General features: G+C 33.8%; 10 protein-coding genes and 1 long non-coding RNA gene across 17 annotated transcripts; 5 read left to right on the top strand and 6 right to left on the bottom strand.

Moving 5' to 3' along the window:
- Nucleotides 13,341–19,445, top strand: LOC109723554 (long chain base biosynthesis protein 2a). The gene is made up of 12 exons (XM_020251980.1): nt 13,341–13,711; nt 13,850–13,915; nt 14,577–14,665; nt 15,144–15,289; nt 15,377–15,501; nt 15,919–16,012; nt 16,418–16,581; nt 16,816–16,977; nt 17,291–17,417; nt 17,791–17,957; nt 18,484–18,591; nt 19,015–19,445. Exons 1-12 carry the CDS (start codon nt 13,586–13,588, stop codon nt 19,105–19,107), a joined length of 1,467 nt encoding a protein of 488 aa, XP_020107569.1. The 5' UTR covers nt 13,341–13,585; the 3' UTR covers nt 19,108–19,445.
- On the top strand, nt 20,952–23,457 carry LOC109722826 (transcription factor bHLH137-like). Of its 3 annotated transcripts, none has more exons than XM_020250980.1 (8): nt 20,952–21,467; nt 21,575–21,760; nt 21,922–21,987; nt 22,102–22,170; nt 22,265–22,348; nt 22,446–22,592; nt 22,693–22,813; nt 22,895–23,457. In XM_020250980.1, the coding sequence occupies exons 1-7, from the start codon at nt 21,114–21,116 to the stop codon at nt 22,780–22,782; spliced, it is 996 nt and encodes a 331-aa protein (XP_020106569.1). In that variant the 5' UTR covers nt 20,952–21,113; the 3' UTR covers nt 22,783–22,813; nt 22,895–23,457. The 3 variants fall into 3 exon arrangements, with proteins under 3 accessions (XP_020106569.1, XP_020106570.1, XP_020106568.1); XM_020250981.1 differs by having other exon boundaries at nt 22,890–23,457; XM_020250979.1 differs by having other exon boundaries at nt 20,953–21,467; nt 22,908–23,457.
- LOC109722775 (cyclic nucleotide-gated cation channel beta-1-like) lies at nt 32,865–43,183 on the bottom strand. Its single transcript, XM_020250911.1, has 4 exons — nt 42,340–43,183; nt 42,165–42,215; nt 41,968–42,040; nt 32,865–33,328 (listed from the first exon to the last, which is right to left on the bottom strand). Exons 1-4 carry the CDS (start codon nt 42,933–42,935, stop codon nt 33,164–33,166), a joined length of 885 nt encoding a protein of 294 aa, XP_020106500.1. The 5' UTR covers nt 42,936–43,183; the 3' UTR covers nt 32,865–33,163.
- Nucleotides 63,168–68,467, bottom strand: LOC109722847 (sinapine esterase-like). Of its 2 annotated transcripts, none has more exons than XM_020251009.1 (5): nt 68,130–68,467; nt 67,576–67,788; nt 67,145–67,293; nt 66,104–66,377; nt 63,168–63,577 (listed from the first exon to the last, which is right to left on the bottom strand). In XM_020251009.1, exons 1-5 carry the CDS (start codon nt 68,389–68,391, stop codon nt 63,354–63,356), a joined length of 1,122 nt encoding a protein of 373 aa, XP_020106598.1. In that variant the 5' UTR covers nt 68,392–68,467; the 3' UTR covers nt 63,168–63,353. The 2 variants fall into 2 exon arrangements, with proteins under 2 accessions (XP_020106598.1, XP_020106597.1); XM_020251008.1 differs by having other exon boundaries at nt 63,168–63,589; nt 68,130–68,445.
- On the bottom strand, nt 70,224–77,996 carry LOC109723250 (F-box/WD-40 repeat-containing protein At3g52030). 2 transcript variants are annotated; one of them, XM_020251561.1, is made up of 9 exons: nt 77,700–77,996; nt 76,803–77,000; nt 75,722–75,776; nt 75,085–75,183; nt 74,042–74,145; nt 73,232–73,321; nt 72,577–72,719; nt 71,831–71,867; nt 70,224–70,761 (listed from the first exon to the last, which is right to left on the bottom strand). In XM_020251561.1, exons 1-9 carry the CDS (start codon nt 77,861–77,863, stop codon nt 70,395–70,397), a joined length of 1,257 nt encoding a protein of 418 aa, XP_020107150.1. In that variant the 5' UTR covers nt 77,864–77,996; the 3' UTR covers nt 70,224–70,394. The 2 variants fall into 2 exon arrangements, with proteins under 2 accessions (XP_020107150.1, XP_020107149.1); XM_020251560.1 differs by having other exon boundaries at nt 71,831–71,915; nt 77,700–77,994.
- On the top strand, nt 79,069–83,267 carry LOC109723114 (short integuments 2, mitochondrial). The gene is made up of 8 exons (XM_020251335.1): nt 79,069–79,448; nt 79,784–79,888; nt 80,101–80,178; nt 80,868–81,009; nt 81,134–81,204; nt 81,793–81,889; nt 82,264–82,481; nt 82,783–83,267. The coding sequence occupies exons 1-8, from the start codon at nt 79,269–79,271 to the stop codon at nt 83,026–83,028; spliced, it is 1,137 nt and encodes a 378-aa protein (XP_020106924.1). The 5' UTR covers nt 79,069–79,268; the 3' UTR covers nt 83,029–83,267.
- Nucleotides 83,737–90,919, bottom strand: LOC109723113 (copper methylamine oxidase; the record flags this gene model as incomplete). The annotated part of the gene is given in 12 exon segments (XM_020251334.1): nt 83,737–83,981; nt 84,918–84,999; nt 85,246–85,514; nt 86,013–86,153; nt 86,300–86,485; nt 87,405–87,641; nt 87,738–87,953; nt 88,047–88,377; nt 88,496–88,608; nt 89,216–89,521; nt 89,617–89,726; nt 90,716–90,919. Coding segments are annotated over 12 exon segments (2,315 nt in total), but the record flags the coding sequence as incomplete, so codon positions are not given.
- Nucleotides 99,618–100,173, bottom strand: LOC109723366 (glycine-rich cell wall structural protein 1.0-like). Its single transcript, XM_020251702.1, has 2 exons — nt 99,797–100,173; nt 99,618–99,642 (listed from the first exon to the last, which is right to left on the bottom strand). Exons 1-2 carry the CDS (start codon nt 100,171–100,173, stop codon nt 99,618–99,620), a joined length of 402 nt encoding a protein of 133 aa, XP_020107291.1.
- On the top strand, nt 113,870–117,226 carry LOC109723112 (inorganic phosphate transporter 2-1, chloroplastic). The gene is made up of 3 exons (XM_020251333.1): nt 113,870–114,788; nt 115,466–115,657; nt 116,005–117,226. The coding sequence occupies exons 1-3, from the start codon at nt 114,051–114,053 to the stop codon at nt 116,821–116,823; spliced, it is 1,749 nt and encodes a 582-aa protein (XP_020106922.1). The 5' UTR covers nt 113,870–114,050; the 3' UTR covers nt 116,824–117,226.
- Nucleotides 119,817–123,259, top strand: LOC109722774 (ferric reduction oxidase 8, mitochondrial). 3 transcript variants are annotated; one of them, XM_020250910.1, is made up of 8 exons: nt 119,817–120,083; nt 120,185–120,278; nt 120,375–120,566; nt 120,763–120,895; nt 121,467–121,794; nt 121,887–122,145; nt 122,232–122,887; nt 122,972–123,259. In XM_020250910.1, exons 1-8 carry the CDS (start codon nt 119,924–119,926, stop codon nt 123,148–123,150), a joined length of 2,001 nt encoding a protein of 666 aa, XP_020106499.1. In that variant the 5' UTR covers nt 119,817–119,923; the 3' UTR covers nt 123,151–123,259. The 3 variants fall into 3 exon arrangements, with proteins under 3 accessions (XP_020106499.1, XP_020106497.1, XP_020106498.1); XM_020250908.1 differs by having other exon boundaries at nt 120,658–120,895; XM_020250909.1 differs by having other exon boundaries at nt 119,818–120,083; nt 120,378–120,566; nt 120,658–120,895.
- Nucleotides 126,644–127,974, bottom strand: LOC109722943. Its single transcript, XR_002219574.1, has 2 exons — nt 127,549–127,974; nt 126,644–126,977 (listed from the first exon to the last, which is right to left on the bottom strand). It is a non-coding gene; the product is annotated as an uncharacterized LOC109722943 (long non-coding RNA).

The raw sequence follows: 144,179 nt of genomic DNA, 5'->3' as shown, positions 1-144,179 counted from the left end.
ATAATTTTATCCAATCAAATTAATAATCTGGCCAAACTTATCGGTAACTTTGTTAATTTTGAAACGTTCAATTAATTTTGTCCGCAAATAAATAATTAATTTCTAATAAAATAAATTTGAAATCTTATTAAATTCGTCAGAAATTTTGCCAAATTCAGAATTTTAATCACTTTTTAATAAAATAAAATTAGCATGATTAATATCTAATAACTAACGAAATTATTAAATTTGCAGAAATTTTTGGTATAAAGTTGAGGGGCGACTAAATATTATATCATAATCGAGGGGTCTCAGTGCATATTTACCTATCTCTCTCAGCGGCCCCACACCGTCTTACGTCAGCACCTTCACAGTTGGTTCAGTGTGCCTCTGGTCCCACTGGCCCCACACACAGCCACGTGGGCCCCACCTCAAAACCACCCCCCATCAGAGCCGTCCATTTCATCGGCGCATCTCCCGATATATTCCTCTCGTATAAAACATTTAATTAANAATTAAATTTTGATGCTTTTAGTTTAAAACACATATTTAAATTTGATTCATCAAAAATCAAAAAGTATATAAAAATGTTCGATGTATATAAATAAAAGAACACGGTAGGATATTATAAATATTTTCTAATAAAATATAACACATTAATTTATAAATATAATTTTTATTGTAAAATTTTGGATATATATAATGTACAAATTTATATTGATTTGAAATAAATTATAATAATTGTTACGTGCATTTGTACGTACATTCAACTAGTATATATATCAAAGCACGTATTTCAAATTTGGGTCTGTCGACAGATCCATTTTTTGGCGGGAAAAAAATATTGTTTCCTCTTTCCTTACGTAAAATAAATAATGTAATGAAACAAACTTTTAATTTCTGTTTATCTCTAAAATAGAAAAAAAATATAGTTATCCAAATTTTTGCCAACCGAAAGATATTTACTGTGAATCTATATTTTAATTAAAATTTTATTTAATTTTTTTATCTCTAAAATGGAAAAACAAAAATCATGCTTATCCAAATTTTTGCCAGAATATCTACTGTAAATTTATATTTCAATTCAAATTTTAAAATTAATTTAAAATTTAAAATTTTGGAACTATCAATATATTACAATGAAAATAATTTAAAAGATAGATTGGTTGATAAATTTGTAAATCATATTTTTGAATTAATATGATGTACAATTATGATCAATTTGTAAAAAATTATCTCAAATAAGAACGAACGATTATGACTAATTTGTTAAAAAAAAATATTTATACTTATCTATAATTTCAATTTTACGAACAAGTATGTTCAATTGGTTAAAAATATTAAAATAAAAATGAACGGTTATGATCAATCTGTTAAAAAAAGCACTTCTATCCATTTATTTTACATTAAATTTAAATTTGAGTTTAAATCGTGAATTAAATTAAATTTTTTATTTTTGATATCAAATCTATCCATATATTTTATATTAAAATTTAAATTTGATATTGTAGATATTTTCTAATAAAATATAACATATAAATTTATAAAATATTTTATTTTAAATTTTTTAATAAATACGATTTGCAAATTTTTATTGATTTAAAATAAATTAAATAATTGTTACGTGCATTTGCACTAAATAAATTTGAGTGTACGTACAAATGTACGTAACAATTATTTTAATATATTTTAAATCAATAAAAAATTACAAATCATATTTATTCAAAAATTTAAAATAAATATTTTGCAAATTTATATGTTATATTAGAAAATATCTACAATATGTTCTTTTTTTATATACATTAAATATATATATATATATTATATATATATATATATATTTATTTCTAATAAATTTAATTATTTCAAAATTTAAAATTTAATTTTGATCCATTATATAATTAATTTCATTTTGATATCAAAAATTAAAAATTTAATTTAATTTTTATTTAAACTCAAATTAAAATTTTAATGTAATATAAATGGATAAATTTGATATCAAAAATTGAAAATTTAATTTAATTCATAATTTAAACTCAAATTTAAATTTTAATGTAAAATAGATGGACAGAAGTGCTTTTTTAAACAAATTGATTATAACATTAATTTTTATTTCAAATATTTTTAACTAATTGTATAATTGTTTACAAATTAATATAAATTTGTACATCATATTAATTCAAAAAAAATAATTTATAAATTTAGCAACTAATCTATTTTTTAGGTTATTTCTTTCATAATATGTTGATAGTCCCAAAATTTAAAATTTAAAATTAATTTTATATTTTGAATTGAAATATATATTTACAATAAATATTGTGACAAGAATTTTGGATAAACATAATTTTTTTTCTATTAGAGATAAAAAGATATTAAACAAATTTTGAATTAAAATATAGATTCATATAGATATTTTTCGGTTGCAAAAATTTGGATAAGTGTATTTTTTTTTAGTTTAGAGATAAAGAGAAATTAAAGGTTGTTTCATAACGTTATTATTTTATATAAGGAAAGAAAATCATTTTTTTTTTCCGCTTGGATTTATTGATAGATCAAAATTTGAAATACGTGATTATATATATGATAGATATTAGATATATATTATAGATAGAGATAAAAAAAATTAACTAAATTTTAAATTAAAATATAGATTCTAATAGATATTTTTCGGTTGGCAAAATTTGGATAAGAATAAATTATTTTTTGTTGTAGAAATAAAGAGCAATTAAAATTTTGCTTAATTCTGTTATTTATTTTACGTAAGGAAACAGAAATCATTTTTTTTTCTAAGTCCCATCAAAAATAGGTCTGTCGACAGACCGAAATTTGAAATATATATATATATATATATATATATATATATATATATATATATATATATAATATATATAATAATATATATATATATAATATAATTGAGCTTCTATGCTTTTAAAAGTACCAAGTCATTGGTGCTGGTAAGTTTAGCCCTTGGATTAAGGAATGTGCGGTTAAGATGATGTGGCCCCCTAGGGTATATATATATATATATAAAAGCACGTATTTTAAATTTGGTTGCCATGTCGATAGACCCATTTTTTGGCGAGAAAAAATATTATTTCCTCTTTCCTTACGTAAAATAAATAACGTAATGAAACAAACTTTTAATTTCTGTTTATCTCTAAAATAGAAAAAAAATACACTTATCCAAATTTTTGCCAACCGAAAGATATTTACTGTGAATCTATATTTTAATTAAAATTTTATTTATTTTTTTTATCTCTAAAATAAAAAAAAATCATGCTAATTCAAATTTTTGCTAAAATATCTACTGTAAATCTATATTTCAATTCAAAATATAAAATTAATTTAAAATTTAAAATTTTGGGAGTATCTATATATTACAATGAAAATAATTTAAAAGATAGATTGGTTGATAAATTTGTAAATCATATTTTTGAATTAATATGATATACAAATTTATGTTCAATCTGTTAAAAAGTAGCACTTCTATCCATTTATTTTACATTAAAATTTAAATTTGAGTTTAAATTATAAATTAAATTAAAATTTTGATTTTTTTGATATCAATCTATTCATCTATTTTATATTAAAATTTAAAATTGATATTGTAGATATTTTCTAATAAAATGTAACATATAAATTTAGAAAATATTTTATTCTAAATTTTTGAATAAATATGATTTACAAATCTTTATTGATTTAAAATAAATTAAAATAATTATTACGTGCAGTTGCACGTATGCTCAACTAGTAATTGAATATGCATAAAATTTACTGTAATTTAGTAATAATTAGATGCAACCAAACCGTCCCTGAATGACCCATAGACTTTATGCCACTAATGCTACTACCGTTTGGTTCGGAGTTAAGAAAAAACTAGTTATTGCAGAGATAGGATTAAGTTCAGAGTTACGGTCGGATTAGAGTATTTTTGTGTTTGGTTGGGAGTTGAAATTAGTCCAAAATAGTGAAAAATAATATTTGGTTAGAGTAGATGAGATAAGAAGGATAGTAGATAAAATATTGTTTTGTTTGGTTGGAGTAGTGGGGTGGGGTGGGGTTAGCTAACCCCACCCCAAATGGACTATTTCAGAATAGTCCATTTGGGGTCGGGTTTACTAACCCCACCCTATTTAGTTGGTGTTTGGGAATAAACATGGGGTTAATGGGTTATTCCACTCCTTAACCCCAACCAAACAAGGGTTAGTATAGTCCCATCTAAATCTACTCAGGTCAAGCCCAAATTAGCCACATGAGTCTCACATGGTGCTTGCCCTACCAATTTCAGCTTCAAATTTGAATGGAGAAAATTAAGGAGAAAAGTATTAACTATGTCATAAATTAAGGAGAATATCAGTGCCATTTGAATTCAAATGATGTGGCTCAAAATGTATAGAAAATCAAGGGTCATAGCACCCCTCAAGGAGGAGATCAAGGAGTATTCGAATTTGAATTCAATGGAGAGAATTAAGGGATCATTTCGAATTCAAATATATGTTATTGAAATCAATCATTCTCTTCCACTGGATAACTAAACCTCTATCTATCATCATCGCCATCCCATACACCGTCACTATCAAAAATCAAAATCGTTGTTAGGAGTTGTTAGTACTGTGAAAGAAATTCTACTCAGAAAAATTTGATCAACCATTGACAAGAATTACCAAATAACAAAAGCGCAGCAATTATATTTTTAGGCCCCTCAAGGATCTTTTCAACACGTCTAGATATTGTACTACAGTATTTTTTTGAATCCGCTATTCAATTCGATGAACTAAGGCCGAGGAAAAGAAGAATAATATGCTCAAGAAGGAAAAGAGAGAAAGCGAAAAAGCATGCGATTAGTGGGAAAAAATTAGAAGTAATCTACATCTTTAGTTAGTAGCTTATGGTCGTTAACGACATTTAAAAGGCCGTCTGGCCTGTCCTTCTTTGTCTCGACATTCGCTTGATGCACGCGAAGGAATCAAGGAGAAACAATCATGATCAGAATATGATGGAGATCCGACGGACAACGATCGCAGCCGCCTTTGACCCTAAAGGAGGAGTGGTGGGTTAGGCAAATTCAGAAAAGGTGATTAGATAACTTTGACAAAGAAATGGCTCCACTTAGCCTACAATATTGAGATCAATTAGTAGGTTTTGTGGGGAATGATTGTTAAAGACACCAAGAGCTACATAATCCATGATCACTTAGAGCATCATTTGCTAAAATTGCAACCATGTGGAGCTATATTTACCAAAGAATACATAAATGGAGGCTAAAGGGGAGAGGATAAAATAATAATAGGTACTAAAGATGTTAGGGGTATTAACTAACCTACCTAAGATCCTAAGTATAAAGTTGACAACAAATACAACCCACCCTCCCTAAGAACATTTCTATGATAAATTCTTGGAATATACTATGTGACTATGTGGGTTTGAGTTCCTGTTGGGGGAGTCTCAAGGATAGTTTGATTCTTATATAAGGATTTAAATGCCAATCGGCACGGCAAGTATTCATCGTATTTTATCGTTCTAATAAGATATCGACACGATACAGTCTCGTGCCGATGACACAACTTAAAATTCTCTTGTATTTATATTAGTACGTAATTTTTTTTGGTGAAGTTAAAGACTTGAGAATTAATAAAATTACATAATAAACAATTAGAATATTTTATTACTAAAAAATAAATATTTTATATTATTATGTGTTGGCATACATGTATTTTTTTGACCTGCACGCATCGACATATTTTGACATGCGTGCCATACCATATCGACAAGTTTTCGGCAACTCATTGCCACAATACTTAAATCCTTGCTTCTATATTATTTTCCACAAATTTGAGTGAGAAAAGTGCTGAGGAAATTTGAAAATTTCACCTCCCTAAATTGCTATTGATTACTCTTTTTTTGTCTCCTGTGAATCCATGATATCTGCTTTTATTTAGGACATGTTTCTTTGGAAAAATTAGAGTGGGGAGAAAAATGCTAATTTTTGTTATTTAGTTTGCTGTAAACTAAATTTGTCTATAATTTTATTTTTTGAATTATCGTAATTGACTTCATGTTGGATGGTGGTGAAGTCAACTACAGAAGAGAAAGAGATCGAAAAAGATAATAAAATATTAAGTGTTGCAATTCATTTGATCTTATATGTTAATATAAAGTTTCTTGATAAAATTTTTTAAAAAAATTAAGTAACCTTTTAAGGTTATTGACTTTCTAGGAAAAAAAAAAAACACTGAAAAGTAATATTTATTTGAACTCGGGTCAATTAAAAATTATATTTAATATGAAAATCAGTTACGAGTAAGTAAACAGACTTTTACAATTTATACTTAGTGGCATAATATGAGCCGGGCATGACACGACACGACACGACTCTAGCATTTTTTTCCATGATGAAATAGGCTGGGAGGCGGTCCGGCATTGCACAACCCGGGACTCGGATCGTGCCGTGCTAGGTCGCCCTCTTTGGTCAGGTGGTTCGACGCAGCCCCTAGCACATGTCGATCAAAGTTGTGTCTACAACGCCGGGTTATGAACTGACCCAATTTTTGCTTTTTGAAATTTGAAATTGAGAAAAGAAAATGTGTCGGACCGTGCCGATGCGAGTCTGCTCCAGTGGTATCATAATTGTGGTTCAATGCCGTACCAGTCCGTCGAGTAGGCCCACAAGCCGCCCAACCCATTTTACATCTCTCTCTGTAACAAATAGAAAGTGCAATTAAAATGACTGGTGGCCCATTTAAGAATGCCCATGAAAAGGTAATTTGGTTTAATTACTTGTGGCAACTGTTATGGGTCCGATCGAATGGCATAATTCTGAACTAGTGTAGTAATCTGGACGTTACGTTACGAGGAATAAATATATTAAATTAAAAATTTGTAATAATAAAATATCAGCTTATTATAAAAAATAATAAATATAGTCTATATTATAGACTAACACTTTTAAAAAATAAAATTATAATGAAAAAGAATTACTCGTTTAAACAAAACTATTTAGCCATATTCAAGAGAAGTCGCATATCATGCAAATAATAATTAAAATTATTTCTATAACATAATAATTAAATAGCCCCACACTTTCCCAAATTAAAGAAGTGAGTGGAAGATCTAAAAGTGAATGAAAAGGGTAAAAAAAAAAAAAAAAACTCTTAGCCCTTAGCAAATCTAAAAAAAAATGAAAAAAAAAAAAGGCCTCACTCTTACCCAAATTAAAGGAATGGGTACACGTAGGATTTAGCCATAAAAATAAATGTATAAGTATAGATATAGATTGTACCGAAGTAAAATACTCATATTAATTCTTCTCCCACATCTTCAACCTCTAAGTCATTTATTTTTTACAGTACAAATAGTAACACTAAAAAATTTCAATTTCACAGCTCTACAAATAAACAATAATAAAAAAAAAAGTTTTACACAGATCCAGAAAAATATAATATAGACCATTTTTCTCCCGTTGCTAACTATAGATCCGTTTGTATAACTCAAAATGAAGTTTTTTTAGAACAATTGTGACTCAACTCAGCCTAGCCCACTTCAAACTATAGGTGAGAGCCATTAGGCGCATACAACCAGGCATGAACCTAACCGTCGAACCAAATCCAAAACATGATCAGACCCAACCAGACCCGACTCGACCCCACCCCATAGAATACATGTCAATGTCAAAATTACGAGGTAGAATAGGTTGATTGTAGTTGTTTGTTGACCATATGCGACGTGATGATGTGCTAGTGTCTCTATTTTGACCAACTGGGCACGAACCTGAACCTAACCGTCGAACCAAATCAAAACACGACCAAACCCAACCCGACCCAATCCGACCCGACCCCATCCGAATACATGTCAATGTCAAAAATCAAAATTACGAGGTAGAACAGGTTGATTGTAGTCGTTTGTTGACTATGTGTGAGGTGATGTTGTGGCAGCGCCTCTTTTTTGACCAAAGCGGACGTGTTGACCAGGCATTGCGTTCGGTCATAACGGATTGTTGTTGACTATATTCGAGGTTTAAGATTGTTTTTGTCAACTTGACTTAATTTACAAAGCATTTCAATTTTATGAAGCACAAAAAAGTAAACAAAAATTATTAGGTCTCGAATAATCTACGAATAAAAATAATTAAACTAGAAAGTTGCAAATCCTTAACTTACAATAATTTTTATATCATTTTTTGCCGTTTGATCTGAAAAAAAAGGCCAATTTATATAAAAAATTTACTAGTTTTAAGTTTTTGCAAAAATTGCAAATTCTTAATTTATTTTTTTTCGTAAAACATATCGCGTCGCGTAGATAGGAATCATTCGTTTTACTATATGATTTTATCGTTTCAATGAGAAATAAGAAGCATATCTCCATACGTTTTTGCTTCAATGTTGTTTTTCTATGATAATATTAGATAGCAACCTCTTGATACCAACAGGTTCAGAAAAAACAAAAATCCTAATTAATTACCGGGTCAAATTATAGTTTTTTAGAAAATAATTACCGGGCTTTGATGACTTTTTCTTTTTCGAATATATTTGTCTATTTTTGTGTGCACACATGTATATATTTCTCTGTCAGAAAGACTTTGAATCGCGACCTACGCGTTTAGCAATGAGGAAACCTACCAACTCAACGACGGTGTGTATAAATTTTGTGACTACATCAACCCAAATAAAAGTATTAAAAATCAAGGATTAATTAAAGTGTCCATCAGTATGAACTGTATCCATCGTGCCGTATCGTGCCAGCAAGATATCGACACGATACAGTCCTGTGTCGATGGCACAACTTAAAATCCTCTATTTTTAAAATTAGTAAGTAATTATCTCAATAACATTCAAAAAATTTGATAAAAATATATAATAAATAATTGATATAATTTGTTGCTAAAGAAAATAAATATTCCATATCATTATGTGTCGGCACACATATATTTTTTTTTATCGACACGAATCAGCACAATCCGGCACGCACGGTGCAGTGCCGTGCCGACAAGTTTCCGGCACGACCCCGTATCAAAATACTTAAATTCTTGCTAAAAATATTTTGATTAAATTTTAATTACTATCCTTTTTTTTTGCTGGTCCAAATTCCTACACTAAGAAAGAAATTTGAGAGTCAAATCAAACAAGGGTAATATATATTTTTTAATAAAAATATTAAATAAATACATTTTTGTCAGCAAGTCATGTTGGCCGGCTAAACTAGACAGAAACTAAAGTCTCCAATTAAGTTCACATATTTTACTGCATACATATTTATTTATTCCTACATATTTATGTATATTAAGAAAACTATCATTTGCTTAAGTTGGGGAGTCATAAATCTGCATAACTGTTGTTTAAGTAGTGTTATTGAAAATATTGTAACATATGTGTTTTATTTTTGAGAATTTGCCTTGCGGCTTATTCTTATATTAGTAGTTTCCCGAGACAAATGCATGAGAGGTATATGTGTGTGCGCGCGCGCGTGCGTGCGTGTGTTAGACACACACATGTAGTCCCGCTGTTTGTTCGAGGTGTGTACTTCATATAAACTTACCATTTGAATCTGATTGAATGTGGATCCGAATATGATCAGATATTATCTCGATCCATTCTCTCATTCTTAGTTAAGACAACGAAATGCGACATAAAAACATTGTAACTATCCAACTCGTTAATCAATCTTTGGTTGGGGGTTAAGGGTGGAATAACCCCTTAACCCTCATATTATTTCTAAACACTCTCAAAAATGGGTAGGGTTAGATAGCTATTCCTATCTCAAATGGGTTATCCTGAGTTAGCTATTTCTACCTAACCCCACCAAACTCCAACCAAATATTATTTTCTATTCATAATAATATACTATCCTTCTTATCTCAGTTACTCCAATCAAACACTATTTTTCACTATCCTGAACTAACTTCAACTCCCAACCAAACACAAAAATACTTTAACCCCATCTTAATCCTGAACTTAACCCTATCCCTAAAATAACGAGTTTTTTTTTAATCCCGAACCAAACGGTAGCGTAAGTTCTAAAAAACACAAGTCTCCTTTGCAATAATGCCATCACCTAGGAAATATCACAATTCAATAAGCAAAACAACCATTAGTGAAATATTATTGTCATTTAGCTTGTACTAAAATTTCATGCACAAACTTCAATTTATTTCAAATAAGGTAGTAAACTTTAATTTTTATTTCGACTGTTAAAAAATTTAGATTTCTTAGGAAGCGATAATGTAACATATGATTCAACTATCAAGAGATATACGACTATTATTACATGATTTTGAAGGAGATTTTTGGACTAAATTAGCAATAAAACTATATTTAAATAATAAATTTGTAATCCTTGTTATCTCTAAAATATAGAGAAATGATTTGAATGAAAAGATTCAAAGTTTAATGTCTCAATTTGTACAAATTAAAGTTCAGTAAACTAGGTAAAAAATATTATATTTAAAACAAATTTTATGTACTTTTATCTCAAAATTTACAATAAATTTTTTTACAAAATCTTTATCAACATCTCAGGGCATTAAAAATTGACCTGCGACGTTCTTCCTGAGAACACAACACAAAATATTTATTACCGACCGTCCCTAGAGCAAGTGGCAAAGGATTTGGTGGTTGGTACCCGAGATCCAAGTTCGAATCCTAATTGATTCACATTTCCAGCTAATTTTATTTCTAAATGAAATAAATGAAGTGGCTAGCGTGCTACCTATATCTCAAAAAAAAAAATACAAAATATTTATTCAAATTTGTACGATCAAATCAAAATAATCAAAACCTATTTCTTATTTATTTTAATTCGGAAAATTCTAAGTGGGGGCGAGAAAACAGAAGAGAGAGCGAGAGAAAAAGACAAAAAAGAAGAAATCATTTCCTGCACCAGGTGTACGGCCCATACACCAGTACCCTTTTTAGTTTTTATGATTATTGTTTTAAAAGTCAAAATTAATTATTAGACAGGTTTATTTAAAAAGAATTACGAAGTTCGAAAACCTATTATTAATTAAGACATGGCGTCTGTTTGGACTAGATTTGGAAAAGTGATTTTAATTTAAAAAATTAATTTTGATGAAAAACTGTAAAGTGTTTTTAAATTTAAGTTTTAAAATCTAAAATGTCAAAATTTAAAGTTTATCTTAAATTTAAAATTTAAAATTTAAAATTTAAAAATTTTAAAATTTGAGATTTGAAAATTAAATTTTAAATTTTAAATCTAAATTTTAAATTTTAAATTTAAAAAGGTGAGATTTAAAAATTCAAATATGAATTTAAAATTTTAAAATTTAAATTTAATGTTAAATTTATACTTTGAATCTAAATCTAAAATAAAAATAAAAATTTAAAGTTTGAGTCCAAAATCAGAATCAGTTTTGGAGAAACAGCATTTTTCTACTTTTGATTCTAGATTCTTCAAAATCAGTTTTCTAATTTTGAAAAGTAGAATCAGATTTTCTATCTGTCATTTCTAAATACTTTACTCAGGTTAAAAGTAATTTTGGGCTAAAAATCACTTCTGAGAAACTAGGCCAAACACCCTATGGACTGATCTTGAAAATCTGATAGTGTGGAAATAAATATTATTCAATTTATAAAAATTAATATAATAATTTTATATTTTACCAGTGTAGGTATTTTGAATATTATAGAGCGCATTAAATGAAAAGGTATGTACATATGGGACATTTTATCTTTTTGTCGTTTTTTATTATGGGGTATTTAAATTGAGGAACGTCACTGTTATATATGATTTAATCTATCTAAACTTCACAAAAATTAAATTTTATAATTTTATAATATTATTTACCTCATAATCGAATAATATCAAATTTATCTTATATTAGCTTATTAAAATTGTTAAATGGGCTATCTGATACTAGACAAATGATATTATAAAATTATAAAAATTTGATTCCTGTAAAGTTTAAAAAGACAGATTATATTTAATGGCTAACATACAATAAATTTGACACCACTTGATTACTAGTCTAATAATGTCATAAAATCGTAAAATTCAATTTTTACGAAATTCAAATAAGCTAGATCGTATTTAATAGTATTAATCATCTGATTCGGATGGTTTATTATCAAAAATGTTGTGGAAGCAAATTTTTTGTTTTCTTCTAAATATATTCTAACCTAACTAATTATATTTTAGTGTGTCTTAATTTACCTCACTGTGATTTAGCATATTTTTACTTTATATAAAATTACACTTAACTATCACATGGTTTAGTGTGTTTTTATTTTGTCACCTTATGGTTTAAAGAATTACATTAAATTATGGATAAATTGCACTTTGGTTCTTAAACTATGATGTGCGTGACACTTTAGTTCTCAAACTTTAAATCATCATAGTTTGTCTCGAACTATGATCGCATGACATTTTAGTTCTCAAACTTTAAATCATCATAGTTTGTCTCGAACTATGATCGCATGACACTTTAGTTCTCAAACTTTAAATAGTTGTAATTTTTGACTCAAACTATAAGGTACGTAATATTTTAGTTGTTGAATTTCTGAATGGTAACAATATCCTATTTTATAATGCAAAAATAATTAAACTGTTACATTATTTCGATATTAGTAATTTATTAATGTTCATTCAAAATTTTTTCATGGTATGTGATTGCAACAATTTAAAAAGTTTGAAAACTAAATTTACATAGCTTATAGTTCGAGTCAGAAATTACAATCAATTAAAATTTGAGGACTAAAGTGTCATGCATCTCATAGTTTGAGGACCAAAAGTGTAGTTTATCCTTAAATTATTTGATGATTTTATCATCAAATATAACTTTATGAACTATATGACGGCAAAGTAAAAATGCACTAAACAATAAGGTTGGTGGGTTGTAACTTGTACAACTGGGGTGTATAAGTAGCAATTTTCATTCTATTTTCGGTTAATTGCAGTTCGTTATAAACATATCAAATAGTAGATGTATTCTTCTTATATTATTTGTGATGGCAAAAGGAGAAGGATGACTATTTGAGATTTTTGGAAGAATATTTCTATACAATTCTAACAGTTGAGGCTTTTGAAGAGACACTTTTTATAGCAAAATGCCATTTTATTTATCCTTCGTTAAAAAATAAAATAGTCCTCCAACGATAACAAATCAGAAAGATAAATATAAATAGTACTGAACTTTTATAGAAATAAATATAAAAAATTGAACTTTATAGAGATAAATTTATTATTCGATATATTTGCAAAGAGTTTGCATGAAATTAATCAAGACGTATGTTATACGGCGTACACGGGGCGGTGTATGGGAGATAAGTATACACCCGGTGTACGTAATAATTTTCACGGAGAAGAAGATTTTTGGCTCCTTCGCCGGCACAGGTCCTCTTCAACGTTCAAACCCACGCTCCTCCCCCCCATCTCTCTCTCTTTCTCTCTCTCTCTCTCTCTCTAATCCTCGTCGCCATTAACAACAACCCCCCCTTCCCTGCTCTCCCCTATTTATAAACCCTAGCTCGTCCCCTTCCTCTCCCCATCCCCTTCCTCCTCTTCCCCCTCCTCCTCCTCCTCCTCCTCGTGGTCAAATTCTCTCTCCTCAGGCTCAGATCCCGCTCCCTCGCGCTCCCTGTTTCTCTCTCTAGAAATGGTGAGGTTGCCCTACACGACCGCGCTCACGACGCTCTTCAGCTACGGCCTCCTCTTCGCCTTCGGCCAACTCCGCGATTTCTTCAGGAAGATCGTCGATTGGTTCAAATCCAAGGACCTGAAGGTAACCCTACCTCTCGATCTGAGCTCGTCGCTCCAGCATTTGGGGCCTTTTGCTTTTTTTTTTTTTTTGGCCTTAATTTGCCTTTGTGTTGTTGTCGCGAATTCGCAATTTGGGGCTGAGGGATTTGTGTTTGAGCAGGGTTACGCGCCGATCTGCTTGGGGCTCGAGGATTTCTACGTGCGGCGCCTCTATCTCCGCATCCAGGTTTTTTTTATTTTTATTTTTTTGTAATCATTTCTCTCTTCTTTGACCGGAAATTTTACAGTTTTCTATGATTTATATGTCGTAATTTGTCTAAATAGTGTTTGGGAGCTTCATTTTTATTGTGATTAAAGGTTGCTTTTTGGAGGCATAGTTGGATAAACTCTTTCGTCAGCTTTTATGACCCGTTAACAGAAGTTAGGGAAATAGAAATGGTGATTTGAATTGAATAGGTTAATCTCTTTGTGCATTGACAAATATTTGGTTGAGTTTAAAGGGAACTGAACTTTTGTGCTCTTTATTAGTTAAATTGCGTGAGTGAATTCCCTGCTAATTTTGGCATACCAAAGAAGAATGATAGGATTGGGGATCCGTATAGGATCTGAAAGAAGAAAAGGGAATGAGGGACCTTCATATTTTTCACAGAGAGCAAGGAATTGTATGTATTTCTATTTTCACTGCCGATGTCATATAGTGTCCAAGTGTTACATAACATAATCAAACTAAATACCACCCAAGTTATTTGGACCATCTGCTGACTGTAGGTTTTTGATTCACCAAAGCACTCGGTATTAACTACCACTAAACTATCAATAAGATGCTTACATATGTGTTTATATATGTATTTCTTCTATATTTGTAATACCCTGCTGTAACTTTGCAGGATTGCTTTGGCCGACCAATTGCAAGTGCACCGGATGCTTGGATCGATGTAGTCGAGCGCTACTCAAATGACAACAATAAGACTCTGCAGTAAGTAGTTCTGTGTGATTTTACATCAGAAATTCCAATAGGTTTAAAAGTCAAATAATGCTTGGCACAACTTGACGTACACGTTGAGAACCAGTAATGTACACAAAGTTGGTAAGAGACTAAACTATGGTGCTGATTATGAAATATCAGTAACCACCTAATTAGAATTTGGTGGGGCTTTCTACATAAAGGCTTTTTTGGTCCGGCCAGATCTTTTATGTAGTTGTTCTAGCAGGCATAAATAACTTTATCTTAAATCCTCCACCCCCAGTCCCACCCACCCTCCAATCACACAAAAAAGCTGATTATTGCTTCTAGCCACAATAAATGCTGCGGCCTACTGCTTCTCATAGACAAGCTGCTCCAAAAGTAGTGTCAAATAGGCATCATTAGAGTGCATCCTAAAGAAAAAAGAAAAAAAGAAAGAAAATAATATATAGAAAGCAATGAAGTTTAACCGTTCTACTAAATCTTGCAGCCGAACCACAAATACTACGAAATGCCTCAACTTAGGGTCATACAACTACCTTGGGTTTGCAGCAGCAGATGAATACTGCACTCCTCGTGTGATCGAGTCTTTGAAGAAATATTCACCCAGCACCTGCAGTGTTCGTGCCGATGGTGGTATGTTTATTTGGTTGATACTGTCTCTACTTCTTAAGTACTTGCTGCCATGGAGTTATATGCTTATGTTGCTCGACTTGGCATTAGGCACAACTAAATTGCATACTGAACTGGAGGAGTTAGTTGCACGTTTTGTTGGAAAGCCAGCTGCTATACTCTTTGGAATGGGTTATGTGACAAATTCTGCAATTATTCCTTGCCTAATTGGAAAGGTTTGTGCATTCTCTCAAGTTATTGCATGAAATTACAGGGATGAAATCTCATTTTTTTCCTCGGGAACTTTTACATTTATAACACCATCCAAAATCATCCATTACATATGCATCCCTGCAATAATGAATTTCCATATATTGCCCTTTATTGAGAGCATTATTGTTTACTATAATTTTTTTATTGTAAATTGGGTAGTCATCCAATTCATGTGGAAAGTTATATTTTGGGTTAGAAGTCTTTCTTAAAAGGTGCCATTTTCGTTAATACGAAGCTGTATAAGTAAGAAGCTGAACTTTTAATTCAGTTGCAGGAATATATGTGTAAATAAGTAATTTTGCAGGATTGCATTTGTAATTATTTCTTTTTTCGTTCGTTCTTAACCATTTTGCCTTCTTTTTATTCTTATAATTTTTTAGGGAGGGCTGATAATTAGTGATTCTCTGAACCATAACTCAATTGTCAATGGTGCACGAGGATCAGGTGCAACAGTGCGGGTTTTCCAGCATAATTGTAAGTGTTGTACTCATAGCATGAAAATGGGCCATTATTTCTTCTTTTAGTGGGCTTTTAGCATGTCTCCCTGCAAAATCATCTATTTACTTATGTACTACAATAAAATCTCACATTTTATATACCCCTGTAAAATGTGACTTCTCATATACACCATCTCAGAAATGCAGTTTCTCACAAAAGTACCCTACTCTAAAGTTGTGGTGTCATAAATTCGTAAGGAAATGTGGCAGGGGTACTTTTGTAAGAATAGGGGTATATTTATGTAAGAAACTAAGTTATTGAAGGAGATGCATGAAAATTTAGATTTCACACAAACGTGCAGGTAGGTTGGCAATTTTGTAAGGGCATGTACATAAATGTTCTATTTTTTTAAGTTCGTAATTTTTATTTGTTTTCCTTTAGCTCCTTCTCACTTGGAGGAGGTGCTGAGAGAACAGATAGCTGGGGGGCAGCCGCGAACACATAGACCCTGGAAGAAGATAATTGTTATTGTCGAGGGCATATATAGCATGGAAGGAGAGCTTTGCAAACTTCCCGAGATTATAGCTGTCTGCAAGAAATACAAGGTTTTCAGAGCTTCTTTTCTTCCTGATATATATCTATGGTGAAAACATGTAGACACCATTCCCACATCATATATAATTTTTTTTTAAAAAAATTTATTTTCATGGGTTCACACTTGTCTGGTTCTGTTGTTTCAGCTTTAAGTTGTATTATTCTCTTACTTTGCAGCTAGCAAAAAATTTCAAGACAATAATGGGAACCTTAAATTATATTATCTCTCTCTCTTTGGAAAACAGGTATATACATACTTAGATGAGGCCCACAGCATTGGTGCAATAGGAAAATCTGGCAGAGGTGTTTGTGAGCTCCTAGGGGTGGATCCTACTGATGTAGATATCATGATGGGAACTTTTACCAAGTCATTTGGATCTTGTGGTGGCTATATTGCTGCATCAAAGGTAAACTCCTTTGGACCTGTTCGAGCTTCAGTAAAGGTGCTTTGAGGACGGTTGTTTGAAGAAGCACTAGCAGCTTTTTCATGTTCAATCTCCCAAGCAATAACTGTAGAAAAAAGATACTTCAACATGGAGGTTTTGCTTTTGGACTCAAAAGCTCATTTTAAATTCCTGCCATAACAAACTCTCCTGAATTTTTGTTAGCCAGATGCTTGGTTTCTGAAAAACTAGAGTAGAAAATCAGTTTGGAAAGACGCACATGACAGGCATATAAAACAGCATTGTATTCCTCTGAACCCTCTTAATCTTTTACCAGGAGATAATTCAGTACCTAAAGTATGCTTGCCCAGCGCATCTTTATGCAACTTCGATGTCACCACCTGCAGTACAGCAAGTCATCTCTGCAATCAAAGTTATCCTTGGAGAAGATGGATCCAATAGAGGTACCTAAAGGAAATTCCTTCATTGAATTTTATTGGGATTTTACATATACCCTTGTAAAATATGAATACTCATATATGCCCCTTGAATGTGCAATTTCTTACAGAAATATACTCTTCTTAATTTGGGGAGTTTTGTTTTTGCATTGGATTTTCTTCTTTATTTTTGTCCTTTGAAAAGGAAAATTGATTCTATAAGTACGTGGATGTATCTAACTAATTAAGTTTAAAGGGTACACAAGAAAACTCAAATTTTGCAGGGGTATATTTTTATGTCAATCTTATTCCCTCTTTTTCTCTCCTAATCCACTAAAGATTGCTTCATTGTGTAAACATTGCTCACAATGATTGATTTCTTTTCTGTAATTTTCATCAGGTGCACAGAAACTTGCACGCATTCGTGAGAACAGCAATTTCTTCCGATCTGAGCTTCAGAAAATGGGTTTTGAGGTTCTTGGGGACAATGACTCACCAGTTATGCCAATAATGCTTTACAACCCAGCAAAAATCCCAGCTTTTTCAAGGGAATGTCTAAGACAAAATGTGCGTACAATTTTTTGTTTTGCCTTTAAATGGTTATAATGCGAAGCTCATTCAACTCTTTAAACTCTAGTTATGTTCAAATTGATATACCCATATATCTAATTAAAGTGAATCCTTCTTTTGGGAGATCAGTTAAAGCAGATAATCCTTCGAATATATTATGATTTGCATTTTACCCCTGATAATTCAAACCTGCAGCTAATACTCGGTTTTATAAAATGTTAACACTTTACCCCTCTTTAGGGGTGAAAGAGCAGAATTTGTCATAATTCAAGGGATTGTATGTAGCTTCTGACTGTTGAATAGGATAAAGTGGTGATAATAATGTATCCAAGGGTTTTTCTGTATTTGAGACTTTAATTAAAAAAAATCTCTTTGAGAGAAAGTAGCTGTTGCGCTTGATCTCAGGCTAAAGTCCACTCCCTTTCAACCTTCACCTAGCTACCATGGTCTTACTAATAACAATTCTTTTCTATTTAGCAAAACATAAATTATTTATTCAGCATTTGTTCTTAAATATTTTTAGGTTGCCGTTGTAACCGTTGCCTTCCCTGCTACACCTCTTCTTCTGGCACGGGCTCGTATCTGCATCTCTGCTTCACATTCAAGGGAAGATTTAATCAAGGGGCTTGAGGTGAATTTAAGATTTCAAAACATATTTGTGTAGATACCCCAGCAAAATTCACTCTTCAGAATCTGAATGTCATATATGCCCTTCAAAACTTAATTTCTTACACATATATATGCCCGTCAGTTTTGCATTCGACAAATTGCCTTCTTTTAGAAGAAATTTGTGTAAAACAGAAAGAACCAACTCCTTTGATGATATTCTCCGGCTTAAACTAAAGGTATTTTTTGGAAGAAACTACACTTTCGTGGGGTATATATATGTAAGAACATGCAGATTTTGCACAGGTGAATATCTAAATAGATGATTTTGCAGTAACATATCTGTACGAGTACTAAACGTTGTACCAATATCTTTCAACTACCATTCATCAAGATTCAACCCAAATAATTTTTTGTATGACCTAATATTGTGCCATCTTAACTCCAGGTTATCAGCAAAGTTGGTGACCTTGTGGGCATCAAGTACTTCCCTGTAGAACCACCAAAGCATGCAGAACACGTTCTCAAAAAGCTGGAGTGAAATGGGGAAGACTTGGTCGCAGAATTAATTCCACTATTCTGTTGGACATCTCTCCAGTTTCAAGTAGTCCATCTCCTTTTGAGCTTATATATTAGAGGCTAAATTTGTTTCTAGCTGGCAACTGTTCATATTCGTTTGGTGATCTTATGCGTGTGTATAACTAGTAGAGTTGTTTCCCAAAGTTCATTTCCTTTTTCAGATATTCTGAATGGTGGTATTTGCTATAAGATCACATTTTTCTCTAGAATTTTTGTTAGTATCCTGTGTCAACATAGTTGTTTACTTAAATGTTATGAAAGTTTAATGAATGAATTTGTCATCTCACGGATTGATTGCTATTTCTGGATTGAACTATTGAAGGTTTTTAAGAATTCTTTTGGAAGTTTAAATTTGTGACAAGGGTTTATCTATAAACATAGTTTTGTAGGACACAGTAAGATTATGCTGATTCATGGATGTGAATTTTGATCTGATGCTATTTTTTTTTATCAGGATGAGAGAATCTTCCAGATCACTAAATTATAATCTTTACAGCTACTTAATTTCTCACCGTTTTCGCTCCTGGACATGAGATTCATACTCTGAACCAGACATAATTCTTAAACTCTGGTCTCATTGGATAAGCATCTGCCAAATTTAGACACACCAGCTGCAGCGCAAGTGCGAAATTTGCGCGATTCTTGCCTTCTTCTTCGGGATTTTAAAATGGTCCTTGGAATTAATAATAAATATGTTCATGAATCTGAATTTTACTGCAGCCGTGCTTTTGGGACACATTTGTAATTAAGCTTTTAATTGTTGCATAAAGAGTAGTCCGATAAGAACTTAATTTGTTAGCTCTATCAGTTTTTGCTTTGTTTACCTGTGTGTACTAAGCAGGAGATATAAAGTGTTTTTTTTTTTCCCTTCCTTTTATTACAATTCCTAATTGCTTGCCTCCTTGAATGCCTACTCTTGGGAATTTAAAGTTCTCTCTTTTTTTTTTTTTCTTTTTTTTTTCTTCTTTTTTTGGTCTTTTCTTTGAAGTGGTCCTTATATAAGTGTCTTATCCGTGCAAATTCCTGGCAAGTGTCGTGGTTGTTAGGTTGTCTATATTGGATTAGATGCATGTCTCTACTTTTGATCGTGATCTCTTTTGGATTGATTGGCAAATGATTTAAACATGTGTGGAAGCTTAAGTTGAACAACTTGCAATCAAAAAGAGTAAAACCCAATAATATCTTCTGGAAAAGTAAGTATAGTTTTATTAGATGATACTAGGAATCTAGGACTACGAAAGTGATGTACCTCCTCACCTTTCGGGATGCCGCTTTACATCTTGGTGAAGTTAATTTATAATTTTTTGCACACTTGATAAAATTATTTAACTGTAGAGCAAAACTATTTGTACACTTGTTGAACATGTGTAAATTTTATACGTCACTCATCCAAAACTTTATATATATACTTTATTTACTAGTCTTGTTACTTTTTTAAAAATACTAAAAACTTTAAAAAGTGATGTGGATCCTAAAATGAGTGAGTATGCCCCTATATATAGATGTACACATCTAGATGCACATATAGCATTTTTTTTTTTTTAACTTTAACTTTATGTGAGGTGGTAATATTTTTCAATTTCATAAGTCATGTGCACCTATATAGCAATGTAGTAGTGGTGTTGACACAAACCATAGGTGTAATGGACTAGAGAAATGAAACATCCATCAAACAGTTTCTCTGGGTTTGTAATAGGCATGCAGCTTTGCCTAATGCGGCCTACATTAATAACAAGAGAGAGAGAGAGATGATAAGACCAGTCAAATTGCACAAAAATTTTATATGCACCTCTCTCTCTCTCTCTCTCTCTCTCTCTCTCTCTCTCTCTCTCTCATTAGTTCTATATAACCCAGGATAGATACCTGCTTCAGAGCTCCACCTAACTGCTTGATGCACTTGTGCAATTTATCTACTTCTCTCATTTAAGCTTCTGAATACATTTCTGATCACCTCCCAACAATTGACATATGGAACTCTTCTCAAACCAACACCACCAAGCTTCCCTCCTGAGCCCTTCCAACCTCCCAAACAGCTTCATGGAGAAGAACTTTCCTCCACAACAGCTTGGGGAGATGAGCAATGAAACCTCCTACTGCTTCCCTTACTGCTACTTGTCAGAAGCCATTCCAGAGTTCTCAAACAACAGTGACAGCACTGCTAGAGCCTATGAGAGTAGCAGCTCTCTTGACACTGTGAGAAATGCTTCTTCAGCTGGGACTCAGATGAGTCATTCAGCAGTGATCACTGACCCAGGAAGCCCCTCTGGGAAGAGGAGAAAGAACAGAGATAGCACTTCCTTGTGTTTAGCTCCATTATCCAATGTAGGATCAAGCACATATATATATATATATATATAGACACACACACTAGTTGCATTAGTAGAAGTACTTTTTTAACAAGTTGGGTCTTGTTTGGTGTAAATAAATAGGATGCAATGGAAAGCAAGACCAAGAAACAGAAGAGACCCAATGGTGGTTTGAAGAAAGTAGAGGAGAAGAAGCCAAAAGGTGATGAGATAAAGCACAAAGAGGTTTGTGGGGAGCCACATGAGGGGTACATTCATGTGAGGGCAAGGAGAGGACAGGCCACAGATAGCCATAGCCTTGCTGAGAGGGTATTTTTTCTCTTCCCCTCTCTTTTACTCACTCTCCCTTCTTTTTTTTTTTTTTCTTTTTTTTTTCTTTTGTGGTGTTTTGGAAAAAGAGAAGGTACTTATTTTCAAAAATCCTTTTACTTACATAAGTTGTATATGTCATGTCATGGATGTGTTTGTAGGTAAGAAGAGAGAAGATCAATAAGAGGATGAAGATGCTGCAAAGCCTTGTTCCTGGCTGTGACGGGGTGAGGATTCCCAATCTAAATGCGCTTCTTTTTCTATACATGCTTGTTTCTTTGGTGAATTAATGAACTTCTTTTTAATTATGTTGAAAATTTGTTGATGGTTTTGATGAGTAGGTCAGTGGAAAAGCCCTAATGCTGGATGAGATTATCAACTATGTACAGTCCTTACAGAACCAAGTTGAGGTACTTGTTGTCCTTCATTCAATATGATTATTATCTTATTAATTTCTCACTGAATTTTATCCATCTGAAACTACTGTTCATGTGACATGTCCAGTTCCTCTCAATGAAGCTTGCTTCTATGAATCCCATGTTTGATGAATTTGGTGTGGATTTTGAATGCCTCATGAATCACCCAGAGGTAGCTAGGACAAAGGCTAAATGCCAACACACTCTCCTTTTAATTTGGCCCATCTCTTTAGGGTTTGATATTGATCTGACTCTTTATGTTTTTATAGAGCATGCCACATGAACAAGTACCAACAGTGGATCAGACCAATCACAGCCAAGCCACTCCTTCTGAGGCTACTACAGTCAATTATCAAATGGTGGACAATTCAACACCCATTTTACAACATGGACAAGGACCCACATACTTCCCCCAGGTTTGTTATATCTATAAGCAGCTTCATGCACCAAGCAGAAGCACATGCCATGTAAACAACCCATGTCTCTGCTAACTCATGTCCTGCACATCCTTTTCAGGATGGTGGCAATCCAATGATGCAAGTGGGAGGACATGATCAGGGGTGTCTGAATCCATTAGGGTTTTACAGCATCTGCTCTTTTCAGTAGAGATATTGAGAGACAAATTGTATTATGATTGGTGAGTTACAGTTGATCTGTGTCTCCTATTTGTTTCCTTTATTTATATCCTCTCACAAGTTTAACTTCTCATTCAGCACAGTTATCTCTTGCAGCTTGTGCAGTAATTAGGAAGAACCACCATATTTTAGTAATTAAATAGGAGGCAAATAGTACAAGACACAAGGATGGAACATAACCTCACACAGCTACTGTATTTGGTCTCTTTTCCATGCCTCACTGTAGCCTATGGGGAGAGAGACATTGAAGAGTGGACAAATTTAAGACCATATCTCCTGAGGATCCTTGTTGTTGGGCCATTGGACCTGTGGGTTCAATGCACTAACTCCAAGGAACTATTCTTGTGCATGTACAATTGTACAATAGTGTAAGTTGGAATAGTATAGTTTTATGTGCCATCTTTTTACCTCGTTGTGCCCTTCAATCTACCTTTTACTCTGAGAGAGAGAGAGAGAGAGAGAGAGAGAGAGAGAGAGAGAGAGAGAGCATTTGTATTCTAGGCGGATCATATGACTAGTTACTATAGAGAGATGTTATTTCATCTTTAACATTTGTTTTGTGTTCATGCATCTATGTGGAATCTTTCAGATACTGTTTCTTGTGTTATTACACCTGAGGATCAGATTATTAATTAACTTCAATGAATGCTTTGGTTTTTAGTTTCTATTTGTCCATTTTTCCTTGTTGCTACTGTAGTAACATGGAATTAATAAAAAGAAGATACACGTATAATGCTTGATTTATTGTTTATGCTGTTTATAATTTGGTAGCTTGTATCTATCATCAAACAGTTTTAGTAGCTTACCACCTTTCTCTTTAATTCCCACTTCATTAATTTTTATGTAGTAAAGAATGAATTGATTAGATTGGAAGGAATCGATAATTAAGGTAGTTGTAACGTGGAAAAGAGTCAATGGACACAGATTAAATTACCTGTTTCAAGCATTCTATTTTATGGCTATAAATTGATTTTTTTTTTCTTTTTTGGGTCCACCCATGCAGGAACAAATTACGTACTTTTGCATTATTCCAAATTTGGAAATAATCTATATTAAAACAAATGAGATAAAAACATCAGTATTCTATCCTGTAAGCTTGGATATTACTTTGCTCCTTATGTTGAATTTTCATGAATAGATCACGAGCATATTGTTGGCTATTAATTATTGACTAAAATAAATTTAAATTTTTGAACTCAATAAGTTGAGTGAGACTATTCGGTCCATAATAGATTTAACAGCAAGAGATTCAATAATAAATCCAAAGTTCAATGAGTTGAGTCCAGTTGAAATCTATAAATGTTATGGTTAAATTCTTAAATGCGAAAGATACGTCTTTTCTATCAACACGTTAGTATTTATAATTCGTGCTCTCTCTCTCTCTCTCTCTCTCTCTCAACAATTGTAGAAAAGGAAAAAGAACAAACATAACCTTATATTTGGTTGATTCTCAAGATTTGGAAAGTTACTACAGTGAAATGCATTTGTTCTTGGAGATAAGTTGTTTTCCATAAGTTGGCAAAAGAAACCAACAGTAGTCACTTCGATATATCATTTCCTGGTCTCTTTCTTATGTCATAATTGTTATACATACATTTGTTTCTTCTAGCTGCAACTTAAAAAGCCAGTCTCAAAAGGGGTCTAATCATTAAAAAGAAGTTTTGGCATTTACATGGCAAGGAAACAGTACAATCAACAGTTCCTTTTTATAATTGTTTTTAGCCAATAATATGGGAACTATTGCCTTGTCTAGTCTCCTTCGTGCAAAAGGTTTTCTATCTAGTCTTTTATTTTTTAAAATATTCTTAATTTAGTTTTGGATAGGATAACATGTTAAGTAGGTGGGAGATTATTTTTTTCTCTTTCCTCTCCTATTTCTCTAATTTAGCTTTTTTTTTTTCTTTTTGGCTGGAGAATTTTCGTCTATTATTATATTCTAATGGGAGAGGAGAGAGAAAAAAATAATCTCCTACCCACTTTATATATTAATCTATATAAGAATTATTAACTTATCTTTTTTTTTTCTAATTCATAAAAATGAGGCAAGATCAAGAATATTTTTTTTTAAAAGAATGTTAGATAAAAAATTTTTCTCTAAGCACTACAGCAGAATTAGGTTATATGAACTATTTTTGAGATACTTTTGTGTAAGTGTCCTATTTATGCCAAATTTTTTTTAAAAAATCAACTAAGATCTAAATATAAAACTCAATCCAACTAAAAATAAAAAGTTTTTCTATTCAATCAACCCCACCAGCCTATTCAGCCCAATTACAAATAGAAAAGGAAAAAAAAAAAAAGAAAAATTGATCACCATCTCCCATTCTCCTCCTCCGCCGCCGCAGCCGACGAGATAGTTCCGGTGTTTGGAGTTTGGTCGCGAGGACCTCGCATGGACCGTAGAGAACTGCAATCGCCACTTGTCCCTTCGCCACAGGCCGCTGAAAGAATGAGTGCCAAACATCAAAGTGGCTTCACATATAGCGATCCCACATATAGCAACACTTCTAAAAAGTGTCAGTAATTTAACGAGCAGCACTTTTTTTTAACCTGTACCCATATTTAAAAGTGTCGTTATATACTATTTTTGTTGTAGTAAAAGAGGCTAAATAAGGCAATAGTTCATAATATGGTCGATAAAGACATTTATCTTATTAGTAAAATACCATAGAACGTGAATATATCGTAGACACAAAATTACGCCCATGGTCAAAATACAATACATATTTAAAAATAAAATTTTTATGATATATCTATATTTTTTATGTGGGGATCAAAACCTACAATCTAACAGTTTGTGCAAATAAATCTATCTCATCATCGCATACAGAAGAGTTTACAGTTACCGAAAGAAAAAAAAAAGATAAAATTTTTATGGAGAAATTAAGGGGACACAAATAACATGCATGCGAGTTCTCTATCAGTGAATATATATACTAGTAGTAACTGACCGTCCCTAGCACAAGTGGTAAAAAGATTGATGGTTGGTATCCGAGGTCTCGACTTTGAATCCTAAATGATTCACATTCTCAGCTAAATTTATTTCTAAATAAAATAAACAAAACAGACAGCATACTACTTATCTCTCTCTCCACATTTCTCACCGTCAGCGCAGCCGGCGCGAGTTTCGCATCAGTTGAAGTACTGCTACTGGAAATGAATTCTCATGTCTTCTAGTCTCCCTTGTTCCAGCATTGGACCACCGCAAAATTAATCATTCTGAGGGCATATTCTTGATGCGGAGAATTTAACGTTAGAATTTTTTTCTTAAAAAATGTGACTCAAAGAAGCTGAATCGAAAATTCCCTTGAGTTCGGCAATTTTTACAATTGGCACGATAAATTTTTAAATGATCATAACTTTTCGTTAGGGTGTCCATTTTCAACATACAATTTCGATTCCAAAAATACTAGATCTATGCGCTGAATTGTAAAGCAGTTCTAGCTGAGTTTGGGACCTAATTTTAACTAGAAAGCATGAATTAGCTAAGCTGGGTCAAAAATCTCGTTGAAAACGGTAAATTTTGTGATCGACGTAAGAAAATCTTTAACGATCATAACTTTTCACTCGAGTGTTCATTTAATTCAGCATGCAATACAAATTCAAAAAACATGAAATTTATGCATCGAACCGCAAAACTGTTCCGGCCAAGTTGGGGCCCAAATTCAACTGTTCAGACCTCCATTTTTGCATTTTTAGATTATTTTCGAAACGTTTTATATTTTTTTATTTGGGTCCAATTATCTGGTTATTTTAGATTTAGGTTTAGAGATATATTAAAATTTATTATCTTTAATTATGGTAGGATTTGGATATTGACCCTACACACATATGTGGCGTTCAATTAATGTAATTAGATAATATTTTGTTTTTGTCGAAGAATTGTGCTCTTCATGTATCCCTCTTTCCCTCTTTCCATTCTTATCCTTCTTTTCTCTCAGCGCGATTTAGGCATGCATCAATTTTTATGATAAACATACATAACTTATCTGGGCTATAAACCATTTGGAATTAGTTATCTAATATTTTGAAAATTTGATTATACTGCGAAATCTTTTAATTTGTTCGATGTCAGTCAAGGAACAATATTTCAACTTCAAAATTTGAATGTGTTATTTATTTTTATAGGTTTAGTTTATATGCTTTATGCAATTTTTATATATTGCTATAAATTTATTAAAGTAAGTAATAACTTAAATATTGAAGTCAAACTACTGTTGATTGACTCAAATTAAATAAATTTAAAGGTTGAATAGTAAAATCAAAATTTTTAAAAATTAAATAGCTAATTTAAAATAGTTTATTATTCATGTAAGTTCTGTATATTTTTATCTATTCGTTTTTTATTTTTTATTTAGTTTGTCATAAATATAATTTTATTTTTTCAAAATAACGTAACTAATTGATTGTGTCCTTTTTTTTTTTTTTTTTTTTTTTTTTTTTTTTGAGAGATAGGTAGCACGCTATCCGCTTCGTTTATTTTATTTACAAATAAACTTAGCTGAAAATATGAATCAATTAGGATTCGAAATTGGGTCTCAGGTACCAACCACCAAGCCCTTTGCCACTTACTTTAGGGACGGTCGGTTTGATTGTGTCCTTGGTGGTGCTGAAATCGACTTAATTTAAAGACAGCGACCTTGTGTGACTCTCACTGGACATAGCTTCTCTCAACTTTTAGAAACTATACATGAGTCTTTTATAGTAAAAGTTAAAATATTATAAATGTTTTAGAAAGGCTAAATTGTTTTTTTTTTTAAAAAAAAAACAAAACATGTACTTCCAATTTTTACTTGAACCCATCCGCCTTTCCCCTCCACTGCCTTTAGTCCTACTCCTTCTTGAGCATATCGTATCAGGAACAACGAATCTCTTAGTTTTATTTGTACTGAAAATATAAGTAGTAGTGAAAGTGAAAATTTTAGTATACAAACTCGTAATAATGGCAGTGGTTTCAATATAGGCGGAATGCTCACAGTTCCTGTTTGATTCCTGATAAAGTAAATCTTGATTTGATACCTGATATCAAATCAAAAAAAAATAGAGGCGGAAGATACCACAACAATTTCGTATCAGAGTATTACTTGTCAATAGATGTTTTTATTTTCTTATTCAGCATTCGGGTTGATGAACTGCAGAATTAATTGGAAAAATTCTATGCTATCGTAATATTAGCTAAGTTTACGGGCTAGAGATAAACGGACTCGAACGGCTGACATCCGCCATAGGGTAGATCCCCAATGACCAATCCTCGCATGAATAGCTAAGGATCCAATAAGTCCAACGTTGATTCCTTCGGACGTGTCAATTGGACAAATACGTCGTCGTCGTCAGTAGGTGGCCGGCGAACCTGGCAAACGTTTTTCCTAGCTATACACCCGAGAGGTCGAATTATTTTTTGCTAAACCTAAGTCTCGGACCCCTATACCTCAATTCCTGACTTCGTTCGTACGTATTTATATTCAACATTTTTTTTCACGTCTATGTTTAAGGCTTTTTGATAAACTCATGATATGGATTTTAATTGAATGAAAAAAAAAAAAATTATGTTAGGAGTATAACGTGACTCAAACTCAGCATCTCATACTCTAATACTAAATTAAATTAAATTAGAGAACAATATTTTTATTTATTTTTATTTAACATACAAGTTTGTTCTATAGAACTGTTTAAGATAATGTTGAATTATTATTAACATTATTAATATATACATCATTTAGCTAGTACTTTTAATTGGGACCATCAAATTGATTAGTCCATTTACCAACTAAATGCATAACTAATTTTATTTTTTAAAATAATCTGCTTAATGGTGTAAACCGAAAGGACATTCAACGAACTGAATCACTGATCGGTAGCATTATTTATATGTAGCACTTTGGGCGGTGGCATTTATAAAACTTTTACGGTCGTATCCCTGTCGGGTTGCTAGGGCTGAGCCGGGCCGGGTCAGGTCGGGTCAGCACAGGGCGGTGCCGGGTCTCGCAACGGGCCCGGCACGGCCGAGCTAGGAAGAGGCATTGCTGCATGGTGAGGGGTGTGGTTGTGTCTCTCTCTAGAGAGAGAAAGGGGAGAGAGAGAGAGAGAAGATGACAATGGATTTTATATACAAAGAGTTAGAGATGGTGGTCTCACACTGGCATGGGCTGTCCCTTGAACTTGATTGAGGACTGGTGCACCCCACATGTTGCTCCTCCCCCTCTTACCCCACACACACACACACACACACACACACACACACCCCCTAAAGAGGATGTTTGGTTTTTGAGAAAAAAAATTTTCAGAAAATAATGTTTCGATCGAAATTTTTTATTTTTTTTTTCTATATGTTTGGATTTCACAAAAACTTATTTTTCGGAAAAAAAATTACATTCTTTGACAAAGTAAAAGGGTGAACTAATATTACTGCTGGTCCCTCAGAATGCTAGTTATATATCAAGATATATGTAACATGTTGATAGGTTCACGTGTATATATATAATTGACTTTTTATGCTTTTAAAGTATTAAGTTATTGGTGCTTTGAATTTTCAGCACCTTAATAAAAATTTATAGGGTTAGAATAATAGTGGTTCTCTAGGGTTGAGCGGATGTTAGTAAAATAGGATGATCTAAAAGGTGGAATTGGTCAAAAAAAAATAGATTAAACGAGGAAAACTTATGAGCAACAAGTACTTGGTGCTTCTAAAAGCACCATAGCCGAACCCCCCCTCTCTATATATATATAGAACGAGTTTACTGCACTATCTATAATACTGAAGCTATGATGTATAGTCTTATTTTCGATCTTAATGTGTTCAAATCAATGATTCACACCATTAAATATGATTTAGGGTATATAAAGTTCTTAAATATAAAATTTTAATTTTTTTCAATATTGTTTATTTAGTAAGTAAATCATGTCAAAATGAACAGTAAAAATTGAACATCTTTAAAATTTGAAGATAAAAATTTTAAATTCAAGATTAAGGATGTTGACCTTGATCTAGATAGTTTAAAATATTTTCTATTAAAATTTGAATAAATTTAGATTTTTTTACAGTGTTAAACTACAAACTCACCACATAAATCATTGAAAATTGACAATTATGAGTGGCATGATTATAAAGTAAATTAGGTCGAAAAAAAATATAAAATTTTATTTCTAAAAATATTAAATATTTTAAATCATTTTTAACGATATGAATTGTTAATCTGAATATTCTAAAATTGAAAATAAGACGATAGTATTGATCGGAGCCCCGATACTATAAATATTATAGAGCCTAAATCTCTCTCTCTATATGTACACATGTATGTAGGAGAAAGATCATTAATCACTTGATTTATGCATGTAGATCAAGAATGTCATTATGTACTTGCTAATGCATACATATAATATTACGTGTCTCTAAGAATACTTTTCCAAAGGATGCAAAATATTTCCTGAATAAAAAGAAAGTCTTAATTAGTGTTCGTGTAACCCTAATACAATTAGTTTGTTCTATTTGAGATGTTCTCAAATTATTTATGAATGAAAGAGTGGTTTACTTCGGACTCGCGCCACATCATGATATTTTTGGATTAGGCTGATTTATATTGTGTCGATTTCAGATCTCTCTTAGTTTAGATCGAGTCTAAGATTGTAATTCGTAAATTCAACCTAGCTAGGATGGAACAAATCTAAAAATAAACTTCGCGAAATACTTTGGATCTCTCGGAATGTTGTCTTTATAAACTGTTGTTATATTGCCAAATATTTGCGACACTTTTTGAAGTGCGCATATATACTATAAAAGAGTAACATTTTGGGGAACTTATATCAGTAATCATAAACTAATTATAAATGTTTTCGCTGTCCCTTTTCTTTTTATTAAGGGTGCGTTTGGTTCGCATTATGAAAGATTACTAGAAATAAAAGATATCCGAGAATCTTATTCCTATTCATCCTATTACTAAGAATGTGGAATTCTTGTGTTTGGTTCGCACGATAAAATTAATTAGCTATGTTATTTAATATTACTAAAAATATATAATTAATTAATTTATTTATTTAATTAATTTTAGATAATGTTATTAAAAATTTCAACATCTTTTTAGAAAAAAATGAGAGAGAACATAGGTTAGAGAGAGAGAGANAGAGAGAAAGCTTAGTTTAGAGAGAGAAAAAAGTTGAATTTTAGAGAGAAAAATAAGTTTAGAGAGAGATATAAGGTTAGAGTGTAAAAAAAAATAATATCAATTAGCCGGCGAGTAGGAAGAAAGAAAGAGATTAGACATATTATGATTACCCCAATCCATTAATATGAGGATACCCACCCTCCCTCAAGGAAATGAGATTAGTACTTTGAGGTGAATCTTATTCTCAAGTGAATCCAATATTACCGACTAGATTACTTAGTGCGTTTAACCAAACACCGTCATATTTTTTTATTCCCATTGAATTACTAGGAATCTTTAAAAGATAGCGCGAACGAAACGCACCCTAAAAGCTATATTATATTATATATGATGAACTTAATCCGGTGATTTTCCGTATACGAACGGTTTGTTGTTATTAATTTTAAAATCACTCGAATTAATTTCTCCCTCATCCCCTCCCTTCTCTTTCTTTTATTCCTTAGTCACTTTCAAAATTTATTAGTAATATATAATTCTTAACAAGGACAATCACAAACCATGTATGGAAGGGGTATAAAAATTTCATAAAAAGCTTTTTTAATTGTTTCGATCGAATAAGGATATATAGCATATCTCGCAACTCCCAACACCGAACTTATCTTTATTTTTTAAATTTAAGATTTATGTTTTTTAAAAGTTAATTATATGATTGAATTGAAAGTACGAGTTGTGCATATATAGTATCGGTAGCAAATAAAATTTGTGGGCTCGATGAGTTGAGATTTAGCTACATTATAGTTTGGAACCTCCGTACTGATAATAATTATATATTGTCATGCTGAGGAATTCGTACTTGAATCTATCATTTATTTGATAGACTCAGCAAAATACCATATAGTTTTTAATTAAAATTAATTTTGTAAAATAAAATTAATTTTGTAGAAGTTATTTTTTCAGAATCTAGGCCAAACTGCTCCATATTAGTCAAGCTCTTTACTAACTAATCACATCAAGTCACTGTTAGCCAACCAACCAAATAATAGACACTAAGAATCTGGCCCACAGAGGAAGGACAAGGAGATATATGGATCAAGCGTAGGGCTTCAAATGGCCTGCAGTTTAGAGCATATCCCAAACAATTAAGAAATTATAAAAATAAAAATATTGAGAAAAAAATGCTGTTAATAGCTAACTAGTCAAACGTCAGCAAGACATATGAACCCCACTTTCTATTACTACTCAATCATCAACCAAGATACATTTATTCAAATATAAACTTTCATGTGTTGGCTTAAATTGATCAACATCCTGCTTTGAGGTGGAAGGCCAGATTGAGTTGAATCACGTTCGAAATGATATGATGTCGGATAAGACTGAGCCAAAATCAAGACCTGTTGGCATTGTGTCTGTATGTTTTAAGTAAAATAAATCACATCTTTATTAGAATTAAGGTTAGTGTCAATGACTCAGAAGTAGTATAGAGTCAGCGAGCGAGGAGGGGATTGTTGAGTGAAATAGGTTCAAAATTCTGCCCATCTTGTGGTAGAGGTCTGGTTGGGTTGAGTCACAGTCAAGTCCGTAATTAAGCATTGTACATTTATACACTTTAAGTCTGACGGATACATCCTTTTCTTTTGTAATTGTTGATTAGTGCCTACGATCCAAATCATATACCTTAATGCTTGTTTGGCATGGTTATTACAACAGTTTCTCTATTCAATAAACAGCAGTCATGTATCTAATAATGTTACTATATATCATCCTCTGCATTGTGCGAGTCTCTGAGCAAATTAAGGCCTATTTGGCTATGATTACTAAAAGGTATACTTCTCTATCTAATAAGCAGGTCTAAGCATTCAACTACTAACAGTGAGATCTCATTAAAAGGGAATAGTAAATAAGAAAAACCAATGTACGATCTCAACCCCTAAATTAGTAAGTAACACTTGCAAAATTGAAAAATAACCACTAAATTAAAATTAGCAAGTTAGAAAAACAGGGATCAAGAGCCAAGATGGCTTAGGATTACACTATGTACGATCTCAACCCCTAATTAATCACTGCTCTTGCACTCTCAACCTCACTCTCTCAATGAAATAGATGAAAGAGAGAGAGAGAGAGAGAGAGAGAGAAACAAAATAGATGACCAAAAATTTGAACACCTAAAAGGGGGTGGGGGGTGGGAAAAGAAAGAAAGAAAAACAATTGGCATAGTAAATATAAATAATTATACATGAAGGTTGTAAAAAAAATCTACAAGCTTCTACTGTAATGCAAAGTCATCAACTGCGTCGTGCTCGACGAGTCCGGTTGCTGCGACTGCGACGACACCGTCTCCCGCGGGCGCCATACGTCGTCGCGAACTTGTTGTAATGTTAGGAAGGGCGGAAGCCTGTGTCCTCGACACGTAATTTCTACCTGAAAGTTTTTATTTGTACATGTAAGTGCACCTTCTCAATACAATGTTTTGCAATTTTGAAATTTGGAATTGAATCCATACTTTTTCGCATGTGCCGCGGTGGCACACAATAACACACGGCACAAAGTAACTGAAAGAAGCTCCAAATTTTTGCCACATGAGCCGGTTTAACTCGAAAATAACACAACATGACACGATATTATGCGAATAATTTAACAATAAGTTAATATTTCGAGCGGTTAGGGTTCTGAAGATATTAATGCAAAAATCTTCAAAATGACACAACTAATGCGATTGTCAGATGCGTAAACCCGATTGATCTAAGCACAACCCTTGATGGATTAGGGCTCGGATCCGGCCGAGTCATGTTGGACCACCCTAAGCCCAAGCCCGGCTGGGTATGGACTGGGCATTCGGACTTGGACTTTCTAGTCGGATTAAGGCCTGCACAAACCTGGAGTGGCAGCCTGCTATAGACACACTATTAGGCCAAATTATATATTAGGGATGGGCATTAATTTACTTCAAATTGAATTATCGAACTGAACTGGCCAAGATCAGTTGGTTCGATTCGATTTTACATGTAATTTGGTTTAGTTTAGTTTTAAAATTTTAAAACCAAAAAAAAAAAATCAAATTTAAGCAAAATTGTATTAATTTAATCTAATTATATTTCTCTGAAAAATATGTATTAGTGTTAAAAATAATCAATTAATTAGACATATTAATTATTATTATTTTTAGATTAACATTTTTTAAATATAAGATTAGTTATGATTATATCTTAATTTCAGTAGTTTTAAAAGATTTAAACTAAAGAAAAATATTTTAGTGGTACTAAATAGACTGAACCGAGCCAACCAAATTATTTCGGTTGGGTTGGATTGGGTTCATACTCCCAATATGGTTTGGTTCGGGTTTTAAAGAATTACAAAACTGAACCAGCTGATGTTGACCCCTACCAATAACCAATTCTAAATTAGAATTCCGTAGAAAATTTATAAAAGACTTTCTTCCATCATGGTCCATCCCAAACTAAGGGCGGCAATCAACTTGCTTTTGACAAATCAGTTCTTGTTCGGCTCAAAATGAGCTCGACATCAAATCGCTCATTTAGTAAATAAATCGAACACGAGTTAAATTTTTCAACTCATTTAATAAAATGAGCCGAACACGAGCTAGGATCAGTTCGCTCATGTTCGGCTACATAACAGCTAGACTATATATATATATATATATATATATATATAAAATACAGATTTTTATTATTTGATTTTTAATTCAACCTATATATAAAGCCCAACTTAATTATAAAAATATTCATTTCAATATAAAGTTTTAATGATTAGATTAAAATCTAATGAGTAAGATATGGTAAATTTATTTTCTATATGTGTCCTTTTTAATTTCTTAACTTGTTATTCGTGAACCGAACCAACTCGTATTTGGCTCGTTAATAAACGAGCCAAATACGAGCTAGATTTTTTGGCTCGATCCTTTGATGAGCCAGCTCCAGATCNNGAGCCGAAATACGAGCCGGCCCAGCTCGGCTCGCATTCAGCTCATTGACAACCGTATCCCAAACGAAGTGATAAACAAGAGCAAAACAAAGAATAAAAATTAATCCGTCTAGAATCCTCCTGACCCGACCCGACCCGCTAAGAAAAGGAGACGACGGGTGCCACCTCGGATCCGCCCCATTTGAATATACGGAGTAAACGGTGGGGGATCCAAGAAGCACGCCGAGGATTTCGGAGCCTCACAATATTAAATTACATTTTGAGAAAATAATAATTTGTTCGGTCATATAAAATCTCCCACAACGAGCTTTCATTACAACGAGCTTTCATTCATTCATTCATTCATTCTCTCCGCGCCACCTAACACCGCATCATGACAGAATCGCATGCACGTCTCGCTCACGTTGTCCCTCTCTTACCCGTCTCGCACCTTCCACTCAAATGAGGATGTTTCTCAATAAATATATACATATTGAATAAATTGTAATTAGATAGCATTATTACTAGTAAAGAAATTAATTACCTCTGTGTTTTACGAAAGATTATTTAATGGTGTGATTGAACGTTGCATAAAAAAAAATAAAAAAAAAAAAATTGGTCGTTTGGTTTCTCAAAAGAAATGTGTAAATTTTTTTTTCCATTAATTTAATTTTTTTTTTCCAGGTTTTCGGGTATTTGATTAAAAAAAAGTATTTTCGGAAAATTTTATGGAAAGCTAGTGATTTTGTTTTTCTGCAAAAAAAATTTGAGAAACAAAAACACTAGTTTTCCATAAAATTTGAATACTTTTTTTAAAATAATTTTTTTAAACAGGCGAAAAACTTTTAAAAATTTCATGAAAATTATTTTTTCAAAAAAAATTACTTTTTTCTGATTCTATGTAAGAAATGATGGTGAAAACTGGCTGCCACTGAAGGCGAATGCTTTTTTATGGTGGCATTTTTCATCACCTCATCATAATATGAGGAGGGAAAGCTCTAATACATTTTTTTTAAAAAACTTTTGAACCTTCTAAAAGCTCTGTTTGGTATCGAAATTTATCTAACGCTGATAAATAAAATACAGTTAGAAAAAAAATAATTATATAGAAATATATCGCAAAGAACATATCATAACCAACTAATTACAATGTGTAGAACACTACAGTAATAAAAATTATATTTTTTTATCGTACTTTTTTGCTACACGTAACGCAATCTCCTTACCCAAAAACATTTACCGAACGCATTTTTGAAAATAGAACTACATGGCAGTAAATTTTATTTTGATTACTTTATTCAATTTAAATCAGCAATATTTCAACCATTTTCGGGTCCTAAACAATGCAATCGTTACTCAAATTAAAACAGCTGAAGGTTAAGCGATCAAATATGCAAATTTTGTCAAAAAAAACCCATGAGCTTAAATTTGTGCTAAAGTAAAATGAGCTTAATTAAACCCTAAAACCAAATAAATAATTATCGTAAATGAGATAAATGTACAAAGAACTTTATGGGCATGTGAGAAGAAGCTATGCAATTAATGAACTTAATATATATATATATATATACTCTCTATTTATGTGCTACAAGGGGGCGAAAAAATTTATACTCTTGTAAATATGTTGTGGTCCTTGGTGGATCTAATCAAAAGGTGTGATAATGAGGTCTTAATTAAAGCGTCCCACAAAGTGCATAGCTTAAGAATCTTAATGGGTCCTCTAAGTCTAGATCACAATCATGTGCATCCTAAGAAGAAAATTGAGGTACCTTAATTAGCACCTATGTATATGTATTTCTTAGCTTTAAAGAGGGGGAAAGGCTTAGGTGATCCGAGCGAAAGCGTGACGCATCGTTGTATCAAAGTGAGTCACGGACGCATGCAAACTGAGTGGTCCACAATGTTGCCAATCATCTTCGTAAGATGGGACTTCACTTGGGTCACTAACACGTACACAGCGAGTTGTTAGTGACACATTTATAACTTAATATTCAATTTCAATAAATTCTATATTATTGCGTTGTTAGTGACACATTTATAACTTAATATTCAATTTCAATAATTAAATTCTCTATTATTGCCATGTGTGTGTATATATATATAGCGTTGAGCTAGAATACTATTAATAATATTTAAATTTTTTTGCTATATAGTTTTTAATCATTAGATTTATTTATTTGATTATTGCTATTATTGGATTAATACTATTTTACTAACAATTATTAAACCCTAAGGGGACCATCATTCAACCCTAGGAAGGTCACTATCATTCTAACCTTACAATTTTTCATCCAAAGATTAAAAATTTAATAATAAAAGAGCCAAAAAGTTTTTTTTTTTTTTTTAAAAAAAGGTAGCGTGCTATCCGCTTCATTCATTGAAAAGATGAATTAGGCCATAGGGGTGAAGCAATCAGGGCCTCTAAGAGGTGGGAAAAAAGAAGAAGAAGAAGAAGAAGAAGAAAACTACATCTCATGAAAGTGTTGATTAGCCGAAAGTAGATGTTTCCACAAAGAGCCAAAAAGTTATTAATAGTATTCCAGCCCAACTCTCTCTCTCTCTCTCTCTCTTATATATATATATATATATATATATATATATATATATATATCCGGCTACTATCCTCCTAAGAGGAAAAAAAAAGTTTTTATCCTAATCAAGTCATTTTGAATGATTGAGATTCCGAATCGATAATCGATACCGTTGAAATTGATTTATAATATTAGAAATACTCAGAGACCGAATATTGTGATTTTTAAAAATTATTATCAAATCTATCAAAGATTCGAAAAATAAACGATAAAAAATAAATAATCTTGTAAAAATAGATGTTAGACTCTAAATTCATGACTAAAGTTATCAAACGTTATCTAAAAAATATAAAAAAAAAATTTATAAAAATTTCAAGTGGTTTGAATTATTTTACACTGTTAAACAAACAAACGACTCATATAGGTCGTCAAAAATTGTTAATTTTGTGATTCTTTGATCATTACCTAAATAATTTTTAAAATTTATGAAATTTAATTTCTACATACTTTAAGTACTTTAGATTAATTTTAACAACTCTGATCATATATTTAGAATCTCAATCACCCAAAATAACTTGATAGAACAAAAGCTTCTATTCTCTTAGAAGGATAGTAGCTGGACTAAATATATATATACACACACGTGCATATATAATTGAGCTGGAATATTTTTAGAAGTAAATGTATAATTTTGTAAGTGCATGTTTATGCACTTGTTATGCATTATTTTGTCCCAATTGGTTGCATGCAAGCATCTGGCAGGTGGCTAATCAAGTCAAATATATTTTACATTTATATGCATATTGGGTTGGCCCTTCTAGTTTCTCTCGCTATCCACAAATTAGGTCCTACTTATCAATGATTGATAGAAAATTAGGTCCTACTTATCAATGATTGATAGTGAACAGCGAAAAAACAAATTAACGCCTTGACTATAGCATGTTTCTAATAGGTAATGCATGATTGATAGGTTGCCCCTTCTAGTTTCTCTATCCGCAAATTAGGTCCTATTTATCAATGATTGATATTCGCGAACACCAATATGTAACAAATTTACTCCTTAATTTACTACAACAAGTTATAATAGGTAATGCATCGTTGATGGAACGAAACATCATAATTCTAGCTAGGTTGGCCATGCATGAAACAAATGAATCATTAATTGGTTACTTAGCCTAGTTGATAAGTAAAATCTTTGACATAAACATTTGAGATCTATATATTTAAATAGAGAGTGTTTATAGAAAGAACATGCATGAATAGTGACACATAAAGTTTAAAATTTATAGGGTTGTTGGAGCATATGGTAAACGTATTAGTTTCTTAATCTCCCTTCTCTCATGCATCCACATGTATTCATGTACTACGATTCGAATATATCAATCAAAGATGTGCAAATTGCATGGCATAGAGTTGACTATTGGAAAAGGATTGCATGAGAAACATGATTAGATTAATGGAGATGGAATTAATGACGACACGACTTGACGTCAAACAGCCTAAATCCAGTTCATCAAGATGATATAAATAGGGAAAATTGTGCTAAGTTGGCATATAATAAGGCAAGAGGAATAATGATGCAATAATAAACTCAATTAAGTGGCTTTAGAATACTATGCATATATACTAAGCTTCAAGTTACAAACTTCATTATGNATAAACTCAATTAAGTGGCTTTAGAATACTATGCATATATACTAAGCTTCAAGTTACAAACTTCATTATGATCAAATGCTTATAAGAAATGATAAAATAATTGAAAGGGAATGAAATGTAGTTGGGTTGTTGTACTCTTGGAGATGGCTCCTTATAACAAATAATAATGCATAATAGTAAAATGAATATCGTGTATACTACAAGTGAAGCATTCATTTAAAGTGCCAGGTGAATAAAAGCATATAGTTATTTGAACACAATTAATTCCTAGCCAATAAAATTTCTCTAGTAATCAATGTGCTAGTAACTAATGAAGAATAACTTGAATTTCTTTCTAAGGTAGAAGATGATTGAAGTAGATTTACTTTGTCTTTATCTTTTCTGCAAGTATTGAGCACATACCGTAATTTACTCTAGAAACATGCATGCAAATAAAAAATTATTTCAACAAGTTTGTTTTGCACAGTACCTAATATTTTATTAATATGAATAATGAGCACTATACAGATAGTACAAGGCTAAGAATTGGAGAAACCTAGTTTAGGTACATATCTCGACCTTTATGCGTCTGTTTAAGATCAAAATTGTTAATTAATGCTTTTTTTTTTATCAATAACAATTACTACGCTGCTAAACCTGATTTGAGATCAACATTGTCAAGAAGATGCTAACGCCTTTCCACTTTCAATTACTTAATTTGCCACTACAAAATCTCTGCAAGTTTAAGGAATTAATTATACAAGGTCTACTCTAATTTGTTCCCTCCTAATATTATAATAACCTTAACGCGGACTAGACATAATAAGCTGTTATATGACAGGCCGGCCCTAAGCACTGATTCATCGAGTGAGAAAACAAAGAGAATTTAGACAAAAAAAAAAGATAAACAAAAAAGAGAGAAGAAATTTAAGAGCACAATCGATTTATGCGATTCACTTTGAAGCCTACTTTTATGGGTGAAGATCGATCGATGAAGCAGCCATCTCACTTGAAACAAAAGTATAGTACGCAAAATGACAGTCTCTTAGAAAATTCTAAGCCCGACACTCACTCCCTAAATCCTCACGAAAAAGGAGTATGAAAAACTTACAGGCAGAAAACCTAAATTGTACTACTAGACGGATTTGTACGTACCTGGATTATTCATGCTTTTTTTTGTCTTTCATGGTTATTTAGATCTCATCTTCATATATATATAGAGAGAGAGAGAGAGTCCAGCTACTGTACTTTTATGAGTATAGATCCATTTGTACTCATAAATTGCTTTTATAAATATAGATCTCTTTATACTTATAAGTTTTCGACTGTTAGATCTACCCTGTGACCATTTCCACCCGTTAGATCATACTTTTTAATCAACCACCCACTCAATCCTAGGGGACCACTATCATCTTAATCGTACATCATTTCATCCAACGGTAAAAACTCGATAGCACAAAGCACTTGCTACTGTATAGTATGGTAGCATAATTCTATATATATGTGACAAACTTTTGGCTTCCTCACGCCACACAAATGTGTAACCTGTCAATATTGTATCCTAAACAATGTGACAAGAATGTCAAGAACTGGAACCAATTATATATATGTAGATGATAATAAACTTCAAAGTTTAAACTATGTAAAAGCAAGGTTTATCTAATGAGAAGTTAAGTCAATCCAAGCTAGAAGGTGAATGTAAATATTCTAGGAGCTAGGTAATGGTGTAAATTAAGTACATAGGCAAGTTGTTCATCCTATGTATATTGAACACTCTTAATAATTAAAGTTGTCAATAAAGCCACATACATACATATATATATATATATATATATATATATATATAACAGCTAGAGAATTTCCTTGAGAAAATGGTATAGAAAGGACATTTAATCATGGAACCTTCTACAACTTGTCTGAGATATAGTATCATTCTTCAAACAAAAGAGGCCTATAATTATTACGCATACTTCTCCACTAGTTCAGGATGAAACAAAATCTGAATGTCATTATGATGATATCTTTTTCAATGATAATTAAATAGGCTTTTACATAGAGCAAGTAATTTAGCTCCACACTCTCTCTCTCTCTATGTATATATAGACATATAAGTGGTTTTATATATGTTCAGAAGATGGTGCATAATATTCAGAGTAGATGGTAGGTGAATGATGGGCTTTTTAGAATTTTCTCTGCATCCCCCCAACTAGGCATAAATATAGTAAGATCCCTAGAAACTATTAAAACTTTATGGAGTTGTCATTTATATTATTAACGCAAACTTTGTATATATATATATATATATATATATATATATATATATATATATATATATATTATACAAGAAGCTAGCTAGTTTCCCATGTTCTATTTGATTTTTCCTGCGCTTGAAACCCAACAAGACTGCGCCCTTTTGTTCTTCCATTTATGGCATACCAAGACTAGGAGCAAAGAAAAGTGACTTTACCATGATGGGTCATGAAGCTACCCTAGCTAGGGTTTTTAACTTACACCCCACAACTAACATCATGATGAGACCATCTCCACTTATGCATACAAGCATGGCCTCCTACCTAAAAGAAGCACATCACCAGTGAAAGCTAACCATCTAACCGACCCAAGCAAGCTCTACAAAACAACCTCAACAAGCCCTTTTCATTGTGAACAATGATGTGCCATTTCGACACTCACCTCCCACCTACAGCATGATACTACAAAAGCTAAAACACACACTATGAAGGTTCCCTTTTAGCTCCCAGGCTCCTTTCATGCACCAAGGGCATGTCTATGAAGGTGCAGAAATAAACACAATGCATCCATCTTAAGGAACTCATGCGTTACTCAATCTACATTTTCCCTTACCATGCAAATATATATTTTTATATATATTCTATGCATTATTCCACATCCATATATATATTTATATATATATATATATATATAACTAGTGCGTGGACTTAAATGAATGAGTACCTGGGATTCATCCTCAAGTCCCAGCTTCTCCACTATGTATTTGATCAGCAACCTAACTGGCATTCTCCCATCCCTAAGGAGAAAAAAAAAAAAAAAAAAAAAAAANAAAAAAAAAAAAAAAATCTAAAATAACACCCATGAAAAAGAAATTAAAGAGAAGAAAAGAAAGATAAATCAAGAGAAACAAATTTAAGTACTTGATCCTCAAGTAGCTCCTGGGTATCTGAGGCAAGGATGGCTCTCTCCCCCTTCACCATAAGAAAAAAAAAAAAGAAAAAAAAAATTATTGACACAATAAAATAGTAACAGTATTAAACATTAGATTAAGCTAAATTACACAATTAATAATAATATTAATCCTTCAAGACTCACTGATTTTCTGCGGCCTGAAGGACCACCCAAACTCCGGCCTGCGGCCGCGGCGGCGGAATCACCACCATAATATCGGACTGAGCAGTGTCGACGGTCGGCGACGGCGTCGCCTGCCAGGCGCCGCCGCCGCTGCTACTACGGCCGGCAATTCGATTCGGATCCGCCGACTGCGGCATTAACCGCAGAAAGCCGGCTTCCGGCGTCGCAATCTGCGCCGAACGGGAGGGCGCCGGCTGCAGCGGCATTTCGGCGAACAGCTGGAGCGCAGCGGGTCGACTACCTGCCGGCGACGGCGTAGGAGTGGGCGGCGGGCGCGACGGGCCGAGGCCCAGCTGGAGCCAAGATTCGGGGTAGATGTTAGTGCTACTGCTCGTGGTGGGCGCTACTACTGCTTCCTCCTCCTCTTCTTCTTCTTCTTCTTCTTCTTCTTCCTCCTCCTCCTCCTCTTCCTCCACCTCTTCTGCTCGGCGAAGGGCGCGTGGGGAGGGCTCTTCCGCCATGGATTTGGGCCGGGGAGAAGGGAGAATTGGGGTCAGGTACTGGGAGTGGATCCCATGGGGTTTGAGGGGTAGACCCCGGAGGAGGAGGTTCACCATGGTATTAGACCATGGCACCAAACCCTAATGGACGAACAAGGAGGAGGAAGTGGTTTTCATGGCGGAGAGGGGGTTGGGTAGGGGTTGAGATTACCACCTTAAACAATAATAACAGGAGAGTGGAGAGCTCAGTTTTGATATGTTCCTATATTTCTTCGGATTGATTCGAGAGAGAGAAGAAAAAAAAAAAAAATGAAAAAATGAAAATTTCAAACCGACACAGAAGAGGAAAAAGAAAGAAAAGGGAGATGAGAGAGACAAAGAAAGAGAGAGAGATAGAGAGAGAGAGAGAGGAGATGGTGGGGAGTCAGCATTGTTCACAAATTTATATGTTTCTTTTTGTATATAATAAAAATAAATATATACGTATACATATATTAAGGAGTGGCAACCAAAAAAAAATACCTAATTATAGTTTTTTGGAGGATTAAAATGAAAAAAAATATAAAAAGGTGCGGAGGCTCCTTAAATGATGAAAAATGCTACTTGTACATTTCTTTATTCGGATAAAATTTCAGTGAAAAACTTCCAACAACGTCATATTGTGGAAAACCCCTAATTCGCCAGCACGTGTTAATTTAATTTCTATCCAATAGTTAGTTTGATTTTTTTTAATTTTAAAATTTTTTAAAAAAATTAAACCATAAAAAAATATTATATAGAAATAAAAGTGATAATTGATGACAGATTATCGCTCTCTAATGAGGCATCGTTGTCGAGCTCTCTATTTTTAGAAAATTCTTTAATTTTTAAGCAATAAAAAAAATTAACAAGATAAAAATCAAGTCTAGATTCTTGAACTTTTTAAATTGTATAGATAGTAGCAATTTTTTCAATTATAGGCTCTTTAAACATAGAATATTTCTTTAAATTCAACAAATCTACAACCAATAATTTAAATAAAAAACTATCTAAAAGATTAATCTAGTGGGAAAAAATAATTTAGTATTAATTTTAGCACCACGTAATTCTCTAAAAATTTAAAAATTTCACAGATGCCCCTTCAAAATATAAAATATCATGTATGCCCCCTTTATTATATTTATATACATGAATTTATTACAAATAACCCTATCCGAATTAAAAGAGAGTTGAACATTTGTTAACTTAATGAAATGACGAATTTAACCTCAACTGTTTTCGTAGGGTAAAATATTAATTCATGTCGTTTTTTAATTTTTTGATCAAGAATATATTCTTTTGGTTTATAGATTATAGCATTTTTTTTCTCTTGAAATTTATTAGTTAAACTTGTGATCTATCCCTTTTATTTAATTAAGTATTTTCTACAAAATTTATTAATTTTTTAAAATTTCCTTTTCTGATGATAAGTTTATTAAGTTTTTATCTTTTTTGAGGAATAAAATTAAAATTTTCAAAATAATCTATCTAGCTTGCATGAATTTTTATGAATAACAATATTTCAAAATATTTACGAGATTTATATTAAAAACATTGATAAAATTACAATCTAACCAGACGGATATTTAGAAAACTATTCTTATGTTTGATAATCTATATTATGGCATTCGGTCGGATTTAGAGTGGATTTTCCAAAATCCAAATCCGAACTCGAACTCATCGGATTTTGAAAATTCATAACCAAAATTGAACCCAACAAAATGACAGAGACCCAAAGTCAAATCTCGGAACCCGATCTCAACAGCAATCATTTTTCTTTACCAAGTTCTAAAACATATCATATTCAAATCTAAATTTTTAAAATATAAATTTACATTCTTATATATTATATAATACAAAATCTGTTTGGATTTGGTTTTGGTTCTGATCGAATATATATAAAAAATCATAGCAGATTCAAATTTGTTGAGTGTTCGTTTTTTATATCCATAATCAAAATTATATTCATTTAGTATAAATCAAGTGTATTTTGTTCGGATATGAGTTCGAATAAAATTTCTAATATTTGTATCCATAAACAGTATAGAGTTACTATGCTATCGAATGATGCTTCCCACCTTTTAGTCTTTGGATCAGTCCGGATGATAGTGGTCCCTCTTAAAATTCAGTAATTTTTTTAGAATAATAATAATAATTTAAAGATCAGAAATAATCAAAAAACTTAATTTAAAAATCAAAAAAATTAGGAATTACGAATTTTTTTATACTTTCGAAAGCATAGTAAGCTTGCTTTTATAAATATCTCTTTTCCCTATGTGTTTGACGTTATATCGTTGTTTATGGGGGTGGATTCCCAGGGAAGTCCAATGAGTTTGGGACTAATAAGTACGAACCTGTCCTATCTGTGCAGTGTCTTTGTTAATTTAAAGCATTTGTCATCGGATAGAGTCGTTTGAACGAAGAATTTTAAAATAGGACAGTTATACTATTGACATAATATTTTTAATAAATTAAATTATATATATAAATTTATTCTATCATAAATTTTTTAAAAATAATTTTATAATGTTTTTATTTCGAAAGAAAAAAAAATACTTCACTGGTTATATGTAATATGATGTGACTGTCACATAATATTCTTTTTTCATGCGAAAGTTTATACATCTTTATCCACCTGCATGATATTGAAGGCCCCATATAGTGAATAGTAATATTAGAAGAATTACCACAATTAAATATTTTTGTGTTAGATTGAAAAGAACACGTTATGTACTATATGAATGTACGATAAAAAAATATTTATTTTATTTTTTTTATAAAATATTAAAAATATATAAAATTTATCTCAACTATAGAATATTTTAATTTGGCTATCTAACATTTTAAAATTCTGATTTTATTGTATAACTTTTTAATTTATTTGATTTAAGTTAATGAATGATACCTTTTGACTCCAACATTTTAAGCTGATTACTTATTTTAACGAACTTATAATTTTGAGAATTTCATAAAATATGTTAAATAAATATGTAAAGTTAAATTATCGTTTATTCATTGAATCAAATCAAACAAATTGAAAGGTTGGATAATAAAATTATAATTTTAAAAGGTTGGTAGCTAAATCCAGATAGTTTATAGTTCAAATAAGTTTCATATATTTTTCATCTTAATAAAAAAATATTAAGTTGTGTAAATCGCAATCCTTTATTATGATATACTTCTATTGCGCAGTTGAGAAACGGAAAATATATCTCCATATAGTTTGGTTCCAAATTCTATTTTATCTAACACTGTTTAATAGTTCTCAATATCAACCAAGAGCTTGGTAACACTACAACAAAAACGGTCTATAGCGACACTTTTAAATATAGGTACATGTCAAAAAAGTGCTGCTAGCTAAAATTACCGACATTTTTAAAAAGTGTTGCTATATGTGGGGTCGCTAGGTATATAGTGACAGTTAAAGAGTGTCGCTATAACCTAAAAGAGTGCTGCTAATTTACCAATACTTATTTAAGCATTTAGCAACCGTCGAAACTCTGTCTCGTTGGCTGCGGTGGCGGAGGAGGACGACAGAAAAGGCTATTCGTCTAGAATTTCAGTGGATTGAGTGAAGAGAGAAGAAAAGATGGTAATTGATTTTTCTTTTTTTTTTCTTTTCTGTTTGTAATCGGGCCAAATGGACTGGGTGTGGTGGGTTGAATAGAGTAATCTTTTATTTTTGGTTGGATTGGGCTTTATATTTAGGCATTAGTAGATGTTTTTTTAAGTTTTAGCATAAATGGGACACTTACTCAAAAGTGTCTCAAACATGTGTCCCTATAACTTAATTCTGTTGTAGTGTAACTTTTCATATAAAATTAGAAATATTAAATTGAAACCTTTTTTTTTTTTTTGTGTAAGTTAGTTGGATTCAATTTTCAGATCAAACACTAAGTAAATAGGAATTGATTCATTTCAAATCATAATATGGCAAGAAATATTTAAAGTTTTCATAACAATTTACGGTCGAAAATTGTAACTTATAAAATATATAATGTTACTATCGAGATAGTAGTTGCAAAAATCAAATATTTTTAAAAATACTGTTTACATATATATTTTTTTTGCTCAGTGCATAGAAAATTATTAAAAAATTAATTCTAATACATATTTTTTATTGAAAATATTTTAAAGTTTTAAAAGCAATATAGGTTAAAATATATGAAAATTCCCTAAACTATATATAGTCGAGTGAAATAAACCCCTCAGCTTTATTTATTTATTTTTTATTGACATTCCTTTCGGTTCTAATTTTTTTTTCTCTCAACTTTAATTTTTTTTTATTGACAACCCTTTAAATTCCTTTTTTTAAACAAATTAATGTTTTCATTTAAATAACTTAACAATTTTTTAAATTTTATAGGTTAATTAACTATTATCAACCACTAAAGTATATTAAATTACCTATCGATTTTGTAATTCTTTAATTTATTTAGCTAAAATCATTTGATTTCAAAAAATTAAATGTTAAGAGGTCTCAATCTCTGAAAAAAGGTGAACCTGTAAAGAGACCCCCTCAACTATGAGAAATTCCGAAAGTGCCCCCTCAACTAATTTCCCGATTGAGACTCCTCAACCTTCTAATATCATAGAACGAAATAATTTGAGTCAAAAAATATAAAAACTTATCAAATTTATATAATTTTATCAAATTTAATGGCTTCAATCACTTTTTAATAAATAAAAAGCTAAATTACAGAAAACCTCTTTGTCAATATCCCTTTTTCACTTTTTCTCATGTCATTTGAAAACCTGCACTTTATCTCCTTGAAAAATGAAAAATACTCATTTTGGCCCCCCGACGTCAGTATTCTGTTAGAATTCCGTTTATATTCTATTATTATATATTTTTTATACCCAAAATATCCTCTCCTTTCTGCCGCCTCCTTCCTCGCCGCCCTACACCGCCACCTATTATAATTTAGCCTAAATAAAAATATGTTAATTAATTTACATTTAATAACTTATATATAGTCGCTAAATTTGGTTGAATTTTTACCTTATGTAACAGTATAAGACCCCAAATAAAAATAAAGTTAGCGTTTAAAGGGGCTGTTTCTGAACAATCCATAGTTGAGGTGTCTCAGTATAATTTTCTCCAACAAAATCTGAAGCGTCGAATCGAATGCGTCGCTTCGATTTGACGGTGCGAGAGGGAGCAGGAGGAGAACGCACGTGCAGCGCACGTGCTCGGAACGTACGGACGAGATGCGCTCGGATTAACACGCGGCTTCGATCTTAGGTGTCATCGTACCGCGCGCGGCATGGCCCACCGTCCTTTCCCTTCGAATCAGGACCGTTGATCGCCGCAAAATTTGACTACATTTGGACGGTGGATGTCGCTCTCGAACTCGTACGTGAGCTGCTACATCGTGAGGGCGAAAATGTACGTACACTTACCTCAAGTATTAAATAATTGTTTCACTATCAAATATTTTTATTAATTATAAAAAAAAAAGAAAAAACTTCCAAAACACCTCGTGTGTTTCGCACTTTTTTATTTTCATACCCTATGGTTTAAAGTGTATCAAGTTAATATTCTATGATTTCGCACTTTTTTATTTTAGTACCCTGTGATTTCAAGTGTGTATCAAATTAGTACTCTGTGATTTTATTTTTATATCAAATTAGTATCATGTGGATTTATTTTTGTATCAAGTTAATACCCTGTGGTTTTTATTTTTCTCCGAATGAAATATTAAACCACAGGATACTAAAGTGAGAAAGTACAAAATCACAGGATACTAACTTGAAACACTTTAAAACACATGATACTAATTAAAGTGAGAAAGTGCGAAACCACAGGATACTAACTTGATATACTTTAAACCACATGGTGCTAAAGTGAGAAAAAATGAAACCGCAAGGGGAGTTTTTGAAATTTTTCCTAAAATAAATTAAGAATTTATCAAATTCTACTAAAATTGGATTTTCTTTTCTGCATTTAAGTCCCCTAATTTTTTTTATTACACACTTTAGTGCCGGTCTGAGCAATATTTTACGTAAATATTATAATATTTAGCATATTTAATTATCTGAATACGTTAAACACTACAAGTACTTTACTAGAAGTGGATTTTTTGTATTTAGTTAGCTAAAATATATTTAAGTTAACTAAATATTTCACTTGAATATGATAAACTATTTAGCACATTTGATTATTTAATAGTATCAAACATGGTAAATTAATTATTTACTACATTCATCTAATAATATATTCAACAAGAAAAACTATTTTGCTGTCCCTATTTTTGACCTCTACTCTTCTGCGTGACGCCCACGTGGATATTATAGAATCTTTTTTGCAATTCAAATTTATTTGAAATTAATTATGAAATAAAATGTTTTAAGATCTAGAGACAAATGCGAATAAAAACCCCTAGAATAGATAATATTCATCAGATCACAAAATATTTTGTTGGATTTACATGAAAACTTATTATATAAAAGAGTTAGAAACTAATTTAAAACAAATATATTGTAAAAATAAGATGGTAGAATTAAAACTCCGTAATTCAAGGGTCTATCTCAAAATGCATTATAGTTGCTAACTACACTCATATATATAATAAGAATAAAATTTTCGTAGACATTATTTAAATTTAGGGCATGTTTGATTCAAAAGAGGAATCATAATCAGAATAGAAATAAAAATGGACCGGAATTGAAAATAAAATGATAAAAACAAAAAATTATTTGGTTCATGAGACGAATCAGAATCAGAATCGGAATCATGTTGAAATTGAAATTAAAAAAATATATTTTTACTATAATTTAAATTTGTTATTCAAATTTTAATCAAAATTTGAATCTAAATTTAAACTTATAATTTGAAATTAAAATTAAAATTTACAATTCAAATTAAGGTCAAGTTTAAAATTTAAATTTAGAACTATAAATTTAAATTTAAAAAAATAAATTAAAATTATATATATTTTTTAAATTCAAACTTGAAATTATAATTTAATATAATAATTTTATATGATTTATATTTGAATTTAAATAATTGTTAGTGAAATTTTTTCTCAATCACTTCAAAATTAAAGTTCACTAGCTCCCACTATAGAGGTGGGCGTCACATCCGAAGGATTCGCATCCGCCCAGAATAAAAATCAAAATGTCGATCCCTCCATCCAAACATTATCAATGGAAATAACTTATTCCGATCCCTATTCAAGTCTCAAATATTTCAAACCATGCACTTAAAGTTATTATCCCTATGTTAACTTACCGTACTAGACGATAATGATAAGTTTATATACGATGCAAAGTCCAATTACACTCTACCCTACTTTTGTAATATATTTTAAGATCTTTTGTGAGAGCTCCATATATATATATATATATATATATATATATATATATATATATATATATATATATATATATATATATNCAGACACAGACACAGCAAACAAACACTCAAACACAAGTAAAACAAGGGGGGAATTAAAATACAATATGGAATTATACAGTATAAACAAAAGAAGTACGTCTAGTGTGCGATCGTACAATTACACTAAAGATGAAAATTAAATTCCGTAGAATCAAAACTATCGCAACCTCAAGCCACTTTTGTGACATATGCTATTTAAGCAATTTTATCAGGAGGCAATTTCTTGAATTCGTCCTCACACGGCTAATAAAGACTTAAAGAGGGGGGAAAAAAGAAAAATTAAAAGTTTGATGGTTCAATTTGGTTACATGACTAGGGCTTCGCAATTTTGTGGTATCCATGATGCTTAGCCTTATCTTGTGATTTTCCTTTGTCCTACATAGATTCAATGAAGGTGCCGAGTAAACAAAATATAATTAATGCTCGTCACTTTTTAGGTATTTAGCCTAATAATTAAGAATCACCAATTGGTACATATTATATACATATATGTGTGTTAGAGTGTGTGTGTGTTAGAGTGTGTGTGTGTTAGAGTGTGTGTGCATGTGTGTGTCCCACGTAGATTCGATGAAGGTGCCAACTAAACATAATAGAATTAATGCTTGTCACTTTTTAAGGTATATATGGAGCCTAATTAATAATTGAGAACCACAAATTGTTACCTCTTATATACGTGTGTGTGTGGTAAGGTATATATGGAGCCTAATAATTGAGAACCACAAATTGTTACCTCTTTTATATGTGTGTGTGTGTGTGTGTGTGTGTGTGTGTGTGTGTGTAGAGCTATTATGCTATCGAAAGTATAGAGAATCTGATACTTTCAACTTTTGGACCATTGGATCAAAAATTATGTGGTTGGGATGATTGCGGTTCCCCCTAGGGTTGAGTAGTACCCCTAGAGTTAAGTGGTCCCCACAGGTTAATAGTATTAATCCAAAGGTTAGAAATGATTAAAGGGGTTGATCTAAGGGCCAAAAAATCGGAAGCACCAGATCCTCTATGCTTCCGATAGCATAGTAGCTCTACTCTCTCTCTCTCTCTCTCTCTCTCTCTCTCTCTCTCTCTCTATATATATATATATATATATATATATATATATATATAAAACTAGGCTGATATACTATCGGTAGCACAGAGGTCTCCGAGCTACCAAGTTGTTTTCGATTATGCGGCTTTTAAATCAACAATCGGATCCGTTAGACTTGATATACATTATTGAAAATATTTGAAAACTAAATTTCATAATTTTTCGACATTACTTGGCTATTAAGTTTTCAGCCTATGGATGAAGAGATGTGCGGTTAAGATGATAGTAGTCCTCTAGGGTTCAGTAGATAATTGATTAAATAGTATGATCTAACAGATGAAAATAGTCAAAGAAATAAATCTAACGGTGAAAATTTTGATAGCACCGAGTGCTTGGTGCTATCAAAAAGCAATTCAACTAGACTCTATATGTACATATATAGTTGAAAATCAGTTCCTTAACCTCACTATATTTTTGGGCTGGGAATCTATGGTTGGTCAACTATCTTATCTTATGAATTGCTATCTTGGAATATGAATATGACTCTCCATCTATCTATCTCTCTCTCTCTCTCTCTCTCTCTCTCTCTCTCTCTCTCTCTCTCTCCTACAAAATTTGCCCTTTTTATGAAAACATTAGGTGAATTACACAATTGGTTGTTGAGTTTATATCGAAATTTTATTTTAGTCATTGAACTTTGATCCAGATATTGGGTAAATTACACAATTGGTTGTTGAGTTTCCGTATGTCGATAATTTATTTCAATCATCGAACTTCAATTTGTTTTAGTTGGTACAATAAACTCATTTTGTTATTCCTCTAACCATAAATTTGATAAAGAGTGACAGCTGATTCATTTGCCTCTAATTATCTTTCAAAGTGTACACTATAATTATTATGAGTGAGGCTACTATGCTTCTGGTGCTTCCAGATCATTTTTCATGTTGCAACTTTCGAATCGTTGATCGGCTCCGTTAAACTTGATCTAGAGTATTTGAAGTACCTAGAAAATAAATTATGCGATTTTTTGATATTATTTGCCTAGTAAATGAAGGGTCTCAAAATCAACGGCTGATATTATTTGCCTAGTGCTCGGCTCCGTTAGATTTACACTTTAATCAATTTCACTATTTAGATCATACTGTTCAACCAACACTCAATCTTACGGGGACCATCACTAAATTTTAGGAACCACTATTATTTCAATCCTACAATGTATATAGAGTTGAGTTGTCCTATACTATATATAGGGCTTGTTTGGTTCACCTATTTTAGACTATGGAATCGGAATGGAATTCATTGATTCCGATTTTTGTCGTTTGTTTTATAGGAATCAGATTCTAGTTCCTATTCCACTCCGGAATGGAAATTGCCAAATCTATTTATGACCCAATCTGGCTTTGAATTTCGGATTGGCCCATTCCAAAGTAAACTATTCAAAATTCTCTTTCACTAACACCTACTTCATCTCCCTTCATCACTTTCCTCTCTCGTAATCAAAATCCTCTCTCAAAAATTCTAAATTTCGAACCTGATTGCCATTCCAATAATGAACCAAATATTTTCGGATGACTCGTCATTCCATTTTTCATTCCAAAGCAATTCAATTTTATTTTTCATTACTAGCCCATAGAGTTGACCTGTAATGCTATTAGGACGGGTGTAGCACACTGGACCTTTGCAAATTGCGAGGTTCAAGTGTTCGATTTGTATTCCGAACTTTTCCACACTTGGTAGAGGGCCGTCGATGGTATACCGGCCTAAAAGTTCGATCTCGAGAGTTTTGGCAGAGTCTTGAGAGTTTTTACTCTCGGGAACCGGTCCCTGATAGGAGAGATCGGTCCCTCAGTGAACAGTGCTGCGCAGCCGGCGAGGCAACCGGTCCCTGGCAGTCGAGACCGGTCCCCGAGCGCGTCTGCGCGGGGAGAGACCGGTCCCGCGCAGGGAGAGACCGGTTCCCAAACGTTGGATTTTCGGGGGCAGGCTGAGAGACCGGTCTTAGGTCGGGGAGACCGGTCCCTCTGGGCGAAAACTGCCAAGACCGCGCTGATGTAAATTTGAGTTTTTGAGGGACCTAAGTAGATTTTGTTGCTTTTAATGGCCTATTTGGCCATTTCACCCTCTTCTCTCCTTATTTCTTCCTTTCCCACCTATTCTAGAGAGAGAAGAAGAGAGGGAGAAGAAGAAGAAGAAGAAGAAGAGGAGAAGGAGCTTGCTTGGAGGCTTTGGAGCATCATCTTCTTCCTCATTTTTTCGCCTTGGTGGCTTCGAGCTTGCGGTTGGAGCTTTGTGGAGGATCAAACTTCAACCCTACTTGATTTTGAGCTTGGATTGAAGCTCCTCTTGAGGTTAGATTGGAAGACCCCTACCTTCCATTTAAAGATTAAGAGAGGGTTTTTCACTTGAGGGTACTAGGAGTGTGGTGGGCGCCTTCGTCGTGGCAAACGAAAGCTTTCGTTGACGACGGTGGGTTTGGCTTCGTGGAAATGGGGCGAAATGGACCCTATGCTCTTTCTATTTGTTGTAAAATATTTTAAAATTTATTTCTATACTAAATAAAATTTATATGAATTTTAGAGTACTTAAAATGCATGCCTTGTGTATTATGAAAATTTCACTATATAGTAGAGCTATATGAGTAGAATACATGCATATGAAAAAAGTGTTTATTTGCAAGTAGAAAATACATCGCTTATGAGGATTATGACTTGGAATATGTACTTTGGAATATAGTTGCCATGCTCTGACATAGAGAACAAGAATGTCATCAAGGGGCACTTGAAATTAGTAAACTATGAAACTGCAACATAAAGACATATTGATAGGCCACTACTTATCCGCTACATTTCATGTTAGAGACATGATGACATAGGGATAGGCCGTTGAGATACTTGACACATTCCATGTTATTAGACATGAGGACTTGGTACTTGCGACAGATCGTTTGCCTACTTGCCATTGTGCTCATTCGCACATGCTTGTGAGGGTCGCTCCCTACAAGCTGGCACTCCGGAGATAGCCATCGTGATTCATATTCGCCGTGCGGGATTGGGCGCCGAAGTGGATTGCCGTGGGACAGGCTCATTCCTAGGGTGGGGATGATGACTACCACGGGGCCATTAGGCTCGGCACCGGCCAGACAGCCTACGGGTGGGTCTCAGGGCCATAGACAGTCTTCGGGTGGGTCTCTTCAGATTCGACTTTGAGTATTCATTATGACATGTGGACAGATGATAACTTAGTGTACTACTTGGACATTGACTAGAATAGTAAACAACGGAACTTTACTATTTCGCATTGTGAACATTATGATAGTTTGAGACTTTTACTTCATGCATACTTGCTTCATACTTATGCTAATTATGCTAAGTAGAGATATCATGTTGTAGTAAGTTACATTTTTACCTACCTTTCGCTTTTCTACTTTTATAGTCATTGACATCTTTTGTAGCTTTGGGCCTTGTGGTGCATTCACTGAAGTCAGTAATTGCCCACTGGGAACTATTTTTAATAGTTCTCACGCCTCTATTTTATGGTTTACTTTTCAGAGCCTTCGGCACCGGCGGAGGCACGGGATCGCGGCAAGGGGATCGCTCAGCTAGCTAGCGAGGAGCGGTACTTTGCCTAGGTGGTTTACTCTTTCTTTTTGTAGTTGAGAGAGTGAGAGGTTTTTGTATCCATGTATAAAGACCACCTATGTATCTACCTATAGTACTTGTATCTGGGATTTCTTTGTATCACTTTATGTTTTATTTAGTGGATTTACAGTTTTATCCTTATCTCTTGTTGTAGCATTTAGACATTTATTATGCTCTGATACTCCTATATGTCTTTTATTATTGCTTTTATTATTGTTGTTTTTAGACGCCTTATATGTTTTAGACGTATGGCGGGTCTGGGCACGTGCCGGGCGGGCTTCCGCTGGGTCCCGGGGCGTGACAACGGGTTGTTTGTTTTCTTATCTTTAGTAATGACCATATATATATATATATTAATGGGACTTGACATATTTGGTTTTTGTTCCGGTTTATGTTTAGCTTCTCTCAACCCAAAAAGCAGAGTCTTATCAAATACCTAATCCACTTGAGGAGATCTAAGCCCTTTAGGAGAATGTTTTTACTGTAACAGGCCACCTACCAAGGAATAGAGATAATTGCTTATATATTCCTAAAATGTTTCAAACATTTTTTTATTTACCCACTTAAATTAAAGTTTAATATAAAAAATATATCTTTCTATTGTTTTAAATTTTTTAAATATACTTCTAGAATTAGATTATATATTATAATGAACTATTATTAGAAACGACTATTATTTTTATTTTTATAAAACCACTATTTTGTCTACTCAAATATACTCTTTTACTATCACCGACTTTTCTTATTTATCTGTAAAATATCAAATATTTTTCTTATTAATTTCTCCTCCAACAATCATCTTCTAATGATCACCTTCTTCTCTAAACTTATAAAAGTATAACCATGGCTAAAAAATAGATTACAATAGTTAAATCAACAATCTTACATTGTTACATGTAAATCATCATAACTTCATAACTTCATAGTTGCATATAAATTACCAACAGAATCTAACTCTGAAATTATATTTGAAAGAAGTTGGACGTTAGAAGAATATTTTTCATATTAGCCTTCTAAATAGAGTAAATAAAAGAAATTAAAACTTTTCAGGAATATGTAAGCAATTGTCCGTTAAAAAGGATAAATAAATATTATGGAAATATATTTATAGGTTAAGGAAAAAATAAGTATTTTGACATTTTTAATTCGGGTAGAAATTTAACTTGAGTTTAACCCGAAATAACTTAACAAGTGCTAATAGCAGGATTATTTTTGAATAACGAAGAAATATACCAAAGATATATTTAAAAAATAATAGGAATACATCAGATATTTCAAAAGTTTTGCAAAGTATATAGATAATTATTTCTATAGAATATATCTCATCTTATCATAAATCTAATTAAAAACAATATAATAATTTTATATTAAAATTATATATATATATATATATAGAGTGAGGCTACTATGCTATCGGAAGCACGGAGCCTTCCGTGCTTCTACCTCGTTTTCGATGTTGCGAATTTCGAATCATCGATCGGCTCCGTTAAACTTGATCTAGAGTATTTGAAGTATCTAGAAAATAAATTTTATGATTTTACGATATTATTTGCCTAGTGAACGAAGGGGCTCAAAATCAACGGCTGAAAATAAAAATATTACAAAATGTAATAATATGACATTAAAATTTTAAATCAAAGATATTGATCTTATTTTATATAGTATAAAGAATTTTCTATCAAAATTTCACGTGATTTGGATATTTCTACACCGTTAAACTTGCAAACGGCTCACTACGGCCATTGAAATTTGTTGATTTTGAGCCCATTCGATCACTAGGCAAATGACATCGAAAAATAATAAAATTTATTTTCTAAGTATCCAATACTCTAGATCAAGTTTAATGGAGGCCGATCGACGATTCGAAAGTGCAACATCGAAAACGAGGGGAAGCACGAATAGTAGCCTCACTATATATATATATATATATATATATTATATATATATATATTATAATATAGCAGGCTGCTGTGCTCTCAGGAGCACCGAGGCCTCCGTGGCGCACCGAGGCTCCGTGCTCTGAGCCGTTTTCGATGATGGAATTTTCGAATCGACGATCGGCTCCGTTAAACCTGATCTAACGCATTTGAAGTTTCTAGAAAATAATTTTTGCGATTTTTTCGATATCATTTACCTAGTGATCGAAAGGATCAAAATCCATAATTTTAATGGTTGATATTTGCCGTTTAAGTTTAACGGTGTAGAAGTATTCAAATCAGATGAAATTTTGATAGAAAATTCTTTATACTATCTACAACAAGATCTATATTTCTGATCAAAAATTTTAGTGCTATATCACTACTTTTTATAGTATTTTTATTTCGAGGTTAAAAATTATTGATTTTGAATCCTTTCGATTGCTAGGTAAATGATATTGAAAAATCACCAAAAATTATTTCTAAAACTTTAAATACGCTGATCAAGTTTAACGAGCCGATCGTTGATTCGAAAACTCATCATCGAAAACGGCTCAGGAGCACGGAGATCTCCGTGCTCCTGAGAGCACAGCAGCCCTGCTATATATATATATAATATTATATATATATATATATAATTATATATATTATATATATATATATATTAATATATTAAAGATTTGTTTTGTTTTTGTATTTTTATACGATTGATGTGGTACCATTTGATCGGATACTGTTATTTTAATGTGAAATAATTGGGACAAAGAAAACTTTCTCGCCTTTGTGACATCCCTCAATTAATTTCATGGAGCTACCTGAGAAAACAATGTAACGACTACTATGTAATGAGATAATTAATACAACTGTAAAAGATACAATTATGAAATATACATTTGAAGCTACATTTATAAAATTTGCTCACCATTCAATTAGTTTGCTCAACCTACATCTAGTAAATACAAACACATAATAAGAAAATAAAAAATAATTTCAAACCACCTAAAATTCAAGAAAAGCTGAATTTTATTTCCATATTTATTACTTTATTATAAATGTCTATGTTTTGGATCTTTCATTCACTTAATATTCGAATACATATGTCTGTTCTCTATAAGCTTAATCTTTTAGAGTACAACGATTGTTTTGTATTATTTAACATAGTATCAGAGTAGAAGGTTCTAAATTCAAGTCATGCCAGATTCCGAGCATATTATTGATTTTCTTTCATTTAAGTCAAATTCACGTTATGGGTTTAGTAAAAAATCTCGAGTTCAAACGTGCGCTACAACAAAATTAGATTATAGGAATATATTTTTGGAACACCTTTGTATAAGTGTCTCATTTATACTAAATTTTTTTTAAAAAAATCTACTAAGAGCTAAATATAAAGCCCAATCCAATCCAAAACAAAAATTTCTCTACTCAACTAACCCCACCCAGCCCGATTACAAATAAAAAAGGAAAACGATTGCCACGTGTCCTTCCGTCGGCCCCGCTAGGCTCAAATAATCAGTCTAAAAAGCTTAAGCCCAATTATTATTACTAGCGTGTAAGTCTTATATAAACTGATCGGAATCAGTATCTCATCCGATATGGAACTATTAGGGCGTTATATGTTAAAACTATTTTTTGAATCCATATATAATAAGTTAATTTTTTAAATAAGATGATATTTTGGTGTGCGTCTCTCTCTCTCTCTCTCTCTCTCTCTCTCTCTCCGCGCTGCATAAGAGATATGCACCATAATTGGTAATGAGCACTAAAAGATATGCAAACACAATTAAAGCGTTTAGAAAAAGTACGTACCATTGGTTTCACTCAAGCAACCCCTGTTATTGATCATTGCCATTAATTAATGGTAACCCTATATACACGCACCGTAGCCGTGCATCTAGTATCTAGACTACAATGCCGTCCACGTACGTACGTTTCATTATGTGCACGTGCCTTGCATGCTACAGCTATATATATATGTATACCTGGATAATCTAATTCCTAGCTACATTAATAATATGAAAAGAAAATATAAATTGAAAGAAAAAAAATGTGCCAAGTTTATCCTAATTATAAATTTTTTTGAATAGACAATCTAACTTTTCAAAAAATTTTTGATTTTTCTGATTAATATTTTATTTATTTTATTTGAATATTTTGACTTTAAAATTTAAACTAATTATTTATTTTAATAAATTTATAACTATTAGAATTATATGAAATATGGTAAATAGATCTGTAAAGATAAATAATATATTCAAAATTTGAAATTAAAGTATCATTTAATGGGCTATAAATTCATACGAGTTCCATACATTTTTATCGAACAAAAATGATGATGGTTCTAGCTTGTTTTAGAAGAAAACTATATATTACGCAGGGAGCTAAGGGATCGATCGAGAGACTCAAAAAAAAAAAAAAAAAAAAAAAAAAAAAAAAAAAAAAAAAAAAAANACAATGGTGGTAGTATATATCATTGCTCTTTCTACCTAAACCCAGAATGAATCATTGGATAAATCTCTTGTATCAGAATAAGCTTTTTATATATATTTTTTCTTTTTTTTTTTTTAAAGCTTGTTTGTAGGCCTCTAATCTCCAACCCAAATCAAGATCCATAGCAACACCAATCCTAAAATTACCCGAGTCATTTACTTCACTACTATAATAATTACCATTTAATTCTAGTGCTCAATTGCTTTAATTTGCTAATTTGTTTAAAAAAAATGATCCGAATGTTCCAGATCTAAAATGAAGGGTATCTAATTAATCCTCTTTGTAAGAAATTTATAAGAAATGATCCAAGAATGTTCTTACAATGTACTGGTCAAGCATAAATAGTGACGGGCAATTAACTTCTATGTAAACAATAGTACTACAAGGTTTTATTTGCACAAATTGCATAAAATAGTCAAATCATAAGTGTCGCAATTTTGTGAGGGGTAGTGTAGTAATTCTCCTTTGGGGTAGGTATGTTTACATACGTATTGTGCAAGTCTCTAATTGGTTTATATATACAAACAATAGAGTCTCGCTACTGTACTATCAATAATATTAAGCTATTAATATTTTCGAGTTTTCTGTCGTTAAATTTATCCTTTCATCATTTCCATCCGTTATATTATACTATTCAACCAACCATCAATGCACACAATCCTAGAGGACCACTATCATCTTGACAGCACATTGTCACGGACAAAACTTTTTCTTAACGATTGACCCGTGACAACATGCTTTTATCCAACAGCTGAAAACTCGATAACACTAAACTCTTGATACTATCGATAGTATAGTAATATAATTCTAAACAATGACTATCACATCTATTTATCAACATATAAATAGGCCACATATAAAAGTAGTATACCGAAAGTTCGACTCAGATAAAAAACGCGCTAGAAAAATATTCTGCAAAGGCTCTATTCCGACCGTGTATTTCAATTTTTTTTTTATTACTATCCCTGTTTAATGAAGCTAAGATTTATTTAAAACAAGATGCATGCACAATTAAAAATGAAAAAAAAAAAAATAGTTTGTTAGTATGTTTTTCACGAGAGCTAAATTTACAACTCGCATTGAGAGCTGAATTTACAACTCACACTGTAGGGATGCAAACAAATCCGGATTGGTGGAGCTCCCGCCCCGATCCGTCCGGAATCAGGTATTAAACGAAAGAAAGTAAACGGATTCGGGACGGGAAACGAGATAATTTTTATAATATGAGACAGATTCGGAGCAGGAAACGAGAGAAATTTTGACACGCCCCAAATCTGTCCCGTCATGATCCGTCCCGAATCCATCCCGAAAATAATTTATATTCTAAAAAAAATATTTTTAAAAAATAATATATTTATAAAAAAAGTACAAAACATAAATAAGTGAGTGCTATCGGTTCTCATGTATTTGAAACTTTTGAATTTTATCTTAAATTGTAAGTGATATTTTTAACTTATTTTTAATTTTTACAATTAATATTGTTAACTATATATATATATATATATAATATTATTAAAAATTATTAATTTATATTTTATAAAATATTAATAATATGCTGAAGACGGGTTGCTAGGCGGGATGGATTATGAGAAATATTTTTAATCCGCCATAAATTCAGAGCGAGAGGAGTGACGAAATTTTGGTAGTCGGTGCGGGACGCCCTGTTTGTATCCCCCGGCGGGGAACGCTCAAAATATTCTTTGTTTTTTTTTCTATTTATGGTGGGTCCCACGTGGGCTTTGCACGCGTGCTCAGGAAGTGGAAGTGGGTCCCACACATCCATGGGCCAAGGCCCTGTCGGGGATTTTACGTTTCCGGGCACTTCCTGGGACTGCAGCGTACTCCGATTTTATCGAGGGCCGTGTTTGCATATTGCATAGTGCTTTATTATTATTATTATTATTATTATTATTATTATTATTATTACTCTGTTAAGGTTCAAATCAACAACAGAAAAGGGATCCCATCATAACTCATTAATTAGATGTAATTGTAGCTCTAAATTTTGCAGTTGCGCTTTAATGGTTTAAAATGATCATAATGATAATGATAATGATAATGATAATTGATAGTAATAAATAAATAATACGGTAGTTAGTAATTAAGAGGGGCCCATCAACATATCCAACTATATCTGGGACTCGAAATCAACCCATTAAATATTGATCAAACTCAATAAATCTGTCACTAATTAATAATAATTAATAATTATTCTAAATGCATTAATTATTATTACCTGATTTTCATGCTTAATTCTCTCTCTTTTTTTAATTAGAGATAGGCTCGATCACTGCATGTAACTTGTGAGAGTACACGTTAGTACATTACAAGGGTTGGTTCAAAAGTACTCTTTTAGCCTGGCATAATGAGCATTGGTGATGGTTTGAGAGTTAGGCATTGAATATTTGAGAGCACAGCATGCGAAGGGGACTTTATTCATGCTTCTTTTTTTTTTTTTTGTTTCTTTCTATCGTATTCGTTTGTTTAATCCATCCTTTTAAGTATAGATATACGATGAACTACACGTACAATAATATATATATATATATATATATATATATATATATATATATATATATTGCTGACATTGCAGATATATAATTAAAACTACAAGAACATGAGTGTAATTAAGAGTAGTGACTAATAAACTCCATTGATAGCTTTTAATTAGAAAGAGAAGCAAATGATAACAAAAATACTTGTAGCATCAGATTTTGAATCGCAATACAAAGCCTAATCAACCAATTAATGTAAAGTTTATTTATCTGTGGTCTCCTTTTCTTTTGAGTACATACGAACAATGAAATGATGATTTGTGCTTTCTTTTTTTTTTTCTTTTCTTTTTTTTTTTTTTCTCGCCGTTCTCATCTCCAATCACTACTCAATAGTAGAAGTGTCAGTGAGCCGAACAAGAGTTAGCGCCGGCTCGTGTTTAAGCGAAACACAAGCTAGTTCGTTAAATTATAGAGTCGAAAAATTCAGTTTGTATTTGACTTATTAATAAACGAGCCGAATGCAAGCTGGTTCACGAGCTGGCCAACGAACAATAAATTTATAAATGGATTAGATTGGATATATATAAAAAATAAGAGAAAGCTTCAAATACCTCCCTTGTGTTGTCACTTTTTCTCACTTTAACACACTGTGGTTTAAAGTGTATCAAGTAAGTACCTGTGGTTTTGCACTTTTTCACTTTAGTATTCTTTGGTTTAAAGTGTACCAAGTTAGTACCCTGTGATTTCATACTTTCTCATTTTAGTATCCTATGGTTTAAAAACTACAGGTTACTAACTTGATACAAAAATAAAACCACATGGTACTAACTTGACACAAAAATAAAAGCACATAGTATTAACTTGATACACTTTAAACCACAGGATACTAAAGTGAGAAAGTGCGAAACCACAAGGTACTAACTTGATACACTTTAAACCATAGCGTACTAAAATGAAAAAGTACGAAACCACAGTAAAGTTTTTGAAGTTTTCCTAAAAAATAAATTTATAAAATCTTATCCATTAGACTTTGATTAATAGTTGAAACTTTATATATAAATAAATTTTTTTATAATTGAACTCGACTTTATATTATATTTATTTATTTATTTATATAAATATATATAAATATAAATTACGTATTTATTCCTACGTAATTTTAGTTATTATATACATCCCTCTAAAACAGTTATCTTCGTATTCATTAGTTGACCGATTAAAGTAGTATTATCTTACTTTTAAACAAATATCCGTTCATTATAATTAAAATTATTTATCGGTTCTGATTTTTTATCCTCAATATTTTTTAGAAAACACCTATTTTTAGCAATAGCATAATGGTCCAAACAGTAAAAATTTAACGGTCAACTAACGATGGTCAATCTGTGGAAATATATTTGCATGTTTTGAAGCTTCACAGAATTATATTTAATAACTAAAACGTTGTAAGGATAAATGGGATAATTCTAAAACTTTGTAGGAGTATACATACCGAAAATATCCCTCTTTTTCAGAAAGGTCCCTGAACTACAAATATTTAATTGAGAAGGGCCCCTCAACAAGTCCACGTCTCTTGGACCCGGTCGTTCGGGTAAGCGAATCCCTCCATGATAAGCGACTGAGCCATGACCCGGTACGCCTCCTGGGTGAGGTGGAGCCCGTCCCAGCTTATATATTGGTTCGGGTCCGAGCACGAGCTCGAACCCGGTGCACCGCACATCGCGCTTATCTCAAAATTGTACTCCCCACCCGATCCGCAACACGCTGTTAGTAGTGAATCTGTATTAAACCCTGTTCAGGCCCAAAAATAAAAAAAAAAATCATATAATTATGAGGATTTATGATTATTATTATTAAAAAAAAATTGTTAGTATAGATTGTAATATTGTACTTTTTTATTGTGTAGAAATGTATTTTTTTAGTGAATTAATTATTCGTTATAAAAAAAATAATTTTTTTAATTAATAGATAGATATGTTTGTACAATATTTGTAACATACTATGCATTATAATAACACTTCAACCCCGACATTTTCATCAATAATTGTTAAAAACTATCGAATTAGGCTTGTAAATATTTCAAATACCCTAAAATTAATTTAAATGTCTTATTATGAAAGGTGAACTGGAGAAATATCACATAAATGCCCTACATTTTTCCGAAGTGTAATTTATCAGTTTAAATCAACAAATTGATCTATAAGCTTATCCACCTACAGTATTTGGGCCCTATTTAGATGCGTGAACATCCTATTCAATGTACCTTTTTTGTATTACATTGTATTTGGTAAATGATGAGGAATAATTAAATGTCTAAAATCGAATAATATATTCGACTTCTAAATCATTCTTTTGGAATAAGATAAATCATTTTACAAGTAAAATATATTATCCTATTAAATTATTGATAGGAATGTCAATGGGTATGGATTCCCTAAATTTTATCCAAACTTGAACATGAATGGGACGGATTTATCATATATTAAACGGATATAGTTTCGGATAGGGATACGAATAACTAAAATCCAAGAGATTTGGATTTGGGTATGGATTTTGTCTATGTCCAACCAAAATCTGAAGCTGAATTAATTTTACATTATAATATATAGTTCTATATGAGTCCGGCTAGGGTTCTATCGAATTTGGTGCTATCGAGTTTCCCACCATTAAATTTAACCCTTTGATTAATTTTATCCGTTAGATTATACTATTCAACCAACCACTTATTCAATCCTAGGAGGCCCACATCATCCTAACCACACATCTTTTAATCCAAATACAGAAAACTTAATAGCATCAAGTTATTGGCGCTATTGATAGTATTCCAGCTTAGTTCTATATAAATATAGAACTAAGCTGGAATACTATCAATAGCACCAAGTTATTGGTGCTATTAGTTTTTTAGCCCTTGGACTCAGGAATGTGCGGTTAGGATGATGTGAGCCCCTTAGGGTTGAGTGGGCCCCCTAGTTTTTTTGTTGAATAGTATAATCTAACAGGTAAAAATAATCAAAGAGGTTAATATAAGGGCAGAAAACTTGATAGCACCAAGTGTTTGGTGCTATCGATAGCATAGCAGCCGGACTATATATATATATATATATATATATATATATNTTTCGAAAGTACGGGAGGCTCCGTGCTTGTAAGTTGTTTTCGATGATAGGACGTTCGATTCGACGATCGGCTCTGTTAGGTATGATCTACCCTATTGGAACTGTCTAGAAACCAAATTTTAGATTTTTTTGACATCATTTACTAAGCGATCAAAAGGTCTAAAAAATGACAATTTTGACGGTCGATGTGGCACATTTTTAAGTTTAACGGTGTAGAAGTATCCAAATTACATAAAAATTTAATAGAAAATTCTACTTAACATCAGTAGCGAGATCAATACTTCCGATTTAAAATTTGAATCATTTATCACTGTTTTTTATGAGATTTTCATTTTTAGCCGTTCATTTTCAGGCTACTCATTCACTAGACAAACGAAATCAAAAAATTATGAAATTTGGTTTCTAGATAGTTTCAATAGCGTAGATCAAGTTTAACGGAACCGATCGCCGAATCGGATATCCTATCATCGAAAACAACTTACAAGCACGGGGCCTCCCGTACTTTCGAAAGCATAGGAGCCTAGCGCTCTCTCTCTCTCTCTCTCTCTCTCTCTCTCTCTATATATATATATTACATTTGATTTGTCTTTTAAAAATTTAGATTTAATATAATATATTTTTAAATATGGTAAAAAAGTAATTATTTTGGGTTCGAATTTTTAGGTTCGGATTCGGATTTGGATATAGATTTTAAAATCCGTCAGATTTGGATTCAGGTTTGATTTCGGGTTTGGTGGTAAAATCAAAGACCCATTGACATCCTTAATTATGGATATCAAATTCTTTTAAAAAACAAAAATCAAAACTCTTTACTTTCAATTATATAAGAAAATTTTCATAGAAAATAGGTTATTTTTAATTAACTTATTTCGACATCTAAACAGAACCTTAGGGTACATGTAAGGTCGTGAAAGTTGGAAAATGCACCAACAAAATGCCCAAGAATAAAAGGTTATATATAACAAAGAATAGTTTCTAAGCCATAAAACGTAAAAGTTCAAGTTTTTTTTTTTTTTTTTTTTTTTTGAGAAAAGGTAAAAGTTAAGTTAGTTTTTGTAAATTTCCGCTATCAGAGTTCCTTAGACAATCTTTTTGAACAACACTTCTGTAAAAGCTGCAAATAGTAGTAGTAGTAGTAGTCCCCGCCAAAAAAAGAAATTCAAAAACTAAAGTGTGAAAACCGACTAACCAAAATCAGAGGCATGATCAAGGAGGTGCACGAAGGCCTCGTGGTAATCGGCGTACATTATGGTAACGTTGGGGTACGCACGTCGCAGCTCGTCTACTGCTGCTTGAAGCTGCTTGTTGTGGTAGCTGGAGAAGGAGTTGAAGCTCTTCAAGCACTTCCTCTCGTCGTAGGCATTGGCATCTGCAGTGTAGAACATCGAGAGATAGCTTGGGGAGCACCCTATGGGGAAGTTCCCGGGTACCACTAGCTGTGTGGCTCCTAAGCTGATCACTTCCTAAATCACATGTTTCAATTAAAAGCATTGTGATTGGAATGTGTACCACTAAAAAGTGTAGAGCTATTATATTTTCAAAAGTATAAAAGAGTTTATGCTTCCGACTTTTTGATCCTTAGATCAAGAATTGTACGGTTGGGAGGATAGTGGTCCCTCTAGAATTGAGTGGTCCCTCTAGAATTGAGCGGTCCCCACAGAATAATAATATTAATTCAAAAATTACAAATGGTCAATGGGATTGATCCAAGGATACAAAAAGTTGGAAGCGCCAACTCCTTTATGCTTCTAAAAGTATAGTAGCTTAACTCCTATTAAAAATAACCTTGTTGTTGAATGGAAATATTAAAGTCACAACTCTCTAAAGTTTTAAGCATTTAGAGGAGAATGACTGTTTATGAATTCACATACATAGTGTTAGAACAGAAGGTTTCGAGTTTGAATCCTATTAGACTAATCTGCCGTTTAGATTAAAGAAATCTTAATTCCATTTGAAGGAGCATGTTTAAAAATCTGAGCCCAAACGTTAGAGTGCCGAGATTTCTTAATTTAAGTTACTAATGAATGTCTAATCTACTAGTGCATCTCACTGAGATACACTGCTATCACTGTCTTGAGATTCGGACTGAGTGATATCTGATGGTGATGGTTAAAGGTGTGATTTACTGATACGCATCAAATGGAGGGAAAAAAAAAAAAAAAAAAAAACTGGCTGGGGGGTAAAACAAAAAGGGTAATAGAATATACATTTAATGGCAAAAATAAGTTACCTTTGCAGTATCTGTTATGCTCTTCACAACTTCAGGCACATAGCTCGTCACTTCCTCCATGGATCTTCCTTGGAAAAAAGCATAGTTGTAATCATTTCCCCCAATTTCTCCCAGCAAGAAAAGTGATTGCCCAAGCCTTTTAGCACAATCTATAATTTTCCATAAGAAACATAAGTTAGCAAAATTGTTAACTCAAAATTTTGTTTGGGCCTAGACTCATTAACTCAAATATTTCATTTAGCTTATATAGTTTAATTTCCATTTGACAAAGAAAAATTGAACTATTGTATGATGATTTTCACTGTCGCATAATTTATGAAGATGCTTAATCAAAATGAACCTATATAGATCAGACAACAAATAATTGGAGATGTTCCTTGGTTATGCAATTCAAGTGTACACAGAAAAAAAAAAAAGAAAAAAAGAGTGACCTTGTTGAGAAGAGCATGTAGAGTTGAGATGTGCCTTGAACCAATCAAGCTGAGCACTTAGAGGGTTATTAGTGAATGTTGAGTATATTCCTCTCTCTATGAAGAAGGACCGGTCGAGGGCCGTGGCGCCCGCGACCGCGAAATTGGCGCCGTTGTCGAAGTTGGCACTCTTGTCCAAGTAAGGGTTGATGAATGAAAGATTGAGAGCCATAGCTGAGAGGCCAAAAATCAATAATCCGACATGAGAATACAATTCGTAAGTAGAAAATCGCAGATTAGTAGAGAAGTTTTCAGCACAAAATTAACTGGTTCAAATTTGATTGCTCATACTGGGCATTCAATTTGTTATTTTAATGGTACTAGCAGCACTTCGAATTTTTCATGGAACATCCTGTTACTGAATGTTCCATAAATTTTTGGCAGAAACTAAAGTTAAAGTTTTGGCAGAACTTGATGGAATTTTTTGAAATTGAAAGTAGTAAAAGATTAGATAATAAAATCAAAATTTTTGAAGTTCAGGTATCAGTAGTCAATACTGCAGGTCGATAACATACCGAAGAAGTCAATCATGAGGAGGCCATCGGAGCAGCGACCGGTGGGCTTTTTGAAGGTCTCTCCGTAGGGATAGCTTCCGATTGTGGCGAAGAACCCTACGGGACCCTCCCGAAGAAGATTCCCGGTGTCGGCGATCGAGTCTCCGAAGCTATATATAGCATTCACAAAACAATCCTTTTGTGCAGCTGAAGTTCCATGAGATTGAAACACTAACAGAAATGAGAGAATAATGAGAGGACAGAAGCTAAAATTGGTCATCATCACCAACTGCCTGCAGTTACTGCACTGTACAGGTATCACACTGTATATAAGAATATGGATGGGGAGCTTTAAATTTGGTGGGAAAATTAGAGTCAAAAAATGAATTTGTTGTGAAAATTTATCAGTTAACCCTTTGAGAGAGCATAACCCATAGTTTTTGAGTTGTTGGGTTTGAATTTGGTGGAATTAGCTATACTGTGTAAAGAAAGGAGTTGTGTGTTGGCCCATTGAGAAGGATTTTTTTTAAAAAAAATTTTTTCCCTGAAGCTTGGTACTGGATAATGTTTGTAGTTGTAACAGACAAACCAACCAATGATGTCAAAGGACCCACTTTGGGAAGCAGGTGATTTGCGCTCTGAATTTTGTCACTCCAGTTGGCAGACTGGTCTTGGACTTTGAGATTACCAAATTTGGAAGGCTTGTGAATGATTTGACCCTGCCATCTGATGTAATATTCTCTGATAAATTACTACTGTCAAAGTACTTAACATCATCTTTATTTCGTAGCAACATTTAAGTGTCGTTCGGATTGACGAATCTGTAGATTCAATATAAGTCAAGTGCAGTGGTGTTTGAATTTTTCTGAAGTGTGATTATTTTTTTGTTGTTTGTTTTGATGTAACTCGTGCAGTCTGAAAGTTAAATTCAATTACTTTTTCTATTTGTTTTGATGTAACTTGGCGCTGGTAAAATTAGTTTTTTGAGTTCCGTTGTTTGTTTTGATGTAAGTAAGTGAATCGCGCTATCTACTAAATATAGTGATTAATTTACCACTACAAAATTTAACTTATTATATAATTAAATATTTTATTATTATTTAAAGATAATTTTAATTTATTATAAATAAAGTAATTCTAACTCATTATAAAGGAAGTAGAGTTTAGATTTTATTATTTAATAAATTTTTTATTTTTAGAGGAGGTTGAGCGTGGTAAAAGTCAAGCTCGACACTTTTGAAGAGAAAGTCAAGAGTAGGTGAAGTGGGGGTTTAACGTAACTTGAGTTACATCATATTTTTCATTTACACCAAAATAAATAACAAAAGTGATAAAACTTGAGTTCCATCACTCCACTTACACCAAAACGAACGAAACCTTGGTAATTCTGAATTAGTGTTACTGCTTTAATAGCGGTTTCATATAGAGCTTCTGTTTTCGAGCTCGAAATCTTATTTTAGCTTTCCCTCGTTCTATTTATGAAAACATGCTAGTAGAGACTGTAGCAGCTTAAATTAGAGCTTCCATTTGAAAAGTGCTCTAAATTAGAGCTTCTGTTATCGAGTTCGGAATATTAATTTAGCTTCCCATCAAGGTAATAGTTCATAAATTTTCTATTCGCCAGCAGATAAAAAGGCCATATTTTTTTTGAGAGATAGGTAACATGCTACCCGCTTTCTTTATTTTATTTAGAAATAAACTTAGCTGGAAATGTAAATCAACTAGAATTCGAATTTGAATCTCGGATACCAACCCTTTGCCACTTGCTCTAGGAGCGGTCGGTAAAAAGGCCATATTAGTACAATTGCTTAGCAATATATTACTAAAGATGCCAAAATACATTATTGACAGATCATCAGAGTGGTCTACAATCACCATCACTATGCCAACAAGACAGTGTTTGGTTTCTCGAAAATTAGTGAAAAATTATTTTTCGTCCGTGAAAAATATCGTTTCCATAATTTTCGTTTTCCACATAAAAATTCAGAAAAGAAAACGGACCCTTTTCCATAAATCTGGAAAAACTAATTTTCCAGAAAACCAAACAAAATTTCCGGCCAAAAAAAAAACTATTTTCTACAAATTTTTCTAAGAGAAACCAAACACCCCTCAAAAGAAAAATAAAACCAACGATGCTTTCAATACCTATCAACTAACTTAATTCTGTAGAGCCCAAAAGCATACCAAATCTATGGAACCCAATCAACGACAATACTGTGCTACAATATATTGCAGATAAAAAAATAGAGATAAAAATAGAGAGATTTCTATAACTATTTCTCCAAATTACCCGCGGAATCTCCACAACCTAATGAAATTTTCATTGTGGGTTGTTACAATTTTCTTCATGCCAACGGAGAGGCACGTAATGGGAGGCCGCAAGTGTCTAGGAATGCTATCGACGCGGATGTCTTCAGATAGAGATCTGACTCTTCTCTTTTCAATGGCTTGATGCTTGACCTTGGAAGAAATTGGAACTGTATTCCCGGGATCGATGACGAAGCTTTTAAGAGTTTCACCAGTGTTTTGGTTTAGAATGCGAAGAACACCATCGAGCCCACCAACAGCTAACATCGATGTGTCATTATTCAAGTGATGGGTCGAATAGATTACATTTGGACTAACTCGCATCTCCCAAAGTGGTCTGAGAGTCCTAAAAACATGCAGAAAGGGTAAAAAGATTCATATATCAACATCAGTTTCCTCCAGTGAAAGATTATATAACATTTTAAAACAAACAGCCAGATATTGAATCTCCAAAATCACCTGTTCGTAGTAGCAGTTGATATTTTAAATTATACAGGTCAAAAGGATGATAATATTTGCGCCAATCATCGACTCTAAGAGATTTAATCAGAACAGCAGGCTAATAAAACACTAATTTTAACTCCAACAGTTGTTAATCTATAAATAATAGTGCAAATGTTCAAAATGTACAAACTACAAAGCGTTACGAGTCAAGATATGGGGATCGTCATTTGTCACCTCCCTCCCCTTTGCTCTAATCAAAAGAAAAGCAGATTTATTTCCATTTGTTGACAATGCAGCCAAGGGGAAAGAAGGCAATCATGTAGCATAGTTACAACCATAGCTTGAGACCGTATCATTTTAGTGGCTTGCCAGGATGATATATGAAATGACTACTGCCCTATTAGGCAGAAGGAATGCAGAATACCAATTTGTCATTTATTGCAAATTTCTCAAAATATTTAATACACTGGCTCTTTGTTAGGTGTAGATTTGGGCTCGAATCTCAATTTGGCTATTTGACCCTTGCTCAAATCTTGATTGGGGAGTTATTCTAAATGAAACCTAGTTGTCCTCTCCTCCATTACGCTAAACTAATCCTACTAGAAGTTAGCCACCCAGTAAGAGGTTGACAAATAAAGAAGTGGATAGCATACTATCTAGACATCAAACTATATTCCAATGCAACAAAGGCACGAACACTAACAACATAAATCAGCAAAAGTCATTCTTTAAAACATAAATTTTTTCATAAATCAACTAATTGCATTCATCAGATGGGGCTGGGCCAGATAAGTAATACATGACAATACCTTAATAATCAGGGACAGCTCAAAGCCTAGACTAGAGGATCTAAATAGCTGATAGGCTGGGCCATAAAGAAGCTTTCGAGTTGACAGTCCTTGTATGATGATTTTCCTATAATCTCTCATGCAATGTTTGACATCAATTTTTATAAAGTGATTGATACTAACCGGAGGTCCCAGCAATGAGCATAACCAGAGGTTGATCCTGCAAATAATAGGAAAGAATTCATGTTGAAAGACAAAGTTTTCATCCCTGCATAAGAAAATAAAATCAGATAACGTTTTAAGTTGGACATAAAAATAGAGATAGGAAATATACTTTCAACTACCGTCGGTATGAATTATAAATCTACAATTTTCATAACATTTTTAGTAACTACAGCAAAAACAGAAAGATACTCAAGTCTATGTATAGTAAACCCAATCAAAATTCTTTATGATCTAAAGAGTTGAGATTCCTGATAAATGATTTTTTGGATATAAATTACTACGGCCATAAAGCATGTGTATTTTGCTGCCATGCTGTCAAAGCGGATCTCTTATTCATCTACATCATGGTGTAATCGATACTCTAAATCCATTATCACACTCTCCCTAACCACTCCACTGAAACATAAATAAGATATGCCCTGAGTTGTGCTTTACGGTCATCACCAGCTAAATAATTTGTTGATTACTTCAAAAGCTGTCAAACAGAGCATGAGGATGAAGAATTCGGTCTGGTAACAACAAAATATATATAAGAACAGTGCACAGGTGAGTCAGAGCAAAAGCTCACTTGCACTGTGTCTCCTTGACATTGGCTCCAGTGAGAAGTAGTGTGTTGGTTTGATGCTTATAACAATGCTGGAAAAATTTAGTCGAAATAATTGATACACCTCAGCTATTGCGAGTGGTTAGAACTAGAAGATAACCTGTAGGAGCAAACGATGATTTCAGAAAAGCTAATCGTTCACCAGAGGTTAGATCTGCAACAGCAATTGTCCCAAATGTAGAACCGCCGACTATCAACTGTTCATCTGTTATCGTCAAGCATGTCACGGGGCCATTCTGTAGCCTGGAAATGATTGTATCCAATATTTAAAGGAGGGTATTTACAATTTGAATATGCTGCATATTCATTCTGTATAGAACATCAAACATGACAAAAAAGAGGCTAAAAGGAATGAATATTTTCTCGTCATCCAGCTCCACTGTGTATAATGCCCTTCTTTGACAAAACCACCAACATTATTCTCTTCGTTGCTCCTTAGTGTATCATGTCTGTTCCTCGTCCTACCCAAGTAATCATTGTTAATCTTAAATATCATACGAGCTTTGTCCCCCCAGATTGTCACCTCAGATTCACATTCTGACGAACATGTTGTTTTCGCAAGCCCAAGGTGGTAATCAGCTGTTAATGCCCAATAGTTATACAAGCAAGAAATACCATCCAGAATAAGCAACAATAGTAGTAACTCAAATGTGTTGTAGCTGGATATACTAACATTGCTTAAATCATTGACTTCTCCAATGTTACTAAGGCACGTATATCTTAATACACATTGAATACCTACTAATAGTATGTACCTAATTATCCTTGAGCAGCTCCGGCTATACATATCAAATACACAAGCTCTGCCATCCTCACAACCAATCACAACCTCTGGATCAATATAACTGGAGAAAGAAAACAGAAAGGTCAAAAATCGCATAACAAATAGAAGAGTTAACTAACATAGTAGAGAAGGGCTGCTTTACAAAATAATAATAAGTATTCTTGACTCATTATAAGTACAATAGTAAATAGTTAACACTGGTAAGTAGCAAATTTCCGATCACTAAGTAGTGTTCATGAATAAAGGACATCAAGTCAACACATATTCATACATGTATCAAACCAGAGGGCTATAGAAGTTCGAAAAATCAGGCAGAAAGAATAATATGCTTTAAGGTAGCATTCCAATTGATTCAGCTGAAAAGTGGATATGATCATTAAATGAGAAGGGCAGGAGAACACGTCTTAGTAACCAAGGCAAATATTTTATCGAAGAAAGGAAGTGCGGTAAGAAGTGATAAAGGTGAAATGACACATAAGCGAATCATACGTGCTTAGTGACATGCATCCTATAGTTTCCTGAATGATCAGGAGCATTGTATAACTTCCTTCTAGCAGTAATCACTGCCAAACATAATATTCATGACCACCCTCTGCTAATTCCTTCCCAAGTTACTTGAGTGATTTAATGTTGCCTAAGAGGCAGTTTCGGAAAAATGTAGCATCTTAACCAATAATGGATGTTACTTCTTACAACATCACATCATTAATTTCAAAATATCAATTTTAAATGCATCAAATTGACAACAAGCTATAACAATGAAATGTGACAATCAAGATACCTCATGCATAAGCCGCGTGGGAAGATACCTTCACGTGATTGGAATAGACCTTTTCGTTCATCACGTCTCCATATACAAAGTCGCGAACTACTCAAACCAACAATCTAAAAATTAAAGAAAAATATTGTGTCATAACGGTTACGAAATCATATTTGGGTATTTGCTGCAAAGATGGAAATTAGTTCAACATAATAGATAGATACAGCTTGTGAAATTTGGAGCTGCCATAGTTAAATTTTTAAGTTTTAACACAATAATTCGTAATAATTATATTAAGACAACAACTGAATGATGGGCATTGTATAAAATATGTGTACGTGATAAACTAAGTGGCATTGATTGGTGTAATGGTAAAAGTCATGTTCATGAGAGTCAGAAACCACATGATGGTAGGTATGAGTCTTGCTACTTGCCCATTACGCGATCTCGGTATGGGTCATGACAACAGCAGAAATGATATAGCTGAATACTTGAATTTGCATATTATGTAATTAATAGTCACAGCTAAAGAATCATCCATAGTATAGTAAATATATGAATAGCAAAATCACATTCTTATGTCATAAAATCCATAGTTCAAATATGAAAAATGGGCCACCTCCTCTTGAACAATAGGGCCTGTTTTGATGCTGGCACAACTTAAATGGAGATAAATTTTCTTGGGAGGGTGTTTCACTTGATGATCATGACACGAAAGTTTGACTTAGTCCATTCCAAGGTCTTATAACCATAATTTTTCAAAATAACAAGTTGCACACAAAATGGTGATTTATCATATCCACAAGGACTCGGGTCATTGCTTGTGTCTTACTAACCGACAAACATATGGTCCTTGAGTAAACAAGATGAAATATGCTGTATTAGTTATTACAGAATCTAGCATCTGCATGTTCACAAATTATAGAAAATTATGTATGCCATGCTACATACATCTCAAAACACCCTACGTAAAACAGTGAAAAGGAATTTTGAATGTAAACAGCATGACGCTACAGATAAAACTATATGCACTAGAAAATCAAGTTATCATATTACCAACTTACCTTGTTCTCGTCAAAATCAAAATCAATTAACGGGTTCGCATCTGGACATCGATACTCATCAAGATATTGGCAACTTCCTGCAGACCATAGGCGAAGTACCTAACACAAATTTAAACTGAAAAATGTCAAATAGTGTGCAATCTACATTTAAGAAAAAATTTGAAGATTCCTAAGCATTGAATATGTGTTCACTAAAGGTTCAAAATAGTAACTAAAGAAACTAACAAGTTTTAATATAATATAAACTGATAAACTCGTGTGGAGGAGGAAATCCATTGCTAATTTAATCCATTAGCTTCTAGAAACTAACACTTAAGAGGTTAATATGAAGAAACAACATGAATAAAATCAAATATGCAGTAGCACATTTGCACTTCTCTTGCTTCAACACTTCTCTAATTCTCTCCTCAATTTATTATGAGAAACTACCACAGCCGAGTCGTCATAATACTATGATGTAAAAACATTTCATTTTATCACAGTTTAGGACAAAGCCTTCTCCTATTTAGTCCCTCAATTCTCCAAGATCTATATGTCCTGATTATGTGATATCTACTTCAAATATACAACCACTGTTGAAATTATGAGAAACACTTTAATGAAGAATGCAATTATGAGAAAAAAATGTGTATCATACCTTATCGCCTACTCCTGTTAAAATTTCGCCTCTCTTCATACGACATAAATTAGCCCTATGAGTAGAGATAACTTAGTGAATGGTCAGAACTTATGACACAATGAATCTCGTATGCTCTTTTTGGTTGAAAAAAAGGGTAAAGAAGATGAGAGAAAACAAAACACGGGGAACCAGCTTTCTCTTCTGCCGTTTGAGTAGATCGAACAGAAAAGAGAAAATGAGCTTTTGAGTATTATTTTCTTTTCCTCTCCCTTTTCCTCCACTTTTGGAGAGAAAGGAATATGAGCTTGCGAAAGGTACTTTCCCTCTAATTCTCTCGCTTTCTCATTGTCTCCTCACATTTCCGTCCAAACGAGAGAATGATTTTCTCTCTTGACTTTCTCTTCGCTCCCATTCCCTCCATCCAAACAGAGCACTAAAGCTCAAAGAATAATCATGTGGAAAAGAAGCTTACAATTACCTAACAAATGGACATTTTTAACTATTGACTTTGGCTGTAAATTTATTTTTCACTTAGTTTCTTTTTTTTAATTTAATCTCAGTAGCAACCATACATTCTACAGTATTAATGAAGTATTTTCTTGTGAAACATAATATATAACATGTACATCAATATCTATATATCCATTCATGACATACTACACGCTAATACCTAATGAAACACATTAACACATAACACATATGCACTCAAGCAAATTGTATCATGTACATGATACCTAAGCATGAAGTAAAGAACTAACCAATATTGTAGTATAAGCAGTTAAGCACATAAACAAGTCGTACGAGAAAACATTTACAGTGGCATTGTCGAACAGTCAAACTTTGACACCACATATAGCTTTTATTTCTGTTTTTTCTATCAAAACTAATCTATAAGTGCCTCAGCATCTACTCTTTAAAGTATCGCAGCCATGCATTTGCAGAAACTCATTTAACATTGCGCACAACAGGCAACAACAATAGGACACAGTATGAACACGTTACGGACAACATAAGGCTACTCTTTAACGAAATCACGATACTGCATCATAGGAGCCAATTGTATTGAGCGTATTATGTTGGGGTTTAATAAGGATCATACCTTTCGGGATGCCCACTCCACTGATGAACTTCGGCGGAACCATTTAAGAAAGCTGATCTATGTTCATTCATGGCCAGCTCCTCCAAGTACTTCTTTATTGGCATTTCCGACGGAACCAACATATTAGGATCTTTAACACGCGGATTCCTTTTGTAATATAGATCTCTCATCAAAGCAGATGTATAAATGATCCTATTCCTAGTAACAAAAAATTTAAAAAAAATAATTATAATCTTATTTCGGACAAGATTAGCTAATGAACTCATTAGAGTGCATGGATTTTTGTCTACATACAAATACATAAGTGGCAGCAAAGGCTCAAAGACATAATGTCACCAGATTTATCACATGTCTATCTTAAAGACTTAAACACAAAATCGTTAAAATATAAAAAATACTCAAAACTATATAAAGAAAAGCACAGCTGTAGAATTTACGCGAAGCTGCTACATAAAGTGAGATGCACGAATATCTTGCCAAGCACATCTCTTCCATGCACTCGAGAAGCTTGTAGTATTTCGAAGATGGCGAGTATGATGGTCTAAAAAGGTTTCTCAGAATAAGGCAAAATCACCTCGAAAGTAAAACATACTATACAACCAAATCACAAGGAGCGAAAACCTCGCAATCATAAAAGAAAATCCTCATAGCGCATAATATATAGGCCATTCCCAATCAATTACACTAGTGTTTGAGGAATTGCTTTGGAGTAAAACTTCTCTCCTCTGACAGCAGCTCTATAATTAAGTTGTAGTCTACAAAGCAAGCCCTATAATCTGATATAATCTGATCTAATCTAATCTAATCTAATCTAAACTGCTGGATTTTTAGCTTTATTTTGCTTCTTAAAAGTACAAGCACAGACAAATATTTTGTTAGGGGGAGGGAATCGGAAACCATGATCTGCAGACGGCGGAGCAGCGGACGAGGGCGAAGTGGTCCAGGAGGGCGAAGACGGCGCAGAGAAGGTCGGCGCCGAGCGACTGCATCGAAGCGCCGCTGCCGCCGCCGCCGCCGCTGCCGGAGGCCCGCCGCTTGCTGCCGCCGCCGCTCGCCTCCATGCTTTCCACCGTGCTCGTGCGGGGGCTCGGCGGCGCTTGGGACGGGGTCGTAACTCGTAAGTGGTCGGGTCAAGACTCGAGCACTTGCATCATTCGCGGGCTTCATTCGAGGCCGTTCGCAAATGCGCTGCCTACGAAGCGAAAAATTCTAGAATGCAATGGGTACACCGGTGACGTGATGTAACAAACCAATTAAATGTCTTCTTTTAAGGATATATATTTTCTCATAATTATAAAAAAATATTTTTATTATACTTTGGTTTGAAAAAAAAAAATGTGATTGGCTTGTTATTAATGACGTGGTGTAAGTGTGACGATGATGTAGCGCAGTTATGGTCAGTAGGAATCCGTGCGATGCACCTGATAAAACTTTTCATTTTAAGTAAAAATTTATAAATTAAATAAATAAATTATAAAATGTAAAAATAGAAGAATATAATTATATTTGATTGAATTTAAGACAACAAAAACTATAGGAAAAAAAATTATTACATGAATATCGGATTTTTTTGCACTCGTTTAGGACATCCTCTGTCAATGCTGACGATTTCGTGTGGTACCACAGCACTTTCGATCCCTTTCCTGCGACTTCATAATTTAACTAATACTTCTCACCCTCCAAGGTTATTAGAGGAGGAGACAGTATCTCCTTCGTATAACTATATAATACAAATTTAAATACAAATATTATATTTTCTCATAGATGGTAGGCCAAGAGCCACTGAAAAAAAAAGTAAATACAACAAAAAGTGAAGAGCCATTTGAAAAAAATAGAATAAATATAGTTTTCCAGAGAAGAGAATAAACGACTTAGGACCCCATCTCCCTCAAATTAAGGGAATATACTCACGCAAGATTTATACATGAGAATTCATATGTAGAAATACACCCATGTAGGATTTAGACATGAAAATTTATATATAAAAAATATAGATTTGAAAAAAATAAAATAAATATAAATTTTTAGAGAAGATAAGAAACGGTTGAGAGCCTCACATATATCCACATAAAATTTAGACATAAAAATTCATGTATAGAAGATACAGATAATACGACAGCATTTAATATGTTTAACGATAATATAACTTAGATGAAAAAATTTAATTATAATAATTATAAAATTTTGAATTAAGAAAAATTGCTAATTAATAAATTAAAATTTAAAATCACTGAAAACTGGAAAGTGCAATTTTAGCCTCCGCATAATAGTCTTGGTTAGGTCGGGCTCAGTCTAACCACGGAGCTCGAGCTGCCTGCGATCGGCCCGGTCCGTAGGTACACGCCGCGGTCAGCCGAGCCCCCCCCCCCAATTCTGGCGAAGGCAGCCGCGAAAATTAGAAAGACAGAAAGCAGACTAGTAGTAGTCTTCCGGCAGTCTGCCGAACGGGGGGCAGGAGGGGAGGGGATGGCGGTGGGGGGTGGTTTGTCATCAAAGTGGAGGGCGGGGAAGCGGGTGGCGGAGATGGGCTTCAACGCCGGCGGCGGCGCCGTCAACTGGTTCCCCGGCCACATGGCCGCCGCCGCCCGCGCCATCCGCCACCGCCTCAAGCTCGCCGACCTCGTCATCGAAGTCCGCGACGCCCGCGTCAGTATTTCCCTCCATCTTTTCTTTTTTTTTTTTTTTTTTCTACTCTTTTGTCACCTAAGTTAAGATGGTTTGGAAAAACTTGACTTGTACAAGTATATGAGGTTAGTAGTGTTTATCTGCACCTCCTAAGTCTCCTAAGTTAAGGTTGTTTGGAAAAACTTGGTTTTGTATAAGCATGATCATGAGAATTCACAGAAAAAAGAAAAAGATATTGTTTCATTTGATGATTGCATCAAAGTATTCATCCGTACCTTTCTGCGCCTTGTTGCATTCTTTCATATGTTGTTGATTAATTGGTATAATCTTTTCTTCTAAGTGTGGCTTGTGTGCAGATCCCATTGTCATCTGCGAATGGCGAACTTCAATGTTTGCTTGCATCTAAGAGGCGTGTGATTGCGCTAAACAAGAAGGATCTGGCAAATCCGAATATCATGCATGTAAGCGGTTTTGGATGATACGCTTTGCCTCCCTGCATTAACTAACTAATCTTCAAAATCATGTCAGAATTTCACATTCAAATTTTTGTCCTTGGATTATTGCTCAATGTTTTATGACTTCGTCCTTGTGTTCTTTGTGCCTTCGCTTCTTTTGTCTTCCGCAATCTTTTATGCTTCTTCACAGCAGAGCATATTGGTTTCTTATTTTGCAGCATTGGATTCGACACTTTGAATCATGTAAGCAAGATTGCCTTTCAATCAATGCCCACAGCAGAAGCTCTGTTAGCCAGGTTAGTTTATTATCTATATTATACGTGTTAAAGTAATTCGAAACAACAGTTTTTCTCCAAAAGTTTAAGCTATCAGATAATGGTGTTTAAATATTTATATTCAGCACTCTCCTTCACGTCTGTACTCATGACTTTTTGGTAGGTTCAAGATGTGGACTTAATTTAAATAGAAGGAAATTAAATGAGACTTGGAGCCTGGCGGGAAATTGATTGTAAAACAGCCGTTTTTCTCCGAAAGCTTAAGTTATTGGAGAACAATGGTTGTTTCGTATAAACAATACTTCTTTTTTTTTTTTTGTTGCTTAGGTGCGGATACCAAACAACTATTCTATGTCGAATTCATAGCATAGGTTACTTGCTGTCAAAAGCATGCTCTCATCAGCCTACTTTTCTCTTTGTTCATCATGGCTTAGCAAGATTATATCTGCATTGCTACTACTGTAATTCGTAATTAGCGGAAACTTTGCACACAATATAATAACAGAGATATGAGGTACTGCCCTGAGATTTGTTGAAACTTTGTTGAAATCATGACTGCTACTTTGCATATTTTAAGAACTCTAGCTTTGATGATAACAGCATTCTGTATAAGCATATATGACTTTGCTGCAAACATATCAAGTTTATTCTTATAATTGTAATGTTAAGCCAGTTTCTGAAAAGATATTGTTGTGGTCGATGTATGAAAGCTGCTTGCACTTGTGGAACTGAAATTAAAGGAAGTGATCTCAAGAGAACCAACTCTTCTTGTCATGGTTGTTGGAGTTCCGAATGTCGGGAAATCTGCTCTCATAAATTCTATCCATCGGATCGCTACATCTCGTTTTCCTGGTAAGACATGCTTCAAAAATATAGTTGATTTCTTGTCTAGATTTCAATTTAGAGTGAAAGCTGCGGTGCTTCTTTGTTCTCTTAGTTTACACAAATCCGTACAAACTATTTTGTAACTTCATAGTGCAGGAGAAGGTTAAGCGAGCTACAGTAGGGCCATTGCCTGGTGTCACTCAGGATATTGCAGGATATAAGGTCAAGTTAATATAACGAGCATTATTGTTAGATTGACATACTTTGACTGCTTTCAAAATGTTTTCTTCTTTCTGCTGCATAGGCTCTTGATTTTTTTTGCATGTCAACTTCTTCTTCTTCTTTTTATACCATTTCTGTATTGGCTCCAGATGTCTTACAGCTTTCTAAGGGCTTCACCTTTATGAAATTTTTATTTGTTGCTAATTTCAAGGAAGGCCCTACCTTTATGTAACCTAATGTAGATCTTTAAGTCTTTCTTTCATATAACCTCCCCTATCGGGCATAAAGTTGGTCAGCAAAATAATGACTTGATTGGGCACATGGACTCGGGAAAATCTTTCTGCAGTAATTATCACTATCTATCCGTTTGCCGTCTCATGTAGGAATCTACTATACAAACAACATAATGCATGCCCACAGTCGAAGAGCTTACCATCTGCTTTGTTTTTCTTTACTTAATAGTAAATGCAATTTTTTTCATTTGAACTCGCATTTCTTTTCTCTGATGATTAGTTGTCTCGCCCGATGCCGATTTTCATGATTTTACTACAGCTCCAATAGTCTAACCTTGATATTTCCGGTGAATAGATTGCGAATCAGCCTAGCATATATGTTCTGGATACACCAGGTGTTTTGGTGCCTAGCATCCCAGATATGGAAACCGGTCTAAAGCTTGCTTTGACAGGTACAGTATTGCGTTTTTTTTTGTATCTGTTAGTCACTCTCCTGTACGGCCTAGTACTTACTTTTTCGGCAATTTTGTTCATTTATTTTCTTGTATTCTTTGGATACTCTAAAAAAGAGTTGTTATTGCTTCACAAAAATTATTTGTTGCAATTAGTTTTATTTCTTATCTTGCTTCTATCTTTTTTCCCAATTTTTGGTGAAGAACAGTTAAAAGATGAGTGCTGCTAACTAACAAACACCAGTCAAACTATTTGTCTTGCCTTTTGCCTTTCTCTGTTCGGCTGCAAATAATTCAACTGCAGCATTTAGTTTCTTTCATTGAGTTGCATATGATTTGGGTTGAATTGACGTCTCATCTTCCTATGCCTGCAGGGGCTGTCAAAGACTCGGTAGTTGGTGAAGAGCGTCTTGCCCAATATTTGTTGGCTATTCTAAATAGCCGCAAAACACCTTTACATTGGGAACGCTTGGTCAATGTGCGAACTGAAAGATCCGGACACGAGTCCCATGACAGTAACGAACCTATATTTAGCAATTCACTTCCGAGGAGGAGGAGACAATTGGATAACTCTGATGTATTATATATTGAGGTATTGGAATTAAACATTTCGCTATTACATGGTATTTTGACATGAAAGTTTGCTTACAATTTTATCCTCTTTCGCTAACTAGTTTTGATAACTTGAGAGCACTTCAGTAGAATGCTACAGGGCAGGAACTTTTGCCCTATAGGCTGTTGCTCTATTCCTTGTGTACACTATTCTCGAAACATAATTTTCTCCTTGTTTTCGTAATGCGCCTTATACTAAACATGTGGATTTCCTAGCCAGAATACCCGGCGAACATATCCGTTTTTCTCGCAAATGTATCATAGTTGTTTTGTTGCTGCAGGATCTCGCGAAGGAGGTCCAGAAGACGTTGTACCTAACCTTTAAAGACTTCGAGGGCAACAAAGAGGAGGAGAGTGAACTAGAAAGTCTCATTGACATGCAGCTCATGGCTCTTCGGAAAGCTTTTCGGATACTGCACAAGGCATCTGATGAAGCTCGCACGATGGTGTCGAAGAAGCTCTTGACTCTGTTTAGAATCGGAAAGCTGGGCCCTTTCATTCTCGACAGTATCCCAAATTCTCCGTAAACAATCTATGTAAGCATTAGTGTAATATCTGTATTGGTCTGGCGACATTTCTTTTGTCTTAATACGTTCTTGCGAACAAAAAATAATAGAAAATAGAACAAAAGAAAACGAATCTTACAAGCTAGTAATAACTGTAGTATATTTCGGTTGATGGATGTAATGTGTAATACTATATTATCCTGCCATCAATGTGCAGTTTTGATCATTCGAAATTGGAGATACAATTTGAGTTTGTTTTCTTTCTATTGTTTCGCTCTAATAACTCGTTACTTCACGAGGAAAGATCGACCATTTCACGAACATATATACTTCAAAAAATTAAAAATAGAACGTATTTGTACTAATCGATTGCCGGGGTGTTTGGTTTCTTTACGGAAGCGGGGAAAACTATGGTTTGGGGGAAAAAAAATCTTAAAAGAAACTCTTTTCCACACGTTTTGTTTTCTGAATTTTTTTAAAAAAACTGAAAAATAAAAACACTATTTTGCTATGAAATCTGGAAAACAACAAAAGAGACCTTCTCAGAAAAACTATTTTTTCAGGAATCAAAAAGCCAGAAGAAGCCTTTTGGGCAAGAAAACTATTTTCTAAAATATTTTTCAGAAAACCAAACACCTCCTTGGATGCATTACCAAAGTCAAAACTTCTAAAATTTGGATAGAATATCTGGTAAATTGTTTTGGCTCAGCAAAACAGTCCATCAGAAAGTAGACAAATAAAGCATCAACCAGTCGCATTTATTATTGAACATCCAGATAAAACGGTGACAGAAACAGCAAAGAGTTTTTCCCTCATTTATTATATGGCTTGAGTTTTAATTTCTGGTTCCACCATCAAAGCTTGGCAAGCAGAGTGTTCTGAATCAATTTTGTCGATCCGCTTTCCTTAATCTCGACATCACTAGTGTTTGGAGGCACATCAACAGCAGGGGAGCAGTTGAAGAAACCATGGGGCTGCACAACCACAAATGGAAAAAAAAAAAAAAAACCATCAAAATGGAAACACACATTAAATTGAACTATATATGCATTAACATTTCCAACATAACTATGTTAACAGAGCTCGTGATAGAAATGCTTTTAGAACATAAAAGGGGTTCATAAAAAAGAGTGCTACTCAACTTGTCCGACCAAAGAGAGAGATCAAAGTGTAATGAGCTAGGGCATACTACCATCAACAGGAGTATTACTCAAAAGGTACGGTAAACACCAGAAGCAGCTCAGAGTGTGAAAAGATGCACCAGGCATAATCTAATCTAATCTAATCAAAATTTATAATATTAAATATGAATTACATAAAAATGTTTAAATCTCGGCAGATGGGATCTCGAAATGATATACTGATTAATACTAATATGCATCCTTAAACCACAAATGCTAGTACATGGGAGTCAAAACGACAACACTCTGCAATCTGCATAGAGTAAAATAGCATACCCAATTCATTCATTAATGGCATATAGGCCAGGCTGAGTATCAGAAATATGTAGTTGTAAGCTTTTTATCTTTTGGCTCCGGAAGAAAATGTAAGATCGAGAAGCAATGGAGAACAAGGTCATAATTGGATTACCAAACAATCAACTCTTTAAGAGGGATTGAACATTTGACCAAGAGAATCTTAATGTGGCCCAAGCAGCGCCACCTCTATCTAAATCAAAGCAAAAATAATTTAAATTGAATGTTCAACTAGCAGTTTAATTGCATGCTTGTAAGGTACACTTACCTTCAAATGCTCTTATTAACAATCTGTTAGAATAGGATGTTAAGCAGGTTAAGATGTGGGAAAATTAAGTTTCAATATATGTACTGTTTCCTCGCAAATGTATCAAGATCAATTCACTGCAGTGGATAATTAAAATCATCAGAGCAAGCTACAGAAAAATGCAGTACCATAAGCATAAAACCTATGCGTTCTGCGGGCATCACAGGCCAGTCTTCCAAGCGAGGAATATGTGTAACACCAAAAATGTACCTGTATTTGGAGAACAAAATTCATGGAGCAAAAATGAGAACGTTAATATTCATCATGCTGATAGGAGATATTCAGGTTGAACTAAAGCTTTAAAAGTTAAAAATAATGGAGATCTCCCGTCAGAAAGTTTCAACTGTCTAGTAAGTATGTCAAAGTTAGAGAATGCAAAAAAAAAAACAGAAAAGATGTTGAAAAAGAGGCAACGTGAAAAGGCAATCCAGAAATTCATAAATGAATAATGCTGACCAGAGAACAATATCAGTTTCCTCAAGGGACCTATTCTTCTTGACCCATGTAGCCAATCCCTCATTTATACGCGGATTTTGATTGGGAAACTCTCCCCCTGGGAACATCTCATCACGCTTATATGGTGTAACCCAAAGATTGTGCTTCAAAAATGCTGCTCTTCTAAGGAATTTTGCCTCTGGACGAGCTAATGGCAAGCAGTTTGAACCAGGCATGAGCTTGTAGCCTGTAGGCTGACCAGTACGATTTACAGTTCTCGTGTTCCTTACCTGAATAAAATGCATCAGTAACAAGTAAATGTGAAATTAACAAAGTACCATTGTTATACAAGCCAAAGTTGGATTTCTAGTTATACAACAACAAAGTGACAGTATATTGACAGCTCGGGATTAACCTATAACACAGCAAGTTAAAAGAAAAACAAAAGAACAAGAAAGAATTTAAATTACAGCTAGTTGAAGATAGTTCATGGACTTAGTTACCAAAGTCCATGTTCCTGAGTTTAGTTCGACAATCAGAGAAAAAAAAAATAATCATAATAGTAACTTTTTCTTATTTCTTTACATAAAACAAAGAAAAGGCTTTTCTTACTAACCCAAAACTGCAAAAAATAAAAAGTCCATTCTTTGGGTCCTTCGAAGTTCGAACACATAGAACTTAGGAAAAACAAAAAATTAGGAAAAAACACTGCCAAATGCAATCTTGATTTAAGAAATCAGAAACAGAAGGACACTACACAAAGATACACAAGAATTATGGCGACTCACAATCCAATGACGTGCAGATGAAGGATTGCAATCCCGCATTGCTTCCAGCTCAGATCTGAGAAGCTTTTCTTCAGCATAAAAGGCATTATTATGAATGTTATGTTGGCCTGGTTCTTCAACTTTCACATTCACCTCAACCACCTAGAAAGTAAAACATAATCACAACAAACATGTTTCAGATACCATAAAAAGAGCTTCCAGATAACAGACCAACTCACAAAGACTTTATTAGACAGAAAGGTATTACAAATACTATTGAATCAGTGATAGAAATGCGCATCACAAACCTGATTGAATGTTTCCGTAGGCTTACAATCAACAGCCATATCCATTCGGGCAACAAAGAAATGCTGATGAACTGGTGCATATAGACCTGGTGCAATAGTTGTGCCATATTTCCTTGATTCACCAGGCAATAATGCTCCTAAGCTGAGAATTCCAGTTAGTTTTACTTCTGCTTCAATTTTGCCATCCTGCAATTTTACGACATAGAAGAAACTATTCTAATAAGATGAAGAATACATGCTATATTATAGCAATCGTAGGGAAAATAGAAGAATGACACTACTAAAGTGCAGAGCAAAAGATGCTTCTACTGCAGACAATCCAAACAAGCTAATTGAAGGCAAAGCATCATAGACATTGATAGTTTTCATGAGAGGCAGGACATGGAGCATAAGTGCATATAAACATGCTAGAGAAATAGTGAGAACATTACATGCTACACATCAGGAATATATGAAGAACCTTCACTGGAGGAAGTACCACTAAAAGCATCCATGAACGAGAAGTAGACATCTCTTCAAGTAATGGAATCCTACAAACTCCACAACCACATTCTACACAATATATTAGGCTATGAAATGCATGGTGGACTATGTCAATCAACAAAGTGTCAACTTTTAAAATGATATGAACCCATCTTACAGCCAGAAACAACAGAAAGGAAATTCTATTCAATAAACCCTTTTCAGAAGGACTTACTGCTATTGGCAGCAACTTAAAGCAGTGCTGCACCTTCACTATTAGTATCATAGAACAGTAGCCCTGTGGTGTGAAAAAAGTATTTCAAAGGTACCCAACTCACAACTGTACAAACTGCATTGTGCCAGAATCAACGCAGTACGTGTCATGGCATGCGACAGCACAACAATCCATGACTCTTAGCTGCAAATTAAGATTCTCAGGAAGAAATTGAGAATACTTGTCAGAATGTTCACAAATCAAACCTGGATCAATATTTATGTTCATCAATTCATAATAATATCTCAGAACTTATGAATATGACAAAGTAAGAATGGAGAACTAACGGATCTAGATTCCAGAACAACTGCATGATACAAATCCAACATATACACTAGTACAAGAATAAGAAAGAAAATTTCCAATTACCTGATAAAAGTGCCAGAAAAATCCGTACTCATAGTTAGCCACTGTACATATAAATGACACAGTAAGCCTTCTTGATCGTCTGACCTCAGCTAACCCAGTTCTCCAATCTTGATGCTTCCATAAAATTCCATGGTCCTCTTCATGCAAGCATACGCAATTCTCAATTGTCTCAACCCCACCAGTATAATTCGTAAAATGAGCATCAAAATACTTTATGTAGCCTAAGCAGTCACAACCCTGCATCATCACCAGATATCTAGGAATCACAATCAATCCGAAATAAATGGTATCTATCATGTGGAGTACTGAATCACAGTAGCGTAATTAGATAACCTTTTTAAGAGAGTGTGCATTTTTCCCAAGACCATCTTCTCCCGCATCAAATGCATTCTTACGATAATGCGGCTCATTGGGGTCTCCATAAGGAACTACCATCTCAACAAAGCTCAACCTGTGTGCCACAGGTCTCCGTCCACGATTACCATCAACATATGCCACAGAGTAGATTACCAAGCCCTCCCTTGGGGTGAAACCAATTCGAAAATTCCACTGACAGCATAAAGTAAGTAATATCAAGATGCAGTACAGCCAAGAAGAAAATCAAAGAAAGCTGAGGAAAGGAAACTGACAGAAAAAAATTACCTTCTGCCATTCCACATAGTAACCATTAATGCGAAAACTTGGACCTTCAGGCTGAAGAATATGTATAGGTTTCACATCGCTTCTATCAACACCACCTCGTGTTTCTCCAGGAGTGTAGTTTCTCAAAGGATCTGCTGGAGGGAGGGGAACAAGCTTTCTATCTTCAAATTCAATTACCACGTTATTTTGAATATCGACCAGAATATAGATCCCTTCAACTGGACGAGCATAACCATTCTCCATTGGGCAATCGCTCTCAGTTCGACAAAAGATCAGTGGTTTGGCTAGTCTGCGACTTGGAGCATCCGCATCACTATAGTAGCCTACACACCTGGAGACACCAAAATAGAGATCATGATGACACATTATGACAAAATGATAGACAGGAAACAGCAGACATTGCTTAAGGACAAACTGACCAAGAAATTAATATTCATTAGCAAGCTTACCAGGCATCTACCATCACAAGATCCATGTCCTCAATACCTCTCTTTTTCATCGCCTCCATAAATGGAGGATAACTTTTCACAACAGCTTCACAGTCTGCATATTCTACGGCATCCTGCAGTTGCCAAATAATATAAGTAGTTCAATATCATCAGCAACAGAGATTAATATTGAGATTAATTCTAGAGAAAAGAAAGAACATGTTGATTTTCTGTCACATTTAGAGCATGACAACTTCCAGATTTTGATAAAATATCAACTGAAAAGAGAAGCATTGGCCAGTGAAAATATGACAAATAGAGAATAGACTTTGGTTATCTAGATGTGCTGCTGTTCAGAGGCTTTGGAGAGCATATTTGATTATCAGGTGGAAACTTGAGACATTGTGAAGAATCTTTTGGATTGATATGGGATACACTTAGTAACACATTGCATCAACAGTAAAATAGTACTATTCATTTGATAATTATGTTACTATCGTCTTAACTGATATTTGAAAATTAACTACTTAATTTGATCTAAACCTTAAACCCTTGGCCCTTCAAATTTGCCATTGCATAGTGGGGTATTTTGGTGCGATGTAAAATTTATTATTAACTGAAAGACAATTCTGTTAAACTGATGACAACATCAAAGAAAAACATAAGAGAAACATGGCAATGAAAGCACTTAAAAAGAAGGAAGATCTCTAAGCATTACAAGAGGCATTAGAAATGGCATACCATTGGTGGTTGGACATCGGGAACAATTTCTGATGAAATGGCTTTCCCTCTATGATGACCACCTCGGGTTGCTGCATGCACTTCCGACAGTTCGACAATCCAGACACTAGTCTCATTTGATATTTTGTTATAGACAACAAGCCGTGCCCTCCTAGGAGGAAGCTTGCTTGGAATAACCGCACCCCCTTTAGTTCTAGGTAACAGTGATGGTTGGAAAGGGGGAAAGAAATAGGCATCAGCTAATGCCACAACATTCTTTTCTGGTTCCAGCAGGACAACTTCAATAAAGCGCATACCGTCGCGCACCTGGAGTTCAGTCACTGATCCCTCAGATCCGTATAAAGCATTATAACATGTAGAAAAAGAAATGGTATACAACTATGCATGACATCACAACCCACCTCAGGAGTTGCCCCAGCAGCCCTAACAGTTGCTACTGCCACAGAGATTTCAGCTGCAGATAACGGCTCTAAAGGGTGGCGTGTCTGAGCCCTTGTCATTATTGAAATCCCTACAATTTTTTCCCCACAAGTCGTTAAGCACTAGTCACGACAGACATAATATTACTGATGGGTAGTGAGTTGGCAAATCAACAGACGATGAGTTCAGAGGATTGGTGGGGAGGGAAAAGATAAAATATTTTTGCAAACAAACAATGAAAGACCGTATCAAATGCCACTAGCAAAACTAAGTTGCAGCTAATGTAGTATGGCTAGTTTCAAAGTTCCCGCGCGGAAAAGATGATATGAAGCCTTTTTCCAGGAATCCCAATAGTTCATATAACATAATACGTGTCCATATTCTTTCTGTGCATGTTGAGCTGCCGTAGCAAATTACAATACGAATTCTCACAGAGATTGGAACTTGACTACATGCATGTCAGCAACTGCAGACGTAACGTAATAATAATAACCAATAAGATTCAATAGATCTCTATTCTGCCATCAAGTCATTATTAAACTCTTTTACGCAACTAATCAGATTGAAGTTGGAAGATGACCTCATGCATATTCGACAAAAACATCATCAAATGTTCAAATACTAATAAGTTAGTAATAATAACAGGCCTCATTCTTTCCTAGCAATAATAATAATAATTAAAAAAAAAAAAAAAGGATGGCAGGAACCTGCCGAATTCAATATTCTTCTACCCAGGTGGGTCAAACTTTTACATAATCAATTCAAGCTTATAAGCATGTTTAGCTCTGCAGTAGGGCATGGTACGGTACTAGAAAGTGGTCCCTGCGAATTGCTATTAGAAGAAGCACTATATTATTATATTTTCCCCACTCCCGATTGGAAATTTTGTTTTCGGACGTCAAATTAGATTTCTGTTTTCCAACCCTATATTTTCGTTCGCCGATCAAAAGCATCTCTTACCTTGTTATAGCTGGAATCGATGTTCATATTCACCTATCATCAATCCCACAATCCCCCAACTATATCGTCCTACCTCATCAGAATCAATCGCAATGAACCAACAAAATCCTGGGATCTTACCCTTGGAGGAAGCTTTCGCGGTGGTGGGGGCCGTGGGCTCCTCGATGTCCTCCACGGGGGCGCGGATCAGCGAGTTCACGGCCGCCGCCGCCGCCGATCCCGATCCCGATCCCGTTGCCGTCGCCGTCGCCGACGCCGATCGCTTCCCGTTCACGGCCCACTCGCCCACTGCCTTCGGCGCGATCCCTCCGCCGCCGCGCCCGCNCTTCGCGGCGGCCGCGGGGGGGCAGCATGGCGTCGCCTTTTCCTCAGTTGCGGCCATTGCAGGGGGTTCGCGAGCTCACCGTATCCACCGTAGTATCCCTCACTACGATCTGACATACAGCACGCCTCCTCCGTCGCCTCTTTCTCTCTCTCCTCCTCCTCCTCCTCCTCCTCCTCCCCCTCCTCCTCCTCCTCTCCCCTCTCTCTCTCGCGAAGATGATGACGATGACTCTCCCTATACGTCTCTTATGCAAGGAAACGTTTTAGGGACGCGTCGTCTCCTTCCTCCTCTTCTCCTCTCTCTCTCTCTCTCTCTCTCTCTCTCTCTCTTCTCCTTTCCGAAAAGAGGGGGTGGCAATTGGCAAAGAGGATTTTAGGCTGGCTATGTGATGAACGGACCGGTTGGGTTCACGTGCATTTATAACGAGCAGACGCTCCCAAATGACGAATATACCCCTGAACCAAACCCACCACGCTGTCCGTGAACCCTGAACACTACATAGGATCCGTCACACGTCACTGGTTATTCCTACCCCCTTTTTTTAACCAAAGACTCAATTACATTAAAAAAAAATTAAGAAAAAAAGAAAAAAAGCTATCCATATCCCCAAATAGGGTGTATAATTTATAGAGTGAACTTCAAATGCGACCCCTGTAGTGTCATACTTTCTCACTTTACTATTCTGTGGTTTAAAGTGTATCAAATTAGTGTCATGTGCTTTTATTTTTATCTTTTTATTAACTTTTTTGTTAATATTTTATTAAATTATATACAAAAAAGTTCAAGTATTCCACCGAGGTTTATCGAATATTCGCTTTAGTACCCTTTAGTTTTTATCTTATCACTGATTTAACGAAAAAAAATTAATGGAATCGATAATAAAAAGATAAACACAGGACACTAATAAATTGATACACTTTAAACAACAGAGTACAATGTGAGAAAGTGTGAAACTGCGGGGTAGTATTTAAAATTTTTTCTAATTTATACTGAGCAGATTTTTTTTATTTATCATATGATGTATGATATAATTTTTCAATTTTATAATTTAATTTATTTAACTAAATATTAATATATTGTTAATATAAAAGTAGTGTAATTGATTGTGCAATAATAATTAAAATGACTTTTTATACAATTATCCTATAAAAATTTTTAAATTTATCAAATGATCTTTTCAAAAATTTATTTGATCAACTAATTTACCCTAAACATAATGGAACGCGGTAAATTATTCACGGTCTTTAAAAAATGGTGAATCATTTATTAAATTAGTAAGATTTTTATAAGATTATTAGCCGTGTACGTGGATTATTAAAAATTTTATTCGATTATTAAAATTGTATTGGTACGTTGTTAGGATTTTTTATGTTTTAAAATTATGTGTGTTTGTTGAAATTTTATATGGTTGTCAGGATTTTATATAAGAAATAAAAAAAAGGTAAATTATTTATCATTTTCTTTGTTATAGAAAAAGACAATAAATAATTTATCGCAGCTAAATTTCATTAAACATGGTAAATGATTGATCGTTTTTAATTTCATTAAATATGGTAAATAATTAACTGTTTTTCAATTGTCCTTGGACAAAATAAAATTATTTGATCAAATAAAATTATTATTGTATTATTTGGCAAATTATATATTTTTAAAAAAATTAAATTAAAAAAATATTCTAATTAATATGTCAGAACTTATACATCACCAATACGTCAATATTTAGTCAATTAAATTAAATTATGTGCTTTACTTGTAATAATTTATTAACTTCAAGTTAAAAACTATATTAAATTAAAATTTAGGGGCTAAAATGTCACATTCTCGATAGTTTGAGCACAAAAACCTGAACGATTTTAACCGACGCTGCAAACAAGTAGTTTTAGTTACTATGCATATGGACCGTCGGATTTAAAACTTACGGCTAATAAATATTTTTTATTGATACTTATTATTAAATATAAGTCTGAAAAATAAAAATAGGCATTAAATTTACTTATTTGGCATGACTTAATTTATAAAATATCAAATTCAAGTTTAATTATTCAGTTTTGGTTACTGATACTGATTTTCTTGCTGATTTCAGTTGTAATTATACATTTTCAAAATTCCAAGACTTCGATTTTCATTTTGATTTTTTGTGACGATCTCGAGTTTGGTTTAGCTTTTTTTTTATATTTTTTTAACAACCACCCTGAAATCGACCCATTGACATTCTTACTCATACAAAAAAAGAAAAATTATTATATTAGATGTATAATATTGAGCTGTACTCAATGAAATGTTTTTCTCTTCCACGGAGATGTATATTTTGAGTTAAATATGTTTGGAAACTTCGGAACTTTAAATTTTCTTTTAATTCGGACCGTCCTAAACTTCAATTTCTTGCAAGTAAGTGATTTTAGCAAATAACTTGTGGTTTTATCCATTCACTGTGAATTTTATTAAATTTAGTAATTTTAATTATTTTTTAGCAAATAAAATTAGACTATTGAATGATTGATTACTAATAGAACTTTTAAATTTAACAAAATACTGTATCCATGTAAGTGCAACAACTTAAATTTGTTTTAAAAAAAAGGAGAGAGAGTCTCAATATTTTATAAAAAAATAGTTGGCAGGTCTACTTCTACGTATCACGGACACTTCTATAAACCTCACCTATCCGTATCGGACACGCGCGTGTTCATGTCGGACAGGTATCCGATCCGATGTGGACAGTGCATAGTTTTCGGACGCCTGTTTAATGTCGATTCATAGTGTATATAACTAAAAAATATATATATCTATTTTTATTTTATTTTTTCTATGCATATGTAATGTACGATAAAATAAATATTTTAGCCTTTTCATGAATGTATATAATTTTTTTTGACAATATAAATTAATTATGTATGGTGAAAAAAAATTTCTTAAAATATATGAACTATTAATAAAAATTTTACTAATTTTCATTCATATGAGAAATATAACAATATTTTACAAAAATTAATATTTTTATACATAATACAAATATATTATTATATTAATAATATTATATTTTATTAGTGGTGTTCATATTGTGTCCATGTCTTAATTTTTTGAAAGTTGTCGACTCGCGGTGTTCGAGTCTTGTTGTGTCTCGCATTCCGTGTCAGTGCCCGTGACGCCTAGGTCTACTTTAAAATGGTCTATGGTCAAGAGAGTCTCTGTACATTTTTACCATATTTTGCTTTAAAACTAATATATTATCATTTATTAGACACAATGGATAACAGAATTTACTAGATGATACTTTTGTTCGTTTTTTACTTTAGACTTTCACCATCTCACGTAACTCGACAGAAAATAAAATATACTAGACAAGAATTTATTTATGGCCAATTTGCATAAAAAATTCACTTATTTTGGACTTTTGCAAAATCGGGCCATCTTTTTAGCTTTTGCAGATTCGGTCCGCTTTTTCAGCAAACTGACCAAAATACTCTTATACCTTTTTCTCTTTTCTCTTTCTCTCTCCTCTTTTTTCCTCTCGTTCTTTTTTCTTTTTCTTCCCAGAGAGCTGCGAAGACGGAGCGGAGGTGCCCTTATACCTTTTTCTTTTCTTTTTTTTCTCTCGTTCTTTTTTTTTTTTCTCCTCCCAGAGAGCGGCGAAGACAGAGCGGCGTCGCCGCCGGCGCCCCCACCTTCCTCGCCTCTGATCCCCCTAAGGCCGGACTGTGACTTTTTTTTTTGTATTTTTCTTTTCTTTTCTTCTCTGACTCTCCTCCACAGTTTTCGACGACGGCGCCTCTTTCGCTCTTCCCTGCCCTTCCCGTCTCTCTTTCTCCCTCCTTCTCTGCTGCCTCCGACGACGATGCATCTTCGCCGACACCGACGCCGACGCCGACACCGTGGAGATCACTGCGGCGCTGCAGCCTCGGAGTGGGGGGTCTTTAGCGGCGTCATCACCGACACCGTGGCTATTGACAGAGAGGGTGACAAAAAAAAAAAACAGAAAAAAAATAAAGATAAAAAATTATATAAAAAAAAAGGATGAAGATGAAATTGTATCGTTAACTACAAAAAAATTACAAGTTGCACTACTTAAGATGTAAACTGCAGCTTTAAAATAAAAATTACACTTTTTAAATGAAAATTACACTCTTTGAAAGATATTTACATGTTGTCTCTTCTTATTGCACTTCTTTAGATATAAGTGCACCTCAAGATAAAATTTACACTCTTTTTTTGTTAATGAAAGTTGCACTGTTTCTCTCTGTTGCACCGGTTTCTACCTCTGTGTTGCAATCATTCTCCGCGTTTTGCATCATGTTTCTACTCTTGTTATGTACCTGTGTTTTATCTTAAACTGCACTATTTTAGAGATATTATATACTGCATTCTCCTCTTGTTGCACGTGTTTTCTCCTTTTAATGCAGCTGTTTTTCCTGCTTTAAAGAGGAGAGAAAAGCTTGAACAAGGGAGATGGAAGAAAACAGTGCACTAAGAGGAGAGAAGCCAGTATAAATACTGTTTAAAGATGAGGTCAGTTTAAATAAAAAATAGTGTACAAGACGGAAAAAAAAATGTGACAACAAGAAAAAAAGCTGCACGCCATTTATACATTAAACTGGCACCAATTTAAAGACGATATTTATACTGCTTCTCCTCTTGTTGGCACTGTTGCTCCTCTTTTTAAAGAGCGAGAACAGTGCAACAACGAGGAGAAACAGTGCAACAAGAGGAGAATTTAACAGATGATGTTATACTGCGTTCTGCCTCTTGTTGCAGCTGTTTCCTCCTCTGTGACTGTTTCTCTCTTTCCTCTTTAAAGGGAGAAGAAACAGCTGAACAAGGAGGAGAAAACAGTGCAACGAGAGGCAAGAAACAGTGCACAAGAGGAGAAGCAGTATAAATATCCTGTAAGAATGTGCGAGGTGGTCTTAAAATAAAAACAATCCGACCCCGTTCGCCGCGGCCGCTGCCGCTGCGGCGACGGGATCGGGCTGGGGGTCCGCGGCGGACGCGGCGTCTCGACGTCGTCGTGGGAGAAGCAGAGGCGCTGGTCGGCGGCTTCTGCACGGCGGCGGGAGGAGGGGCAGCGCCGACGGAGAAGAACACGCGCGGCGCTGGTGCCGACGCCGGTTGCGCTTCCGCCTCCCCCTCCTGCGCCCTGTCGCTTGACCTCCCCTTCTTCTTCTTCGCCGTTGTCTTCTTCTCCGCATCCAGCCCGACCCCGTTCGCCGCAGGCGCTGCCCCCACGGCGACGGGATAAGGCTCGGGGTCCGCGGCGGCGGAGGAGAGGAGGAGGGGGTCGCGGGCGGTGGAGAGGAGGGTGAGGAGGGGGGCGACGGTGAAGAAAGATGGTGAGGAGGGAGGCGACGGTGAAGAAGAAGGCGACGGTCCGCCTTTTTTTTTCGGCGAGAAAAAAAAAAAAGAACGACAGAAACGAAGAGGAGAGAGAAAGAGGAAAGAGAAAAAGTAATAAGGGTATTTTGGTCAGTTTGCTGAAAAAGCGGACCGAATCTGCAAAAACGAAAAAGGTGACCCGGTTTTGCAATAGCACAAAATAAGTAGATTTTTTATGCAAAAAGGCCTTTATTTATTTATTTATTTATTTATTAACTAGCTTATATGCTAACGTGCATAGACATGATTTTTTGTTCATAACCCAGACTTAAAACTCAGTCTAAAATTTTAAGATTAGATACCTAACAATTAGACTATCAATTGTAGCTTAGACTGAAAAATTCTTAACATTTTTATTTCATTGCAAAAGTTATTAAATTAAAAATAAAACAACTGTTATTCTTCAAAAACTTAAGTTGCTAGAGAATTATATTTTAATATTTATATTCAACACTTTTTCTTATGAGCAATATTTATATTCAATACTTTGCTCACCTCTGGATTAAAAATATTTTGATAGTTCAAAACATTTTAATAGCATGGACAATATTATATTTAGCATTCCTTCTCATGTATGGATTTAAAATATTTTAATAAACACAAAATATGAACTTAAATTAAATAAAACAAATTAGTAATGCTAGGTCCAAAACGTGAATTTAAATTAAATAAAAAAAATAGTTATACTAAGAGTTTGACGTAACTTTTCCTCACATATGGGCAATATTTATATTCAACACTCTTCCTCGCGTCTCGACTCGAAATATTTTGATAGTCTAGGTAATATTATATTCAACACGTATTGTCCCACACATCTGGGCTCAATATCTCTTGATAGATCCAAGAGGAGAGCTTAAATTAAATAAGAGGATTCTGACGAGATCATTTTGATAAACTCAAAACGTGAATTTAAATTAAATATAAAAATTCTGACATGACTTGAATATGTCTAAGACGTAAACTTAAATTAAAAAGGAAGAAATTTGTAAAGTCAGAATCTTGACGTGATCTGCCTTAATACTACATTAAATTAACTAAAATAACCATTATTCTTCAAAAATTTAAATGGTTATTAGAGAACAATATTTCAGCAACAATTACTAACATCCTATCAAATATTATCACCCAGTCAAAAAAAAAATACATGAATAAAATATACTTTAATTTCAAGCAAAATGAATAACATACTATTTTAAAAAAAAAATAAAATAAAATAAATTATAGGCGGTGTACGGTTGATACCGTGGGGACATTTCAAGCAAAATGTTTGCGTCCAAATTTGCTTTTCTTTCAGTACGTAGCAGGCGACAAAGACACCCAATCCCCGGCCCACGCCGTGGTGATACTCTCCCCCACAATTTTTCATTTTGGTGCGACATTTTTGTCGTCTGGCGAGAAGGGAATATAATTCAGAGAATGAAACGTATACGTGTAGCGTGGCTGATAAATGGGTGAGAATAGCAATAAGTTGGAAAAAAAAAACTATATGAAAGGTGAAAAGCACATGGACTTGTATAGTGTGTGGTATAAGACCAACTTATCAAACGCATTTTTGTTCAGCGGTTCCGACTCCCGAGAAAGTTAGAAAGAGGCAAAAAAAAAAAAAAAAAAAGAAAGGATGGGCTGACAGCTTTGTTTCGTCTTGCTCGGTGAGCATACCGACAGTCCATCCATCAGGCCGTGGCTGCCGGCATTGTCCAGATTTTGGAGCCGCCTATCTTATCATCATCGTTCATTCGCATTCGACAAAAATTCGATACAAATATAATTTAAATAAAATTTATATTTTAATTTATAAATTTATTAAAAAATATAATTTAAAAAATAATTTTGTTAAATATGTAATTTATACGGATATTATACGTTCACCAATTAACAATTCGGGATCAAAAATTCGGATATTGAACTAAACTTTTTTATCTAGATTTATGCTACTAACATACATAATTATAAATTTTTAAAAATATAAACAACTAGAGCTACAAAATAAAGCAGATTAATTAAGTAAAAAAAGTAATAACAAATTTTGTTATCGTCGCCATCTTTATTTTTTTCATGATCTATATATTTCGAAAGTTCATAAAACTTTTGAAAATAATTCAGTAATAATTCGGAAAGAAATTTTATACAAAAAATTTGCACGCTTTTTTGGCCGAATAGTTTCGCATACACGAATTATTCGCGAATAATAAATTTAACAAAAAAAATCGCATGTTATTCTAACTTTTTAGAAATAAATCGTATATGGATGGTTTTATTCGGATTTATAATAATTCACGAATAATTCACGATTTAGCTAACTATGTTTACGATTTGATATTGTTGGCAGTACAACATGCAAAGGGCTCGATTGGATAAATCTCGAGGGGATTGTTATTTCCGCAAATATAGATAAAATTTATTTTGAAATTTTTGGATAATTTACATTAATTTTTTATCATATCCGCTCTCTCCTGCAGATGGGTGACTGGGTATGGGGATTACCCACAAGATATACATATTTTTTTACTTCCATGCTTTTCAAATACAAAATTCATAACCATAATTTATAAAAGATATAATTTGTTGTTCAAAATTACAATATGTAATAAATAATATAAAGTTTTAAAACTTATAGTAAAAATATTTTAATAGAGTAGTGCGGTGGAAGAGGCGGCGCGGTAGGAGAAGGGACCATAATGAAAAAAAAAAAAACTGAATAAATTAGTTTTAAAATTTTTAAAAATAAATAGAGAAATATATATATTTTTTTTGATTCAAAAAATATATGCGGATATTCGTGAGACATGCAGGTTGTGCAAAATACTCATAATTTAATAAGTATTCATTCATTTTATACATAATTTTTTATGTAAAAAAAAATTAATATCATACTCATAAATTTTGCGGATAGCGTTTCTTCGAGTACTCTGTAGAAATTGTCAGATGTAGTTGGCAGCCAGAAAGCCAAGGCAACATAAAACAAAGAAAACAAAAATGTACAATATTAAGGGTTGCGGCTGCTTGTTTGGTATAGAGAGTTAATTAGAGACTCAACTTGTGAACTTAATGTACTTTTTCTATCATTTTAAAGAGAATCTTAGTACTTTTGTAAATAATATTAAAAAAAATAATAGTTTCACGTTACCTACAAAATAAATTTTTAATTTTTTATGTAATGTATAAAGTATCTTTTATCTATCAGTTTAATTTTTTTGGTTGAGCTAAAGCTTTTAAAACCTTATCATAATTTCGTTTCCCTCTGGTGTGTGCCAACCTTGTTAAGTTGCTTACATCATATATTTTTATTTATTTCTTTTAGAAATAAATTAGCTAATTTGTATAAAAAATTCACGAGTTTTGAACTTTCGTAAAACTGTGCCACATTTTTCAATTTTGCAGATTAGAACCGGATTTTTCGTCATCGGACGAAAATACCCTTATTTATTTTGTTTCTCTTTCTTTTTTTTTTCTCTCTCTCTCTCTCTTTTTTTTCTCCTTCGTTATTTTTTTCTCTCCGACGAACCCACCTCCCACGACGACAACCCCCATCTCCTCTCTCAGATCCAACCCCTACCCCCACGGCACCAATCTCGAGGACTCCTGCGGCGGCGGCGGCGGCTGAGAAGGTCGGGGATCCCTCTCCACCGACCACTTCTCCTTCGAACTCATGCGCGCCGATGCCGTCGCCGACCTCGCGGAGATCGCCGGCACCTTCCTCATTGCCTCCTCCTCCGACGACGAACCTACCTCCTCCTTCCGCTGCCTCTCCCTTTCCTATGACGACACCCCCACCTCCTCCCCCAGATTTGACGTCGATCCGGTGGAAGCTGAGCGTGAAGTCGATGTCCGAGAAGCCCTCGGTGGCCGCGCGATTGTCGTTCTCGGCGACCACCATGAGGGCCATCCGGACTAGTCGTAGTCGAGCCGGCCCAGGTGCGCTGTTGCCACTCAGAGTGGAGGGGCAGAAGGAAGAGGAGGAGGAGGAGGAGGAGGAGAAGCAGGAGAAATGGTGCAAATTTCGCCCAAAATTGCTCCATTTTGTCCAAATTTGCACTATTTTGCCCAATATTATACCATTTTCGTCCAAAATTGCACAACTTCTCCTTCTCCTCGTCTTCCTCTTCCTTCTTCTTTTTTACATCATTACACTATTTTTTACACCTTATTTTTTATACCTTAAAAAATTATATTCTTTGGACACCCTCATCTCCCTCGCCGGAGAGTAGGACTCGGACGGCGATCTTCAGGGCATGAATCCACTTCTTCATTTTGGAGTCGAGGCTTTAACGGCGGATGACGACGTACATCTGGCTCAACTCTTGGCCATACCCTGCGTGGATCATGTGGCCGGCGATCTCCGCGAGGTCGGCGACGACGTTGGCACGGGAGAGATCGGAGGAGAAGTAGTCGGCGGAGAGGGATCCCCAGCCTCCTCCTCTGCCGCCGCCGCGGGAGTCCTCGAGATTGGCGCCATCGGGGTAGGGGTCGGATCTGGGAGAGGAGGTGGGGATGTCGTCGTGGGAGAGGGAGAGGCGGAGAAAGGAGGATGTGGGTTCGTCAGAGGAGGAGGAGGCGATGGGAAGGGTGCCGACGATCTCCGCGAGGTCGGCAATGGCGTCGGTGCAGATGAGGTCGGAGAGAAGTGGTCAGCGGAGAGGGATCCCTGGCCTTCTCCTCTGCAGCCACCGCCGCGAGAGTCCTCGAGATTGGCGTCGTGAGAGTGGTGGTCGGATCTAGGGGAGGGGGGCGGCGTCGTGGGAAGTGGGTTCGTCAGCCGAGAAAAAATAACAAAGGAAAAAAAGAGAGAGAGAGAGAGAGAAAGAAAGGAATAAGGGTATTTTTTGTCCGATGGCGAAAATTTCGGCCCGAATCTGCAAAATTAAAAAAGGTGGCCCAGTTTTGCAAAAGCTCAAAACTTATAGATTTTTTATACAAATTGGCCAAATAAATTTAGCTAAAAATATGAATCAACGAGGATTCGAACTTGAAATCTCGAATAACAACCACCAAATCTTTTACCGCTTGTACTAGAGACAGCCGGTGCTTACATCATATGTTAGTAGTGCTTCGTTTGTGGATTGTATTGGTGCCTCATATTGTTATTAAATTGTCATGTACAACTTAAACTTTTGAGTTAGATTTGAGCCATTTAACAAATAGATGTGATAACTTTGATTTTTTTTTTTTTATCGAGACGTATATCAACTTCTAACTTTTTTTTATTTGAATTACATTTTAACTTAGTCACGTTAAAAATTTTATCAAATTTAATGACTATTAATTATTAGTTGTTACTTAATTGGGTTTTGTTTGTCAAAAAGTGATTAAATTATTAAATTTGATAAAATCACTGATAATTTTACGAAATATTTAATTTTTTGAACTAAATTTACTTAATTTTAATAAATTAGAAGGTGAGAAAGATCCAATCCAAAAAAAAGTTGAGGACCTTTTTTTTTATTTTGCTGATTATCATAATTTTAATATATACAAGAATTTTCTACACACTAGATGCAAGTATGTAGAATAATCTAGTCGGCTTGAGTCACATCCTACACGACTTAAAATCTTTCTATAAATATTTTTTTTTATTTTATATTCCTATTTTCTAAAAATTTCAATTTTGCTTTCTTAAGAGTTAAAGCCATAGCACTACATTTAGTACTGTTAAAATTTGATTCCATTATGTGCATAAATTGGTGGCACAACTGGATAATTACTAATATACTAATATTGTCCTTAAAAATGATAAAGCAAAGAAAATTAATTCATACATATATAGTTGCAAATTTTTTTTAAAAGTTTCTTAATTTGAGAGAAAATATAAGATTCTTATACATTTTCATCGTTTTTTAAAAATATAACGGTTGTCTCAATAAGTTTTTCGACTCAATTATATCATTTGTGCGCAAAATAATAAGAAAGTGATACTAGTGCTGAGTTAAATGATACAGCTCTATTTTTTTTTTTTTTAAGAGAGATAGATAGCACGCTATCCGCTTCGTTTATTTCATTTAGAAATAAACTTAGCTAGAAATGTGAATCAACTAGGATTCGAACTTGGGTCTCGGGTACCAACCACCAAACCTTTTGCCACTTGCTCTAGGGACGGTTGGTTACAGCTCTAATTTTTAAGGAGATAAAACAGAGTTTTAAAAAAATAGAAGGAAAAAAATATAAAAACAAATATTTATCCAAAGATTTTCGAGCCATTCAATTAAGACTCAATCAAAATCATATATATATATANGACTAGAATAGAACCCAAGAAATTTTTAAAAGAGAGACGTGAAAGAAAGTATAAAAAGAAAATCATTTTGTTACGTCTCTTTCGAGACATCTAATAAGATTGCCAATTTAAACAAAACTTTTGCAAGAAACTTTTGCCAAAATAATTCCAATGATAGATTATATATGGTGATTTCTCAATCTATCGGTGGAGCATTTTTTTTTTAATTTATTTCGTACGCATAACGGATGGTGCACAACATATATAATCTATCATTGGAATTATTTTGGCAAAAGTTTCTTGCAAAAGTTTTGTTTAAATTGGCAATCTTATTAGATGTCTCGAAAGAGACGTAACAAAATGATTTTCTTTTTATACTTTCTTTCACGTCTCTCTTTTAAAAATTTCTTGGGTTCTATTCTAGTCCACACTTTGAGACTGATCTTATCTTCGCAGCTAAATTTATTTTTTTAATAAATGCAGAGTACGATAAGTTATCTTTCGTAAATAAAACATTTAAAAAAAAAAAATACTATGTAGAAGTGGTGGAGCAAATTAAGGTTACCGGAAGGGTGATGTGATCATAGTAATGGGTGAGAGGGGTTTCGGATAACGATAAGAAGAGTCAGAAAAGTGAGGGTGATGATAATATAAAAGCTTTATAGGAGCACTAAATTGTCACTTTAAAAAGAGTGCACGGTGATAAACGAAGAAGCAAAGCCCCCCGACCCTACAAGAGAGTAGAGACCAAAAACAAAGAGGACAGGTGGCACGTCATCTGGGCCCCACCACTGCCACCTTAAAGTTGCTCACCCGTCGCCACCACCACTGTTGTCACGTGTCACTCGAGCACCTGCCACCATCAAAATAAGCTAGTGCTCCCCCTCGTGGTCAGATATTCAAGTGCCGATTTTAAATTTTAAAATTAAATTAGTTTAGATTCGATTGGATATACATAAACAGAATCTCATTTATAATTTAATTTTATATTCAAAATTTAGGATGATAGCTAGAGATGTTCATTTGAATCAGCAAATGCTGCTGTAGATTAAGATAGGTCGAGCCGTAGATTGATCTGCAGTGATGATAAGAATACGATAGCTAATAACGTGGCATGTTCAATTGCAGAAAATTTTAAACTGCGAAGTTAAGAAAATATAATATCAAGAAGTGTAGCCAAATAAGATCCAATTAAAGCTTGCTAGGTTGGATCCCACAAGCTAATTATAAATCTAATCATTCTCTCTCCACTATGGCTTTGGTGGCCTTTGGCTTTGACTATTTGGTGGTGGTGCATGTAGTTGATACACAGCTAATTAATATATTTGGAAAAGTACCCATGCATGCTCCACACCCACCAACTTTTAAAGGGGTCCATACATGGTACACCTCTGTGCTTTCGCCAATATTGTTGCCCAAGTATAATGGTTGGATCTAAGATATATAATAGTTAGATTAAGAGATTAAAAAAATTTTGAGGTTATCCATTGTGCATAGGCAGTGACAATGCAAGATTCCATGGCTTTGCCTGGCCCCACATATATTAATAGTACAAAAAGAGAGAGAGAGAGAGAGAGAAGAACAAAAACTTTCAATTCAAATGATTTCTCTTAATTACCAATAATAATAATAATAATAATAATAATAAAAAAATGTAAATTCTGATTTGATACTATGCAAACGATCAACCGTGTATTCTAAAAGTTTAAGCCTGTTATCTAAAAAATCAACTTAGTAGAAAACCAGCTTAAAAATAGATGGGTTCCGTATGATATGTATCACCTCCATGTTGCAGGTTACAGAATATATTATGTATTTTATTTTTAAACATTCAAATAGGAAAGTATGGGCTCCTTAATTTTTAATATACATCAACTTGTATGGCATGTGGGAATAGAGAATATTTTATAGTTATTATGACCAATGAGTACCTGTTTTGTATTTTATTATTATTATTATTATTATTATTATTTGTGGTGGGAATATCCCGTGCATCTCATCAACCATTAAAGCAAGGATAAAGATGCTTCCACGTCGGACTGATGCAACAGAGGGGTTATAATCGATTAGGATAGTTCAATAATAGGATAATTTCACCAATACCCCTCCCGGAGGCCATTATAGCACAAATGTCCTTCAAAAGTTGAAATTATTATCAATACCCCTCTAAAGATCAAAAATAAAAAATAATCATGAATGCCCTTTTGGTTAAAAAGAAAAAAAAAGAAGCCAATTTGCATAAAAAATTCACTTATTTTGGACTTTTGCAAAATCGAACTACCTTTTTCATTTTTGCAGATTCGGTCCGTTTTTTCAGCAAACTGACCAAAATGCCCTTTTACATTTTTCTCTCTCCTCTTTTTTTCTCTCGTTCTTTTTTTCTTTCTCTTCCCAAAGAGCGGCGAAGGCGGAGGAGGCGGCTTGTCCGGTGCATCCTTACCCTCGTCCGCACACCCCCGCAACTTCCTCATCTCCGACCCTGCCGAGACCGCACCGTGACTTTTTTTTTTTTTTTTTCTTCTCCGACTCTCCTCCACCGTTTCCGACGACGACGCCTCTCTCGCCCTTCCCTGTCCTTCTCGTCCTCTCCATCTCCTTCTTTCTCTGCCGCCTCCGACGACGACGCATCTTCGCCGGCGCCGACAATATGCCGGCACATCCTTACCCTCGCTTGCACACCCCTGCACCTTCCTCGTCTCCGACCCTGTCGAGGCCACGTCGCGATTCTTTTTTTTTTTCCTCTTCGACTCTCCTCCACTATTTTCGACGACGACGCCTCTCTTGCCCTCCTCCGCCCTTCTCGTCCTCTCCCTCTCATTCCTCCTCTGCCGCCTCCGACGACGATGCATTTCGGCGCCGGTGCCGACACCGTGGAGGTCACTACGGCGTTGCAACCTCGGAGCGGGAGGTTCTTAGCGGCATCGTCGCCGGCGCCATAGCCGTTGGCAGAGAGGGGTGACCAAAAAAATTATAAAAGAAGCAAGAAAAAAAAATAAAAATAAAAAATTATAGAAAAAGAAGGATGAAGATGAAATTGCATCGTTAACTGAAAAATTAACAGAAGCAAATAGAGGATGATGGCAAATGTATTCATAATAATTTATAAAGTTTGAGAGGGTATTGTTGATATTTCAAAGTTTTGAGGGGTATGCATGACATTTTTAAAATTTACAAGGGTAGTTATGAAATTGCCCCTAAATAATATATAATAAAATAATATAATGGGACTTAATTAATAGAATATTAATTATGGAGTACTTTAATATTTAAGTAGAAATGTGGAGGGGCCTCTCTCCATTATGGCACTTCTCTGTTTGAAATAGACCTCTCATAGATCTTCTCAACTAATAATTATTTTAATTCGAAATATTTTGTAAAAATCGAATTGAAAATTCATCAAAAATGTTGCTCTTCAGCTACCACAAATTGTTGCTGAGATGTATTTTGCACAGGCGATAAATATAACAAATTAAGTACTCAATTTTGTTAGTAAAAATAATGTAAATCGTGAAATCTAAAATATCGCTTTTGTTAGATCTTAAAGATAAGGATTGAACCCCGACCTCACAATAAAAAAAAAAAAAAAGCAATTGCTTATATATTCCTGAAAAGTTTCCGACTTTCTGATTTATCCCTTTTAGAAGGCTAATAGTAAAAATACCTTTTTTACGTTCCAACCTATTTCTAATATATCTCTAGAGTTAAAATCTGTTAATGAATTCTGTTATCTCTATAAAATTACTATTTTGCCATTTTCAAATATACCCTTCCACCATCACCTACTTTTTTATTTGCCCTTGAAGTCAGGGGCACGAAGAGTATTTTGACTTTTGGTCTTTTCAAATATACCTCTCTACCGTGACCAACATTTCTTATTTGCCCTTAAGTTAAGGGCAAGATTGGTATTTTAATTTTTTTTAACTGTGGTAGTTATTTAATTCACGTTTAACCCAAGTTAACTTAACAGGAGATAATTGCGGGGGTATTTTACAATAACGGTGGAACATATGAGGGGTATTTTATAAAGAAAAAAAAAAGTAGGGATAAATCAAATATTTTCAAGGAGTATATAGGCAATTATCCTAATAAAAAAATGTTCAGAATTAGTTTTGATATCATGTTAAAAAATATGAGATAAATGTTTTCTTCCAAAAACTTAAATAATTGTCAAAAAATAATAATTTTTAATATTCATATTTAATAAATCAAAATAATCAAAAGTTGAGGGTGTGTTAATGAGCTGTATATTTTCTAAAAGAGTTGTCCAATACGGAAACATAAACACTGACTTATTTATTAGATGAATTGAACCAATATGAAAGTTTAAATTAGTAGATGAAAATGCTTTTCACATTATTTATTATATTATAAAGGATTCATTTTTCGATCGTATAAAAAGGATGATTATTTTTTACCATATTTTAGGTGGAAGATTAGTCGTTTGCTTATGTTTTTATATAACATAGGTCTTATCTGATAACTTATTGTTTACCTATAAACTACTTTAAAAATGTTGACACTATATAGAGAGTACCACTCTCATAGTGTCTCGTGATGTTTACTCTCATGTGGGGTTACTTACTAAAAAAAGTTGATTGCTTAAATAAGTTAAATTATAAAAAATAAAAACATAATATAATTATATTTCTATACAGTTATAAAATAAAATTTAAAATAATTATATTAATTTTTTGTATATAAATTATACTAATGCAACAGATAAACTTCTAAGGCTTCGTTTGATTTTGGTATAAATAAGAACTATTTATTCCGGATATATGTACAAGTTTAGATATAAGCGAAAACTGGATCAATTTTACGTTTAGATGAAAATTAGATTGTTCCTGTGAATAAAAAAAATAGCGTTTGGATAGAAAAGATAAAATAAGAAGAATAGTAGATAATTATAAATAGAAAATAATAATATTACCCCTCTCATTATATTTAAATTTGAATTTTTAAATTTTACATTTATAATTTTAAATTTTAAATTTTAAATTAAAATTTAAAATTTAAATTCTCAATTTTTAAATTTCAAAATTTTAAATTTTAAATTTTAAATTTTAAATTCTAGACGAAATTTAAATTTGAAAAATATATAATATCAAATTTTAAATTTAAAAATTTGTAAATATCAAATTTAAAATTTAAATTTAAAAAAATTAAATTTAAAATTTTAATTTCAAAATTATAAATTTTAAAAATTTAAATTCTAATTTAAAACAAAAATCTGCCTCTCTCTCAAAAGAGAGAGAGAGAGAGAGAGAGAGAGAGAGAGAGAGAGAGAGGGGAAGGGAATAATGGATACCACCCACCAAAATTAGTGTTTGGGTACCAGAGTGGTGTTAAGGCCCTTATCCCCCCTCTTGTACCCAATCCAAACATCACTTAAAGTTTAAGAATTCATAACATTTCATAAATTAATTTTTATCATATTTTAAATGTGCAAATTAAATAAAAAATATGTTGAAACTTAACTAATCAAATTTCATCATATTTTAAACACGCAATCTAAATAAAACATGAATTACTATCATAATTAAATATATTTGGATGAAATACAATTAGAAAGAAAGTAATCATAAACAAGTCACTATAATTAAGTTGTCCACTACATATTTTATAATTTTTTTCCCTCTTCCCTCACTTCACCGAAATTGACTTCACCTCACCCTGTTTGTTTCAAGGGAAGTGGGGTGGAAGTGGGACGGGAAAAGTGATTTTCGGTAAGAACTGATCACTTTCGCTGTTTGGTTCACCGTAATTTTATTACGCCCGAAAATTCAGTTCACCTAAAATAATGAACTTGACTTCACCCTCCCATGGGGCAAAGTCAATTCCGGTAAAGTGAAAAAAAGACAAGAATGGATTATTGTGTTAGGGTTACCTCTTCTAAAATATTTGATCAAATTTGATTAGGTAAGTTTTAATATATTTTTTGTTTAATTTGTATATTTAGAAAATGATGAAAAATGAATTTGTTAAATGTTAATAATTTTTTAACTTTAGAGTTTTATTTGTTGCTTTATTATAATTTATATGCAAACAAATAATATAATTTTTTCAAATTTTATTTTAAAATTATACATATATATAATTATATACATATATAATTATATTACTTTTTATTTATTATAATTTATTATTCACTATAAGTTACAAAATAGATAATAATATCACTTTGAAGGTAAGTGTACCGGGGGTGGAGAGCTACACTTTTTACATCATCTATTTCCTACCAAACAAACAACAGAACTCGCAGAACTATACTTCTACCGTTAGAAACAAACAGCATAAGTAAACTAATTTTCACCCCAACTCCACTTCAACTCAAAGTCTACTTCCACCCCAAGTCTACTTACGTTGAAACAAACGTGCCCTCATGGGAGAGCGAAGTCAATTTTGGTATTTTTTATGAACTAGACTTTCGACCGTACTAACACTGTAGTGAACTAAACAGTGGAAGCAATAAATTTCGTCGAAAATTACTTCTCCCTCCTTACTTACGATAAAACAAACAGACTCTAAAGATTATATAAACTTAGTCTTAGTTACTTTTAGATAGTGTTTAAATTTAAATATAAAGAAGAGAATAAGAGCTTAAAGAGGGGAATAAGAGCTCTTATACCCAAACGCTAGTTTTGGAGTTTGAAAATTGTAATTCTCCATGATTAGAAATAAGGGAGAATAAAGATGGGACAGTTATTCCACTCCCCTTAAACAAGCTTATTCCCACTTAGAAACAGGCTTAGTTAAAATTAAAATTAAAATTTAATTATTATATTAACTTATTAATTAATTTAATTAATATATTTAAGTTATTATCTACTCTTTAAATAGTTAAGTAATTAATTAATTTATTATTTATTGTTAATCAGCTCATTAAGAATTAATTATTTAATGTGCTGATCTAATAACTAATATTTATATTGGCCAACTAATTAAATTAATTTCTTAATAAATCATCTAACTAATTAAATAATTTACTAATTAATTTAAAAGTAAAATTATATTTTGAAATTAATTAAATAATTAAATATATAGTTAATTAATTATTATATTTTTATTATCTTATATAATATTCATAACTAATAAAATTTTTAATTTATTAAATTACTTTTAATTAATTAAATAAAATATTATTAATTTAAAATTATAATTAGTTTTATTTTTGTTATTTCAATCTAACCATTTAAATACTATTTATCTCATTTTTTAAAAAAAATCTAATTTTCATCCAAATAAAAACTTATTTTAATATCTCCTTATACCTGAATTTGTATTTATAATTGAAATAAGCAGTTCTTTTTTATACCCAAACTAATCCCTCTATTTGGTTAGGGGACAATTTAGGGGATAAGGGTTTATCCCGCGTATCCCCAATCACAAATAAAAAGGGGTGGGATTGCTATCCCACCCCCTAACGGGTTATCCTGGGATAATCCGTTATCCCACCCTTGTGTGGGAATAGGGGTTTGAACAATTGTTCCCACCCCTATTTAATTTTTTAAAAAAATTTATATTTATATTTTAAATTTTAAAATTTATAATTTGTAAATTTATATTTTAAGTTTTTAAAATTTAAAAATTATATATTTAAATTTAAAATTTTAAATTCAAGTATAATATAAGGGGCAATATCATTATTTTCTATTTATAACTACCCACTATTATTCTTATTTCATTTTATTTATCCAAAACAAATTTTATTTTTCTTATTCTCGGGAATAAAATAATTTTCACTCAAATGTAAAATTGATATATTCCAGACTTATATCTGAATTTATACTTATTTCTAAAATAAATAATTCTTATTTATAATCGAACCAAACGAAGCCAAATTTAGAGGCTTTTATTAGATTTTAGAGACTTCAAAAATTAGAAAGTGTTCAAATTTAGAGACTTTTATATTCGAACCAAACGAAGCCAAATTTTAGATTTTAGAGACTTCAAAAATTAGAAAGTGTTCACTTCTCTGATAGTGAATGACAACTGGATAATTCATTTTGGCCACTTTTTATTGACCGTTTCGGCAGGGGCAAAAATTTTATGGACACCACCTCCACAAAATTTTTTTGCGAACATTCTCGATAGACCCTGACGTGGCACCCGAGCCACGCGGGCCACTGTCCCCGCTGCTCTGCCTCTTGGGGGTGTAGGGCCTTTTTTCCGGTGCACCCGGTTCACTATTTTTTATTTTAAAAATTTAATTTTAATTTAATATAATAGATATATATATTTTATGATATTTAATATATATGTAAAAGAATTTTAAACCCTAAATTTTAAATTATTTTACATATATTTTTAAAATATCATAATATATATTATTAATTTATAATTAAAAAATAAAGAATAAAATTTTAAAACAAAACTAATGCACCGGGTTCACCAAAAAAAGGCCCATCGGGAGTGGCCCCAAACAAATATGTTTGGGGCCATTCCCCATATAATTTTTGTCCGTTCCGCAGCGTAAGGATTCAGGACAGTAAAGGATTCAGGACAATAAGGCTTCAAAATATTTTTAAAATTTTGATGGCTTTGAAGCGTACAATTCCAAACTAGGCGTTACGGCTGTACCATAGAGAGACGTGAACAAATTTGCACATTGTAGGACCGTAAACCAGCCGAACACGAGTGAGCGGAGATCAGATCGTATTCTCTTGCTTATTAAACGAGCTGAACATAAATTAGCTTGTTCAAATATTAAGTTAAAAAATTCAACTCGTATTCCTTTTGTTTATTTACGAGCGAAACACAAGCTGGCTTGCAAACAACAAGCTAGATTGTCAATCCTACTGGATAAAAAGTTTAAAAAATTTCAGAAAATTAGAATCTTAATTTAATAATTAAATTACAAAATATAATTCCTTTTTCAGCTGGGTTCGCCTAAAATTCAAATAGTAGAAATTTGTATATATATATATATAGAGAGAGAGAGAGAGAGAGAGTCTGGCTACTACACTCTTATTCTTATGAGTATGATTTTCTTCATGCTCATAAACCACTTTCAATAATAAACCTTTCAAATCAATTCATAAATTTTTTATATCATTTACCTTATGATAAAAAAATCTTAAAGTTGATAATTAACGCCAGTATGGGATAATTGTTAGTCTATTGATGTAAAAGAATTGAAATTGGTCGATTTTTTGATAAAAATTTTATTTACTATCTAGATAAAGATCAATAATTTTAATCTTAAATTGAAGAATTTGATTCTCTAATTTTAGAAAGCCGTTCAATTTTGACTATTCATTTTATGCCCGTTTGATGGACTTTATTATAATTAAAAAAAGTATGAAACTTGATTTTTAAGAATTTTAAATATTCTAAATCATATTTAGGATCGTCGATTCGAATGATCTATCATTAAAAATGACTGATAAGTACGAAGGATCCTATACGATAGAGTTTACCAAGCATTTGGTGCTATTAAGTTTTTTGCCTTTAGATCAACCCCTTTGACTATTTCAGCCCATTAGATCATACTATTCAATCAATTACCCACTCAACTTTAGGATATCACTATCATCCTAACTACACATCTTTTAATCCAAGGAACGAAAACCTAATAGTTCCAATGACTTAATGTTATTAATAGTATAGTAGCCTATTTCTATATATATACACGAGCTATATCGAGACAAACACAAGCAAGTTGACCCACAGCTCATGTTCAGGTTATTTATTAAATGAGCAATCGATCTCGACCTTATTTCGAGCTGAACGCAAGTTGGATTGCCAGCCCTAGGATGTTGCAAACCTTAAACTCTAAAACCTAAACCCCTCAAATACCAAAACAGGCTTTCTAGCCCATGGGCCTGATATTGCAATCCGGCCCGTCATTATTGGGCTTCTATTTTTTATTGCTTTTGTATTTAGCACACGGAGGCCCATGGAATGAAAAAATAATTAAGCAATAAACAGGTGTTCATTGAGGGGCAAAAATTTTATGGACATCAGTTTGGGGACGACGCAGATGGGCACCGCATGGCCGCGCGTGCCCATCCTCGCCCTTCCCTATGAGGCAAACAAAAAAAAAAAACATGGGCCTCAATTTTTAGGGAGAGAGAGAGAGAAAGACGCTGATGGAGAGGAAGGGAGGGCCAGGATGGGCACACGCCAGCCACGTAGCGCTCATCTGCACCGTCCCCAAACTTTTAGTTTGGGGACCATGCCCATACAATTTTTGCCCGTTACTGGGTGCCCCAATTTTGAATATATATATGGATACAAGTGCATTTTGAAATACGCATATGAACTTTAAAAATTTTGATTTTATTCCCAATATTACAGATTTTTTGACCTCTCAAAAAGTTTTAGAAATATCGCCACATTCTAGCAAATACAAAATTTATCATAAAAAAATACTAATAGATATTTGTTTAAGTAGTAGAATATTTATGTATTAGTAATTGCCATAATTGCAAGTTAATATAGAACTAGACAGATGAATATTTCTTTATTACACCTACAAAAATTCATGGTTTATTGAATAATTTCATTTAATTCATACAAATCTACTATATTAAAATATCACAAACATTATTTACCTATTAATTTCCATTTTATCACGCATCATAATTTAACAATCATTTCAAAATCTTAAACTTACAAAATGTAAAAACTAATAAACGTTCTTTTTGGTAGAAGATAAGTTGAAAACAACAATAATGCGAGAAATTTTCTTTCTTCTTTTTTAAAGAATCGGATTATTGTCTTCTGACAATAATATCTAAACTGCCGAGACTCAAACTATGAGTCCAATCTCATACTTAAATATCAATAATATAAAAAATGAGGTTGAACTAGTCGATTTCACTAGTCTGACTGTGACCTACTTTATAAAACAGTTCAATTCAGTCCTCTAAATCAGATAAGTTAAAAAAATCGCTTTTAATCAGTCAAATTGGCGATTCAACTATCAAGCCGGCGAACTGCTTAATTTGATTTTAACCAAACCGGCCGGATTCTTTTAATAAGTTATATTAGAATTCAACAGCTTAAAGTCAGAAGCTTGAAAATGTATATCTATTTAATTTAGTCTAAAAATTATTATTTTATAATCAAATATGATACTAAAATAATACAAAGTAAAATTAAATTAATAATTAAATATTTATGATGTAATACTGATATTACTGTTCAACCAGTAATTTCTGACCCAATAATATTATTTTCGAATCACTATCTGATCCAAGTTTGAAAACATTAAACTTTACAATATATTTAGAATATTTTGTCAAACACTGCGAATGCGATGATTTTCCGTGATTTTGGAGGAGGATATGGATATAGCGGTTGCTACAGTTATAAATATATATAGTGGGCAGTTGTGGATGAGGAGGGAATCTTAGTTCCCTCCACCCCCACCACTCATTCCCCAGTTTCAGCTGCGTCTCCACTTCTTCCACCACCTAATTAAACTAAAAGAGTTAACACTTCCCCCAAAAATTGGAAAACCCCAAAAAAAAGAAAAAACAAAAAGTCGAACTACACCCACACCCCTTCACCATAATCTCTCCTCCTCTCCCTCTCAACACTTCATCATGATTAGCCTCTCCTCTCCCAACTTCACCCCAACCAAACACAACAACAACCCCTTCTTTCTCCGCAATTCGAATCCTCGCATTCGCGTAATTCAAAACTATTACAACATCTTTTCTCCGTCGCCATCCGACTCTTCTTCTTCTTCTTCGGGTCTCGTGAATTACCGTTCTCCGTCGCATTCTCCTTCACTTTCGCTTTCGCTTTCGCTTTCGCTCCGCCGCCTCCAGTTCGTTCCTTCGGCCACCGCATCCTCGTCCCTCGCCGAGGCCGGCGACGATCGCCGCCCGGATGCCGCCGCCGCCACGGCCGAGCTGCCGGAGATGGCCCGGGCCTTCGGCGTGTCGTCGCGGACGGCCTTCGCCGTGTGCGCGGCGATCGCCTTCGCGGCTCTGGCGCTGCCGCTGGCGATGCCGTCGGTGACGGGCGGCGGCGGCGGGCTGAAGACGCGGGCGCTGGCGCACGCGACGCTGCTGTCGGGGTTCTACATGGCGTGGAACATCGGCGCGAACGACGTGGCGAACGCGATGGGGACGTCGGTGGGGTCGGGGGCGCTGACGCTGCGGCAGGCGGTGCTGACGGCCGCCGTGCTGGAGTTCGCGGGCGCCTTCCTCATGGGCACCCACGTCACCAGCACCATGCAGAAGGGCATCCTCGTCGCCTCCGTCTTCCGCGCCAACGACTCCCTGCTCTTCGCCGGCCTCCTCTCCTCCCTCGCTGCCGCCGGCACCTGGCTGCAGGTCTTAATAAGTTCATATACTGCATTGCTCATAGAGAAACCTACGTGGACAATCCGCAGCCCGACTCGATACCAATTATTATAAATCCGTTCTTTTGTACCAGTTGTTAGGATTCCGTGACGAAAACATTCCAATGAGATTTTTACCATAAACTTGTCTCTGAAGTTTGCAATGTTTTTAGTCAGACACGTACATGAGAATGCATGCTCGGATATAATAGTGTTTTTACTCTGCTCTAGCATGCTGCTTACTAGACTATACAATCGTAAGAATTACTACGTCTAAAATTCTAAATTGGAAGTATCAAATGTGGAAGTGTCTTGAATGATTGCTGAAACGAACAATAGCCCACGAATGGACCATTAATCTGCGAAATTGTGCCGTATATAATCTCATCTATATAATGTACTTTTCAGATTGTTAATATCTCTGTGAACTCTTATCGCATTTACGTAACATTTTCTTTTTGTCGGCAAAATACTAAATGCATTTAGTGAATTTTACTCAAACGAAGCGCGTTGAAAATAGGAAGGGACTAAAGAACGGCATAGTGCTCTTTCGTTAGAAGTTTCATCTGTGTGTTTCTTCAGCTGTTTTAATTACGTAGAAAGGTATGTGAAAGTTCGTCGATGCTTAGTCTAATACTAAATGATGGTTTTTTTTTTTTCTCGTTTTAGGTGGCTTCTTTCTACGGTTGGCCCGTCTCTACGACGCATTGTATTGTCGGAGCCATGGTCGGCTTCGGGCTTGTTTATGGAGGCGTCGGCGCTGTTTTCTGGAGTTCCTTGGCGCGAGTTACTTCTTCGTGGGTCATCTCTCCTCTCATGGGAGCAGCTGTTTCATTCCTTGTTTACAAATGCATACGCAGGGTAAGCTGCTCCATTCCTTGCTTACAAATAACATGCCTCATGCCCTGTTTAAAACTGACACATTGTGGAAAAGAGCCTAAGATGCGTTTACTATAGCAATCTCGTTTCTTCGATCAATAAAAACATTAATTTCTTTATTGATCATAACAACGCTAGTCATGAGTTACATGCCGATCTTGGGGAAACCATTTTCATGGAATCGAACCGACAGTTAGATGACATTCTCAGTTTTTGTTGTCATGTTCGACTACGAAACAAATGTTGTTCCTCTCTTTAAACTTGATTTACGGCCGAATTGCAATTGGCCTTAACCTGTGCTAACATTTTTAGTGTTGTTTCTTCTTCAGTTTGTATATAGTGCGCCAAACCCCGGTCAGGCTGCAGCAGCTGCTGCACCGATAGCTGTTTTCTTAGGCGTCACCGGAATCTCCTTCTCCGCATTTCCTCTTAGCAAGATCTTTCCAATTGCGCTAGCACAGGCCTTGGCCTGCGGAACTGCAGGGGCAGTCATCGTCAGCCGCGTCATCCATAAACAACTCGGACACCTCCTATCCACCGAAGCAGAGAAACCTGCACCGACAGAGAAACCGCATGTTCAGAGCATCGGATTTCTATCCAACATCGCGGGCCCGACAGGAGCCCAGCTGGAGATCGTGTACGGCGTCTTCGGTTACATGCAAGTGCTGTCGGCTTGCTTCATGTCGTTCACGCACGGGGGGAACGATGTGTCGAACGCCATCGGCCCTCTGGCGGCCGCACTATCCATCCTGCATGGCGGCGCGAGCGGGGCCGAAATAGTCATCCCCACCGATGTTCTTGCGTGGGGTGGATTCGGGATCGTCGCGGGGCTGATGATGTGGGGGTACAGGGTGATTTCCACAATCGGCAGGAAGATAACAGAGCTCACACCAACGAGGGGGTTCGCAGCGGAGTTCGCAGCTGCTTCTGTGGTTCTCGTGGCATCGAAGCTCGGGCTGCCAATCTCTGCCACGCACACGCTCGTAGGCGCAGTCATGGGCGTTGGATTCGCCAGGGGATTGAACAGCGTGCGAGCGGAGACCGTGAGAGAGATTGTTGCTTCCTGGGTGGTCACAATTCCTGTTGGCGCTCTTCTATCTGTTATCTACACCTGGATCTTAACCAAGATTTTGCCCAGTTTTGTTTGATTGATTCACAAGACAGGTATCATTTATTCTGATTATTTGGAAATATTTTGGTGCAACCAAGAAGATATAGCAGATTGGAGAGAAAGATCAAGCGAATTTTAGAAGGTTGATCATAGTTAATGATCATCTCCTGCCTGTCAGAAAACTGATGGTTAGCAGAAAAGAGTGCTGCAGCAAGAAGTGCTTTCGGTGCAGAAGCCAATTTTCGTTCATACAATTGTGAACATGTGTGTGTGTGTGTGTGTGTGTGTGTGTGTGTGTGTTTGCCATTTCTTTCATGATGTGAACTGTAGATGCAAGTAGAGACACAAAGATGATCATAAGCTATATTTTTCCCTTTTTTTTTTTAATCTCTTTTGATTTTCATTTTGGGGATTACTTATCAGAAACTCTGTTTTGAGAAGATTCAAGAACACTTTTCTGGTTGGGCTCATGTGGATTGGACTAAAAGTACAGTGATTCCATGAATTTTGCAAAATTTGCTTGTAACAATGTGTTTCAGGGAGTTAGTATCACTGGGACTGGTTAACAAGAAAAAAATTTCATGAAGCAAAGAAAAATACGCAAACAAAAAAAAGCAGAAAAATGATCCTGCTGTGATGCTTTTCGGTTTTAAAGAAATTGAATTTCACGTTTTAGGCAAACTAGGGAGAAAAAAAAAAAACTGAAATTTCTCTCAAACCTGAAATTTTATATCAAGGGGTCCTATCATAGGCTATAATACTTAATTTCTGTATTATAGGCTGTTGAGCAAGGATTTGTGTCGTATCACAGGATCGTATCGAAAACTTGCTAGTATGGTACGACATGCTACATGCCGTGCAGTGCCAATATATGCCGATCATAAATTAGCCTTATTGGTACTAATATATTCTAATTGTTATATATTTTTATCATTTTTTAAATTTTATTGAGATAACTATTTATTAGTTCTAAAGAAAAGAGAATGTTTTTTTTTTTGTTTGAGAAAAGGTAGCAAGCTACCCGCTTCATTCATTAAGTGGAAGTGAACTAAGCGAAACAGGGTGGAAGCAGCTAGGGCTTCCGGAGAGCAAAGAGCCAGAAAAAAAGAAAAAAAGAAAAAAAAAATCAGATGTTCGCGGACCACTCAGCCAACAAAATTCTCAACCTATCGGAAGAGCGAAGAACGTTGTGGGATAATGCACGGAAGATGGAATTATCTCTTTCCGTCCAGACGATCCACCAGATTCCAGCAAGGCGACAAAGGCGTTTTGATCTCAGAGCAGCGTCGGTGGTGTTGGCAGTTAGGGTCCAGAGATCTCGAACGTCCCCTAGAGCATCGGTCAAAGGAAACTGCCCCTCCATAGTGAGTAGGAGATAACGAGTGAAGATACAGTTGGAGAAAAGATGGTCGTAATTTTCCGTGTAGAAGGCACAGAAGACACAGTGTTGATCGACCCTCAATCCACGAGTCAGCAGTCTGTCAGCTTAACATTCTCTTTTCTTTTCTTTTAAAGAAAAGAGAATGTTAAGCTATACAAACAACACAGGAATAGTATCTTGTAAATATTCGATGGACACGGTATGTATTGATTGTCACTTAAAATCTTAAAATCTTGTTGTTTTAGCTACTAGAAACACCTTTACATTCCACAAATGGATCATGATGGCAACCCACTTGTCATTTAAAGAATTAAAGTTGAACTATCAATTTGGTAAGTGTCCTCTCCAAACAGTGGGTTCTTTTGTGGTCTTAAAATTGCAATTCTAGTTGACTAGCCTCAACATTCCAATATGATGAGTCTTTGACATTCTCCCACTTTTCATAGCCCTCCCAATATTGCGTTCTTTACATTACCACCCCTTATCTACAGTGCACAATTGTTGAGATCTTTGGTGGACCTATCAACCTTCCTCCATTAGCCTTGGTGGAGCACCCAAAAAGGAGAGGCCTCAACCAGTTGGAATTATTACCTAGAACTAGTCCACCACGCCAGCTGCGGACCACCCAATAATAGTGCTTTTTTTTTTTTCTACCATTGGTCCCGCTATCCAGAACCTCTATATCTAAGGAAAAAGTCTAGAACATAAAAGTCACATTACTGACGTCGTGTCTCCGGCCATCTAAATACGCCTTCGTAGTTTACCCATCCCATCATGTTTTTTTAAAAAATATTTTTATTACACGTTTATCCTAAAAAAATATGATTAACTGATTATAGATGATGTGGTGTGATTATCAGATAATAGACTTCCTCCAATCCAAGCACGTGAGTCTCAAATTTATGCTCATACGAGGCTCAAACTTTCGACCTCATAGCTGGCTCTCGAGTACCTTACTACTATGCTATTAGTAGTTTGGTTCAATTCTGATAACTTAAATTTACATATAGAAAACACTGACGTATATTAATTAATCCCCTAAACTCATAATTTTTATTCTGTATAAGAGAATTTTTCAAATCTACATGGTGGACCACTGCTGATGTGCTGGACTGGGTCCGGGCAACAATTTATTCAGAGATTCTCAAGAGGCATGGAGTGGCACGAGCCCTGGGCAGTCAGGCATGTGTTATTCGTGAGCTTCCGCTGGCGCATGCTGACTTCACATGCTTTATCATTCTACGCGGCCTTCTTTGAGTGTCGGAATAAGTAATTAATAATAATTTGTACATAAGGGATTTTTTTTTTCTTCTATTGATCACATGATTAATTCCTTCTTTTTCAAATAAAGCATATAATATCTTTAATCATTATAATCAAAATAAAGTTCAAATTTGATCCAAGATTGAGAATTTTGCTCAAGATGACACACACACAACTGAACAGCATCTTCAGAACAAAAATATGCAATGCTACAAGCTCTAAATCTTTTACAAGGCAATTGCCTTATCAATATCTTCTAAATATGAAAGGAGAACCTGATCTGGATAACAATCGATGAGACCATCGCGTCAGTCGCTCTCGTCGCATGACTTCACCATGATCAGCCAAAGTGCAAAAGTGGGCATGGAGATGACAACCACTATCCACCATATGTCATGATTGGTTAGCCCATTTACTCCTTAAAAGGAGAACAACCTACTACTTTTTTCCTCTAACAATTTAACGAAATCGAAGCCTCTGCAATTCAATATTCATGGCTCCAAATTCGGCTCTCCGTGTCGTCCTCAATCTGTCGATGATCATATTATTTGCTGCGTGGATATGTATATGGATTCTAAAGCCGACAAATGTGTGGAAGAGATCATGGCATGTTGCAGAAGATCGAGCAAATGCTACGTTCCTTGGCGACTACGGTACTAACTTATCGAAACAACTTGATGCTGCTAAAGTCCTTGTTTCATTCTTTAACACCAGTATTAGTATCTTCTCTTCTTGGTGCGAAATTTTGACGCAGGCCTCAATGTGATAGTATTCTGCTTCCCAGTTTTAGGCGTCGCAACTCTAGGATACATCTATTTGCATCTGTGTCAGAAGAACGGGTACTTACGGTATGCTTTTATTACTTGGCACTTTTGCTCAAATGCTTAATGTTTTTATTTTTTATTTTTTTTCCACATTGTAGTAGGCTGATAAACATATGTCAGCAGGAAGAAGAGACCTCTGACATCAACAACAATCGCGAATCCAGTAGTTGTAAGTAGCCCTGTCGGCGTAGTATCATTCGGTGAGCTTATTGCGACATCTCTGTATATAGTTTTCCTGGTTTGGACCTATTACTCGAATGTCGCGAGCGATTTCAAGAAGATGACACCCTATGCCTCTCTAAAGTTGAATAGGTAGGTGATGATCATGCACTGATCTTTTAAATTTACTCTTTTTGTTGTTTCTTTGAGAAGCTCCTTCTTACATAGTTCTTTCTACTCGAAGATGGCAGCTAAAGATGATGCATATGGGAGTACGCATCGGCTCGCTCAGCGAGGCTTGCCTTGCAATCCTGCTTTTGCCGATTCTAAGGGGACTTTCTATTTTCAGGATAATTGGAGTTCAGTTTGAGGCTTCTGTTAGATATCATGTTTGGATTGCTAATGGAATGATACTTCTCTCCACTTTGCATGGCCTGAGTATCATGTTTATTTGGGCTGTTAATAAGCGCTTTTCAAAGGAGGTATGTGATCAATCGACCGAACTGTTTGAATTTCATCATGTTACCTTTGAATGATTCAAGTTGAATTTATGGACATCACGTAAAGAAATGTCGTTCATCACGAATTCGACAGTCGACTGATTGCATAGGAAGAAATTTAAAAAAAAAGAGGGTAGATATATAACTGTAGTGTTGTTATATATCCGCTTTCCAGAAAACAAGATCACCGACAGTTGCATTTCAGAAAAGAAAAAAACAGAGAAAAAAGAGAGGTTATCAGTGATCCGACTCGGCTTAAAACACATAGATTTCCAACTTATCTACTCGATTATAAGCGCTTGCAGTATTTCAATAGCTCTCGGTACATTTCAAGTGTAAACAAGGGCTGAATTTGTCATGCAGCATATGCAGTATAAACAACTTATCGTTGATTTCCACAAGCAAAATATGCAGTAATATGCCTCCAAATGAGACTTATCATTACACCAATATAACTTACTTAAAAAGTATTATGAGATTATTTATGCTATAAATATATGCCACTTCATGACTAAAAATTAACTGCACTTTTTCTGTTTCTCGAAAAGTACAGATAATAAAGTGGCAGAGAGTAGGGCGCGTGAACATCGCAGGAGCTTTTGCTCTCGCGACAGCTGCGATCATCTGGATAACATCACTCCCCTGGATAAGAAGGAAACAGTTTCAGGCTTTCTTCCTAGCCCATCACTTGTATATAGTATTCATCTTGTTTTTCTTGTTGCATGCGGGGGATCAGCATTTCTATCTGGTGTTTTCCGGTGTTCTTCTATTCGCCCTTGACAAGATACTACGGATAATACAATCGAGGAGTGAAACATGCCTTATTTCCGCTCGCATATTGCCTTGCAAAGCAGTAGAACTCACTCTACCTAAGCACCCAAGTAACCAACACTTGAAACACCAAATTGAAGATCTACACAAATATAAAATTAAGATTCGTATGTTTTAATTTGTGATTGTTGCTTTATTGTAGGTACGAAGTATACTCCGACAAGTATGATTTTTATAAAAATACCGAGCATATCGAAACTCCAGTGGCATCCTTTTAGCATTACAACAAGCTGCAGCAGAAATGCTGAGAGGCTTTGTGTGTTAGTTAAAAGCCATGGGCAGTGGACTGAAACACTATATAATAAGATACATGCCATGACAGATACCAAATTCGATCAGGCGAAGCATGTTGCTGTCGCAATTGATGGTCCATACGGTCCCGTAAATTCCCCGTACCAAAGGTACCGTCACAAATTCACAGCCTAATTTACGTAAAAGAAAACTCTGGAGTCGCTTGTAATTCTAAAAACATGTCTTCTTGAAGCAGATATTCCAGTTTAGTTTTGATCGCGGGAGGATCGGGTATAACTCCATTTCTTAGCATTTTACATGACATTGCTTCGAGAAACAGCAATACGAAGAGGCGCCCTACAAAGATACTATTGATATACTGCGTCAAGCGAATACAAGATCTCAGCATGCTATCACCGATTTCGTCGTTACTCCGTAAACAGCCCAGTGAACTTGAATATCTGGAGCTAAAACTTTACGTAACGCAAGAACATGGATCGGCTAGTGCAGCGTGCGACTTTCTGCATGGCAATTCGCATGTCGAAACAGTCGTCATGGACTGCGAACCTCACCAAGAAGTTGTGCCAATGCAAGAAGGGCTCTTGTGGAATGCGATGATCACCGCATTATCCTTCGTTATTTTTCTCGCCTCACTTGTGTGCCTAAACCACATTGTATTCCACCGAAATAAGAAACCCTCGCATCAGAAAACCCCGTCGTGGATTAACGATTTGTTGGTCTTCTCTTCCTTCGTGATAGCAACAAGCTGCTGCGCCGTGGCGACTGTTCTCTATAGGTGGAGAAAATCATCGAACTATTGTAGCGACAAATATGCAGAACAGCAATCGATGAAAGAAGAGGGTTCACTGCAACAGCATGAAGTGAACTTCAGAAAAAGGCCAAACTTATCAGGTAATGTCATCAACTCCTTAAGCCACCAAACATTGTTATTCGTCTCTTTCGATCTCCATATGATTTTATGGTTTATTTTTGCAGACATACTTTCAGAATTGTCGACTGAAACAGAAGGACAAAGAGTAGGAGTTTTTGTGTGCGGTCCGGGCTCGATGCAGGAGTCAGTTGCATCATTCTGCAGAAAATGCAACCTTAAGCTCAAAAACGATAAGAGTCGAAAGTGTTTCTTCGACTTGCACTCTATTAATTTCTCTCTGTAACTGTCCTCAAATGTACAAATATTACAGCATTGTTTGAGTGTCATTTGGAGGTGTGTGTTTTGATCTTCTACTTAATAATAATTGCACAACTAAAACCCCTGTTCTTTTAGTGCTTAAATTGAAGCAATTTTTTTCCCTTTCTACAAAGTAGAAATTATGTGCATTGTGAATTCGTTTTATACCTACATATAGAAATCATTATTTTTCTATATCAACAATTTTTTTCATGCTTAGTCTAACAATTGATTTTGACTAAAAGTATAAGTTTTTACTTCAAACTTGTCAACTAAAATTTGCAGCTCTAAGGCATAGTTGTGTTGAACTGGAAAATGTAGCAGCTGATATTATTTCCTTCTTCCTTTTCTTTAATTGTATACGAAATATTATATGTTTCATTCTTCGCAAAAACAATCTGATAATGACTTTTATTAAGCAGGAAATTGAACGAAAGCAAAATAAGATACGCCATGCTAAACTAATACTATGCCCTCGACTGTTTACTTCACACACGATCCTATAATCTACTATATTGCTTGTTGCGATCAAAAATAGGGGCTCGGTATGTCACGCCCCGCCGTCCCTTTTCCAAATAGGTGGAAAGAGTCTTGCATGAGTGCGTACGCTAGACCTGTCGAACAGACAAAGATTTTTCTATCTGCCCAAAACGTCACAATCAGTACAATTCAAGATGTTCCAAATAGAAACAGAATTTATACACAAATTGTATAAAAAAAGTATCAAAACTATAAAACAATTACGCTATTACAAACATTCATCACGTTCACACAGCAAGTCGCATTTAGCCATCCAGCTGGAGCACCGACCACATCTCTCACACAATTTACTTGTGTCATAATCCTATACTAAACTAGATTCTACAAGTAAGTGAAAATAAAATCTGAAAAGTAAAAATTATATTACCAATATATGAACTCGTCCCATTAAATAGGTTGTTGTATGCATAATATATCAACAAGTTAACTCTTTTAAACTTCATAAAAATTCTGAGTTATGAGAATATTCACTAGGTTGCATATAATAAAAAAAAAAAAAAGAAAAAGAAAAAAGAAAAAGAGGACCCCATTCAAAGAAGTGGTCCGTCCTTCTTTTCTGACTCTTATTTTGTATGTACCTAAAACATTAATATAATGTTTTTAAACTCCCAAGAAGCATTCAAATTCAAGTTTATTGAATATGCTCGAATATTCTATGCTTGGTAAACCAATTTCGTACCGTTGGGTTATTGATTATTCTTTAATTCAAATATCCCCCACACGCAATGGCGAGACCTTTTCTTTTCCGTTTTAGGTCAACTAATCAACCAGAAATTGGGAAATAAAGTACGGAATTTAAAGCTAATTAGAGTCGTTGAACCGACATGAATCTTAAAATAAAAAAGGTCTTATGCTGTACACAACATCATCCTAGAATTTACAAAACCAAAACTCAATTTTCATATCGAAATAATTACTTTGATAATAAAAGATTAATCTATACTGTTGAGTTAAAATCTATACATGCATAAGCTTTTGATTTTGATGGTTCTATAGAAGTTTTATATCTTTCGACTTATGCGGGGGACATGGCATGTGATTCTAAAATCCGTTCCTTAACTTTCTGATCCAACTTTATATATATATATATATATATATAGAGAGAGAGAGAGAGAGAGAGAGAGAGAGAGAGAGAGAGCAAGGCTGCTGTGCTCTCAGGCTCCGTGCTCCTGAGCCGTTTTCGATGATTGAATTTTCGAATCGACGATCGACTCCATTAGACTTGATCTAGCGTATTTGAAATTTTTAGAAAATGATTTTTGCGATTTTTTTATATCATTTATCTAGTGATCGAAATAATTCAAAATCAATAATTTTTAATAGTTGATATTTGCCGTTTTCAAGTTTAACGGTGTAGAAGTATTCAAATCAAATGAAATTTTGATACAAAATTCTTTATACTATCTACAACAAGATCAATATTTCTGATCGAAAATTTTAGTGCTATATCACCACTTTTTATAGGATTTTTATTTTCAGCCGTTAAAAATTAATTGATTTTGAATCCTTTCGATTGCTAGGTAAATGATATCGAAAAATCGCAAAAATTATTATCTAGAAACTTCAAATACGCTAGATCAAGTTTAACGGAGCCGATCGTCAATTTCAAAACTCCATCATTGAAAACGGCTCAGGAACACGGAGGCCTCCGTGCTCCTGAGAGCACAGCAGTCATGCTCTATATATATATATATATATGAGTTCGGCTACTATGCTATTAATAGCACGAAGCACTTGGTGCTACCAAGTTTTCCGCTGTTAGATCTATCTTTTTGATCATTTTCACCCGTTAGATCATACTATTCAACCAACCATCCACTCAATTCTAGGGGACCTACATCATCTTAACCGTATATCTTTTAATCCAATGACTAAAAATCTACAAACACCAATAACTTAGTACTTTTAAAAGTATAGGAGCTCAATTCTATATATATATATATATACTTGGGTACCATTAGCGCGCGCCACAATTTCGGCCAAAGCCTTATATATTGTGTACAAATCAAAGGTCATATATTTGTTTAATATGAAACTATTATTTTTAACACTAATAATTTTGTAATAATGTGATTTTTAGAGAACGTTTTACGAACTCCATACTGGTTGATTGAAAAGCTAATAAGAGTCCTATTAGACAGTAAAAGGTTTTCTTGTTATATTATACAAACTTATAAAAATAAATTTTTTAAAAAATATTATTTTAAGTTGTAATTATCATTATAATCCTGATTGGACTCTTTGTCATCCTACATAGTAAAATTAAATTAGTTTGAGATATATTTTATGATCTGCAACGATTTGACAAAAACTTCTTACTCCATAGCCTACAAACACAGTATGATTTCCTAATAAATCCAACCGAGGAAAAAAGAACCTAAGACTACCACAAAAAAATGTATATTTACAAACAAGTCCCTCAACCTCGATATATTCTTTTGGTCTCCTCATGCTCTAGGATCTTATACATTTTTCATATTCTCTCTCCAACCTTAGAAGTCGCTTTCCCACTCAAATCCTCCACCCTACGAAAATTCTACGACCATATATTCCTTCTATATATCACTCCTTGCTACGTACCATAAATTATTATTTTATCCTTCCCTTGAGATGTTTATGCGTTAATCAGAGCGTTTCCAGGATCGCAAATGATGTAGATTGATATAAATCTTTGAATTTGCATTAAAATAATAAAAAGTAAAATATAAGTTTGTCATATAAATAAGAATTAAACTGCAATACTTCTAGAAAAGTACCAATCTCCTAATATTGTTATGTTGTTTTTGAATGATCGACATCAGTAAACATGCATTATCTATGTCCGATGAACTTAAAATCTAAATTTTATAATTGTTAGGCATTAATATTTACCTAGTCATCATCAAGCGATCTTAAATTTTATATGATTTTAGGACCACTTGAACAATAGGCAAATAATATTTAAAAAATTAAAAATTTCGTTTTTAGAAGGTTCATGAGATGCAAATCATATTTGATAGTGTCGACTATTGATTCAGACAAATAATTAAGGGAAAATATCGAAAGATTTGTACAGCTAAATGTATTATAATTCGAGCTTAGTTATGCATTATAATATATAGCTGTGTGAAGAACAACAATTCAAAAGGCTTCACTTTTTCGTCCCTGAATATTCGGCACTTAATTGCTTGCCTTTTGTGAGGATATTTCTCTCCGCATCGACCCCCACACGTTCGCTTAAGATGTTGACTCCTTATTTGCTCTTGATCAGTTGTTCGCTGGATTTATTCAACACTAAATAAAAGAAAATGAAAGAGAATATCTTTGTATAACGCATGTGCAGTTAGATATATATAAAGCTGTCACGACATATTTTACTGTTCGCAAGCTTGCTTGTGGTCGATTCGTAATGAGCTCCTACCATCAAAAATTGGGCTATCAATAATACAACAATACAACTTGTCGTTTGTGAGCCAGTTCATCATTACTTCGTAAATGGGCACAGTAAATTGGAATTGATTTATTTAATAAACTAGCTAGCTGAGCTAGAGCTTAGTCTAGCTCACTCATGTTCAGCTTAATTTTGATTGTTGTAGCGATATAATTGCAAATGATAAATTGAGTTTAGCTAGAAAGATATTTATGATAGAAATTCATATGGATAAAGAACTCCCATTTTTTTTCTTTTCTTTTTTCTTTCTTAGGCAGAAGCTTAAATTAATGAAGTTTTCGTGAGTCAATAGAAAAAGGAAGGTTACGACACGAGGACTTTGCTGGATTATTTTTGTCATACAAGAGCTTGTCTATTTCACGTGAAGCGTGGTGCTCGAACTGGAATCCGGGTGGAACTCAACACAACACTTACCGCTACTTGAAACGCACAGAGCTCGTACGAGATCCTCCCCAGAAATGGCCTCGATCTCTAGCTACTTTCCAAGTTCTCGACTTCTCCTGTGAGCAAGTGGAAGTTGCGAGCTTGAAGGATCTTGAGTTTGGAGATGTCGATCACCACATTAGCGAACTCTCCAGCGCCCCAAAACTGCATGCCAAACATGCCCATAGCGCACATTTTTTAAGAGAAAACCAAGAAGGGATTATCTTCGAGTTTAACTGTTGTCGAAGCGAGCTCTACATGGTTTTGGAATCATCTAGTATTGATAATAATTGATATATAATGTTGGAGTAAACTAGATATATACAATTAATATTGCATTACAATTACTATTCCCTTGATCTTATCCACCAGCTATATATATTGTCCTCAAGATGCCACTTGAATGCTGGAATTAGCTAATTATATATAGTGGAGAATCTATAGTGTCTTATATGTATATATATATCTATTGGAGCAGTTGGAGAAAGACCTAGTATATAGCCAATTGAATATTTTGGTGGGCATGCACCTGATCACCATGTTCATGATCAAGCTAAGACACATGCATCTCATCCTTATCTTAGTGGCCCACATTTTGTTCTCTAGATTTCTCAATGGCCAATGAAGGTTGTTTGTTTTTTTAGGCACCTGATAAGGTTAAGGGAGGGGGCATCACTGTGTGTGAGGGTTGTGGACTTGTTCTGTTCATCTTAGCACATAGTGCACTTACATCATTGGTGGAGAATTCATAACTTCCAAGAGGGGTAGTCACATTGATAGTGAAGGTTTCATTAGAAGTATGCCAAATTTGCTGAATTTTATCAAATTCACTCAGTAAATAATAAGCAGATTTAATAAATTTATTTGTCGATATATGAAAAGGTTCTATCAATAGTGCGACCCTTAAAAAATCGTCCATCTTACAAAGAATACGATACTCTTCAAATTGGCTATATTACTAGCACTATTCTAAGGTCGACTGTACCTAGCACAGTGACGTGAGAAACTTGATGGATGGTCCCCGATGTCCTTAGTTCGAAGCCTAGTTTGCTTCACATTCTAGCTAAGTTCATTCCTAAAAAGTAAATGAAGCAAGCACCTTCCTACCTTTTTTAGATCGTTGGCACTAACTATTAATTCTAAAAGCTCAAGTGTTGGCTTAAATGGGCCAGCATCCTGCCTTGTGGCGGGAGGCCATGTGGGTCGAGTTATGTTCGAAATGGCGTGAGGCTGGGTTGGGCCGAGTCATGTTCGAAGTGGCGTGAGGTCAGGTGGACCGAGTCACAATCGAGACCCGTGGGCGCTGTTTCTGCACGCTTTAAGTGAATTGATTGCGTATTTCTAATAGCTCGAGCTTTTGGGATTAATGGTTAGCACCAACGATCCGACAAGTGGTATCAGAGCCAGAGGTCACGGGTTCGATTTCTGCCTGCTGCAAATATATGCAGGTGCTGGAGGGGGGATTGTTGGCTTAAATGGGCCAGCATCCTGCCCTGTGGCGGGAGGCCATGTGGGTCGAGTCATGTTCGAAATGGCGTGAGGCTGGGTTGGGCCGAGTCATGTTCGAAGTGGCGTGAGGCTAGGTGGGCCGAGTCACAATCAAGACCCGTGGACGTTGTTTCTATACGCTTTAAGTGAATTGGTTGCGTATTTCTAATAGCTCGAGCTTTTGAGATTAATGGTTAGCGCGAACGATCCGACAAGTTGTTAGAAAGATGCATCTACTAATTCCAAAAGCTCGGGTTGTTAGAAAGATGCAACCAATTTACTTAAAGCGTACGTGCACAGGATTCACGGGTCTCGATTGTGACTGGACTCAACCAGTCTCACGCCACTTTGAACATAACTCGGTCCAACCTGGCCTCCTGCCACTTCGAAGCAAGGATGTTGGCCACTTTAAACCAGCAATCTTTACAAAGAGAGTGAGAGAGAGAGACAGAGAGAGTCATTCTAAGGATATAACCTATAATTGTTAGATATCAGCATGGTAATTGAAGGGGGTGGACGATTTGGTGCGAAAGAAATAATTTTATTTTCCGAAACCTGCCTATGAATGTTATTTCTACTGCTCACCATATTAGAGCTCTAGTGAAAGAGTGGACTGATTTTTGCAGAGTAGGATGACGTTGGTTATTGTTCTTTGTTGTTCTTTTTTTGTTATTCTTTTAGTTTCTTTCTCGTTCGTTTAGTCGCCTACATGAGGCCCTAGCTGCCTCACTCTATGTAGTTAAGCTCATTTACCTAATGAATGAAACAGGTAGCGTGCTACTTTTCTCTCAAACAAAAAAAAACTTTTCTGTTTCATTGTCTAATTGAAAAAAAAAGAAATGGAGAGAAATTGATTAAATGAGAATGATATATAGCTTAAGTACGTAGAAAGAAAAGGATTAATTGCATAACGTTCCACAGAGTAATGCCACACGCACATGCACATTCTATAATATATTATTTATAATAATAATATGAAGGATTTGTTCTAGAACTTTGTAAATGGGCCCTCCTCTCTTTGGATTGATAATAGATTTTATGGAACGTCAATATCTTAATTAATTACAAGCACCATATTTATGGAAGTATATCTTTAATTTGTTCATTTTTCGAAAAGGATGGGAGTGTTATTAAATTTGATGTCAAAATTGAAAGAGAGGAAGATGTTTCCAGAGAGAAAGAGTACGCGGATCAATTGATTAAACCCTAACTGGTCCAAATACTCTGGCTTATAGAATTATAGTCAAAAATGGAACCACGTAGTTTGTAGTGTTCGTCTTGTTTAGTATTTATCATATTGATCTTATATAACACGACATTCATTAGAGTCAATTTTTCAGTTTCGTGAGGACGTGGGGTTCAAATTTCCACCATACATTCATCTCATATCGCTCTCGATCGCCTGTCAATTTTACACTATTTTCTACTAAATCGATTTTTTGGTTAACAGGCCATAGAGGAGAGAGGATATAAATAATTTGTTTGATCCTGTAGCAAAAGGTGTTTGGAGCTTCTCTCATGTATGGCTTGTTCAGTAGTTGTATGATCTCCAACTACTCACATTACATGTTTAAGTATTTCTAAATGCAAAAAAATAATATTGGAGTACGTTGTTTGTTTTTTTATCTAGAAATACTTTAGTGAAGGTTCATTTGAATGCATGGTATACATATGAAAAGGGCTATCAAATAAGAAAGAATGTAGAAATCTATATACAAATATGAAACGATATTCTTATCCTTACCAATTTGAGTGAAGCTTGATCTTGTTGCTTTAGTTAACAAACATGAGTAATATTTGTAGATCTATAGTTCATGTTGCAAGTAAAGTACAAAGATTTACAAATACGACTACTTCAAGCTACATTCAACCATACAAAGGGAGAGGACAAAAATGTATTATCGGACCCTGAACTAAACTAATTTATAACCCAAATAGTAAGCATCCACCTAAATGGCTAGCCGCTAGCCTAATTAGAGCTTGTTAACTGGTTCTTCTTAATCTTAATTAGATCGATTTGGTTAGTAATTTGAGTAGCGCAGCTGATGTCTATCACCTAGGAGTGCACATTGCAGGTGCAATTTTATATGCAGGAAAATTTCAAGGACCGTCCATCTGAAAAAGAACGCATCTGAGCATCAATATTAGATAGCAAAATTGAGCCCCCATGGAACCAAAATTTGATAGGGATTGTCCCTAGCTAGCTAATCGGCTATAAAACCTGCGATGCCATGCTTCCTAGACAGCTATCCATCTTTAAACTATTTTAGTCCTAAGCTTGCTCAACCTTCTTGACTTTTAAACCTATCTACCGCCTAAAATATTATAATCGGATTAAAAGATATAGGTTTATTATATCTTATATAAAAAACTATTTCAAATCGATCATGGGTGTGCATGTATAGGACTATTCCAATTAAATTGATCATGAGGGTGTCACATTTCCCGTCCTCTCCTGATAACTAACGTTCTTGTCAAATTTAGACACACTTACAAGCACCAGCCAACATAAGACTCTAGTTTTAGGCAATCTTGTGTAAAATCGTACTCTACCTACAATGGACATTAGCCGAAAAGCCGCATTGTCAATCTAGCTATAATAGTTTAGGTAGTGATTAGATCTAAAAAATTAAGAAAATTGACCAAACTTAGGACTAAAATAATTCTAGAATGAATTATAAAGTTTCCTTTTATTAGAATCTCAAAATCATGTAAACGGTGAGTAAGATAATCTCACGTCAATTGCATTGCTTTGCATCACTTAACTACAAAACTCTAAAATGTACTAGTTACAATGCTGAGATGGCGTTCCCAACCAATTAGATATTTTTCCATGAGTTTACCCATCCCATCATGATTATTAAAATAATATTTTTATTGAACTTTTTTTTATAAAAAAGATATGATTAACTGATTATTGATGATATGACATAAATGTGACATGTATAGTAGACTTCCTCTTTTAACTGCATGTGCTGCATTACTAGTAATACTTTCTGTTGTTGGCTGTGTAGTTCCTTTTCTCTGTAAGGAAGTCTACTATGGCTTAGTTTGGTATTGAGGTCTATCTAACATTATTAGATAAAATGGAGTTGAGGAAAAAGCATATAAGGATATAGTTCTGCATTCTCCGGTGGACCGCAGAAAATATATCGTAACCGACTCATCGTGATATGCGGAATGCAATATTACTTACGGAAACAAACCGACGATTTTTTTTATTGCAGTTTCTCACCGCATATAACACAATCTCCCCGCGAAGCCTATGTCACACTTGCATCACATCATCAATAACAAACATATCACATCTCTTCATTTGAAAAAAAATATATATAATAAAAATATTTTTTTTATAATTATGATGAAAAAAATAAATTTTAAAAAAATTATTTGATTGGTTGAACGCGACTAGTCACTAGTATAACCCCGGTGCACTCTAAAATTCTCTTTCTCTCTTCAGCAGATGTGTCGAGGAGGAAAGAGGTCGAACAAACTTTTGGCGCGGTGCGGAGAAGTTGGAAGTTACAACCAACTGCTGTCGTCGGGCAAAAACGCACCAGGAACGGACGAAAGGGCGGGGCGCGAAAGCCGAAAGATGCGATTGTGCTAATTCGCCGCTTCTCGCAGCTTCTTCCGTGGATTTAATTTAACTAATTTCTTATTATTTAAATGAATTAGAGGCGCGCTTCCCGGAAACGTAGGACGTGGGGTTGCTTCGTCCAGATTTCAGCGCCCCACTGCGGCTCCGCAGCCCGCGTGGCGGCCGCCGCCTGGCCCCGCCACGGCGTCCCTTCGCCATTCCCGATGACCGCGTGTACCTGCCGTCTGCTGCTGCTGCACGGACACGGCCGTCGGCATTATTATCTTTTAAAATGTTTTTTTTTTGGAAAAACTTCAAAAACTCCATTTTGGTTTCACTTTCTCTCACTTTAGTACTATATAGTTTAAAGTGTATCAAATTAATACCCTTTGATTTTGCACTTTTTCACTTTAGTACCATGTGGTTTAAAGTGTATCAAGTTAGTACCCTATGGTTTCACTTTAGTATCCTGTGGTTTCGCACTTTATCACTTTAGTACCTTGTGATTTAAAAACCATAGAATACTAACTTGATACAAAAATAAAATCATAGAGTACTAACTTGATACACTTTAAACCACAGGGTACTAAAGTGATAAAGTGAGAAATCACAGGATACTAACTTAATACACTTTAAACTATAGAGTATTAAAATGGAAAAGTATGAAACCACAAAGGGGGTTTTGAAGTATTTTCTCTTTTTTTTGTGCCGACTCAACCCAAATTGATAAAAATATATTGCACTGTTCTTGTCGGAAGGTAAAAGCTGTGATAAAAAAGTTTTAATAAAAATGTTACAAAATTTAATGATATGTTTTTAAAATTTTAGATCAAAAATATTAATTTTATTTCATATAGTGTAAAAAATTTTTCATCAAAATTTTACATAATTTGAATATTTTTTATATCGTTAAATTTGTAAACGGTTCACCATGACTATTATAATTATTGATTTTGAGTTTCTTTGACTACTAAGCAAATGATATCACAAAATTGTGAAATTTATTTTTTAAATATTTCAAATACTTTAAATTAAGTCTTACGGAGCCGGTCGTCAATTCAAAAATTTCAACATCGAAACGATTTGAAAGCAAGGAGGACTCCGTACTTCTAAAAACATACCAGCGTCACTATATATATATATATATATATATATATATATAGAGCTAGGCTACTATACTATCGGTAGCACGGAGCGCTCCGTGCTACCAAGTTGTTTTCGATGATGTGGCTTCCAAATCGACGATCGGCTCCGTTAGAGTTAATCTACACTATTGAAAGTATTTAGAAACTAAATTTTATAATTTTTCGATATCATTTACCTATCAAACAAGTAGTCTAAAATTGAACGGCTGAAAATAAAAATCTCATAAAAAATGATGATAAAAGATTTAAATTCAAGATCAGATATACTGATCTTACTCTAAATAGTGAAAAGAATTTTCTATAAAATTTTCATCGCATTTGGATTGTTTTACACCGTTAAACTCACAAACACACTACATCGGCCATTAAAATTGTCAATTTTGAGATCTTTTGATCACTAGTCAAATGATGTTGAAAAAATTTGAAATTTAGTTTCCAAATACTTTCAATAGTGTAGATCAAGTCTAACGGAGCCGATCGTCGATTTGGAAGCCGCATCATCGAAAACAACTTGGTAGCACGGAGCGCTCCGTGCTACCGATAGCATAGTAGCCGGACTCTATATATATATATATATATATCCAAATCAGTGTTTAATTTGATATATCTGAATTCAACTATTGAAGTTGGAACAATAGAAGGGTCAATTGCAATGCTTAGAACTATGCTCAAATTTTGCCGTTGTCTAGCTGTAATAGTTAGATATAATAGTTAGATAGAATAACTTTAAATATATAAAAGGTAATCTCATGTTTTTAAATAATTTTTTTAATAAAAAATATATTTCAAATTCATCGTCTTCCTCTCACTCGTAAGGAGCATCACGATGGGGACACGACGGAGAAGTTGGTGCGGAGGTGGCGGAGATGGAATAAGTACTTAAACTGCTGCCCGGGGGTTGAAGCATCAAATATGCGCCTGTGAGTAGGGGCAGAGGAAGCAGAGATACATAGTTGTTGAATACTCCAATGCACATAATATTATAGTCAATTTTTTAAAATTCTGGTTCAAATTTGTAAAAATAAAGAAAGCTCATTTATGTAAAACCACAAAAACTAATAACTTTTTTCAAAACAATTATTTTATTTTGTAAAGTCAAGCGTCCTAGGAGCCATCTTTTATACTAATTCATTTTTGATGATGATAAATAATTTTTATTTATTTTTATTCGTAAATGTAGACTAGCAGTGGAATCATGTAAGTTTTTTTTTGTACTATTTTTTTTTTTTTTTCCTTCCCTCTTTTTAGATGGTCTCTCGTTAGTCTTCCTCGTAACTCCTGAAATGCTTACAAGTGTGGACAATAAAAAGTAGAACATGCGTAAAAGGTTTGTTCTAAATAAATTTGAGTGTAGTTTTATAAATTTGTCTTTTATGGCAACTCAAATTAACAACGTCACTAATTGTAGCCCTGTTAGGCGTAATATTAGTTCCAACTTCGACACGTGTGCGGCCGACGCGTGTGAGCGCAGCCAAACGACGCGATAGGCTCGCGACCTGCCACGTCATCGCCGTCGCACGTGCCAGTGACGTAGATTCAGAGTGGGGTGGCGTGTGGAAGATGAAATGCCTTTGGAGTCCATGCGCGTTCTTCGTATACATTATTAATAATATATATGTTGAAAAATATAAAATTAAAAATAAGATAACTGATTCACTAACAAATAGAGAGTTAGAGGCTTGATCTCAATTAAATTTTCGATGCATTCGAAATATCTTCCATGTTTAATTATGCTCTATATCAACTAACAATCTTTTGATTAATAATGAAGCATAGTAATGTAGATAATAATAATGTAGCATAATAGTATATAATTAATTAGGAAAGAAAAACATACGTAGGTAATATATAGCTATTATTAGCAACATTAAATATAATAAGATAGGAAAAATATAAATATGTAAAAAAGCCATTATTCTTGTAAATAATTAGACAGTTTTTTCTCTTTATAATTAATGCCTTAAATATTTCACTATTAAAAAGTTTATAGGGGATATAAATGAAATTAAAGAGTAATTAAGAGGTGAGTGTTAATGGAATTGTAATTATTAAGAACATTAAATGTAAGAATAAAGGAGAATGAACCATCATCAAAAAATATAAAAAATCTAAAAAATCTTAAAAAAAGAGGGCTTGTCATGTTATTATTTTCATTGGGAATTCATATAGTGTTATAGAAGATAAAAATATAGATTAATGTTGAAGGGGAGGATTTAAAAGAGAGTTAAGAGAAATTGGAGGGGTTTAAAAAAGAGTTTGGAGAAATTGGAAGATACGTGTCACTCCCAATTTCTTCCAAATTCTCCCAACTCTCTTTTATTGTAGTCTAATAATCTAATAATAGTAATAAATAATAAATAACAAATAATAGATATGTTATCGACACATCAACTCTCCGTAAGAACAGCATATTAGGATACTTGTAGAGAGAAAAAGAGGTGGGAAATGCATCATCAATTACTATTCTTGGGTTGCAAAGAATATACATCCGTTTCTTAGGAGGGGAGAAGAGGATGTAGGTGGAGTGTGGGGACGTCTACATGTTGCCTTTTTCTAAGACTACTGGGAGGATAAGGTGACGACAAAATAAAAAATAAAAAATAAAAAAGTAGGATATACTTGGCACCTTAGAAAGATATAGAAAGATAAAAAAAATAAATTATTATTCGGACCAATAATATGTCGGCAGAATCGTACGTGTATTAACCAATGAAACCTCTTCAATATATTTACGTCAGCTTCCCGAGAAAACTACGGGAATGCTCTAATATCTTATCAAAAGTTGTGGTCTTCGATAATTTATTTTGGTATATAATTATTTACATTTAGATTTTAATATCTCTGGTCCTCTTTTGATTGTGGCCTATGCAATAATTTCCCCTTCCCTGAGGGGACTTCATCAAATGGGGGAGAGGAGTATAATCTTTGGTTGCTTTTAACAGTGATGTTAGAAAGGTACCTCAAATCAACCATCTCTATCTTTTGAATGGGATGTAAAGATTCCCACCCGAGAAAACACTACAATGGAATAGATGGTGGAGAAAAGGATATGCTGCTATATACAATCTTAACTTTTTAGAAACCCCCACCATTTTTAAATTTTTTTTGACATATATTTATCTAATAATCAAGCATACGGTTCGAAATTATTAATTTTGAGACTGCTTAATTAATTAATAAATAATATTGAATAATCATAAAATTTGGCGCTATGACTATGTTATCTAATCATAAAAAATGACATGCGAATACTCAAAAGTTAGGACTTCTAAGAGTATTGTAGCATAATTCACGAATTGCATATGGGTTTATTGAGGGAGAATTTGAGACGGTGTAGGAATATGTTGTGTTGGAATATTACTACTTTAAGAATAAAAGCACAAATTAGTTCCATGCATCTTAGGTCTCAAGAAGACCATGTGAATGTAATGGTACTTTCATAAGTATAATATCCCTGTGAAATTATATCTCAACGGAAACTATGATGAAGTTTGGGGTCCTCTCTTCACTTGAGTTTGATATATATATCAAATTCCGTTAAATATGATCTAGAGTATTTGAAACTTCTAAAAAATAAATTTCGTTAAATGTGATCTTCTAGTATTTGAAATTTTTAAAAATAAATTTCGTAATTTTTCGAAATCATAATGAAGTCCATCAAACGAGCATAAAATGGGCAGTCAAAATTGAACGACGTCTTAAAAATAAATGATCGGATCCTTCAATTTAAGATCGAAGTTATTGATCTTTATTTAGATAGTGAATAGAATTTTTTATAAAAAATTCAACATATTCCGAATCTTTTACACTGTTAAACTAACAAGTATCTCATACCGGCCGTTAAAAATTGTCAATTTTGTGAGCGTTCGATCGTAAGGCAAATGATGTCGAAAAATTATGAAATTTGATTTCTAGAAGTTTTAAATGCTCTAGATAATGGTTAACGGTATGGATCGTCGATTTGGAAGCTTTATCATTGAAAACGACTTATGAGTACGAGGGCGATCGTACTCATAAAAGTATAGTAGCCAGATTATATATATATATATAGGCCATGGCTACTATACTATTATGAGTATTGGAGCCCTCGTACTCATAAGTTGTTTTCAATGATGGAGCTTCCGAATCGACGATCCACTCAGTTAAATATGATCTAGAGTATTTGAAACTTCTAGAAATTTAATTTCGTAAATTTTTGAAATCATAATAAAGTTCATCAAGTGGGCATAAAATGAACGGTCAAAATCGAACGATGTCCTAAAAAAAATGATCGGATCCTTCAATTCAAGATCGGAGTTATTGATCTTTATCTATGTAGTGAATAGAATTTTCTATCAAAAATTCAACAAATTTCGATTGTTTTACACCGTTAAACTAGCAAGTATTCCATACCGGCCGTTAAAAATTGTCAAATTTGTGACCTCTTGATCGTAAGGTAAATGATGTCGGAAAATTATAAAATTTGATTTCTAGAAATTTTAAATGCTATAAATAACGTTTAACGGTGTGGATCATCGATTCGAAAGCTCTATCATCGAAAATAACTTATGAGTACGAGGGCGATCATACTCATAATAGTATAGTAGCCGGACCCATATATATATATATATATATATAACTAGGCTGGAATACTATCGATAGCATCAAGCGCTTGGTGCTATTAAATTTTCGGCCCTTGAATGAAAAAACGTACGGTTACGATGATGTGGGCCCTCTAGGGTTGAGTAAGTTATTTATTGAATAGTATAATCTAAAGGATAAAAAAAGTCAAAGGGTTAAATCTAACGGCAGAAAACTCGATAGCACCAAGCGCGCGCTTGGTGCTATCGATAGTATTACAGCCGGACTATATATATATATATATATATATATATATATATATATATATATAGAGAGAGAGAGAGAGAGAGAGAGATAGAGAGAGAGGAAGAGAGAGAGAGAGAGACTGAGAGAGTCCCGCGACAATACTATCGATAGCACCAAATATTTGATGCTACCAAGTTTTTTGCCGTTAAATATATTTTTTTGATCATTTTTATCCGTTAGATCATACTATATATTCAACAAATCACCCACTCAATCCTAAAGGATCACTATCGTCTTAACTGCACATCCCTTCATCCAAAAGCAAAAAATTTAATAACACTAATAACTTAATGCTATTAATAATATTCTAAACTAATTATATTTTTCTTCAATTTTTTTCTCTTTCTTACCTTAATCATTCATCAAAATTGATAAAGAGTTAAGAAATTAGAAGCACAAGTATTTTTAACAACACAGAAATCCTACTTTCTCTCTCTCTCTCTCTCTACATATATGTCACATCACATCAACCAAGCATTGCTCACATTTTTGCCACATGGTTTTGTTTTCTTATTTTATTTTCAATGTAATAATAATTAGTACAACTGGACATGTTCCATGGGGAATAGATCTTTGGACACGTTACGACATTACCAAAAGTGGGGATTAATTTATAAAAAACAGATAGATAAATATCCTCCACTATTATGGTATTCTCTTTGTTAAGAGAAATCTTGTGAAGTGATCAAAATAGCTGCTTAATAATATAGAATGGAAATGGGCCCATTTCATTCACCATTTGTAATATTCAGTAAATTTTTATATTTTTTATTAAAAATATTTAAATTATTATTATTTAATTTAAATTGAAAAGCTATAAAAAAATATTAGTAAAATAGTAAAATTACTGTAAATTTTAAGATAGTAGAAATACTAGATTAATTATTATGAATTATGAGGTACACTTATTATGGGAGACATTTCTGAGTGGTCTATTAATAAAATTATACTAGTTCTTAATAATTTCTGATCTAAACGAATTAATAAATTAGTAATATATTTGTCATTTCTAATATAAAATGTACAGCATATCAAAGTATTATAAATCTTGAATCAATAAAAGGCGTGTAAATATAATTGGTGAGTTAATTTTGAACATGAGATAGTTAACTGATAATTTAATATTTTAGATATAAAAATTTTATCAGATTCCTCTCAATCATCCGCTATTTTGAGATAGACACCTTTTAATTATTTTAATTTATACTAATTTTATTGAGCTAAAAATGTACGGAGACCCTCTCAACTATTGGCCTTTTTTAAATTGTCCTCTATAAGTTTTTTTCCCCCTTTTTTTCATTGAGATCTTCTAAACTTTTAAAATTTTATATTTAAATAATTTTAGCTAAGTAAATAGAGATTTTATCAAATAAATTGATAATTATATCAAATTTAATATTTTAAGCTACTTCGTAAGAAATAAAACTAGATTAATTAACTGCAAATAGCTCGAGCGATGAAATTTAACCCAAATAATTAACTTAATTAACAATAAGAACTCAAATTAAAAAATAATTAAAAGTTAAATGGGTGTCAACCATTAAAAAAAGTTCGAAGCTTTTTAATAGGCCCATTTTGTTGATTTTCAATTAATCGAAAGAAAATTAAATTAAATAAAAGCTGGATCATAGAATCAAACTTAGAGCCTTCAGCTCTAATATCATATTAAATTGTACGACACATTTTTTTTTTTTTTGTAAAAGTTTATATTATTAGATAACAATATTTTTTACAATATTTTTATAATTTTATATTTTTTTAGAGAAAGATGGCATGTTATCTGATTCATTTATTTTTTTAAAATAAATTAAGTTTAAAAAATAATTAAAATTTGAATTTAGAATCTCATGTACTGATCATCAATATTTGTATACTTTTATATTTAAGAAATATCTTTTGCGTTGGAAAGCATTACCCTCGAAGATATTTACGTGACACACAAACAAGTGGAGAACATACGCCTAAGTTCGATCCTCCTACAGTAATCCAACGGATCAGATTGCGTGGCAGTGGGGAGGAATCGTGCGTATATTATCTGCCATAGAAACAGGGTGATGGTAACAAGCATCATCTCCCTCGTCAAAACTCAGAGTTAATTCCATACAGATTTTTATAAATATAGTGAATTATAAATATATTTCTATAAAATTTAATTTTTATATATTACTTGGTAAAAGTCTTAATATTTTTAAATATATCCATCTAGTTTATTACTGTTAAAATATTATTTATTTTATAAGTGAAATGATCTTTTTGACATCACAAATATGTACCTCGAAAAATCCCAACCATTAATTAAAGAGGGGTAAAACGGTCAATTCACTTCATTAACTAATTAGGATTAAGTATTTTATTTATGGTTATCTAGTTTTTTCTAACGGATACTAACGGCATGAACATATTTAAAAATATTAGGACTTTTGTCGAGATGACATAGAAAAATTAAATTTTGTAGGAATATATTTGTAATTTACTATATTTAGAGAGACCGTTATAAAAGTAACCTTTTTTTAAACTATAAAATTAAAATAAAATTCATTAATTTATTTTACAGAAATCTAATTTTATATTTTCATTCCTCTTGGAACGAGAATGACTCAATCCTCTCCTCTTTCTTCACCACTCTCCTTTCTCTTAACCAAAATTCTCTTTGAAAATTTTAAATGTTAATTTACATTTTACATTTTCATTCCAATAATGAACAAAATATTTTTAAATAATTTATCATTTTATCTTTCGTTACAATACAATCCAATTTTATTTCTCATTTCTATTTTAGTAATGAAATAAAATCCATTTGAATTTTTTTTTCCAGAACAAAGATAGCAAGCGGTTCGCTTATTTTTAAAAAAAAATTAGGCTCAGCTGGAAATATAATTAATTAGACTTCCAACTTGGAACTTCGAAATCAACCATCAAATTTTTAGCCAACTTGTGTATTTGAATTTTAAAAATTTGATCATACTGCAACATGTTTGAATACTATATTCGTCTGAATTATCACGAAACTGGTATTAGATAATATAAAAAAAATTTAATTAGTTCATCCAAGTTGTTTAAAAGTGTTATGTATATTTCACAAGAGAAGTAAACATTTTATAATAAAATATTTTTAAAAAAATTTGGAACTGTTCCCAAACACAATCGGATATAAACATCTAAATCCGAAACTATGCCAAATAAAAAGCCAAAAACCGTACCCGAAATCAAAAAAACCCAAACCCGACCCAAACCCGACAATTTAATATACCAAATATCAAATTATATTATTAATATACATATATAGTTGAGTGAGGCTACTATGCTATTGGAAGCACGGAGCCTACCGTGCTTCTAGCTCGTTTTTGATGTTGCGACTTTCGAATCGTCGATCGGCTCCGTTAAATTTGATCTAGAGTATTTGGAGTATCTAGAAAATAAATTTTATTATTTTTCGATATTATTTGCCTAGTGATCGAATGGGCTCAAAATCAACAAATTTCAATGGCCGTAGTGAGCCGTTTACAAGTTTAACGGTGTAGAAATATCCAAATCACGTGAAATTTTGATAGAAAATTCTTTATACTATATAAAACAAGATCAATATCTTTGATTTAAAATTTTAATGTCATATTATTACATTTTGTAAGATTTTTATTTTCAGCCGTTGATTTTGAGTCCCTTCGTTCACTAGGCAAATGATATCTTAAAATCATAAAATTTATTTTCTAGGTACTTCAAATACTCTAGATCAAGTTTAACGGAGTCGATCGACGATTCGAAAGTCGCAACATCAAAAACGAGCTGGAAGCACGGAAGGCTCCGTGCTTCCGATAGCATAGTAGCCTTACTCTATATAGTTTGGTTTCAGTTTAGCTTCTGTTCATGTACATACAAAAATAATACCTAGATCAAAATCCGTAGATTTCCAATCTGTATATTCATAATCAAAATCATTACTATTTTACCATCAGTCCATTCAGATTCATATTCAAATACAATTTTAAATATCTGTGCCCATCGACGTCCCAAACTATATTTGAGGGGATCTCCAAAGATTATTTACCTCAAATTTCTAGAACAATTGAGTGGTGCCTACGATTTGTTCAGTTCATATCACCATTTTCTTTAAAAATATTTTCTTTGCAGTCGCTACCACTCGAAATTTAGTTTTAATTTTAAAATTATTATGAAATAAAAAGAAAGGTTAGTTTAGTAAAAAACCCCTACTTCGCGATTACGAAATGCTTTTTCCATGGTCGTCGTGTGGGGACCACCGCATTAGTAATTTCCCGTCGCTTCCTACGCGTTTACCTCTCACATATATTCCTCTCTCTCTCTCTCTCTCTCTCTCTCTCTTTCACTTTTAAAGCTACATTAGTCATTCGTTCACGGGCCCTTAATTCCTATTCCAAATTCTACAATAAATATTTTATTTATTGTGATAAGTAATTAATTATTTTATGAGTAGAGCTATTATGCTATTAGGAACATAAAGAATATAATATTTTCTTACTTTTTCATTCTTAGATCATCCCCTTTGAACATTTCTAATTTTTAGATTAATACTATTACCTCAACTGTAAAGGTACTAACTCAATCCTAGAAAGGATTGCAATCATTCCAACTATATAATTCTTGATTCAGGGGTCAACAAATTAGAAATATTAAATCATCTATACTTCAGATAGCATAGTAGCTATACACTTATTTTGTTAATATATATAAATATAATTGTATGAGCTTATCAATAAAAAAAATATTTTTATATACTTTTTATCCCTTTTTTTAACATTTAATAGCAGTAAAGGACTCCTAATAGTAGGGGTGTCAACCATCCAACAGAAACGAGCTGGGCGCCTCATGTTTGGCTTGTTTCATAAAAGAGTCGATCTCGAGCTGCCTCATTAAAGTATCGATCCAAAAATTTTATTAACGAGCCAAACACGGGTTGGCTCATAAACAACAAGTTAAAATATCAGAAAGGATAGGCTAGAGTTATTATACTTTTATGATTATAGAATCCTTTGTACTCATAAATTTTCGATCGTTGGATGAAGAAATGTATGGTTAGGATGATAGTAATCATCGATTGAGATGATAGTGGTCTCCTAGGATTGTGTAGCTGATTGCTTGAATAGTATGATCTAACGAATAAAAATGGTCGAAGTAGATCTAACGGTCAAAAATTTATGAATATAAAAAGATCCTATGAGTATAGTAGCCGAACTCGAAAGGACATATATATAGAATATAAATTTTGGAGATCTTACCTATTAGACTTTGATCTAATGGTTGAAACTTTACACATAAATAAATTTTTTTATAATTGAGTTGGTTTTATATTTAGGATGGCTAAAAATCAAATAATAAAAATCTACATGATATATATAATTATTTATTTATATATAAATATATATTCGAGCTGTAATCGAGCCGAATACGAACGACCTGATTCTAGTTTGTGTTCGGGTCGTTTATTAAACGAGTTGAAAAATTCAGCTCGTATTTTGCTCGTTTACTAAACGAGCGGTTCAATCTCAAGCGCATTTCGAGCCGAACAC

Source organism: Ananas comosus, linkage group 17 (assembly GCF_001540865.1).
Source record: "Ananas comosus cultivar F153 linkage group 17, ASM154086v1, whole genome shotgun sequence".
In the NCBI taxonomy this organism is placed as follows: domain Eukaryota; kingdom Viridiplantae; phylum Streptophyta; class Magnoliopsida; order Poales; family Bromeliaceae; genus Ananas; species Ananas comosus.
This window is presented reverse-complemented; position numbering and strand designations above follow the sequence as displayed.

Coding starts and splice junctions, on each gene's coding strand:
- LOC109722775 (XM_020250911.1), bottom strand. CDS start 42,935: ATGGTGAACCTCCTCCTCCGGGGTCTACCCCTCAAACCCCATGGGATC. Junction 42,041..42,164: donor AGGAGCTACTTGAGGATCAA/GTACTTAAATTT, acceptor TTTTCTCCTTAG/GGATGGGAGAATGCCAGTTA. Junction 33,329..41,967: donor GACTTGAGGATGAATCCCAG/GTACTCATTCAT, acceptor AAAAACTTTCAG/GTAGAAATTACGTGTCGAGG.
- LOC109722847 (XM_020251008.1), bottom strand. CDS start 68,391: ATGATGACCAATTTTAGCTTCTGTCCTCTCATTATTCTCTCATTTCTG. Junction 67,789..68,129: donor CCTCATGATTGACTTCTTCG/GTATGTTATCGA, acceptor TTGGCCTCTCAG/CTATGGCTCTCAATCTTTCA. Junction 63,590..66,103: donor TGATCATGCCTCTGATTTTG/GTTAGTCGGTTT, acceptor GGGCCTGAACAG/GGTTTAATACAGATTCACTA.
- LOC109723114 (XM_020251335.1), top strand. CDS start 79,269: ATGGCGGTGGGGGGTGGTTTGTCATCAAAGTGGAGGGCGGGGAAGCGG. Junction 79,889..80,100: donor CAAATCCGAATATCATGCAT/GTAAGCGGTTTT, acceptor CTTATTTTGCAG/CATTGGATTCGACACTTTGA. Junction 81,010..81,133: donor CGCTACATCTCGTTTTCCTG/GTAAGACATGCT, acceptor GTAACTTCATAG/TGCAGGAGAAGGTTAAGCGA.
- LOC109723112 (XM_020251333.1), top strand. CDS start 114,051: ATGATTAGCCTCTCCTCTCCCAACTTCACCCCAACCAAACACAACAAC. Junction 114,789..115,465: donor CCGCCGGCACCTGGCTGCAG/GTCTTAATAAGT, acceptor TTCTCGTTTTAG/GTGGCTTCTTTCTACGGTTG. Junction 115,658..116,004: donor TTTACAAATGCATACGCAGG/GTAAGCTGCTCC, acceptor TTTCTTCTTCAG/TTTGTATATAGTGCGCCAAA.
- LOC109722826 (XM_020250980.1), top strand. CDS start 21,114: ATGGAACTCTTCTCAAACCAACACCACCAAGCTTCCCTCCTGAGCCCT. Junction 21,468..21,574: donor GTTTAGCTCCATTATCCAAT/GTAGGATCAAGC, acceptor GTAAATAAATAG/GATGCAATGGAAAGCAAGAC. Junction 21,988..22,101: donor TTGTTCCTGGCTGTGACGGG/GTGAGGATTCCC, acceptor TTTGATGAGTAG/GTCAGTGGAAAAGCCCTAAT.
- LOC109722774 (XM_020250908.1), top strand. CDS start 119,924: ATGGCTCCAAATTCGGCTCTCCGTGTCGTCCTCAATCTGTCGATGATC. Junction 120,279..120,374: donor CAGAAGAACGGGTACTTACG/GTATGCTTTTAT, acceptor AACATATGTCAG/CAGGAAGAAGAGACCTCTGA. Junction 122,888..122,971: donor AAAAAGGCCAAACTTATCAG/GTAATGTCATCA, acceptor TTATTTTTGCAG/ACATACTTTCAGAATTGTCG.
- LOC109723366 (XM_020251702.1), bottom strand. CDS start 100,173: ATGGCCCTCATGGTGGTCGCCGAGAACGACAATCGCGCGGCCACCGAG. Junction 99,643..99,796: donor GGGGGTTGTCGTCGTGGGAG/GTGGGTTCGTCG, acceptor AATGTGGCACAG/TTTTACGAAAGTTCAAAACT.
- LOC109723554 (XM_020251980.1), top strand. CDS start 13,586: ATGGTGAGGTTGCCCTACACGACCGCGCTCACGACGCTCTTCAGCTAC. Junction 14,666..15,143: donor GACAACAATAAGACTCTGCA/GTAAGTAGTTCT, acceptor TAAATCTTGCAG/CCGAACCACAAATACTACGA. Junction 18,592..19,014: donor ATTTAATCAAGGGGCTTGAG/GTGAATTTAAGA, acceptor TCTTAACTCCAG/GTTATCAGCAAAGTTGGTGA.
- LOC109723250 (XM_020251560.1), bottom strand. CDS start 77,863: ATGGAGGCGAGCGGCGGCGGCAGCAAGCGGCGGGCCTCCGGCAGCGGC. Junction 72,720..73,231: donor AGCTGCTCAAGGATAATTAG/GTACATACTATT, acceptor AATCATTTCCAG/GCTACAGAATGGCCCCGTGA. Junction 70,762..71,830: donor GCTCATTGCTGGGACCTCCG/GTTAGTATCAAT, acceptor GCATGTTTTTAG/GACTCTCAGACCACTTTGGG.